The sequence below is a fragment of the Trichoderma reesei genome, assembly GCF_000167675.1.
Source record: "Trichoderma reesei QM6a unplaced genomic scaffold TRIREscaffold_8, whole genome shotgun sequence".
NCBI lineage: Eukaryota > Fungi > Ascomycota > Sordariomycetes > Hypocreales > Hypocreaceae > Trichoderma > Trichoderma reesei.
In genome coordinates this window covers 936,967-1,053,000 of record NW_006711155.1, presented here as the reverse complement: position 1 = coordinate 1,053,000, position 116,034 = coordinate 936,967, and the positions used below count along the sequence as shown (strand labels likewise).

Genomic DNA, 116,034 nt, shown 5'->3' with positions numbered 1-116,034 from the left:
TATTTATTAAAAAGTATAAGCTATAAAAGTCTTAATAATAAATCTATTTTATAAGACTAGTTTTATATTTCTTATAATATAAACTTTTTATATTATTAAATATTATAACTTAAACTTTATAACTATTATTAAAGACCTTTACTTAATTCTTTAAGCCTTATAGTTTTTTTATAATATTCTTATAATTAATAGCTAAAATTAGCTATTAATAATAAGTAAAGGTATTAATTTTATAAAGTAAGATTTTAAAACCTTTATATTTAATAAATATATAAAAGATTATATTTTAAAAAATAATTTAAAGGAATTTTATAAGTTTAGCTAATAGTATATAATTAATAATAAATTTAAATTTAGTTAAATAATAAGCTTTATAATAAAAGTCTTTAATTATTATTTTATTTACTTAAATTCTTAATTATTAATAAGCTTTTAAGACTTATTTCTTATTAATATAGCCTAGTCTTTTATATATAAAACTATATTTTATATTTATAATAAATAGTTTAATAAAAAGTATTATAAAATTATAATATTTACTAGTTAATAATATTATTATTTTTAAAACTATAATATTATACTTTTAATAAATTTTTATAATTATAATTACTTTATCTTTTTATTATATAAATAATCTTTTTATAAAGTTATATTAAATATCTTTTTATTTAAGAACTCTTAGGCTTATTATATTAATAGCACTTTAAGAAATATAAGTAATATTCTTAAATTTAATTATTTTATTATTTAGTAATAAAATAATAATAATACTTATTTTTTTAATTTTTAATATACTTTTATTAAATATAGCTATTATATTAGCTTTATTTAGTATTTAAATAAAAATAAACTACTTTAAGTTATTAAAATAGTATAAATTATAGCCTAAGTTAATAATAATATTATTTTAATTAATATTATATTTAGTTAAAGTAAAGTTATAATTTAAAATATTATTTTATATAATTTTAATAATATTATTTTTATTATTTTTAAAAAAATTAAGCTTAATAAGAATATTTAAGGTAATTATTATATTAATAAATAATTATCTTACTTTTATAATATTTAAGGTATTTTTAAATAGTTTTTTTTTTATTATAAACTTAAATTTATTTTTTTTATTATTATTTAATTTTTATTTTTATAAATAAAATTCTTAATATAAGTTTAAATAAGATTATAAATAATAATTCTTTAAGTAAAGTTTAAAATAAAGTCTTTAATAAGTATTAAGTATATAAGGCTTTTTATTTACTTAAATAATATAGCTATATTTTAGCTTTTTAGTTTTATTATTATTAAACTTACTTTATCTTTATTATTTATTATTATTATTATTTAATAAAAAAAAAGCAGGCTGCTTAAAAGTGCTAAATATTTTTTTAATCCTTACTTTTTTATTTACTTATAAGTAAAAGAATTTAATAAATTTATCTTTTTTAACTTCCTTACCTTAATAAAGATTTATAATTTAATACTTATACTAAGTTTTATTAATATATTTAAGGCTTATAAAAGCTATAATTATAAATTAAGCTTTTAGTATTTTAAAATATTAATATATAATATAAGTTTAAGCTTTTATTAATATATTAATATATACTTTTAAAAACCTAAATTAGCTATATTTTAAATAATTAAACTTTTAAATAATAATAAAAACTCCTTTTACTAAAGCTTTTAAAATAATAGTTTTTATTATATTAAAGAGTTTTTTTATTATTAAGTTATTATTATTAAAGCCCTTATAGTTAAGCTTTATATAAATCTTTATTAATAAGTTATTTAAAATAAATCTTATTATTAATATATTATTTTCTTTTTAAGTATTTTTTTTAGCTTAAGTAACTTTTTTAACTATAATATCTATCCCTTTAATAATACCTTAAAGGCTTATTAAGTATATATTAATTTTAAATATTTATTTTTAAGTATTTTAATTATTAAGGCCTTTTAATAATATTATTAAAAAAAAGAAGTTAGCTTATAAAGTCTTAAAAGTATTATTTTTTATAAATATTAGCTATATTATTTTAAGCTATATTATTTATAAGTTTAAGTTAAAATTATTATAATTAAAATCTTTATTTTTAATAATAAATTTAAGATTATCTTAATTTAAAAGGTTAAGTAATAATTATTTTATTAATATATAAGTAAAATAAAGTCTTTAAGCTTTTATAAATAAAAAAAAAAAAGTTAATTTTTTAAATTAAAAAAAAGGTAATTTATATTAAATTAAAGTATAACCTATATTAAGTTAAAGGTATAATAATAACTTTATTTATTACTAACTTAAAGGTTTAAATATAATTTTCTATAATTTTTAAAAGAGTATAAGGCTTATAACTTAATAAAGGTATAATAATAAGCTCTCTTTTTTTATAAAAGACTAGCTAAAAAGAAAGAGAAGGAAAATAAATAAATAGCTATAAACGCATTATAGGCCTAAGGCCTGTGGTGTTATAGGGTGGTCCTAAGTTATTAGGGTGGGGACCACCTAATATTAAACACCACCCGGCCAGGGACATACACAAAGAAAAAAGTCCCGCCTTATAGCAGCGCCCAGCGCGTGTTGCTGCCGGTACAAGCACTTCACATTGTTACGGTACATGGCCTTTTCCGAGTCAACCTTTCTCCCGGGACGGGCTGATACTAATGAATTTTCTGCCTGCCCCCCCCCCCCCCCGTTGAAGATTCCAAACGTTTGAATGCCTATTCCGTATTCCGCACGCGTGTAAGGCTCCGTATTCCTTTAGCTGTCGGGTCAGACTGCCGGCCCCCTTTAGCGGTAGCGTGTAAGCCATCGAGCATCTCGCAACTACATACTAGTACTACTACTACCTCCCATCCTCAACACACCATGTCCTCTCCATGCGCTCCCATAAAACGTAATAAACCGAAAAGCAATAGGTAATTCATGCTACGCACCGCATTAATTTACCGTTTCGCCACAGCAAGGGGTCAAAGAAACAAAGGAAGAAGAAACGTGGGAAAACGGGACACGGGAAGTACGTAAAATACACATGAAAGAAAAGAGCCCAACAAGGACACGCTCGTACTCATCCCATTGGACAAAACCGGTAGCTAAGCTGGAAAATTAAATGAAACCAGTTCATCTCAGTATAAAAGGTGTAAAAGCTGCTTTTGTCTCACCACACGCGGAAACAAAGCCGCGTAAAAAAAAAAATGAGCCCCTTCAAGGATGACGACGACGACGACGACGACTTGCCATCTTTTCCCAATACTTTCTTTGTTTCAACATCTCGCAATTTCGCCCCCAAGTCCCAGATGATGAGAAACGCATGATGTAGATACTAGGAAGCAGACGTATAAGCCCCCTAAGCGGTTACGCGTAAAGTTACGAAGACACAAAGAGAATCAGCCCAGCGAAACGCCTCACTTGCTCGATCAACACAAAAGATCGCATCTGCGCCCACGAACCAAGCCACACGACCTATATCAGATCAACGGGTACCCTAGCTTCAATACCTTGGTACAGCAGGAGCAGCAGGATTCCGTAGGCAGGTACCCGTCGTTATTACACGGTCAGCCATATCTTTCTTCCCTTTCCTCTGCATCTCGCATCCACCCCCTGTCGCCGCCCGAAGCCCCTGTTCGCCTGCCCTCCCTTGTACGACAGCCTCATTTTCCCCTTGCCCTTCCCTTACATTGTGTATAGCATCTGCATGGGTAGATTTGTATCCGTACCTTGGCGATGCTATCGTAAGCGGCTTCGTATAACACGGTCAACGCAAATGCAATCCACGTTTATGTAAACCATCACCGCCTCTCCAAATCCTTTACCGGTGTTAGGTATTACACCTTCGCTCGCTCGCTCTCGCTTCCTCCCACCGATGGATTTGCACCGATCTCTCTCCCAAGCTACGTGTTCCCAATTGCATGGTCCTGTGGGTAATAATCCACTCCCGCGAATCGACTTGTCCGATGCAGCCCAAGTCGCAATCTCCAGGCCGTGAGGGAGGGAGAGAGACACGGAGAGAGGCGGCAGGCAGTCGGACTAGGATTGCTGGCTGCGGGCCGGGGTCTTCTTGCGGGCATCGAGATCTGGTAACGAGAGCAGTCGTGCAAGGTATCGTGGGCTCTGCAGGCACAATTGGGTCGCAGTAGAAGTGCTCGTGACAACACAACACCGCTTCACAAATGGCTAATCTATGCCAGACCAAGTCTGCCTCTACATGATTTGCTCGACATCTATGAGACATAGATAGACCAACGGAGACACGTTGTTACATGCTCATTTGATTAGTCTAAATCAAGCTCTTCTACGTCTTCGTTAACTGTCTCAATTGCAATGTATTGGCTCCTTAGTAAATGAGTAGGTACGTACGTGGGACGAAACCCTTTGGCTACGCAAAGTCGTTGAAAGACTGTTTCCTCCTGCAAAGAGCCCGCCGCGTCAGGCAACATGCCCGCGAAATTTGAGTGAGATGTACATGAATATTACAGACAATTAACTGCCCGCCACAGATCGGCAAATCGTTTTCTCCTGCTTCCGGAAAACCAAACCCCTTTTTGTCCCTTCGATCAATTCTCGAGATGAAAGTGTAAGCCCGTCTCTCCTGGGTTGCTTTTGCGCAAACATGAAAAATTGCTTCTTTCCTAAACGCCAATGTCTCCTAGTTGCAAGAAACGATCCGTCCAGACAAACAGTCTGGGGTAGAAAATCATCGAATGAGGATAGTGAGAACAGAGCCATTGGCTCTTCAGCTCTTGCGAAGTGCCAACACTTCTCAAACCTAGCGCTGCTCTAAAGCCAGTAGTGGTAAAGCAGAAGCCATACAACGTCAAAGAGGCGGCTCACGCCTGACGGCGCTTCAAGAAAGCCATTTGTAAGGAGACCTGGTGCCCTATCCCGATCCCTTGACTTTGATGGCAGCCTTCTTCTTATCACCACCCTGAGCACTTGGCGGAGGGCTCTGCTGCGAAGAGCCAGTTGCATTGGCCTCGTCTTTGCTCGCCTTGCTCTTCTTGCTCTTCGACTGCACAGGTGTAGCAAAAGCGGCAGAAGGGGGGAGAGGAACAGGCGATTCCTTAGGTCGGGCAGTCAGTGGGATGCTAGGCAGCGGGACTGCAGTCTGTCGAGGTGCGGGCACAGGAGTCTCGGGCTTCGTCTTCTTGGTCGACTTCTTAGCAGTGCTAGGAGTGGCGGTTGCAGCCTTGGAGGGAGTAGCAACAGCTGTAGCTGACGATGAAAGGTTCGAAAAGGAATAGGCCGACGACGACGGGATAGTGGGCGGTGCGATGGGGGTCTGCTTCTTTGGCATGGGGGGAAGCTCTGCTCCGAGTTCGGGACTGCTAGCCCTGGCCGTCTTCTGCTTCTTGCTCTTGCCCTTTGCCGAAGAAATGTCTTCCTTGAGTTGCGCCTCCGCTGCCACAGCATCGTCTTCAGAGTTGGTGTGCTTTCTCTTGCCCTTGCGATCAGCCTTGGGGGTCTTCACATCCGCAGCTTTGGGCGTGGCAGCGACATCAGCATCCTTCTTCTTGTCTTTGCTCTCAGACAGTTTGGCATCATCCTTCTTGCTCTTCTTCTCCTTCTTGGCAGGCTTGGGGGTCGCTACTGCTGCAGGCGCCTCATCCATCTCAACATCTTCGTCTCCAGAAGCATCTGCTCCGATGTTGCCCATGGGAGTATTGACGCCGAACGGCTGGTATCTGGCCTTGAGGCCCTTTGGCTGCGGCCGAGCGGCCCGACGAGGCTCGGGGCCGGCAGTTGAAGCGGCTGCACCTCCGAGGTTGGCAATCCTCTTGATGTGCATTGTCTGAGCAACTTGCTGGCGTGCTAAGGGGAAGGATTAGTCTCGAGTTAACTCATTACAAAGACATCGGGATGTCTACTGACCAGGTTGGTAATTCGAATCGCTGCTGGAAGGAATCAAAATCTGAATCGAGCTTCTGGTCGAGATGGTGTCAAAGGAGACGCCATAGTCTTGGCCGTCATGCGAGAAGACGCGACTGCCGAGCTGCGAACGGTCCATGGGGATTTCGATGTTTTCGATGACAGAGACGGGGACGTTAGACGGCACTGTAAAGTACCAGAATTGCTTGCCCTGGAGGTTTGCCTCGTTGCAGATTCGCGCCACGTCCTGGCCGTTGGCTCCATCGTCTCCCTTGCGAAGCGTGAAGTCAGGGGCAATGAAGTTCGGGACTGCGACCTGGGTCTCCGTCTCACGATCTGAAAGTCCCATTGATTCGTCGGCTTGCGCATCGCTGTCTTCAGAGTCGGATGATGACTCTTCAGTGACCTCTTTGGCGGGTTGAGCCTTTGCGGACGTCACTTTGGCAGTCTGCGCCTTGGTAGCCTGGGCCTTGGTGGATTGAGCTTTAGTGGGTTGAGCCTTGGTAGGCTGAGGCTTTGCAGGCTCGTCCTCGTCCTCGCTGGACTCCTCGCTAGAGCTGCTCGAATCGGCAGCTGCGGCAGCTGCCTTGGCAGTGCCGTTTGTAGCGGCAGGTTTGGCAGGTGTGGCCGCCTGCTTCGCAGCTGGTTTGGGTTCTGCTTTGGGTTCTTCTTCTTCTTCGCCGTCAGACTCTTCGTCGCCGTCCTCGCTTTCGTCCTCGGAGCTACTGCTGGACGACTCCTCGCCAGCCGCAGCCTGAGGAGCTGCGACAGCTCCGTTGGCCTTTGCCTTGGGTTCATCCTGTTCCGACTCGGACTCGCTGGAGGAATCGCTCGACGTCTCGGAGGTGGACGACTCCTTCTTGGCGAGCTGCTCTTTCTTAGCGGCCGCACGCTTAGCAGAAGCGGTTCGCTCAATGTCGCTGTCGGCGATCTCGTCGACCTTGCCACGACGCTTGGGGCCGGTCGAAGGCGTTGCGCCGTTGGCACCGAGCTTCTTCAGGAGGTCGGCGCCAGTCTCGCCATCGCTGTCACTGTCGCTCTCGCTGCTGTCGCTGGACTCGTCGCTGTCGTTGTTGTTTCCGAAGACGGCGGCGTTGAGGGCGCCAGGCTCGTTCTTGACGGCCGCTGCGGCAGCCTTGGCGATGGGTCGGCGGTTGTACTGGGCGGAGCCGCTGAGGCCCTTCTTGGTGTCTTCGACGTGCTTGTTGAGCGAGTGCACCTTGTAAGGCTCCTTGGGCGCCATTGTGGAGGAGTGGCGAGGTGCAATGCGCCGGGGTTGGGGGGTTGGAGAAGAGGCGGGAGGTTGGAGAAGAGGATGATGATGATGATGCTCTCTGAACTTTTTTTTTCTGGGCGGAAAGTTGGAAATTTTGAGATGCTGATGCTGAGCCCCACCAAGAACGCGCCCGTAATGGGAAAAGCGCGCTTTGGCGGGACGTGTCTGGGCGCACCGCGGCTTATCGATTGGTATCGATAACGCTTTTTCAGAAGCTTGCGCCAAATGGCTGTGGCTGCGACTCATTGGCTTCATGCTGTGTGATTGTCTTTCTGCGATTTCGTCCCTGGTATCGTCAAATCTGTCATACCGGGGTTTCCCATCACTTGTTGTTTGTAAAGCGCCCCGACCCTGTCTATGAACGTCTCTCATTTGAGCTTCCAAGCTCGCCCATTGACAGTTGCTTTTTGCGTCTTTCCTCTCCGCAAATGACCTAGACATGTCTTCCAACAAACGCCGTAAACTCGACGCTCCAGCTGCTCCTGCATGTAAGCCATCCAAAACAGTCTCTCACCAAGCCCCTTGAGTCCTCTCAATGTGATCTAATGGCTTTGGACCAATCTGTAGCAGCAGTAAGCGCAATCAGTGCACTTGCAGCTCGCCGTCGTCTCGCTGCCAATACACCCGTCAGGGAGCCCAGCTCATCTCCCGAGCCTGAAGAGTCATCTTCAGCCAGAACAAACTCATTCAGTGTGCTACAAACCCTGAAGCGCCAAAATGAGCCTCCCAAGTCACCCAAGAAGAATGCATCAAGGGGCCCTCTCAGTCGCGGCGAATCGAGGGCGGCCTCACTAGGCAACAGGATGAGGTACGCCAACCATACCTCGGTATAAGCGGTCGTGGACTGACATGGGGGATTCCCGATACTAGCAGCGACCCTTCTACTCCAGATGCCGCATCTTCAGCTACTCGAGTGCAATACTCATCTTTCTTACTCAATAAAAACAACTGCCGTGTCACGACGAAGGGCACCGTTGCGCTGAAGCTCAGAGACAGCGAGGTATTACCACCATGCCCCCCTCTAAGCTTCGGTTTCGGATTGGCTAATTCAAAGCACTTAGCGATTCATTGTCATTGGAAGCTTTGGAATCAAAGTGTCAGCCGGAGAGGTGACCATCTTCGGGGCAACACTGAAGCCATCAGATGCGATACACTGGGTTCATGCCCCTCACTGCCATGCAATCCCCGTCATCAGAACCTCGGAAAAGGTCGCCCTAGAGCTTCACAGTGATTCGAATGCGGACGGCCTGCGGCGCTTGAGCCGTCTATCACCTCTGTTCAGAGGCATATGGGGCGAGTCCAAGGATGACTCTACAGAAGCAACCCTAGGAAAGGGCCGAACCTTCCAGATTGTATGTTCAGCAAGCTTGGCCTCCTTCGAGCAGCTTCGAGAAACTAACAATCTCCAGGTATGCAGCTCTGATGACGCCCCTAAGAAGTGCGTCATACAAGAGCTCTCATCTCCTCCAGCATGGAACAAGAAGTTGGCCGACCTCGTCACAGTAGCCAAGAATGGCCCGTTGACGACTCTTGTATGCGGCCCCAAGTCTGCCGGGAAATCGACCTTTTCCAAAATGTTGGCGAATCGTCTCTTGACGAGCGAAACAGCGGCGACGGCACGCGCGGGCACCCATGGCGTAGCAGTCCTCGACCTGGATCCGGGACAGCCAGAGTATGCACCTTGTGGGACGCTGTCCCTCGTCCACGTCACCCGGCCGAACCTAAGTGCTGCTTTTACCCACCCAAATCTCGACAATGATACCTACAAAGTCATCAGGTGTCACGCCCTGGCGTCTTTGACACCGGCTTCAGCCCCGGAACACTACTTGGAGTGCGTACTGGACCTTTTGGACTCCTATCGAAGACTGTTGCGCAATTGCCACCTTCTCATCAACACCCCTGGTTGGATCCTGGGTACTGGCCAGGACCTGCTTGTCGACATCATCTCCCGAGTCAACCCTCCAGAAGTAATCTACATGTCCGAAGACGGCCCTGCAGACGTAGTGGAGGTCTTGCGCGCTGCGACGAAGAGGAGCTTCACTACACTCCCCTCGCAGCCGTCAGAGTTCGCCTCCCGTACTGCGGCTCACTTGAGGGCCATGCAGGCCATGTCGTATTTCCATTTACAAAACGAGGGCAAGGCAAGCGGCGGAATGAGGTCAAGCTGGAACTCTTCGCCGCTGTCATCGATGCCTCCATTGCAGGTGCGGTATTCTGGCTCTGGTCAAGGAATTCAGGGCATCTTACCATACGACTACCAGACTCCACCAGAGCTACTTTCTCAGGCAGTCAATGGAATGATTCTCGCCGCGGTTGATGTCGAGGACTCCAAAGCATTTCGCAATCTTGCCAGCACTGCGGCATCACCGGACGAGAACGGAGCTTCCGCAGTAGAAGGCATGATCTCAAGGACAGCAGAGGGTCTGCCGTATATCCCCAACCCCAATGATATAGCCCTCGACCCACGCTTCTCTCGCACAATCGGCCTCGTGCTCATCCGAGGCATCGACACCGCCACTCAAACGCTCCAAGTCCTCACGCCCATCCCTCTACAAACGATAGAGCAGATCCGTTCGCAGGGACGGCAAATCGTGCTGGTTCATGGAAGATTCGACGCGCCAACCTGGGCTTACACGGAAGATCTATACCACCGCTCCCAACAGGGAGATGCTGGCGCGGAGAGGGCCCTGCAGATGGCGGGCGTGGACCCCAACGACGAGGAAGAAGAAGACGACGAAGACGAAGTCGTAGTCGCCAGCAACGAAGAAGAAGCGGCAGCGGAAACCGACGCTCCCCCACTGGATCCAAGTGCTGGCTCCTCCACGGCCCTCCCTTGGGTGGAAGTGCTACGCGGCAGTCAGAAGCGGCCAGTCGGATCACGCGTGTGGAGAGTGCGGAGAGACCTGGGCCGCAATGTCGGCGGCGACTGAGGAAAGGATCGTCTAGAGAGGAAATGATACCGCGGTTGCCGGAAGCAAACAATCGAATAGAACAAGAGCTAGGCTACGGAGACTGATTTTAGATGTCTTACAGTCCGTAGGCCGCCCGCAATGTAATAATTCTGTACATGCTGATACGATACTTTTGATGGACAATATATGAGCATTTGATTAGATGACCCATGGTGGCTCAAGCCACAAACCTGAAGCGAGGGACCATTGTCATAATCCGTGTTCTGTTGGGATATTTATCGCGTACCTGGCTATGGATTCCAGGAGGAACAGGGTCCCATTCAGACGGTAGCCACTTCTTGCATAAGTCGAGTTCTCGGGGCAAACGCATGCTGCCCCAAGACGGAGCTTGGGGTCGTACGAGAAATGGAGAGGAAATTGGCTTGTTCGACTCTGCACATACGGGTGCTCGTATGCAGCCCTGGACAAAGGAGGCAACAGGACATGTCACTGCGTGAATTTAGGAGCTGCAGAGGCACGAGATCTGCTGGTGCAATTCAGATTTCCTTCACCAATTCACCCCCCCGAGGACATCATGTCGAATTACCCAGTTGACAGCCAGAAATCTCTCGCCCTAGATTGTGATGATGAGGCGTCCAACTTTCGTTGACGATCGAGGCCAAGAACCAGTCCCACTCCCCGATACATGAAGGGCGCTCTCGAATTCCAAATCGAACAGCAAACAACGGCTTGCTAGACGCTGCGTTCAATTGCAAGGGTCTGTCTCTGCTGATTGGAGCACAGCAGATGTCTGCATCCGCTGTCAACCTAGTCTCCTTGTGTCCAGGCAGACACCTTGTGAACAGGTGTAACTCGAGAGGTGTCTTGCGGGAAACTGAGACAACTTATCAAGACGAAAACACGAGTGTAGCTGGGTACAGCTTTCTAGCATGCATCCCTTGGCAAAAAAAAAAAAACGCCCGGCGGTGAGAAGGGAAACAAATAAAAGACTTCCTGTACTCGTCTGATGCTGTACCGCCTTGTCGAAGTATTTGGCGATGACGTATCGCCAACTTCGATGGCTAGCTCCAGCTCCTTGACATATATGAGGACAATGACAAAGAACCGGAACGTCATCGCCGGCAATGTCGTGCTTGGACCAAATCCATCCGGAGAGATCAGATGAAGGATGAAAAGAAATTGAGGCGGATGCTGTTTGTGTGAGATTGGATGACGTGGGAGGGCAAAAGAGAACCTGTGAGACTGACAGGGGCTACCCTGTACCAACCTCGTTCCCGCCAGAAGGACCTTGAAGGGTTGAGGCTCGATCTGTCGCCGAGGCGAAAGCAGCCGACATCGACGTGCGGCTGAGGGCTTGCTCTGCTCAGAGCACCGTACGTCGCACCAATCTCTGCTGAATTCTTGCGTATCTTGGTACTCCAATGCGGGTGCTACAGTATGGTAACGGTCGGTGTGCAAAGTCAACTTACAAAGTTGTTACGCACTCGTAGGGTGCGTACATGGACGTTGTTCAGTGCGATAGTACTAAGGTAGGCACTCATCTCCGCAGCCTCGACCTCGATCGGACTTATCATGGTGGGTAACAGCTGGCGGCATCTCCCAGATCCCGAGTCGAGGCGGAGTGTCCCGAGATCTTTGTCTTATGGTTATCGAGCCCCAGCTCAAGTGCTGCTATACCTGTTTAGGTGCAGGTAAGTGATGCTTACTTCCTTCGTAGGTATTTGGAAGCAGGATCTTTGTATTTTACGTGTCTTTCCTTAGAAGGACACGGAAAAGGAATAGGGAATTTCATCTGAGACTCAATCATCAGGTTGAGGCGGGGAGCTGAGATGATCGTGCCCCGTATCGTATTCGGACAAACATTGCTGCTACTAAACTGCAGACAGGCATCTTCCGTCCCCGGGTCATTGATCCCTGTCTCACGGATCTGGCTCCAACCGGACTCTTGGATTCGCACACGCGAAGGACGGGAGACCAGCGCAATCAGCCGGGGGGAGGAGGGAGGCCCAAGCAGGGGAAAGCGACGGCCAGGGCCTCTCCCTTGTCGAACGCGGCAGACATGGACCGCAGCTGAGCAGCCGTCGCTCTCATCACATGTACATGCATGCATGTAATGAGCCGGGAACTGGCGTATTAGCTCCAACGGTCTTGCAGATCGGGCTGCCTCCGGTGACGCGCCAGCGATGCGCCTGAAAAGGGGGAAAGGCAGAGAGGTACGACAAACGACGGAGATCTAGGTATTGATGGAGGGGAGCGACGCATATGTGCAGTATCTACCGGCATCAAGCTCCTTTATGGAAGAGAGCTGCGTCTGGAAAATCCAGAATGGCGAAGCAGCTAGAGACTTCTGAGGCTTGCCGGCGGCATACTACCTAGGTACATAGTGGGCAGATTCCGATAATACTAGCAACAGACGGCTGAACAGCGCCGAGACATGGCTTGATGCAGGGGAGAGGAAACGGGAACCCGGTCAAGCTCATGACTACCTTAGATGATCTGGGTAGCTTTCTTCCTTGTTTCTCCCCTCCCCTATCCGCACACCCTTTGCTAGTATCTTGAAGTACATGTAGGCAGTCGTCCACGTCGGAGGCTTGAGCCCAGGCTGAGCTACATGTGCCTTATCTCATCAAGTTATAACGAAGCGGCTGCCGCCTCCATTGATCCAAGGGCACCTCTCGTGTCGGGGCAGCATTCAGCTCATCTCTGCCGGTCATTATTGCTTTGGCCCCCCTCATCCGCCTTCCATCGATTTGCCCTCTGTTCATTCTTACCTCGAAGCCTTCCAACAGCACAAACACATATATTCAGGCTTCAGGTTAGATTCTCCGCTAGCACGGTCCCCCCCATCTTTGGGGGCTTCAGCTCTAGCCCTTCGCCGCTGACACCATCCAGCTCCACCAAAAGCGCCGTTGGCCGGCCGTCAGGGAGCCGTTGGTTGTCCGTTTGGCCTCCGCCTCCGCCTTCCCGTCGCCTCGACAGCGACCGTAGCTCAGCGTCCCCCGCCTCGAACCAGCCTTTATCCTTCCCCTCTCGGCCTTCTCTCTATCTCGAAAATCTCTAAGGCAACATGACTACGGACGAGCTACCGGTAGAAGACACGGGCGGTCGGGCGCAAGGGGCCCCGATGACGCAGGCGAGGGCGATGGGGGTTCAAATGCACTCCTCTTGCTCCGAGTGTAGACGCCGGAAACAAAAGGTATGTCGATGATATATATCTTGACACTCTGCTAGGACTAATTTTGGCTCTCATGGCCCAAATCAACATGTCTCCTACACCATCGTGCTACTAGCCTTTGCTGTTCTAACTCACTCAATAGTGTAGCCGATATTGGCCGTGCCGGCACTGCGGCACTCGGCGTGTTGCCAACGAATGCACCTTTCAGTCCGTTCTCGAGGTAAAGGCTCCCGAGGAACGTCGGGCCCGGCTGGACAAGCTTGCGGCGGAGATGGAAGGGGCGAGCTTCTTCTCGCAAGCCTTGAATGAAGAGTTGGACGATGGCAGTCCTAGCACTGTTGACGATCTTGAGGCATTGGGGTACTCAAGTGCTCACGCTGTCTCGAGCTGTAGCCTTGAGCCAGAGGAACAGCAGGTATAATCCCATCATGGCAAATCGGGATCTGAGGGGGCTAGCACCTCTGCTAGATGGAGTCATGGCTTGGTATTAGGATTTCGGGCAGCCTTGTTTATTGTAGTCAAGAAGAATGTAAAATGTCACCGTCCAGACCATGCCTCGGTGGCTGCTCCTCGCTTCCAACTTCATCTTTCACAAAGGGGTCATCCTTCGCAGATGCACTTGTGGATAACTTGCCGTATGTACATAGGCTATAGCACCAGCATAGTCATACTTGGGAGCCTCTAAGGACTCCTACGAAGCCCGAAACTCCAGTGTCTGTGCTTGTAATGATATGCTATCCTCGAAACAATAACGCCTTGAACACCACGCTTCGTAAGTAAGGGATACAATCCCTTGCTTCTGGAAAAAAAGTAAACATGCTATCCTACCGAATCAAACAGCTTGAAAATGAAATGAATAGTCGGGAGCATCAGACTTGAGCAGCAACGTGCTGCCCTGTAACCCACTGAACCACTACACGCGCAGCCCGCGAGGCAGAATAGGAGCAACTATGGAAATCCAGAGCACGTCTGTCGATAGCTGCTCCTGACAGTATCAGGATAGCAGCACACGGCTGTGCCCGCAGCGACCAAGTTGAGGAAACGTTACTGGCTGCACCCGACCCTGTCAGGATAACCAGCATACGCAACTTGGTCCGCTGAGCTTGGGGTCTCGCCTGGTATATGTGTGAATCCGCCACCGGCCAGGACGGCTAGGTTGCGGAATCGCGCACGGCGACGACACTAAGAGGCGTTACTGGCTGCACCCGGCCCTGCCAGGATAACCAGCATACGCAGCGTCGCCCGCCATGCCGATACCTTGAAAGCGAGACCCTGGATCTTGTGTCAAAGTCCGTCGCTGGCTGCACCCGACCCTGTCAGGATAACCAGTACATGGACTCCATACACTTCCATTGCCTACCTACCTTACCGCAAGTCGAACGGCATAGGGTCCAGAGGTCGTAGAGCAGAACTTTGTCGTCCAAGAAACTCATTGACTATGTGAATAATGGCCGGTCTTTGCCTCTGGTCCTGCTAGAGGCGCTGCGGGATATCGTCTTGGCCATGGTACTGGTGGTGGCCTTGGTGGTAACTTTAGTAGTCTCGGTGGTAGTGCTGTCCTTCGTAGAGACTTTGGTAGAGGCCCTCCTGATGCCCCTGGTAGCTTTTGTTCTGCGGGAGTTGTTGACATCGATGCTGGCCGGTGCCTTCAGCCGCCGGCTGTTCTGGCTTGTTAAAGTTCGGTCCTGAGCAGGTTCCGGCGCTGAGTGCTTTGGCTCCTGCACGTCTGGCTTGCCACGCTGGTCGAGTTGGAGCAGCTGCGCGTCCTCACCTGAGAGCTGCCGCCGTCTTGCACGCGTGATGCGGAGAGGCGATGCTCTGGCCAGAGTGCGCCCAGAGCCGACGGTAGTGAAAGCATGTTGGGCACTCTGCTCAATGTTGGTCACCTCCACCGTGTTCCATCTCCTCCGCTTCGATCCCGGCACTTCATCGCCCAGCCGAGAGCCCTGTGATTCTTCGCCATTTGCTTGGGAACCCCTCTTTCTCTTTTGTGGCGGCTGTATCTTCCATTGTGCATCAAGTCTCCTCTTTTTGTCGCTTGGCTGTTTTGATATGCCGGTGGATGATGGCTCGTCTAGAGGTTCTTCACCGTCTCGCTTCCTCTTGTGGCCCGCTGTATCTGGGGATGTCGATAGCTGTGGGCGCTTGTCCGTCCTCTGTCTCTTAGTTGATGTTTCAACGGTGCCATCCTCAACTGGCAGGCTTGTTTGTTTCCGTTTCCGGGTCGGTTCAGGATTTGGTAATGACGAGATTCTTGAAGATTCCATCTCCTTTCCGCTTTGTGGTCTCTCATGGGGTTGCTCGATCGAGGGACGTATGGCCGAGCCATCTATTTCTAGCTGCTCAGCTGCCGGCTCTTCGCTATTCTCAATGCTTCTTTGAATATTGCTCGAGTGTCGTCTAGGGCCTTGAGGACTACCACTGAAGGATGACAGAGCCATATTATTGTTTCTGCTTCGACGCACATCGACATTCGCTGATGAATCATTCGGGAACTCCTTGTCGCGGGTTTCCCTACGCTGTCTTTCCCAAAACTCGGGGGGAATCTCGAACTTCTCATGCTCCTCGTGTACCATGGGCCTTCTCAGAAATTCCCAATCCACAATGTCCATGCCTCGTAAGACTTTTTCTTGGTTGCGCAAGGCTGTTTGGGCTCGGACATCATCATCATCATCAATATCGCTGCTTGGAGATAGTAGTCTTCCTCCCTTCACCTTGAAGTAGTCGTCAATCTTTTGAAGAAGCCAAATGTTATAATGACTCCTCCAGGCCAAATGATACTCCCTGTCAGTTTCGTGTGGGCGCCGAGGAGGCGGATCGCAAGGAACTCGTTCTTTCGGGACCATTTTCATGAGTGGCTCAAAGACTTCGAAATCATATGGCTCCCTACGCTCATATGGAGCAACGATCTCTGCTGCCGCTCGGACGCGCTCTGCTACCGTCCGAATGTCTTCCGCTGTCACTGTGGCCATTTGGTTGGCGGTTTATGCTGCTTTCACGCGTTGCGAAACTCATCACAGGCCCAAGATATGGAAAGTTGAATGAGCTACTCGTAAGGTACTAAGGTAATCACGAAGGATTGCGCTTATGTCACGTGGACTCGCATCACGTGAGACGCAGGCTACTCATGGCGATATATGGCCAAGGTTGAAATTCACGCCTTCAAAAGCAGTCAACAGCTGTATCAGCATCCTGGGCACGTCATTGTCTTAGGTGGTTGAATCAACCGTCGCAGAGGTCATCATGGCCTTGTCGTCTGCAGAAATGTCCCTGAGCTTTGCAACCTTGACGCCAGAGTCCAAAGTGGCTCAAACCCACTTGGCGTCGCTTGTGGCCAAGCACCGTTCAGACGCCGTCGGTTCACCAATGGACCTAGTCATTCCCACTAGACACTTGAGCAACGCATCCCCGTCAGACGCCCACGATATCGCTTCACGGTCGAGATATACAATCGTCTTTACATTCGGCCGAGAAGGCCATGGCCGTGATTCGGAGTGGGTTGTCGGGAAATTGGCTTCCAACAAGCATGAACAGTGCATCGACTTGCCAGTCTGTTCTCCGAGATCGCGCTGCTTCAAAGGGCGGGAGCTTTTCGATGTCTTTTTTCACCGCAAGTCTGGGGTCTTGATGATTCGCAATGCCAATGCCAACCACTCCTTATGGTATCTGAATGCCGACAATCAAGGCAATCACATCGAGTTGCAATATCATGAGGAGCATGTTCTTCATCTATCCACTAATCTGCTCCGCATTGGCTCGCTGCACTACGCATTGCAATATTCCATCGAGAGTGCAAGTGCATTCTTGGCCAGCCGCAAAGCATATATGCAGGTACAGCTTGGGAATTGGGATATTCCTCGCTGCTTTGCGATCCAACCACGGCTTGATCACATCCGTCTGAGGCATGTTATCCTACACAACGTCATTGCAAAGGGCAACACTTGCGTCGTCAGAGCCGGCGTGGACAGAAGGACCGGGAACCCTATCGCATGTAAGACCATGCAATGTTCGCAGGCCAATATCGAAGCTGTAGTCAACGAAATTAGCATTGCCTCAATCATTGCCGCTCACGCATCGAGTGGCCTTGTGCCTCTGCTTTCCAAGTCTTGTGGACATGGCTCTCCGCTGCCTTGTTCCCAAGCCGAGTATGAGGACATGCACCTGGTCATGCCCTACGCGCCTTTTACCTTTGATACCGCACCGTGGCAGGAGATCAGCGCATCTCTGAAGCTTGCGCTCTTTCGCCACACTCTCGAAGGACTCAAGAACCTTCATGCGGCGGGAATCATGCATAGAGATATCAACCCTAGCAATCTGCTTGTGTTCTCACTGCAGCCTGCCGCCGCCGCTATTGGCGACTTTGGCATGGCCAAGGTGGGCTCTCAGAGTGCTGAGAAATTTCTTGGGTCTCTCTCCTATCAGGCTCCTGAGGTTGCTACCCACGAGACCAACACAAATGCCATTGATATTTTCAGTCTGGCTTTATCTATCATGGCTACATTTGAGGGTTGCATGTGGTCTGGTCCACTCTCTGACCACGAAAACTACTCTGCTATGCTGGACCATCTCGCACGCCTGGAGACGCAAATGCCCGACGGCCTGGCAACAGTTCTTCGCGCCATGTTATCACCAGACTCTTCCCAACGGCCCAGTGCCGACGATGTTTTGACGGATGCAGTTTGGGAACAGATCGAAGAGCCGGGCTCTGTTCGTATTTCAAGTCTTCAAAGTAGCGAGGAAAGCTTCAGCATGCAGCGGCCGGACAACGACCTGCCTCTTCCTGGCTCGAATGTGGGAGACGGTCTTGATCGAAGCCTTCAGTCTCCAATCCCAGAGCTTTTGACCCGATCGTCAAGCCCCAGCAGCAACACTTCTAGCGCCGATGATTCGAACCAGCGGATGAAGCGCTCAGATGCGCCGCCGCCTTCATCCATTGGGAGCGACAACGCCAGTTCAACAGCTGAGACGCAGGGTCGGGACCATTCAAGGGAGCGGATGAGTCGTTCAGAGGCTCCATCCCCATCATCAGCTGCAAACGACGACAATTGAAGACAAGGGGTCTTTTGTGCTTGCTTGTGCATTGACTGTCGCATTGTTGAACAAAGGTCAGTCGCGAGGCACATGGACTTCACTCTCCTTTCAGCATGCGGTCCCTATGGTCAAGAGCCGGAATAGGTAGTTTTCAGCCGTCAGCCAGCGAGTACCGGCTATTGTATGTGTTCCCTCCCCTACCCTTCGTACAATCCTTCTTCCTTGTTTTTGTCGGAAGGCAAAGTCCGTTGCGGTCCTTCAGTTCACCTACGCTACGCCCGTGACTTGATGTGGCGCCCAAGGTTGGGCTTTAGATCAGGTGAAAACCCCAAAAGTATGTGATCCTCGCCATGTCTGTCAGATTTTGCGTCTCCCGTCGACTTGTAGAGCCGCATTGTTGCCACTAGGCATTTGACCAGCGTCACCCCCGTCAGATGCCATTGACTTCGCCCCACGCTTGAAAGTCATCTTGATCCGGGAGGAAGGGTCATGGCCGTGATTCAGCGTGGGCTGTTGAAAGATTACATTCCAGTAGGCAAATATTTGCGAGTGTTGAGGCTTAATGATCATCCACAGTGAGAGCAACTCCTCCCCAGAGTCTCCTTTCAGTACTTAAGGAACAATCTCACGCAGATGTCGTTTAAAAGAAAACTGCGGGCCATTGGGCTTTAGTAAGTACCTTAGCTAGACTCCTCTCCTTTTAGCTCCCTTTAAAGTGTCTAAGTTGGCATGGCGAACAGCTATCCGCGTCAACAAAGGGCTTTGTTTTAGTCAAGACTGCTTCATCAGTAGCTTTGAAAAACGCGCGAATAGAAGAGCATTGCAAGGAAACTTCTCCTAGTATTACATTCTTTACTTATACACATATTATCGCGATGGATCATCTAACACGGCGAGCCATGCCATGAGTTATAGTCAGAAATCCAAGACTGTAGCTCAAACTACAGCCAGACCTCACTTCTGGCTATGAAGCTTTGGCAGTACCTAGTCGAACTCTGCTATGATAATAATGGTCTTCTATAGAAAGAGAAATGACAACCCAGGCCTACCTCTAAGGTGTCGCTATTCTAGAACTGCAATCGCTAGTTGAGCACATAGGTAAGAATGCCTGTCAACACACCAACCACGCCTATGATAGCACCAAACACCCCTAGCCCAACATCTAAACTCTTCCACAGAATACCTGCCACGACTCCACAGATGATAGAAAAGGTCAGGGCTAGCAAGACAGTCGCTGAAAACATAACCTTGTCGAGCTCCAAGAGTATCAACAACACATCCCTGGGTTGGATGGTGCCAGGCGCCTCGACGATAGCTGCGAAGCGGCGGTACGAGGTAACGAAGTCGCACTCGGCCGGGAGCTCTCTGGGGTTATACAAAGCCCTTGTCAGAACGTGGCAGCGATGCTTGGCTCCAATGTCGACAGTACAAGGAAGGTCTTGAGAGATAGCTTCGATTGGTACCTAGGAACAACTCAGCCTTTCATCTTAATCTTGATAGATGAGTACAGCGGGCGGATCAAGTTTGGACGTCAACGTACTGGGTACATCGTTGCGTTGTAAACCACCGGCCTCAGAAATGGGACGATCTTCATGAACTTGCTCGTCCACCAGCCGCGAGAGGTCAGAAGAGTCTTTTTTAGTTTGTGCATGACATCAATCCCCTTGTCGGAGGATCGAAGTGGGATATGGTATAGACGATAGTCACCGTGGCTAAGCACGACCACACGGAAGTTGACCCATGTTGAATCAAGCTGAGACTCCAATTCAACGTCCCGCGATATAGACATGATACTGAAAATTCAACGCTGACTGATAAGATGTGGTTGCCTATGAATGACACCAAAGCATGAATGGAACGATGGCCTGAGTAGATGGTTGTGCCGTCTATTTAATTGCTCCATGTTTTTAGGAATCTGGAGACTCCTAAAAGGTGGTTGAGAAGCTTGAGAGGCTCAGCGGTGAGCGACACGTACTGATGTATGCGATTCCTGAAAATCTCAACGCGTCAGGAAACTTCAGTAGGAAACCGGCCGACCCGAAGTTGCATGTACTAGTCTGACAGCCGCAGATTTCCAAAGATCAATTTAGGAATGCATCCCCTGTTGGTACTGGCCCGACCAGTAGGTATATACTCGCCCACCATCATGCAGACGCACGTATAAATATGATCCGCCTGCCCACTCTGATTTCGGATGCTGGTTAACGATGGGCTTCGGATCAGATAGCAAGACAATATTATTTCATGCTCGATAATTATGTTTATTTTTTTTTCTCTTCCTGAAAGAGCTGGCACAACGCAGACCATTTGTTGCAAGAACGGTCGCCGCTCTCACTTGAGCTGCTGAACCACCCGCCCTTCCCCACAGCGAAAGTCTGGGGATATATGACAGTCATGAAGCCATCTTTCGAGCGTAACTATTCCATATGCCCTCCGTTCAAGTAAGCTTCCAACTCCTGCCCGTTTTCTACATTCGTACGAATATTTACAGTGTCAGTATGGTTGATACGAGCATTGAGCATTCGCCGGCGACATGCGCACCCAGCGTATCGTCAAATCGGACCACCTCTTCGTCCACCACTTATAAGCCATCTTCCTCAACTACCACAGCCAAACATGGCGGAACCATTCAATGCGCGCATTGCAATGCGAAGTTTCAACTCGGAAAAAACGGTCGTAGGGGCCAGACCAGCAATCTCCGAAAACACATCAAGATTCACCATCCCGAAACCATCCCAGGTTTCCAGCGAGTCATCTACCAATGCCGCCATGGCTGCGGCGCAAGAGATCCCAATAAGTCGAATATCAAGGCCCACGAGAGCAAACACTGCGCCAAGAGGAAAGGCAAGCAGCCGAGACGCCGTGGCAAGTGGAGGCAGACTATCACAGAGTCGTCTTGAAGTCTGGCGTCGATGTGACTCGATGGAGAAGGACTCAAACAGGCGACACGGTTCGGCTCATGGCTGATGACGATAAGTAGGTAGGATATGTCAATATATGGGCTTCGTCCTTGTCTGTTTGCATAGGTAGTTCGAGTAGTACCCACCTTAACTGTCTAGTAAGAAATGGTCAACTTAGGATGGTGATTTAATACTGGAGACGGGCAGATCTTTGATTTAGTGATGTTGCCGATGTTCCTGTATGTAGGTACGGCAATGGCATCTCGCCTAGCCTCCGCCTAGGCTTTATTACCCGTTAATATACTCAGATACTACATGTACTCGTAGGTGACGACATAATACTTATACATAAGCAAGCGGTCTGCAAATTAATAGGGACCGCAAAATGAATACGTGCGTACACTCGAAAAATAAGTGCAGCAGTATCGACAAACTGTGGAGCCTGAGTGTGTGTGTATGATATTCTTTTGTGTGTGAATTATTTTGGGTTTCCCGGTTATTTTGCAAGCCGCTTGATAGGTCAGCAGCTTCGCCTGACGGCGTGTTGGGATGGTCCAAGCTCAGAGATCCCTGATGCCTCCCCTGTAACTAGCTGTTTTAGGCAATCATGGGCGTGCTGAAATATTCCGTGCTGAGATTTTACGTCCGGGGACGCAAAATTTCAGCACTGGGTAATTCTCAGTACGCTAATCCAAAATGATGAGTGAATCAGGAGTTACCTATGGAGGCCTCCCCTATTTTGCCTGCGCAAATGATCTATAGTAACTGTGTGGACCACACTAAAGCCATTAGACTGCGATAGCGCCACACTAACTTGAGAGGTACATCTGCAAGTACTCAAGAGATAAGCGCTATAACTCAGTGCTATAGCTTCTGTAATTACTGTAATACAGCACTCTACAGCTGCTGCAATAACCACTAAAGCACCTATAGCTAGGCGGCCCTTTTACGCTTTACAGCTGCTGTAATAACTGCCTGCATACTACAGCTGCTGCAATAACCACCTAAGCACCTATAGCTAGGCGGCTCTTTTTTACTTTACAGCTGCTGCAATAACTGTCTGCGCCTTTATAGCACTTTACAGCATTTTACAGCTGCTGCATAATCTGTAAAGGTACATTAAAATTTCAGTAACTACTATGCAGCGCATGTATCCTTGATGCTAGCGTGGCGCTATCGCAACCTTAAATTTTTAGCGCGCTTATACAGTTACTATAGATCATTTGCACAGGCACAATAGGGGGGGCCACCTATGGAAAGATAACGCGTTACACACCTCTGTCGCCGCTACCTTAACCGCACCTCTGTCACCACCACGACAGGTGGGACAAGAAATAGATGAAAGCTCATAGAGTCGAAGGCTTGCAATGAGGAGTTTCCTTTGATATTTTTTTTAAATATTGAAAGGGGTTTTCCGGTAGTTATTCTTCATGATAATGACCCAAGGTAAACGCAGTACTCAGCGGGGTGTGTGACGCGTTCTTCTCCGACCGCATGTGAAGTAAGGTATATCAAGAATGCCGCTCTTCCTGTCACATACGACCAAAGGTAGTGGAAAATTTGGGATCTCGTCAAGCTCTTCTCTACAAGTGCATTGTCTTTCATTTCTAGCAGACCAAGAATCCATATCTGGAGTTATATGGTTCCCTTATTAGTGGTTAACCAACCCGCTCGCCCTCGTTGAAGTTTACCACCCACCATAGGCAGAGGATCCAGCTCTTTTCGTAACTTTTTCTCTTGGTTTGACAGGAACAATGCTATTTCACGGGGCCTATCCCTTTCGATTAGTAGTCAGTCAAAATTTATAAACAAGTGATATACGTAGTATTTCATCTGTATAGGTACGTGGACGGACGGTTCGGATATCGTTCGGGAACCACAAGGCAGCCAAGAGGCAACCGAGTGACACAGCCTGCGGCCATCTGTGTACTGCAACTTATCACTTCAAGTTTTGGCTCTCTATTTCATACCCAGTCAAGCGCCGTTGGAACAATTGCTTCAGAATTCGTTAGGCATGAGAGCAAGATGTTGGGCCTCAGTAAGGCAGAGCCACGCCAGATACAATATCTCTCTGGCGGCCAATCGCACATGTCCTTTTTTCAGGCTGTACCATACAATGATACATCATCACACGGCAAGTCGAATTTCATTTGTCACTGTGATGGAGCTGGCTTAGGCACTCGTCGGTGAGGCGTCGGCGAGGCTCTTAGGTTTCCGATGCATACCTAGGTTGGGCTGAAATTCTTCATACTTGATTCTGATACGGCCTCTTATTTATAACCTCTGTGTTCCTCTTCACTGGCATGTCAGTATCGTGCGAGATGTTCCATTTACTTTTTTAGAGCCTTGTACCAGAGTTCTCGTCAATCTTCGATATCAGACCTCTGTCTCTATTCTATTGTCACCAGATATCAATTATGGCCAGCCACCATGGGACCAGCGACTCGGACAATATCGATGTCTGCAAGCGCTGTCTAGGTATCAACTGGGAAGCGATAGCACGAGGCCAACCTCAAGAGTCGCCCATCATGGAATTGCCGGAAACACACGATGAATTATCCAATTCGAAATGCCGCATATGCCGAATCCTCGCAACAATCAAACCGAGTTCGCTCGATGGGACACCCTGCTCAGTTCAAACCTACTCTGCTAGGGCAATGTCATACTCCAGGAGTTCTGAGAGCTCCAACCTACGCGACAGCATCCTTCTGGGCGTAAATGCCCAAAGGGGAAGTCCTTTCGTCGGAATAACTTGTAACAGCCTTGAGTCTGACTTTGGAGTTAGACAAATACAGGCTAATGCAGTTGACTTTGACTTCTTGAAGGAATGCTGGCATTATTGTCAAAATTCCCACAGCTTTGTGTGTGCTACCACCACAGCCGACTTTCATCCTACAGAGAGACCAAACATAAGGGTCATCGATTGCAAGTCTCCAAGCTACGATGTCATCTCCGCTTCTGAGCAGACCCAGTATGCCGCCTTGTCATATGTATGGGGTGACCCAAACCCACCAAAATACCCTCGATTCACGCAAATAGTGAGAGATGCAATACAGGCTACTCTGGCAATGGGACTCGAGTATTTGTGGGTTGATCAATATGTATGTCTCTTCCATTCTTTCTCAGATTGTGATGTCGTTTTCCCATCGTACTAATGCGACCTCAGTGCATCAATCAGGACGATGAGTCGGACAAACGTGACCAGATTTCGAAGATGGATATCATATACTCCCATGCAGCCATCACGTTCATCAATGCGGCTAGCGAGCCCCAAAAACATGGGCTTCCTGGAATCAGCACCATCAGCCGAACCCAGCAGCTCCAGGAGACATTCAAGAACGTTGCCTTCATACAATGCTTCCCCGACATTTCGACCATGGTCAAAGCCTCGCCATGGTGTACCCGCGGCTGGACTTTCCAAGAGGGGTTTTTTGCACCTCGACGCGTTATCTTTACAGAGTATGGGACCTCGTATCTTTGCCATCGGATGCACTGCCTCGAGTGGAAGCGGCAACCGGTGGACGATATCACTGCAGAGTCATTGACCCCGCTTAAGGGTATCGTGCCAATGGCCGCGAGTATAAGTACGAAGACTTTACAGCTAGAACTCGACTGGAAATCGGCTGCAGATTGGATACCCGAGTACACTAAGCGAAGGTTCACGCATTCATCAGATGCCTTGAATGCCTGTCGGGGCATACTTAACTACTTCCGCGGTTCAGAAGACCCCGCATATTCCATTTGGGGAGTTCCCATACCATATGTTGCGTCGGATAGTTATGTATTCGAGCTGGCATGGCGACACGACTCCCCGGCAATAAGAAATGACGCCTTCCCCAGCTGGTCGTTCCTTGGTTGGCAAGGACCTGTTACCACGGGAACTATACGTGTGTTGCCCGAGACATTATATCTTGGGGACTACCAAGAACCGTTTTTGGAAGTCAAAGTTGTTGAACGTGAGTTGGGAGATCGAAGAATCTTGCAAGAAGAGAACGATTGCCGTCTACGATATCTGCACTTCAAGTCCAAAGTTATCTATTTGTCGTTGATACACAATGACTGGACAACTGAGCAGATGAACCATCGTACATCTGTCCGCTACCTTACATTAAAGGGTGTCAAGTCGGTTTCCCTGGATCTTATTCCTGCAGGCACACATGCATCATTGAGGCTCGCACCGAACCTCTATATGCTCACCTATGTCAATTACGACCGCAAGTCTCCCGGGCGCTTGGGAAACATTGGTATCAACCTGAGTCCCTACTCAACCGGCGCGGGCCCTTCTTGGGTCTTCTTCGGCATTCACCTTCTACTACTCGAAGATCACGGGGGGCTCTATGAGAGGGTTGGCGTGACAAAGTTCTCCCTGAGAAGCGATCCCAATACTCGAGTAGCCTTCACAAACGCTGCTGGTGAGCTTCTGGAGAAAGTGGATTTGACAACCATCGTGCCTCATTTCCTAACGGAGGCAGAAGAACGGACTGTTGTCATTAGTTAGGCGCATTTGGCTCTTGCTGGAAAGAAGTAGTTCCTATCATAAAAAAAAAATTGTGATCCCACATTCCATCTCATTTTCACACACATGCAGGCCAAGTTTCGCATCAGATCAAATGGCCAAGCGAACCCTCGAGTGCAGAATTGTGCACCTACACAAGGACCTACGAGCCTGGATACGGCAAGTATACACGCGAGAGTACGTGGGAGTGGAATCTCGCCCGTGCCCTCTTGATACTGGTTCATCAGTCAAAGCATACCGTAGTCTTCTAGACAGACCGCTTGGATCTAGTAAAATCGTCCTTGGAATTGACACACTCTGCTGGCTTTGTTATAATTCGGGCCAAGGGACATGCAGACACATACGACCATAGGTAGTGGAAAATTCGGGGTCTCGTCTGCTCCCCCAGAGACAAACCACTAACCGGCAGATTAGTAGTTGGGTGGGTGACCACCAGCGAACACCGGCTGTTGTATGTTTTTGCTTTTTAATCATTGCTCTTCTTTTGCTCTTCCTTTGCTTTTCCCTCCTATCAAATGCAGATGGCATCGCGACAAGATCACGCACCTCCAGGATGACAAGAACAAGCGTCTGTTGAGTTGCAGCATCACCATCACAGTTGACCATCTCCTGCCAATCGAGTGTTGGCGTGTTGCAATATTGTTAACACGCCGACACTTAAGGAGGAAAGGGTTCTGTGTGGACAATTACCGGCCAAGCCAGCATAAGTCGTCATGCTGTGCCAAGGTTCTTTGTCGTCTACCTTGAGCTTCCTGTCTCCTCGCTCAAGGCAACGTTTTTTTTTCCTCTCTCCAAATGATCATTCCTCAGGCCACGGGGTGTTTATGGTTTCAGCCAGTCACAATCTAATTAGAACTTTGCAATTGCGGCCACTGGCCCGGATCAATCTCATCAGTCTTTTTCCTGTTCTCTGTGAGAGTCATCAGTAGTATAGTACTGCCCATTCTTGGAAGAATTACCCTTTGGCGAGCCTAATATACCTCCCTGCCAAAGGCTTTCAAAACTTGCTGCTAATGATTGCAGAGGCAAGAGCGAGTTAAGCCAGGGGCAGCTGCTGAAAAGGTAGGTCGCCGGCTCTTGAGCCCCTCTATATCCGCCCCCTGAATCTGTACGATTAATCAGCAAATCAGCACATGGTATTCACCATACACAAACCGAACGCCGCCGAGAAACTCGCCATTCATGTGAAGGCAGCTCCACGTCCTTCTTGGTACGTACATTCCTAGATAGGGAGTCGTCGTTTGGCAAGACACATGATTGGGTCTCCCAACGCTTTCGCCGCCTGCTGATCCAAGCTGCAGACGTGAAGTCGAAATAAAGTTTGTGGGCACCTCCTCTAGCTCCCGCTTAGCTGCCCCTTTCTTGGGGTACCAATGGGGAAGACCCGTTCAAGATCGTCGAGCACCGCCTCATATTCCAGCACCCACGTGGCGTATGACGAATCCTTTATAATACGAAGTCTCCGGTACCTTATGAACGCACACTTGTGCAGCGACTATTGCCCCGGGTGAACACATGGGGCGGAAATGGTGCTTATGCCTTGGGCGGTGTGCTTCGCATCAGACGAACAATGGAGAAACCCCTTTCCTTGTATCGTCTGGATCCAGGGTTTTGCGCGGGGGCAAGCCATCGCCAAGCACATGTCTTGAGTCAAGGCCTTTGCAACGATCTTCTTCATGGAAGAGAGCGAAGAGGATGCTTCCGTGACAACCTTGTTGCAGCATCGCGTGCCAAAATCCCCGGTGCATTGACGCAGGAAGTCAGCATGAAGTCGTAGTACCACGCCCTTGGGTATCATCGATCTGGCCAAGACAAACAAGGGAGACCCATGGCTGAGCTGTTCGGCAGTTTACAACGGCTCCTGTTGCACTGCACAACATATCCCGACATAGTAGGTAACCCCACGTCGGGTGTCATCGTGTGCCGGACAATAGGTATTTATGCCCTAAGAGAATAACCGGGCTCAATGGAGTAGGTGTGTAAATCGCAATCAGTTGCGCTTATATAATGAAATCTTAAAGGGAGCTAATATGCAGTTAGTAAATATTAGACTGGATATAATCAGATAATAAAATTATGGAATACCCTACACTTGCTAGATAAAACAGGTGTATTTTAATTTGTAAGAAATAATAATATTATTTTTTTCTTATTAAGTATCGTAATATTTTTGCGCAACTAAGAAGATTATGGAAGAGTATAACACTCTATAATAGCAGCCCTGGAATTGAGTCGGAAGCAGTAGCAGCAGTAGCATTTGCATTTTGGGAAGACGGGAACAAGTCTCCCAATATATACTCATAGTATAGAGGAGCACCAGGTTTCTTCTTACTAATGCGTCATCCTATGGGATGAGGTAATATTGGCCAATCCGCGGCTAGTGAGTTACGGAGTATATAGTCCGTTGTGTTGTTGGGTCAACCCCAGTATGTTTTGTTCGATTTACTTGTCTCCTGCATGGCCTAGCGCTCCCCCCCCTTTATTCTTTCCAATGGGAGATGGTACATTTATGTGCTAGGATAATATGCGAAACCGGTGTGGAAACAAATAGTTCAGTTTTGTTCCGGCCTAGGCGGTGTGTACATGGTTTCCGGACAAGCAGGGGTGCGTCATTGGTCCGTCGGACAACCAGGAGTTTTAGACGCGATTTCCCTCTTCTCTCGTTCTCTGTTTGGATTTCACATGGTGATAACGAGTCGAGATACATAGTAGCAATTGTATGGGGATTGTGTCAGCTTGTCCGCAATCACGGCTACCGACTTAGATGCTGGTCCGGAAGAGAGTTTTGGTAGAGAAAGCCATGTGTTCCTAAGACAGAAAGCGAGAAATACCCTCAGAGGAGAGCCTCGTCATGGATGCTGCCTCTGCTTGCTTGTCGAAGGATGCGTTTCGTATTATGAGCTACCTATGCATGGATGCCCAAGCTTGCGTAAGCGTGTCTGATATGTCATTGGCTGACTCGACCATGTTTGTGGGAAATAACACAGGTAAACAACTGCCATGGTACGGGTTGCTGCCATCCATCTCTCGACAAAGGAGAGACTACAATGAGAACCTCCAGCCCTACCGTGCTACATGAAGAAAGGTAGCGACTACAGGGCAAGGCGGAAATGTATTAGTTGGTTATGGCGCGTAGAAGAAGCGGCAAGTACCTGAGTGGAAATATCAGGGTGATGATAATCCGGGGACGTCTGTACTAACTGGCATTCTACCTGATAACAAATTCCGGATCTCCATCTCTCTGTCAGTGTTAGAGGCAATAGTTTGCAACCCATCAAAATGAACGACAGCATTTCTTGCAAAACAGAAAAGACAAAGGACCCCCTCTAGTATATTTATCTGCACCACTTTGTGTGCTGTCTGTAACTGTGTTCCCAAATTTTCCCTTAGTTCTCAATACAAACAAAACAAAATGCAGCTCCATCTCATGTGGTCGACGACGATCGTGGTAGTTCTGATGGTGCATCGGATCAGTCGATGTGTCTAACGTGACCACGCTCAAGGTCAATCGTAGTCGCGCTCTCGCCAGCCCCGCCCTCCTCGTCGGTTTTCTTCGCAATGACATCGATAAGCTGCTTAAGGTTCCTGATTGCTCTTGGAGTCTGTCAGCAGATTCCTATGAGTTGACAAGACGACTGGGGAAATGCTTCCACACACAGGCAGACATGCGACGCAATGCGATACGCATACGTAATCACACGGTGAAGTTTGTCAACGCCATTGTCATCTCTCTCTCCTTTGTGTTGGTCAGGATAAAGAACCTGGGTGTCGTTCCGTGGGTCGACGGACTGGAATCGGTAGGGGTTGCTAGCCATTGTGTTGTTTGTAAGTCCGGTTGTGATAACGTTATGCTATGGTTTGATCTAATAGGCGACTGTGTATGGTTGCGAACCATTCTGCTGAAGATAAAGGTCAAGGAGGCGGGGGGAGCAGCCCTTTTATAACTTGAACTATGGGGAGACAGAATATACAGATCACTGCTTGCGTGTTGATGGCCTACCTTACGCTGCCGGTCGAGCCACGCCATACCCTTTCTCTGCAAGATGCAGCTTCGAGGAGCCAGTACACGTCCTCTGCTTGCCTCAACGCTCGCCCGTCGCGCCGCGATGTCCCCACAGTCGTGTGTCTCCGTCTCCTCGCTATCTGAACAGCACCGTAACTTTGCCCACTGCGCTGCCACGTATGTGCCTTCAACACGTTTATGGCAGTAGACTTGACGGCGGCGTTGATCAGGCGCCTTCCAGCGCCTGCCCGGGCCGAGCCACCTGCTCCCATGCTCAAGTTTCCTCAGCAGCCCACCGGGAGAGTCTTGGAAAACGGAGACAGAACTCAAAGGATGGGAGACAGTTGGCTAGTGTCAGACACCTACATGTGTGCAGCAGTACCGTACACCATTACATGAATGTGTTCACCGCACATCCATCGATGACATCCATTTGGAGCGGAAGTAAAGCTGCGTCATCAAGAACTCCGTAGGATGTTGTCCGCAGTTGCGCCTGGGTGCTTAAGAAGGACACCGCCCTCGCATTGCAACGCCATCATCATGTTTTCTCATGCAGCTTCGTCCCGTTTCCATCTGGTGCTTCTCCCGGACTGTCCAAGCGTCGCCGTCAACCATGACCAATCAAAGAGCCTTTTCAACTTGCAACTCAGGTCATGACCCTCCGGCACACACCTCCAGTCCACCGCCTTTTGCACAAGAGTGAGGAAACAATGCAGCTTTGGCATCGAAGTGCCGGGCCCCGCTCGAACGGCTCGTTGAAGTTGACATTTTGTTTACTTGGTTGGCTCGGGTGAGGAGGAGGGGGTTTGGATAGAGGAGGTGCCGGCTGTTCGCTGCGCCAGCCTGCTCGCGTGTCATTCATTCGATGTCTAGCTGCATGAACACGGCTTGTTCGCCTTGGTCAGTCTCCTATGGTTTTCTTTTTAATTGGTTCAAGGTGGGTTGCAAGCACCGACGAAGCTGACCTTTTTGAGATCCATGGCTTTGACATGGCCCAGTGTTGAGTGTGGCGGCACATGACCCAGAGCAAGAGCTCCGTCATGCCCGTCGAGAACTTTGAGAGCAGAGAGTTGCCATACTTGTCCTTTGTACAATATTGAGGGCTATTAAGGAGGAATGAATGGTCTTGCTCGCGCCTGGAACTGACCTCGGAGTAGGAATAATTGAGTCTAGGGGTAGTTCGTTTTGTGTAACCTAGTCAACTGGGATGGCTGAGAAAACGGCGATCGTCCCTGAGATATGATCTTATCCATTATCCTGGGAGGATTACTTACTCCTAGGCAATATCGCTGTTGCTCTGTGAAGCCATGTTGTAAAGTCTCATCCAGCGATATAGTAGCACATGTACTGACGGGGATCAGGTACATACGTGTACTATTATTCACTCCAGTCCAACCCCTGCTGTCACCGAAATCACAGTACATTCAATGTACATGACCGAAACTGAAAGAGGCCCCATTCACCTGTCGGTACCTTAGTTTGTTTACGTACCTTACCTTATATATTATGAGTAGGGGAGTGCAGGCTCCGTTGAAGCTGTTGGTAAGACGGCCAACCCCTGGCCGCCCATCCTAAATACTACCTAGATTAGATTATATTCCCGCAAATAGACTAATAACGATTCCGTTTTCATCTGCGCTTGCTCATAGTGCATCTTTCACGGGGCCTTTGGTATTTTTGGTGCGGCTCCGTGAAAAACGGTGGCGTCCCGGGGGTGAAATGGAGCCCCTGTCCTCCTACTCAGTCCGTCTTTCCACATCATATACGCCGTACAGCGCTTTATTATCTCATCCTCCTTCAATTTCAACTTCCGCGTTAGTTTTTTTGTTTTTCTTCTTATTTTCTCTCGGAGGGTTAGCAGCAGTTCCGGTAGTCAACCGAAGAGGGACGGGCCGGGATTAGTGCAAAAAGCTGGCGATGGCTTCAGACATGCTTATCAGGCACACACATATACAAGCGCAATTGGTGAGCAAAACAGGCATCACCCCTTTATTGAGTGACGTCTGCTTTTGGACCTTGAAGGCCGTAGAACTGCGCTTCGTTTCCAAATTCGGACATGCATGTAACCCTCCTTACCCCATGAGACCCATTTCGAGGCCAGCCAGAGTGTGCAAGTCTGCCTCGCGCCCATAGGACTGCCAGTCAGAGAACGAGTAACGTGTAGAGATAAACACGTAAAAGAAGCTCGTGACTTCGATCTGGTGCCGCTTCTCGATCGAGGGAGCTTCAAGTTTTTCTCCCCCCTTTATTACACTTTGCTCCAAGCTTGCTCTGCTCCCGTGAAAAACCGCGTGAGGCTGCCGTAGCCTGACACCTTGGGCAGTTCCGCTCGTGGGTCCATGACACCCTCACTATCTCAGCTCATTTCCAAGCCCCCTCCACCTTGGCTGTCATTCTCAGCCCGTCCTACAAGAAAGAAGAGGAAGAGAAGGAAAAAGGGGTGGGGCAGATTGCGCTCCCGCTACGAAAGGAATGAGTTCTTGTGAAGAAGCAGGTGGTTCATGTCCGAGGGCGTATACGTGACGTGCTCTCTCCGCGGGAGAAGCTCCCGGGACACCCCCCTCCCACATCCAGCATGACCTGGCCTGGCGTTTCCCAACATTGTGCCCCGTTTGGCTGCTCTCTTCCACCGCTCATCGGGTGTAGTAGCATCGTCTTGGTCGGTATAATGGCCCGCCCATCCGCCCTCAGGCATGGAGCAGACGGCACGGAATTCGTGTCAAGTTTGTTCCTACTATTCCAAGGGGCCATCTCGTGAGGGCTGCCAGGCCCATCCTCCCGACCCAACCTTTGCTCCACGCTTCCTGTCGAGACTAGTGCATCCGGGGGAGAAAAGAAGTTGAGGTGGCGTGTCGGCTGCTTGACGCGGACTAATACTCTGCGCGTCCTTTGCCCATCCTCACCTTTGAGTCCCTGATATCCCTGGTTTAGGTGGCGGCCACAGTCCATATCGACGCAGCCGCTCACAGACTAGAAACGCCGTGCTATGACTCGGTCCGGGTGTGCCAAGAGGCGTCTCATTACTCACTATACAGGTCCTTCTGTCATAGGACTTTGCTGCAGCAAGACATCCATATCGCTGTCCCCATGACGCGTCCGGCTGCAGCAAGGCGAGATTGCGCGCTCGTCAACGCAGGTTATGAGCAATCTCCAAGCTCTTGCTATAACACAAATTCCATCATCAATGTTATCACCAGTAGAAGTATTCCTGAACTGTCCTCACAGCCCTTCCTCTCACGAACCGAGTCCCCGGTAACCCTCAGTGGCATGGCCTCGACTATTGATTGTGCAACCACCACGAACTCGGCCATCCCCCCTGTGGTCACACGCCCCCCTTCATGGCGATGACCTCTTCATGCCTCACTAGTTTGCTGCCAAACTAGGTCTTCTCTCCACGTTGCTTTGATGGGAAGGGAGGGCAATTGCCGGGCTCCGGCACCAAAGAACAGGCTGCGGCCAGCCCAATCGACCCCGGTCTTTGTTTATGCCCTTGACCACTGGCGTACCGTTACATTACCTGTACGAAGAAGCCTAGTGGAAGGTCACTAATGCATCCGAAGCCCACAGTGGACGGGGGCAGCCTTATTCTCATCTCCCTCAGCTTTTGTTGAGGACGAGGGGGAGTTGGTCTCCAAGGCCACACAACTCTGCCGCACCTTTGTACTGTTTTACCTACAGATACTCTATCATGTTGTACAACACAGGTAGCTCTTCAACTGAAGGTGCCTGCAGGCACCTTGCGAGCCTTGGGTATACCTATGTACTTGTTGAGAGCGAATACTCTATTGAGGAACCACGATCCCCCCTGCCAAGGTAATCTATTTCTAGAACCAGTATACCAGCAGTAACCAGAATACGTATTGAATGGGGATAGATATATAAGAAATTTGTTCAGAGATTCAGCCGCCCATCCTTCCCTTTTTCTCCTCTACCCTTGTACCCTCCCATTTCGCCTCCGTGCCTGAAGTGGTTGCCAGCCGTGAGAGCATCTGGGCGAGGACAATTACTTGCAACACTGGACTGCCGTCGCAGTCATTCGTGATCCAAGTCCATAGGGTCATCTACGAACGTATCTATGCATCCCTCGCTCACGTCCGTTTGCTCGAGAGGCGTATTCCTGGAGTTTCTCAGCCGGACCATCTCAGTAGTGTATTGCAGCAACTGTAGCAAGCTTCCCAGCACCTGCTCGTCAGTATAAAGGCAAACAAAATAAAAAGAAGAGGAACGAGGAGGCGCCACGAACCGAGTGTCTCTCTCTGGACCAAGACTCTCTGGATTCACGCTGATCCTCCACAGCATGGCCATGATCCTGCGGTATCTCCTGTGATGAAGATTGTCGTTGGTCGGCATCTTTGAGGCGTTGGGTTGCTGAGATTTCAATTCTATTTAACTGCGCTTGAGATAGAGCTAAGGAAGCAAACGGCTTGTTGATTCGGACACTGGGCGTTGCTCGCTTTTATATACTCTGGATCTTATGCAGGCATACGTCAAGATGCAGGAGTCTTCTCTGTCTCTGCACACGAGGCACAAGGAAAGACTATATCTCCATGGTATCGTGCAGATGGTCGGATGGCCATCGGATGCGCTAAGAGTTGTCGAAGCCCAGCGGTAGCTGGAAGCAATAGCATGGGTGGTCTTCTGCCGCGATCACACGCGGAACCCAAGTTGAAGGGCACGCGGACCGTTGAACCCGAGAATCCCTACCTTGATAGCCCATGGCCCTGGGCTTTGACTCCCATGTTGCCGTCCACCGCACCGGGAACCGGTGGCGCCTCTTCCTGGTCACCATCCCCCTGCATGCCAGTTGAGCGGCTCAAAGCCCCGGATGCCACCGATGAAATATGGCACAATTTGTCCAGGTCATGTGAGTGTGCTAAATACAAACTCTGGCAAGGGAGTATCTATGTAATCATGTCATTCCCGGCTGCGGTCGCTGCAGAGAGGTGCATGTCCTGAAACCGGAGGTTGTGGAAAGAGGCATCAGATGCTACGTCGGCCAGAGCGACCTGACAATCATACAGAATTGAACGACAATTCGAGTTTAGACGATCCGTTTATATTTGGACAACTAGAGTTGCCGGGTGTCAAGTCGTAAGTCTCAAGGAAAAGCTGCGAGCCCCTGTGGTTTGTATTGCTGCCGGTGCAAGAGGTAGTCAATTCGTTAACTCAACCGCACACTCAGCGTGAGAAACTCCCCAGACAAGCCATCAAAGAATGAAGAAGTCTTGGGCCAAGTGAATGGATTGCCACAAGTCTACATAGAAAGGGACAGAAGCTAGAGCTGCAATTGTTGTCCATTGACACACGGCTCCCCTGAGCAGCCCCGCCCATATCCCGAACCGTGAAGAGTGGCCATCAATTGATATAAGACATTGGTAAGAACAGACAATTCCGGATAAAAGGTAAAAAGACAGAAGCAAAAAGAAAGAAAAAGAAAGAAGAAGCAAGGGGGAGGAAAGAGAAAACAAGAAAAAAGGAAAGAAAAAAAAAAGCGGGAGGCGGCAGATAGGCGGGGGAGGGGGAAGGCCGAAGAACAAGACAAGGGAGAAGAAGAAAAAAAGCAAAGAAAGCAAGATGACCAGAGAAAGAGGACACAGGACAAGGAAGCTGGAGCCATAAGTGGTACTAAAGGATTGTAAACAATAAAACTACCTGGCAGGGCAACCAAAATACCAAGAGGCCATTTCTGTTGCCTCGTCGTCTGCCTTGTCTGCCTCGCCGGGTCGCGTTGGTCGTGCGCGGCCAGGTGGGTGGCCCGCAAGGCAGAACACTGGAATTCGAGTGAATTGCGGCCTAAGTTGGAGTATTAACCATGAGGTAGAATTGGGTAACAGTCGATTCTGTAAAATGGCTGTCGCGTGCAATATCACTTCTTGCCTATTATTGCAAGAATAGGGGGATTCTGCCTAGGTTTGGGTAGCGATTCGCCATTCCTGTACGTGCATTCACAGTTGCCGTACACACGGCAATGACAACATAGTTGAGCATATAATATAAACTCTGGTTTGGATATCAGATACCTCAAGTACGATCGAGTCAAGCGCTTCTGCAACTAAACACTGGCTGTCGTCCTTCTTCGGATGGTCAAGCACAAGATCTCCTCGTATCGCAGCGACGGCGTTCGAGCAACTCAATAAACGCACAACACATACCTCAAGCTCCTCGCAGCCCTTCTCCCCTCTGAACAATCAGCAGCTCCCACGTACCGACAAGAAGTGGTCCGACTATCGGCCTCTACCATCCTCCTCCCCTGAAGACCGGCGGCAACTTGCCCCCCCCCCCCCCCCCCCCCCTGGAGTGGGAGCAGGCTGAAACTAAGCATACGACGCAAATCACTTGGCGGATTGATGGTATACAATCGTTGCCTACACAAATACCGCTAATGTCAAGCAAAAATGTCTAGTCAAGAGCAGACGCCTGTTCAAAACGTGCGCAACTCTGCTCCCACCCATCACACCATATCAGCATCTACACGCACACACGTCTTTTCTCCCAATCCATCTGCTTTCCACTGAACATTCTGCTACAGCTAGGGAAGAAGACAAAAAAAACCTTTGTACTCGAACATGGTATGTTACGGCTACACGCGCACTCCCCGAGCATACGTCGAGTCTCCGCAGAGCCGGAAAAAAAAAAAAAAAAAAAAAAAAAAAAGCACGTAAATTCGCGAATTAGTCTCCCTTGCACCGCGACCAGCGGCATCGCATGAAATTTCCCACCCTCAATCGACATTGACAGAAAATTCAATTTCGCTGAAGATTTGCGAGCTGTTTAAACTACAATATTGCCATCTTGAATCTTTCATCTGTTCTTGGTCTCATGTAATAATATCAACTCAAAACACACAAAGGCTCCTCCCCCGCCATATCTCCCCCGCCATATTCCCCCCTTTTTCAGTCTAGAAAAACTTGGACGTCAACCCCCCTACAATCATGTTCCGCTTCTGCCTCCCAATAAACTTATTCACATCGTCCGCCCACCCTGCCGACTGCTCCTGCAGCGTATCCATCGTATCCCCCATGAGGTTCAGCTTCTCCGTTCTCTCGTTCAGCTGCCGCGTCAGGTAATCGCCCCAGCCCTCCTGCGACGAAGACCCGCCGCCGGCGGCTGAAGTGTTGCTCGCGGCCCGCTGCTCCGCCGCCGCGGCCTCCATCATCCTCTTGCTGGGCGGCCTGTTGGGGCCTCCGACCAGGAGATCGAGGTCCAGCGGCGATACGTGCTGTGTTCCGCTAATCCACTGCAGGTTGGAGATGGTTGGGCGCGGGGGAATGTCAATCTTGGGGTTGATCAGACGATCCGGGGATTGCTGCAGCTCCTTGCCCGTGCCCCAGACATGCACGACTGCCATCTCCGCGGGTCCGGCCCAGGCAAAGATGTCGCCGGTTTGCGTCACAATGGTCGCCGTGCTGCGCGTGCGGTCCACCATCGGGAGCTTGGCACTGCCCAGATCTCGCATGCCCGGGATGCTATATGCCCGGGCGCTTCCATCTCGAAAGGCGGCAACAATGGCAAAGCCTTGGAGCTCAAGTTCGGCTACACATGCCGAGTCACACAGTACATCGTCAAACTCTTTGGAGGCGCCCTTTGAGTGGGCAGGCTTGAGTATCCTTATTTCCTTCTCGGTGACTGTGCCCCTAGTTAGTTAAATATTGGATGCGAACTGAGCAACGGGAATACTTGCCTGCAACAAGAGCGCCATGAACTTGACGCCCCTCTCGGAGCCCAGCCACAATTTGACCAGTGGCCAGCGCAGGCTTGCCAGTATCGGCCTGGATCGGGTTCAAAGACACGACCCTCCCATCGAATGCCACCATTCCCGCCACTTCAGCCGTGTACGACCCGCCTGCTCCGGGCAACAACTTCATGGTAATGACCTTGCCCAAGTTGGTCCCCACAAAGCAGCATATTGAAGAGTACTTATCGTCGTCTAGCGTCATGACGCCAAACTCCATCACCACGGGCCACTCTTTCAAGGGCGCTGAGCTGGATCTAGAGTGTCCCTTGAGGAACCCCTTTCGGTTCTCGGGCTTTGCGAAATCAGTCATGGGAGCTTGGAAGATGATCTTTGGACCACGGAGGTCGATTATCGTCAGGAAGCCGAGCTCTGAGCCAACCGCAACGAAGCCGACGTTGGAGACCCGCACGGCAGTGATGGGGCCCTGCATCATCTCATAGAGGACAAACGGCTGCAGCCCTTCCTTCAGGTTTGGCTCTGCCCTGGAGCTGATATCAGAGAGCCCCATGGGGTTTGGGTCCAGCTGTTTGGGCTGATTCTTGCCGTAAAATTGGTTCACACCCCAGCGGAATACCACGGCCTCCCCAGTCTTCGTCCCAGCGACAAACTCGCCCGTGGTCCCGGCCATGCTCATCGCCGTCACCTCTACATCGTCATAGCGATCCAGAGCCCGCGCCATGTCGACCTGCAGCTGGATCTCGTTCTCGATCTGGTCGGCGTGACCAGAATCCCAAAGCCTGATGATGCTGTCTGCATGCGCCGTCTGGATGATTGTGCGATCTTCAAATCTCTTTCTTGGCCTCACTCCAGCTGCTCCGCCCTTCAAGAGCGGTTCGCCTTGGTCTCTCTTCTCTACCATGGACAGCCACCTGGGCCGGTCGACGCTCGATACGTTGAATTTTGTGACAAAGGGGTGTACGAAAAAGGTTGATGGGTGGAGTTGGTTGGTAGGGCTGATTGGATATCCAGACGGAAAACTCAATGTGATCAGCTCTCCAGATGTTAATAGCACAAGCACGGCAATGGGGTCTTGTGCGCCACCAAAGTAAGGAGAATCCCTCGGAAACAGCAAGAAATCAACGGCCTGGGCTCCCGGCGGCAGATTCAGCGGAATGTGTCGTTTGCCGCGGAAGTGGTTCTCCAAGCCCTGCCAGGTAGATGTAGCATATATCGGTGTCATTCCCAGCTCGACGAACGTCAAGCTCTTCGGTGACGCATCGGGAGCCTGGCCGCCGGCAATCAACAGGCCCGTGTCGTCGCAGTTTTGCTTGCAGCACCACGCGATCTTGACGTATGGATCGGAGTATGCCGTGGTCGGTGCGCTGGGGGTCGCATGCTGGATGCCCATCTCGGTGAGAGTCCTCGCCATGATGACTTTTGCTTCTTTAGGGTCCCAGAAGACCAGGCTTCCGTCATCGTGGGCAGTAAGGACAAAGGTGCCAGACGGATGCCACAGGGCGTGCGTCAACCGAGGCCGCCGCACCGTGTCCATGCCAACGCTGTTTCCTCCCGGCGCGCCGACTGGAAGCACATATTCGAGGAACTGCTGCGGCTGGTTCTGCTTGAACGAGTAGATGACGGCACCGTGGCTGTACCCGATCAGGAGCTTGCCGGCATCTCGGGGATGCATCGACAGGGTGACCAAGGTAACAGTGTGCTGCACCGGATCCCTCGCCTTCCAGAAGTTGGGCAGCCGAAACGCCCGCGCGAGCATGTGGCGGTCGAGGTCGTAGGCCACAATGTCGCCGTTGTGCATGCCGATAAAGGCCCAGTCGAGCATGGGATCCGTCACCATGGCGCTGACGGGGCCGCCAATGACCTGCGCGGCCACGCGCTCGCCCGTGTCGAGGTCCCAGAGTCCCAGCTCATTGTTGCGGTCGAGGCTGACGAGGCGGTTGGCGCTGAACTGGACGCTCCTGAACGAGGTGCGGCGCGGCGGCTCAAACGTCTTCTCGACGCGCTGCTGGCCAAAGACGTAGATCTTGCCGGCGCCGAACTTGCTCTCGGCGGTTCCGATGGCGAGCAGCGACTGCACCGGATCGTAGGCAAAGCAGCTGTGCGTGTCGCGGCGGTTAGTAAGTCGATAATCCACCACAAAACTGTGACTGGCATTGTCCGCCAAACCGCCAAACCCGCGACATCGTCGTCGTCGCCCTTCGTCGGCTCTTCGCCCTCCTCCCGCGTTTGGCGGGGCGCAGTTGCGTCATAGCCCACATCTGGCCGACGCACTCAAAGAGAGAGCTCGCTCACCTTATCTGAGAGTTGAGGCCGTATCGCGCGTGGTCGTCCGGCGCAAACAGCTCCGGCCGGATGCTGCCCGACAGGTCGTTCTGGATGCCCGCCTGCTTGCTCCGCAGAAAGCTCGCCATGGTTGGATGTGGCTAAAGGGTGCAAGGGGAGCGGAGGGAGAGCAGAGCATAAGGGGTTCAGGTTGAAAGGTGCTTTTGGTTGACTGGAATTCTGCTTTAGGGGCCTCCAGCTGTTACTAGACGACAAGCTCAGCAACACGCGGGATCCATAGCGGGGTTCTTGGCAGCTCTTGAACTCCGAGGCGTACGAGTACATACTCGGACTGAATCACTGCTAATATTGTCGTGCCACATACACCCGACATGACATTTCTTGTCAGTTGAAGCTCTGCAATTCATGGCAACCTCTGGAGCTTACATCTAGTCAGCCGTCAACTCCAGCCACTTTCTCTTCTTCCTTAGTAACCTACTTGTGAAATTGCATCTCTTGAGCTTGACATCTCAGGTTGCTTCATCTCGCAGCAGCCACTTTCACTCATCCCTGCAACTCAGCTCGTTCCGACTCTGCAGCACGTTCATAGCATCACAACTAGGTACGCAGGCTTCAAAAGGTCAAAATCAATGCGTGTCGATTACCTAGGCTATCTGGGCTTTTTTATGGTAGCAAATATAACCTCCACCGCCATCTCCCGCCAATCCGGTCGCCCCTTTTGTTCATATTTCATGCTCGTTTCTTAGACGCCCCAAAGAAAAGCAAACTTGTTGTCTTCCCCCCATTACCACCAGCCGCTGCCAAATCCCCCGAAAACTCAATAAGTCCATGCTGTCAACCACCACTCCGCTCGCCATCGCAGCCGCCTAGATGTACCACATAGTGCCTCTGAAGAACTCCCTCTGTCTCATCTCTCCGTCAATGGGAGTGTTATTCTCCGGTTTGCCGCCAAGCTGAAGAAGAGACGGGGCATCGCTGCCCCGTTGCGGGACGCTCATCGACTCGCCCTTGGCAACCTTGTCACGGATCATCTCATGGCCCTTTGCACCGGCGCGAAATCCCTCGCTCGTCGCGATGTTCTCGTGTGCCCGGGCACGGCTGCCGGCGAGATGGGCGTAATAGACGGCCGGGTGAAGAGACACCGGCGTTGTCGATCGCGCGTATGAGTAGCACTGATGATAAATCATCTTTTGCAGCTCGTTGACGGGTATGTTCATCTCGTCAATGAGCACGTGGTAGTGAACTGGCCGGGCCGTGCCCTGGATCGCCACGTGCGAGTTGAGATAGAAGTCATACATGAATGGGTGAGTAACTTCCTTCTCCACCAAAGTTCCGGGCAAGGCGTTTCCGTTACGATCTCCCTTCTCAGGGAAGAAGCGGATGTGGTGACGCTTCGTCGCCACAATCACCGTAAACTTGGGCAGCTGTTGGCTGGGAGCCGCCTGCTTGAAGTAACCTTTTATCTCCTTGATCTCCTGCTCAATGACATGAGCAAACTGTCCCTCTGCGACTCCATCACGGAAGTAAATAACGTGCTTGGGGAACTGGCGGTCGTGCCCATTCATCCAAACCTTGCACAGATGGCCGAAAAGAGTGTGGACGTTGGCGTGGCTGAGCATTTCCACTCGGTAGCCATTCGTCTCAACCATGGCAGCGTACTTGGTCGCGTCTCGGTCCACCGACATCGTCATGGCAGCCACAGAGGGAGACGGGCCGCCGGGAGCCGCGTGGGAGATGTCAACGCCCACAATCATGGTAGGCCGGTCCTTGGGGAAGTAGGTCCCCTGCAACTTCCATGGAGGGTTTGTGCGAGATGTCGATCCACCAAGCTTGGCATTGACCTTCATGCACACGTTGGAGTGATATTGGCCGTTGTTGGACGCAACAGAGGCACCATTCACAACCTGGGTCAGGACGCCGAAGCGGCAATCAGCAGATTTCTTCAGCCGCTCGTAGTGAGGGCTGTTCTTGTGCTGGACAACGACAAAGATGAGCTGAGTGTATCCCTTCTCACGAGTAATCTGATTGTGCGCATGGGCGAGTGCTTGAGCAACATTGTTCTTGAGATTGCCCGGCACGTTGATCAACAGAGGGTCGCTCTTGCAAATGCCTCCATGTCCCATGAAGGTCGTCTTGAAAGTGCGCGCAAACTGCTGGAGTTGAGGGAACTGGACACAGTCGTCCATGACAATAAAGCCCCAGTTGGTCAGAGGCGCAACATTCGGCTTGAAGAATTTCTTGCCACGAAGGTCCCAGCGGCCAGAGTACTTGGGGTCTGCTGTACCCTGGGCAAAGTTCACAAGAGGGGCGTTCAAGACTCTGGCCTCGGTCTTTGCAAACTGGTGCTGCAAGTCCACTCCGTAAAACTTGAGATAGGGATCCTCCTGCAGGCGAAGATCTCCAATGTTTCTCATAATGTCACCTTTGCGAACATTGGGGCGAGTGACAGCAATCTTGATCATTGCTGCAGTCTGTTCAGGGTTCAGCTTGAAAGCATACCGCTGCATCGGCTCGACAAAGGCAAACTCCATCGGAATGTGTCCATTTTTTCCCGTCGCGATAAGGGGCAAGAAGGGGTACTTGAGCGTGGCCTTGTACTTCTCCCGGTAATAGTCGGCCACCGAGATCTCACGGCCATTGTAGTCAAACTTGACTGTCACGGCGTTGGCACCGCCCTGCGGTCCATACTTTTGGTCGAATGCGAAGTCCATCACTGTGTAGACCTTCTCGGCCAGCTTGGGGTCACGGTTCATGTGCCTGATGGTGAACTTGAGCTTGCGCATCTTGCGAAGCTGCTTGAAGGCATCCGAGGACTGCCATTCTCCCTTGGAATTTCGAACCGGATTGAAGATCTTGGTGGTGGCAACTTCCTCTCTTTGGTAGCGCTTATCAAGCGTCCGCAGAAAGCTCATCATGTACTGATCCATGGTCTGTCGACCCGTCCAAAAGCAAGTGTTGGTAACATCTGCGTTCAGAGCAAGACCGATGCCTCCCTTGGAAAGATTGTTAGACAGTCGAAGAGAAGCGTAAGTCCCCTTGTGAACGGTGATCACTCCATCTCGGAGGAGGGGGGTTCCGGCTTCGTTCTTCCTGTAGAAATTGCGTTTGATAGCCAGAAGATTCTCAGATGGCCATTGGCGGATGAGATGGTCCATGAAGTTGAGTGCTTCCTGAACGCTGTTGTTAAATTGCATCTTTCTCTCCAGATAGCCCCGGAGAGCGCTCATCTGGATCTCCGTGGTCTTGCGGAGCATGACATAGAACTTGTTTGAGCGCCCGGAGCGCCCAGGAGGCTTGCCGTCATCCAAGTCGACTGTGACTCGGATCTCGCCGCGTTCGACCAAGGAAGAGGACCACGCCAACCGAGATCCGTCCATAATCCACATCGGGTAGTTGTACGGGGCGAGGGCGGCCTTGAGGTTGGCATGGGCCCAAATCTTCTTCAGGACAGGGCCGCGTTTGTCAGGCTCAGGAGAGAGGACCACCTATCCAAGTGTCCGTTAGTGATGAGGCGTTCCGACTGAGGGGATCAAGAGGAACTCACGTCGTATTGGTAGATCTTTTTGCTGAAGTCAAATTTGGTCATTCGAAGTTGGTTGACTTCGATCATCTCAGGGCGGCCTTCAGTATTCAGGTTCTTGCCGCGAACAGCAAACACATCTTTCTGGTCTTCATTGTCGAGAAAGGCATCAGCGGGCAATTCCATACGAGTATTGCCTTTTCGGTCCTTGCTCTCGGGCTTCGCAGGATCGAATCCCATGCTGGGAGCCCAGCCAGGTCTCGGACCACCCGACTGTGAGCCCTGTGCTGGTGAGCCTTGTCTCTGAGGGCCTTGTGCTGGAGATGCACCACGGCTTCTTGCAGAACCTGCGACCGAGGGTCCACGAGATTGGTGAGGGCTGCCTTGTTTAGGCGTGCCATGCCCAGAGGCGGCAGGAGAGCGACCTCTCTCAGACATGTTGAGAACTGTGACGGAAGTTGAGTTAGTAAATGGAGTAGACAGAAATGGGTAAGAGCTATAGAGTGCCTCATAGAAGCGTCTCAAGTCCTGACCGACGCTGCCAACACAAGAGGCAAGGGTCGAGGATAGGGTACAACAGCATGAAAGAATCTGGCCAACCGACTTACTTCTGACGTTTGTCAAACTCGATATGTTTTCCGCAAAGGTGTGTTCTCGGGTGATGTCTGTTCCAGTGTCAGCAAAATTGTGTTTTATGGAGGAACAGAGTTGCGCGGTTGAGAGCAGAGAAGGAGAAAAGGTCTTGCAACATGGACGTACCCGACGAAGTCGAAGATCTTGACTAGACGTTGCTGGAGATGGCCGCGTGTAGATATAGACAGGGTAGCCGTAGCTGAATCTCGACTGTTAGGTAGTGTCTGCGAAATGAATCTGCATCGGGTCAGAACACTGCGTCAAGATGTGACGTGATAGAGGTAGAGGAGCTGAAAGAATGCACAAGAGCTAGGAAATGGAGATAACGATGCTATTGATGCTGTGCAGAGGTATATCGAGATGCTGAAGGGCTGCAAAGGAGTAGCGAGGAATGGAGGAGAGTGTAGAAATCAACAAAGGCCACTCACCGAAGTTGACGATCGAGAAAGCCTCGACAGGCTCGGCACGAGACAGTGCTCAAGGCCAGAGAAGATCGAAAAGGAAGCTCTCACAAACAGAGAGAGAAGAGGGCGTGTGGAGCAGGGATGCTGCGAGTGTGTGGAAGAAGAAAGAAAGAAAGAAGAGAGGAGGGAGAGGAGGAGGAGAAGCCCTTAAATAGACGCTGACGGCCTCAGGCAGCTGGCAGAGGAGGATAGAGCCGTGATTCACAACACGTGAGCAACAGCTGCCTTGATAGTGCAGCTGTTGGGCAGCTGATGCATCACGGTGAAGAGCAGCAGGGCGGGAGGTGTCTGCCAGTGTGTGCAGCAGCTGGCGGAAAGAAGCATCTGCGAGCTGCGGAGGACTGTAGTGAAGCGAGCAGACGCCGCCATGCAGCTCGGCGGGCTCTTGACCTGTGGTTGCGTGGAGGGCAAGTTGCACAATTTGGGTAGTCGTATGAGGAAGAAGAAGAATAAGGTAGTAACGAGATCGTATCTAGTACGGAGTTCTGTATTGATGCGTGTATGGTGTCATTGTTTTCTGCCACGACACCGCCCTTTTGGTGCAGATGACGGCGGTTGGGCGCATGTGGAGGCTTTGCTATGGCTGCAAGGCGGCTTCGTGCTGCTGCTCAAGGAGAATCTGCTTGTTGGGGCAAAGGCTTGATCTCAAACTGTTGGGAGTGTTGATCCGTTGGAGGAGAGAGGAAGGAGCAAGCGATGCTGTAAGTAGGTAGGGACTAATGAGATCAAGAGCTACCTGCGTGGGAATCTAGCCTCTGCCTACCTAGGAACCTCCTTAACAAGAGTATGTGAGAGAGCCAGGCTAAGACAAGATGGCAATATCTCTGAGGAAACAAGCCTTGACTACCTAGGTAGCATTTCCCAGCCCGCTTTGAGCCAACATGCTTTAGGTACGCCAGGCAATCATCGACACAGAGCTGTGATACCACGTTGATACCACGTTGATCTCTGAGCTCAAACAACCACGAGTCGATGTGAATGCACCTGGATTACCGTCTCAGCAGATGCAATGACAGCCGTGACGACGTGCCATGATCCGTGTTCCAGAGCTTGGTATCCACGACTGTGATTCGGCACCCCGTTCTTGTGAGCGAGGCTGTTTGGACAAATGCAGCTCGGTCGAATCAGCCGTCACTGATCAGTCGAGTTTCTACGGTAGTGCCTTTGCTTGCTTGCGCCTAAGAATGCCCTTTTCTCAGGGCCTGGCATTCGCGTACAGGAAAAGAGACGCCGGTTTGCAGCTTCCCGTAGCTCCAGCTTTGCAACGTACATCACCAGTAAGCATTAGAATGCCCATGTCCCATGACACTTTGATTGGCATCTGCTTCTGCAAGACGGGTCACGCATGTTTGTTGCTGTGGCACAAATGATATTCATACTAGGTGTATCCTACCGTCAGCTGGCCTGGCTTACCGACAACCCACCGACTTGCAATTCCATGAGAAGATGCAAACAGATGTTTGCCCGTGATATCTAGTGTAAATAGGCAAACCTGTCCAACGTTCCTATTTCCTACCAAACGCCCTGGGAATGCATCAAGAAGAGCAAGTATTCATCGTCCTCTACTATCCATCAAGTTAAACCTTCCAACGCTCTCTTCCCTTTCACCACCCACTCCAGGGGTGGTTGTCCAACTTGCAAAAGATGGCAACGCCATCCGCTGTACAGCTTTCACACCGTTCACCTACTGAAAGCGATATCCTCCATACTGACCAGGCGCCGGCGCGTTGTATCCTCCCGTCGGCGCTGGCGGCCATTGACTCGGAGCCGCATTCGCATCAGTCCCCCCGTATGGGGCCGTGGGAAACGCACTTCCAGCTTCTGTTCGAAGAGGCGATTGTCTATAGACGTTAGAAGCAGGGGCGATTCGTCCATATGGACTGATTGGCCGGGAAAAGTCCCCCGAAGCTTGTCGACCATGGACGGGGGCGGTAAACCGATATTGCCCTCCGGTCTGTGCTTTCCAGGTAGCGTAATCGGGAAGTGGCGTGTCCCGGAGGAGTGAGACCATGGCAGCTGCGTTCAGTCGCTGCGAGTCATATGTGTGGGCGGGAGGCAAGATGCCCAGGAGGAACGTAATGTCCCGATGGAGGGCTGATGATTGATTGCGGCGCTGCTGGTCAAGTCGTCGGCCAGCTGCCCCCTTGAGAGGAGAGGCGCCTCTAGCGAGCCTCTTTGGGGGGTTGAGCTCCTCGTCATCTGGGCCAAGGGGCCGTTTCGGAGACGCAGTGGCTCTGACGTACTGTGGTCGGGGGCTCTGCTCTCTCTGTGGGGGGAAGCTGTTGCGGGATGATGCAGGCTGTTCAATGAGGGGGGCAGCAAGCTTGGGTCGCATTTGGGCAGCTTTCGAAATGATCACGGGGGCGGCAATCGGATCGAATTTGTCAGACGAGTAGCGAGCCGCAAAGTTCTTGAGCTTCGGGTCTTCAGGGAACAGCTCTGCCATCCTCGCCTCGAGTTTGTGGATCTGGGATAGTTCGCCGTATTGGGACTCGTACTTGTGGAAGTACGCGTATAGAGGTTTGGCTTTGTGAAGTGTCTCTGGATTGGCGATAAGGCGGTTAACACAAGTCTCGAAAACCACCCGAGCATCTGGATAGCCGTCTGTTAGTGACTGTGTTCTGTCCGAAGCTTATAGTGAAGGAGGAGAGAAAGGAAACTCACTCGTTGTATCGTCCTTGGAATGCAAAAACTTCAGATACTCGACGATAAAGCCTTCGTCATTGGGAAACAGGCGGGCTCCACGCTCAAAAATCTTGGCACCGACTGGGTCCTTGTACACAACAGACTCCAGTAAGGCAACGGCAACATACACGTCGCTGGTGAGGCGTCCCTTTTGCCGAGCATCGGTGAAGACTTTGCGCAGTCCACCATCTGTCTGGTTGCCTTTTCCCTGGATACGACGGATCGCCCTGGCCATGGCAATCCACACGTACGAAATTGTGCGAGAAAGGATGTTGGTCTCGGCAGCGTAGCCCTTTTGAATAGCAGCAATACGTTCCTCGACAGAAGTCTTCTTCGAAGCTCCATCTTCGTAGTCGTCGTCGTAGTTTTGCTCGATGGACTGCTGCAGGGGAGCCTCCTGTGCCGCCGCCTGCTTTAGAGTGGATATCTCCAGCTTCTCCCGCTCCTTCGCCTTGTCTCCCAGTGCATACAGCCTGTTCAAAACATCGTCGAAAGGTTTCCTCACGGCCTTGGCGTATTCAGCCTTGTCTCCCTCCCTGAGCGGCGAAGTGGCTTCGATGTGGTCTGCGTGCTTCAAAGCAAGCAGGACGCTCTCTGGGTTGGCGGCGATTCCTTGAATTAGGAACTCGACGCCCATCTCCTTGTCGACCTCGGCAATGTCGCTTTGAAGGCACCATTCGGCTGCATCAACCCATAGTTCTGGCCAGAAGCGCAGGGCCATGAGGGCCTGCTTGTAGCAGTACAGGACCCGCTGTGCGAATACTTTTGGCTCGTCCGCCTTGAGCACCAGCGGATCTTCCTTCTCCCACTCGATCCATTTCTTCCACAGGGCCACCTGGTGCCGAAACTCCTGGTCGCCTTCGAATCCTGGAGCCGGCGGCAGCCGGGGAAGATTCGTGCGCTTCAAGTCTCGGGTAATGTTATCCAAGGCGATGTTACCGCTCTTGGCAGACATGTATCCAGGAGATCGCTCCTGGATAAATTTGCGTCCCTACTGGCAAGATCAGCACTAGAACAGTTTGACGAGAGAGAGAAGAAAGAAGCCGGAGACGCACCGTCACCTTGTTGAGCCCCATCTCAAATTGGTCGTACTCCTTCCACAGATTGTTCACTGTGGACATGGGAACGGTTATCGCGCGGTGGTAGGCTTTGCGCAGCTGGTCCATCTTTTGCTGGTCTTGCCAACCGGTGCCCCCAATCTGGCCAGGGCCGCTCTTGATGAACTGGATGTAGTCCTGCCAGATGTTGCCCGAGTCCCGATCCACGCCAATGTTATCAATCACGAACTCGTATGATTGCGTGATGGTCCTCCTGGCTTGGCCGGTAGGATCGTTGTTGAGATCGTTCCGTCGGCGGATGTAGTTGAGGTAGACAGTCCACAGTTTGACGTTGGGGACCGACATCAAGCATCGCCCAAAGAGCTGTTCAGCATCGACGAAATTGTCCATGCCGAGTTCCATTTCGATCCATTCGACCCACACGTCAGCCTGTTCATCGTCAGTCTCGCACAACAGGACTCAAGCAGCTCGACGGAAGCAACATTCAACTTACCGATTGGGGAAAGACCTCCAGGAACCGGTTGTAAACCTTGCGAAGGTCGTCCAGCCTGCTGTTGCGCTTATGGTCGGCAATGAGATTGAGCCACGCATCCATGTCCCCTCGAGGATCCTCCTTAATGCGAGCCTCGAGCAACGTTACCGGATTCAGGCTAGCCACTGGTGTTGCAGTCACATTGGAAGGGACATTGGTGGGAACAGGAGGGACTGAGGCACTTGAGGCCTTGGCCTCGGTGGGCTGACCGGCTTGGCTCTGCGATGCCGAGGGCTCGCGCTGGCCAGGGCCTGCTGCATTGCCTCCTTCGTCGTCGTCTTCGTCTTCGTCGTCGGAGGCTTCCACTAAGAAGCCGCCCGACATTTTTGGCTTGGATGATGCAGGACGTTGCGAAGGGACAGCGGGGGCGGCTTTTTCAGGGACTGGAGGGTCTGGGACAACTGATTCATCGGGGACATATTCGGGATCATAATCCCCTCCATCCTCGGTTCCATTATCCGCTGATTCACCTGACACATGGGAGTCTTGAGCAAAGTTATCAACTTGTTCGTCGCTATGCTGAGTATGATCGCCTTCCGCGGCCGCAAATCCTTCATTGCCCCACGAAGTTTCTTCAGAAGCCATCTTGAGAGGCTTTCTGTATGTTCAACTTGGAACACCACAGTGGCGCCTGTGGAGGTCTATTGGGCGGCAGGTCCGGTTCGGACGATGGAGGTGCGTCAATGGCTGACACAAAGGGTAGGACAAACTCGATGGGCTCTTGCTCGGCAGAGAAGCCAAAGCGCCGCGGTGGTCTCGGATCGATCGACTGTGAGGAGAATGCTAACCTCGAGTTAGAATTGAATCAAGTTGCTGTACATCGTGGTCATTCAGAAACTCTTACCAAGTCACGCAATGCCAATCCAATCCACGATCCAGCGATGGATGCAGAACCGAATCGCCGACCGGTAAATCGCGTCGCCGTTGTTCAGCGTCGAGGTCGAGGTCGAGATCGAGATCGGAGCCACAGCGCCTTGCCCAGAATGACGGCAAAGGGATGTTGGTGCGAAAGGAGAAAGAGAGCCTCCGTCCAGCTGCAGCAGAGCAGAACAGTGATGCCTGTGTCGAGATTCGGAAGCGCCGACCAAAGAGCGTGTCTGGGCGAGATGATGCGATGACGAGGTCAGAGGTCAGAGTTTGGAGCTCAGAAAAATAGAGTCGCCCAAAGCTCCCGATTGGGGAAAGGCTGCACGTTGGCCAGGCTGGAGTTTGAGAGCCGGTACCAGCACGAGGTGGCTTGGGGTGCCTCGAGGTTCAGAGACTTTCGGCTACTTGATGCGCCGACATGTTTGACTGTTTGGCTGTTGGCTAGCGGCTTACTTATCCATTACAGCCCAGGGCGATTGGCCTCAGCTCCAGCGCTCCCATTGTCCTCCGCACAAGGCTACCAAGTACCGCAGCCGTACCTCTACCTGCCCGCGCATCAGCACCACCCAGACGCCAATTGGTAGCGGATTTTCTCCCCCAGCCCAGCGACTGCCACTGAAATCACAGGCGCCACACACCCTGGAGACCACTTAACGCGCAGCGCTACGGTCGCGTCGCCAGCCGCCACCACGTTGTTTCAACCTCGACTTTCGTGCAGCCTCTCTGTGCTCTCGACTTTTGTTTTTTTTTTCCCTACGCTTCCCCTTCTTCCCTCCCTCAAAGAGCAGCCGCGTCGTGTCTCTCTTCTCTGCACAACAGCCAGCGAGTTGCCAGTTCCCTTTGCATCTGCATTTGCACCGCGCCTTCGATCTCTCGCAGCTGAAGAAAATCGTACAAGCCGCTACCGAGCGTGTTTGTTTGCCCCTCCAAACGGTTTTTGCTATAAGTAGCCTCGATACCGCCTCGACGATTGGGTCTTCTCGCGCAATCTTCTCTACGCGGCGTGTTTGCAGGGGACTGTTCCTCGCAAGCATATTCGTACGACTCGATCCATCTTCTTCCGTCGTCCTTCGTAAACACTATTCACCATGTCTGTCGTGTCACTTCTTGGGGTCAAGGTGGTCAACAACCCCGCCAAGTTCACCGACAAGTACGAGTTCGAGATTACATTCGAGTGCCTCGAGCCACTCGAGAAGGGTGAGTTGCCTCAGTCGAAGCCTGCGGACGTGTTTAGATGCGGTAGCCTGACTGACAACGCCTAGATCTCGAATGGAAGCTGACCTATGTCGGATCTGCTACCTCGTAAGTCGGCCGATCTCGTTGGGCACCATGCCGTTTTCCCATCGCTAACCCACCGCAGGGACCAGTACGACCAAGAACTGGACTCCCTTCTCGTCGGCCCCATCCCCGTGGGAGTCAACAAGTTCCTCTTCGAAGCTGAGGCCCCCAACACTGCTCGCATCCCCGACGCCGACATTCTGGGCGTCACCGTCGTGCTCCTTACGTGCGCCTACGACGGACGCGAGTTTGTGCGAGTTGGATACTACGTCAACAATGAGTACGATTCTGAGGAGCTCAATGCTGAGCCCCCCACGAAGCCGATCATTGAGCGGGTGAGACGCAACGTCCTCGCTGAGAAGCCCCGTGTGACCCGCTTCGCCATCAAATGGTGAGTATTGAGCATTTGCTGTCCCCGTCATCATGCCTCCGACAACAATATCTAATCTTGCAACCAATCCAGGGACTCCGAGGCCTCTGCACCCCCCGAGTTTCCCCCTGAGCAGCCCGAGGCCGACCTGGTTGCGGACGAGGAAGAATACGGCGCCGACGAGGCCGATGAGGAGGCTGCCGAAGAAGCAGCGGCCGCCAAGGAGAAGGGTGAGGACTCGGAAATGGCTGGCGTCGAGAGCGAGCACCAGAACGGACACGATCACGAGGAAGAGGAGATGTCCGAGGACGGCAGCGTCGACATCGAAGGCGAGAGTGAGGACGAGCTGGAGGAGGAAGAAGAGGGTGAGGGCGAGGCGGAGGGCGATGACGATGCTATGGAGGTCGACGATGCCGACAAGCACGCTGCTCACCAGCCTGTGACGGTCATGTCTTGATCGATGCCAAGTCTCAACCTGAGTCAGGTCAGGGTTCTGCCCCCCTTCATCTTTGGTGCGCTGGCACTGAGCATTCGCCTCCTGTGCAGCAGGATTTAGACGGGCGATGGTATAACGAAGACACGATTGGATGGCACCGGTTTCGGCGGAAGGGGCGGACTGGCGGACTGGAGGCTATTGGCGGCTCGGTGTAATTGGTGATATCTTACCCTTGTATGGCAGGAAAAATACTAGTATATGACGGACACGATGATGCCCGCTGCGGTGTTAATGGATAATGAATTTGACTAACGAGCACTATGCGCGGGAATATGTCGAGCGCGCTATTGCAAGGCAGCAGCCGGGTCTGCCCAAGTTGTCCATCCCCGACTCCTAGCACTTCACGAAGCACTGCCTCGGCACAATCCCACGAGCTGAGATCCAGGATGGGCTGATGTGCGTCATTCGCAGCGGAGGCGGAGCTTCTCTTTGGACTCCGCACAATGGGGGAAAGATGCGATCGCGAGATGCGTCACATCCCACGACCAACACGTGAGCTGAGGCAGTACGAGTAGAGGTAGGATCCCTGAAATCCACCAACCTCGAAAACGCTCGGTGACTCGCAACCTCTTCGCTGGCATCCGCGGCTCCGGCCGCCTCCAGCCGCACCAACCCACCACCCAGCACAGCTCAGCCTCGTTTTCTCTCCTCGCCTCATTATCAACCCCAGAACAAACCACGACAAACGAGTCTTGACCACACCAAGACACCGAGCTAACGCACGCCAACACCCTCACTCCTCCCCCTTTTCCCCCTTTCGCATGGGGGAGGTTATGACGGGACAACCGGGGGATGACAGAGCGAAAGGGTTTGCCTTGGGTCAAGCGAAAGAAGAAGAAAGAGAGAGAGAGAGAGAGAGAGACAACACCGTCGGCCCTGTTCCCCGAGGCTTGGCCAGGTGCTCGTGCTTTGAACCGGACAGGCAGACAGACAGGAACAGCGAGCTGCACGTGGTGCGGCGTTTTTTGTCGACGCCCATCAGATATCATATCGCTCATCTGTTCGGATGCAACCTCTACGGCGTCAGAGAGCAGCAGGGGCTCTGTTTAGACCATGGGCGGGTTCGTGCTGTCCAACTGCATGGCTTTCGAGGCTCTGAGATGCGTCATCTAGGCAACCGAACTTGGTGATGCCAAGATGCGCAGATCGGAGTGCCTCAGATTAGTACTGCATCTCTGTGTGTATGTGTTGGAAGTATATGTACCCCCTCAGACGACACCCTGTTGTAAGATACCATGCGGTAGAGATTATCTACCTTATTGATCGTCTTGTCATGTTGTAGAAAGTCTTGGTCGTTGGCATCTGCTTAGGGGGTAGCTCTAATACTGCAACTACCTACATCTCTCGTCGTCTCCCCCGAAATCGCAGCACCATGGCCGTGCAACCACGCACCAACACCAGCCTCGAGGAGCTGGCTAGGTCCGTCGAGCACCACCACGAGCAATACCTGCGCAGCCTCCACGGCTTCCACGACGTCCTCAACCGCTACAGACGAGAGCGGGAGACCAGCGACGGCGGCCGCACCACCGTCCAGGGCCTCGCAACGCCTCCCCTGCGCGCCTTCACCTTTGCCAGCGATGCCAACAGCATCCTCCAGGTGCTGCCTCGTTTCCGCCGCGACACGCCGGACACGCACGACCGCCCGTCATGCTATCCATCCCCCAAGTTCCTCCCCCTGACGCCAAATCTCCAGGGCAGCGATGCCGTCCCGGATGACGAGATCCCCTTCATCCCTCTCCTGGAGCAGTCCCCCTCCGTCCACGGCGGCGACTCGCGCCATCTACGCTCCGACACGGCAACCGCTGCTACCATCGCCGTCTCAGCCGCACAGTCACATGTCCACCAGGCAATCACCCCAATGAGCTTCTCGGACGACATGCTCTTCCGCCACCTGCGCGACTCGGAGTTCTGCCCCGAGTTCTCGAGCCTGCTTGTCGACGAGGACGAGCAGCCGCTGCCGCCGTGGGAAATTGATTCGGCGCAGGCGTTTCGCGAGGCCGCTGCTGCTGAGTGGGAGCGCTTTGGGAACTCGACGTTTGAGGTGTATGAGGTTGGCGAGGATGGGAGGGCGGCCAAGCTGAATGCGAATGCCCGTGTAGAAGTCGACGGGCAATGCTTTGTGAAGTACGGGGTGGAGGAGTTGGTAGAGCCCCCTGATGGCATCGTTGAGGCTCCGACGGTGTGGGAGACCATCAGGCATGTCAACACCAGCGGCAAAGCCGTCGGCCGTATCACGTATGCTTCGCCCCTCGTCCCCTGTGTGCTACGTGTCCCTGTTCCCTACACTTGATCCATATGCTCATGGAAGCCAAATCTCACTCTGTCCACTATCTAGCATCGTCCAAGAGCCGACACCTCTCATGCTGGCCGCCCTCCACCTCACCATGTCGCCTCACTTCGACATGACAGAGCTCCTCCACCACCTCCTCTCCGACACGCCCAACCGCGGCCGCACCCACGCCTTCATGCACCGCGCCTACGAGCGAACCCCTTCATCCCAGGCCTACCCGTCCTCCCCTACGATGCCCTCCCACGGCGTCGCGCCGCCCGTGTCCTTCGCCCACCTCCGCCAACGATCCTTCTTCTTCGTCTTTAAATACTACACCCTCCTCGGCCCGGGGCTCGACCCGGCCCCCTGGCAGCTGTACGAGAAGCGCCCGACGGACAAGCGCCTCGACGACCACATCGACATCGCCGAGTGCGGCTCCGTCCTGGCCCTCTCGCTCGGCGGCGAGCCCACCAAGACGCTCAAGATGCGGCCGCGGAGGGAGCGCGCCAAGGAAGGCTTCTTGTTCGACACGTTTGCGCCCTGGCAGTTGCTCAGCATCCAGAGCTTCCCCGACGATGAGCACACGGTCAGGGGCGACGACTTTCAGCTCAAGAGCTTCTGCAGCGGGCCGTATGCGTTTCTGGAGCTGCTCATTGCAGAGTATCGTGATGCCGGGAAGAGGAATCAGGTTCTGCATGAGCGAATCACCAAGCTCATCACGCCTCCTGTTCGTAATTCCTTTCCTCCTCCCCTTTTCTTACTATCTTTGCCTCCCCGTCATTCTCATCAGATCCAACTCCAACAACTAACCCCTCTGGCAGACGGAATTCATGTTCGACCACCACCTCCGCGACAAGCTCCTCTTCGAAGACAAGCACTTCACCTACATCCGCCGCTACTTCTGGGCCTACAACACCCTCGCCGTCATCAACACGGGCATCAAGGCCATGGTCGCCGCCTACGTCGACACCTTTACCGACGACGTCTGGGCCGGCGCGCACCCCCTCCTCTGGCCTTTCCCTTCCTCTTCGCAGCAGTCTGCCGAGGCAACAGCAGCGGCGGCGGCAGCGGCCGACTACGCCGCCAGGATGGCCGTCCTGCGCAGGGAGCTCGACAAGGTCGTCAGCGATCTGGGCGAGGTGCTCAAGCGCAACGAGCGCACGCGCAAGGAGATTGAGAACCTGCGCGACCAGCTCTTCAGCGGGAGCTCCATCAAGGAGAGCAGGAGGGCCATCGATCAGGGGGACAATATCCGCATCTTGACCATGATTAGCATGCTGTTCCTGCCCCTGACGTTTGTAACCGTGAGTCAACAGACATCCCAATAAAAGCAAAAAAAAAAAAAAAAAAAAAACACCGGATGGCAATTGACAGAACGAGACTTGGACGAAACTAACATGGTGAAACAAACCACACAGTCCGTCTTCGGCATCACGGAATTCACAATCCCCGTCACGGACTGGCGCTTCCCGCTCACCATGGTCCTCGTCTGCGTCCCCTTCATGATCCTCCTCTACCTCATCCAGACCCGGCCCTTCATCCAAACCATCCAGGCCCTCCACCGCGCCGCGAACTCCCTGGCCCTTCTCCCGGCCAAGCTCCTCCGCCTCCTCCTCCTTCGATGCCGTGAGCCTGATCCCTCCTCTTCCTCCTCCTCCGCGCAGGACAGCCGCTCCGGTTCCGCTTCTTTGTCGCCAAAGGGCCGCAAGAGGAGGCTCAGGCTGAGGCGACATGGCGGGAGCGCTGCTGCCGGAGGAGGGGGTTCCAGTGGTGGTGGTTCGTCGTGGAGGCGGCCTTGGGGCTGGCTGAGGAAGAGGAGGGCTGGTGGGGAGGAGAATGACTTGGGGAGAGTGTAGTAAAGGTCGAATCGTTTCATTAAATTGCCTTGTTATGTTTGACCTTCTTTTTTTTTTTAACGCATCAGGTACTCGCTTACTAGAATGGTATTGACTACAGGACAGGACTCCCCAGCACCAGAAACGAAGAGCTACACGGATTTCTGTCATACATCTTGACAAGCCTGCCTACATAGCATCGGGACGAACGTCACTTACACAGCGCCTGTCAAACAACATCAGGTACCTTACGAATTCAGAGACAGACAAAGCCTGGATGCATAGAAATGCCTCTTACAGCACACCATTTCATTCTCATAGCGATACTAAGAAATACCAACACATATCATACAGGAGTAACCAAGGCTTGAGACAATGAAAGTATTGCATTACCAACGTAGTCATTATCAGCGACCGCCAGAAAGATGAAAGCAAAACATAAAACAGGAAGACTGCAAAAACGGGAACATGGTGAAAGCCACGAACAATTCATTCGCATAAAGAGATTCTTCCTCCCCAAATCAAGAACCAGCTCGTTTGGGGGACAATAACATGATAACGGCGTCTCTCCTTCCCATCATTACCAAGGTATATAAAAAAGATGAAAAGAAAAGAAAAAAAAAGCAAGCATCGTTACAGGCCGTCCACCCGCTTGAAGAGTGAAACCGTGGCGAATATTTGAGTCAAGAAAACGCAAAAGAGAAAAAAAGAAAGAAAAACGAAACAAAACTGGGAGCGTACACACAAAGAGGCCGCAGCGACTAGTTAGCGACGCCTTTCAACAAGGGAAATAAAGCTTCCATAATGCTCCAAAACGCCCTCCTTTTCCCCCTCCCATCCCCTTTTCGCATAGAGTCGTGGCTTTGCTGAACAAGGTATGCGCTCAATAAGGCGGCAAAACAGATGGCGGCTGTGACATGGTCAAACGGAATGTTGCTTTACCACCCCTTCTTTCGAGCAAATCTCTTGTTGAGCAAGGCAAGGACCTTGGGAACATTGAATTGAACGTATTCCAGGTCCAGTTCGTCCTGGTTGTCCTTTTGCATTTCAAGCAGGTCGTCAAGCTTGAGGTCGAGTTCCAGCAAACCACGGTTTCGACCTTTGCATATTGTTAGCGCGTGATCAATAGACAATGGGATGACAAGCAAAAACAGGAGACGGAATGGAAACTCACCCTTGTAATGCAGGGAAATGACAAAAGTGCCCGGCAAGGGACTGGTAAAATTGAAGTAGATGTTGGCCCGTCTGTTATCCGGGACATTGCTCTTCTGTATTACGCCCTCCTTCTCCAGCTGCTGGTGCGTAAACTTGTAGGGCCCGAGAACCTGCTGCTTCTGCTGCTTCCGCTTGGTGCCTTCGCTTTGTGATCGCACATTGTGGAGGTAGCTCTTGTAGGTGTCGAGCTGGCCGACCAGATACGCGTTGTGGTCCCGAATGGTCTTGAAGACTTCTTCGAGCTTCTCCGTCTCGGCAATGACGCCATCCTTCAACGAGCCCAGATGCTGCAGCTCTTGCTCGACTTCGTCTCTCAGCAGATCGAACTGGTCGGCTTTGTCGATCACGCCGAGCTCCTGCAACTGAGACAAGAGCTCCATGGCCCGAATTCCCTTGCGCACCATGACGGCGTCGTTGCGGCTCGTGGCGGCCGCGTCCGCGACGCGCTCAAGCCGCAGGGGTCGCTTCGAGACGGCACTGTTCTGAGGAATGGTTCGCATGATCTGCACAAAGATGGACTTGGCTTCCATAAAGAACACTTCCTCCTGTGTAATATCCAGTGCCGCGGTCAAGTCGTCAATCGCAGTCTCCCATCTGCTAAACAAGGGAAGGTTGATGACTCGGTTCTCTTTGCGAGGCACCTGGGGAGGGGCCGCCGCCAGCTCGGACACAATGATGGACAAGTGCGAAGTCTCATCTTTACACAGCTCGTTGCGATGCTTCTCGATCAGTGCGTGCATAGCGTAGATTTCGTTGAGCGTAATCTCGAGCTCCAGGTCCTTCTTCGACAGCGCAACGTAGTTGTCCATTTCCAGGCTCTCGTAAAAATCGCCAACCTCGCACAGATCGAGCATGAACTTGTTGATCCGGTCTTTGTTCTGTTGAATAAAAGGCTGAAGCTTGGCCATGTAGGGCTCCTTGGAATATGAAGGCTTGTTTGCCAAGTTCTGCAGCATCTTGGCGATCAGGGTGAGGGTTCTGCGAGGTCGCTCGGCGGGCGTTCCGTCGATGAGCATGTACGACTTGGGCGTCACAATGGCCGGGTTGATGAAGCGCAGGAAGAAGAATCCACCAATCAAGGTGCAGATGATCTGGTCGTTCGCATCGGGATACTTGCGCTTGGTCAAGCTCCTGATCTGCTTGCAAATCCAGCGAATACCGTAGGGAGCCTCCTCCAGGCCGTCGATGATGGTGGACAAGAATCCATTGGCAATTTCGATAAGCATCGTCAGTCGCGGCTCGATGATGGCTTGGACCTGAGGGTTTTCGGCTGCTTGCTCGGCAGTGATGCCCTTTGGCAGGTTCGGCGGCAGCGTGCCGGTGTCTTCTTCAATCTGCTCCACCATGCGCTCATACACCTTAAGGGGGTTGATCTCGAGGTCCAGGTCTTGCAGTTCGATCAAGCTGTTGATTCTGTCGGCCAGGGCAATCTTCAGGAAGCTTTGGCCGGGACCTCTTCGGGTGTAGGTCGTCATCATGCGAGAAACGGGCGTATTGGCTCGGAGCAGCGAGGAATAGTCGGGTGTGTTGTCGAATTGATAGGTGAGAACGGACTAAAGGAGACAAAAGGGGGGCGCTGTTAGCCGGAGGGAGACGAGAATTTGCATCAGGCTTCTTGACTGCAACGTACCTGGAACATGGTGAGAAGCAAGTGCTCTTCTCGGCTTTCGTACTGGTTTCCGTAGATTGTGAACATGACTGTCTGCAGAAGTGAGTCGATTTCCGACATGGAAACCAGCCGACACAGGTGGGCAATGTGCCTGGGTTCAGATTGTAAAAGGAACAAGAGGTTTCCGTATTTCTGGGTCTTGTCGTCGTTGGGGAAGAAGCCCTGCTCCATTTCGGAGTCATCGAGGTGGCTGGCTACTTCATTTTGCTGCGAGGGCGTTAGCACGGCGTCCATCGGATCGCACAGCATCACACCGCGTTTTTTCTTCCCTACGTACCTCTTCCAGAGCCATGCGGTTCTGGATCAGCAGCGCAATCCGTGAATCAAGATAGCGAACGTCCTTTTCGAGAACAAAGTTCTTCTTGGACTGTGAGGAGATTTTGGATTTGAGATCTCGCAGGGCTTTCTGGGCTGTAGGTTGGGCAAGTCAGTCGTTGTGCGCTCCAAGGGGCTGAAAGGACGCCAGCCGGGTTTGCTGCATCATGTACCTTTAGCGAGGTCGTCTTCAATTTGCATCTCTCCCTCGTTTGCTGACATGGACATGTACAGCGCGGACATGGAGTACCGCTTCGACTGGCGCGCAGAGCGCGAGCCATCGTAGGTCGACATGGTGTTTTGTCGCGAGAGTTGTTGAAAGGAAGAGGTTGACGCTGTGGAGGCTCTCGAGGGGGTATGGAGCATGACAGGCATTATGGGGATTTGGCGCTGTGCGACAGGAGGGAGGGTCGGGCCTTGTCGCCCCAGAACCTCGGATTTCGTCGACAACGAAAGAGAGGAATAGGCGGAGTTAAGCGACAATGCTCATCACCTAGCGCAATAATGTGCAATCGAAAGTCGTCCCAGATGGTTGAACCTCTGTTTCGTATAGTTTGCGTCGTCGGCGCGGATCGAAAGGCGAGAGAAGGAGGATGCTGGTCAGAAAAGGAAGAAGGAAAAAAAAGACAGTGTCGCCAAACAGAGACAAGAAAGATGAGAGAGGCGAGAGAGGTAAACAAAGGTGCAGTCGCCAGAGGCAGGCTTGTGGTACAATTTGCGTCGGCTTCGGGAGAGCTTCTTAAGCGATTTGGCGATGGTGTAACGGTTCGATCGAGGTTATCCCGTGCAGGTCGGCGAAGGGCCAGGGCAGCGGGAGCGCAGACGGTGATTGATGCCAGAAACCGCTCCCAGCCAAGCAGCGCCGAGACTTCTGTGCCTGTCAAGCGCAATCAGGTGAAGAAACAAAGACAAGAGAATCTGCCTGTGCTTGCATCCAAGGGCCGCAGTAAACGGCAGCAACACACGCGTCGAACACCACCAACGGGGCGAGAGAAAGGGAGAGTGAGAGGGAAAATGCGTCTGGGATGAAAAGGCTGTCGCGCCGGTGACAAGAAGCTGGTGGTGAGAAGGCGAAGAGCGTCAAGTCAGGGCAGCGTCGCTAGCCGAGCGACGGACACACAGCCAAATTTCGGTTCGACAGGCGGACAGACGGCGGACGCGGGAGAGGGAAGGCTGGACAAAGTCGTCGAGGCCCGAATAGTGTCGAGCGCTGGGCCAATGCGAGCGGGCCAGAGAGAGTCGAGATGCGTTGAGTTGCGGCAGAGACACGAGGCACGGCAGCGACAGAGTTTGTGGCTGCGACGGCTGGCGATGGTTTGGAGTCGGATCGAGTTCCAGGTTGAGGACAAGGACATGCAACAGCAGGAATAAAACTGGAGCAGCGCGCCTTGTTTGGGGGAGGTTTGAGAGGGGAAGCAGCGCCGGTTCCAGGGGTTGCAGATTGCAGACACTCACAGGAAGAGGTACCTACTACGGTACTGTAGGAGCCTGTGCCTGGTACTGCTGAGGTACCTTGGATTTTGGAGAGAGAAAAACCCATCACAGGAACTGGCTGGGACAATCTACATGGCACTACCTTAGGTACCTAGACACACACACACGGCCGGTCCGAACAGGCTAGACTGGGAAGCGATGTGCAAAGCGCGACCAGACCAGAGAGGCAGAGCAGACGATAAAATGAGCCAGCACGAACGTCGATGCGACCTAGACTACCTGGTAATACTCGTACAGCAAAATACTAACAGTACTTGCAGCGCCACCCACGTTGCGCGGTGGGCTCAGGTACCTGGCCGCACTGGTAGCGCAGCCGCATCCGGACAGGCGCCAGACTGCCGTACGACGGCCCTGCAGTGGTCTGGGGTAGCGCTGCCAGGCCCTTGTTCAGGGACAGGCCGGAGTACCCGCCCGTCTATCGGAAAAGGCTGCGCACTTGTCAGGGCGGCGGCCAGGGGTATTCAATGGCGCGTGCAGCCAGTGGGAGCGCGAGTGGGAGCAGTGAGTGTGAGTGTGCGAGCGTGTGCCCACCATCGCTAGCGGACAATGATGCGCAACATGGCCAAGTCCCTGTACATCGACAGTACCTCCTTGCACCGGCAGGTACGAGTAAGGTACCTTTTCTTGCGAGCAACTTGAACCTGTGTCCGGTTACATTTACAAGCTACTACTTCTTCCAGCCTTCTTCATGTTCTCTCTGCCTCTTCCTGCTTCCAACATTTGGTCTCGTCACATTGCATGCAGCCATCTCCGACGTCTGCCGCATGCACGCCCTAGGTGCTCATCACAGCGCAGCACTCGACGGGCATTGGGCAACCGCGCCGTTGAAGAAGCCAAGGCATGCATTGTGCCGCAGCGAATGATGTGACTTTGCGGTGCCATCAATTTCACCTCGCGAGAGAGGAGGGTGTACGAGAGGTACGTAGGTAGGTACAAGTACGTACATGCAAGGACAGACGACGGTACCTCCGAGCCGGTGCTTTGCAGGTACCACTATCAACTTGACCTCACGTTGCTAGGTATTCTCGGTGGGTATTGGCAAGTCAGTCACCTCCAGGCTGTTTTTCCATCACAGTCTTACTGTAATACAGGTATGTATGACTCTCCATCTCGCTGGCTCGCTCTCTTCCTGACTCTGCATCCTCCTCCTCTTTGTCCTGCTCGTCTCGAACCCCTCGTCATCCCGTCCCAGACACGAGAAAGATAGTTCCGCATAGCCCCTGCCTCCAACAGGCCGCTAGCCCCCAGCAAAAGGGCACATCATTTTGATTGCAAGCACCACGAGTAAGGTGCTGATCCAAGGTGCAATCCAGAGGGGCGGCGGGGTAACGCTGCGTGTAGCGCCGAGCCACCAACCGGTACCTGCGACTACTAACTCGCGGCGCAGGACAAGAGATCCCTGACTACCTACAGGTACGTAGGTGCTTTTTTTTTTTTTTTTTTTTTTTTTTTTCTTTTGCTTCATGTTGCGCTTTCAGCTTTCGCAGCACTGTGCCCGCTCTCAAGCTGGCAGTATTGAGTCACCTACGAGTACGCAGTTGAGTGCGTCTCGTTGCCTGACTTACAGACAATCAGGCAATCAGCACATGCTGTGTGCCGGCATTGTGAGCGATGATACCCTCAAGGTCTTGGCAACTCTGGCCACCGGATAAAGGCTTCGACCAACCTCATGCAACCAGAGGTGCCATGCGAGCATGGCCCCCATGATATCGCCAGGTGCCAGTAGGTACTTGTATACATGCTCGCATGTGCAAAGTACGGCAGCAATAAGCGAGCAAGCAGCAAGCAAACGAGGCTCGGCTCCTCGATCGTCGGGGATCGAGAAGTAAAAAGCCTGGCACAGTGCTTCTCATTGCCCTCGCAGGCAACTTGCTGGGTCTTGAATCCTCTCTTTGCTCGCATCACAACGCCAATGCCCAGCTTGAAACCGTCGATGCCGCGTCTCGAAACCTAGGTACGTAACCTCCTCAGTACCTATATCCATTTACTACAACGGAGGGGACTCTTGCGCCGAACACGGCTCGAGAACACTTGGAGTGACGTTGGTCCCCCGTTGCGCATTGTGGTGTCTGTATGTATGTGCAGACGCTTGTGCTGGGTATCGCCACCGATGACACCAGAGGTGGCGGGTGAACTTGTATCTCTACCTCTATTGCTTGGTGCAGGCAAACGACACCTGGCTTGTCTTGGTGAGAGGTTCAGGATCCGGCCTGTACAAGTACCTCGTACTCCGTCGCAAGTATGTACCTTACTACTCCGTAACACAATGCCCTCAGAAGTGTATCAGCATATCAACACCCACCGACGGCGCTGAAACGCACCATTTCCTGCCTGTCACTCGTCTGGAGTCGCATGGGTGAGGCGCCAGGGGCAGGTGGAGCGTTGCGGGACCCGATGATTTTGCCTATCTGCTGCGAACGGCGCGCTGTGTGGAGGTCCATCAATAGTAATAAGTGCTAATACTAGCAGGAGACGGCACAAACGACACAGATGCTGCATCGACACGGCGCTGCCCCTCTCCGCCGAGACTCAACGTCGCGCGCTGGGGGATCACCGTACAGAGTTGCTGAGTACGGCTCTGGATGCGAAACTCTGAGGGCCCCCCCCTTGCGAGTTGATCAGTACCCTTGAAGAGTTGTATGGGCTCAACTTCAAGGTAGGCACTGTGAAATGCTGCATACATGTACATACACACCTACCTTACGTTGTGCGCCTAGCAGATTTGGGTATACAGAGCCGTCCTGGAAATGATGAGCGCCAGCCCGGCCAGCGATAACTCGTGGCCTCAGCCCTCCCTGCCTGTCTGTCCGCGCAGAAAAACAAAAGAGCCCACTCGAAAGCTGCCCGCTCTCGTCGAGGGGTCCCATGACCGTCGGCGGGCTGCGCTGGTTGAACGGCCAAAGGTGAGATGAAATTGATGCTAGTAGCCAGAATGCTGCGCAGCTAAGGCCAGATGCGGAATAGGGCCAGGAACGGGATACGGAGTCGTCAGGGTCGATATAATCCCCGAGAGAGAGAGGCAAGGGAGCCCGTCGTGACACGGGGCCGTGCGATACATACTACAGGTAGTAGCAGCATAAACCCTGGCCCAATACAAGACCCTCCTCTCCTGGGTATACAAAAACACTGCCAAAGCCCGCTTCTTTTGTATGCTGATGCGCGGTGATTAAGCAGCTGCTCCGTAAGAGAAAATCGTGCCCAGCAGGACCACCCACACGTTTTACACATCTGCAGCTGTGAACCCCCACGCCTCTCTAATAAAATCCCCCCCCAGACCCAACAACAACAACAGCATGCATGGGGTGGTTTTGCTGCTCAGACCATCTTCAACAACACCAACGCCAAACAGCAAGACAACCTCAATGCGACGTTTCTACACAGCACATGCGCCCGTACAACCGCAATCACGTTGGATGCATCTCATGCGCGCTGCCTGCCTGGCTGCTGGGTGATTGATGCGGCCCTTCTCCTTGCAGTCCTTCAATCTCGCCGTGTTCCCAGACCGGCAGGAAGCCACCCCCCCCCCTTCCCGACAAGCCCATCATTGAAGCACGTCCCTCCGCCTCGCCCGTGCTCTCCCCCCCTGTGATCTGCTGGCTGCCGAGTGAGGATTTCTGCTCTCTGCCGGGCTGCTACGTCAGAGAGAGAGACTCCTATTTGCCGACGAGTTTCTCGTATCGCCACCCAGCTGAAGGGAATTTGTCTGGAGTGAGAGAGAGTCTGGGGATGTGGAACTCTATCGCGTATGTGTATGTGAGTGAATCTGTTCTCACATCCGATGTAGCATCCTTGAGTTTCTTGTTAGATGCTGCCAGCTCTGAAAGATCATGACACATACGAAGCATATTCGTAGTCCATGACCAACGGCCGCATCATAATGCCAGGGATGGAGTATCACTTCGTAGCACATACGAAAAGTAGGTAGGTACCTACGAGGATGCACAATTAGACTTTCTGTGAGCTCGTATCACAGGTGTAATCACATATTGCTTGCTAGGCGAAACGTCGAGGAAACTGAACTATGCGCCAACTCTCTTGCCGATATCACTAATGACAGAAATCTCGTTGTAAATCGCGATGAGAACAGAGTGATGAAGCATTGACGCTGTGAAGTCTGTGAGCGTGGACCCAGCTCTGTGGAAGCTTTGTCGGGCTGAGCAGGACGAACCTGTAAGGCTCGTGGGTTAGCCCATGGATACCTTGATTCAGGTACCTGAGGTATAGTAGGTAGAATCAGATGCGCTGAGATGAACAATGGCTTCACGGCCGAAGCACCATTCTACCCTAGATGTCAATTAGGTACTTTGTGAAGAATAAACAATAGGAACGGCCACCTGATAATCTCATCATGCACCTACTCTATTTCAATTACAGACAGGAGCCTCTTCATCTCAAATAATACTAGGTATTATAGGGTGGCTCCGTGAACCGTCTGTAGTGTAAACGCAGTAATATATCGTGCTTCTTGCTCAAGCTGGGCGGGGGGCTGGTTGGCGTTGGCTAAGCCGCGGGGCACGGCTGACTGTACCGCTAAACTCAATGACGCCACCCCAACAACGCTCAAGCTCTCGCTCTAATCTGTACCTACCTTACCTTACCTTACCTTACTTTACCTTACCCTAACCAAGCTGTAAGCTTCGTCGTGGCTTCTGGAACCGCACCTTCGCCGCCATCATCTCTCATCTCCCCTTTGCTCCGTCTGACATCTGATACTCATCACACACCCGCCAAAGCTTAAACCTCAGCAGCAATGGCCTTCCGTCTGCCTCTCCGTCGCCTTGCCCTGGCCCGCCCCGCCACCGTTGCGCGTGGCTTCCACTCGACGCCCCGCGTCCTGGTCAAGGTCGGCGACGAGGTCCCGAGCCTGGAGCTGTTCGAGAAGTCGGCCGCCACAAAGGTCAACCTGGCCGACGAGTTCAAGAAGGGCGACGGATACATTGTCGGCGTCCCTGCAGCCTTCTCCGGTACCTGCTCGGCTACGCACATCCCCTCGTACATCAACCACCCCAACATCAAGACGGCTGGCCAGGTCTTTGTCGTTTCTGTCAACGACCCCTTTGTGTAAGTGGCCGGGCACCTTTGGATAAAAAGAAGAAGAAGGAGGAGGAGGAGACACTGATCCGTGTGAATGACATTACAGCATGAAGGCTTGGGCAGACTAGCTGGATCCCGTCGAACAGTCAGGAGTGAGTCCATTCGCCACTGCACACACCACAGCCAAATCATCATCGTGCTGACCATTGACAAGATTCGCTTCGTTGCCGACCCCACTGCTGAGTTCACCAAGGCTCTGGACGTGGGATTTGACGAAGCTGCTGCTCTCTTTGGAGGCACCCGAAGCAAGCGCTATGCTCTCAAGATCAAGGATGGCAAGGTCGCTGCCGCCTTTGTTGAGCCGGACAACACGGGCACTGCCGGTGAGTTTTCTCCTCATTTTCTCCTCTCATCTACTCCTCGAGCCTCCCATTTTGGCATCTGAACGAGATTTCTGACTCGGCTTGCTCTAGTCTCAATGGCCGACAAGGTCCTCAGCTAAGGGGAAGGACCAGAGGGCGAGATGAGGCCAGGTAGCTTACTTGCAAAAGCACGGGGCAATACCTGGGTCATAGCGTGTTCATGAGACGGTGCTTTTTATTCCATTCATGAACACACGTCAGTATGTACCTACCTACTAGTAGGCCACGACGAATTTACGCTGTGCATCGATGACCAAGCTATTGAACCTCAATTCACGAGATGCTGCCTGGGCTCATGGAGCCTGCCTTTTTCATGGATCTTCCCCACCTCATGTGCATCGGTTTATCGTCGCCGTATTTTGACTACCTACAACCAGGCGTGATGATGTAGACATGAAATGAAATAGGTTAAGAAGAATCTATTGATCTCAACAGAAAGTAAACATCATCTTTTCGTAAGGTAGTGTCGAGTTTGTTGTAAGAAAACCACACCTGAGGTGAAATACCTTAGGAATGTGGTAGTCGCTCTGATGCTAGGCCTATCGGTCTAGCCACTCCTCTTTCGTACAAGCCTCCTACGTACTAGGACGTCGATTAGACATCGTCATCGTCACTGTTGTCATAGATATCCATGTGCAAAGCTTCTGGGCAGGAAGAGGCACAACACCCGCAACCAGCCAACCTGCTCGCTTCCAGGGATGTAGATGTACTCTTCTTCGCCTCCAGGCATCAATAATCAAGCCATTGTCTGCAAGCTGTTGGCCACCTGACAATGACCCGCTGCCTGGCCAGCTGCCTGCCTGAGTCAGCATTGCCGAGGAAACACCGGCGCCTTATCTGCGGTTCACGCCTCAGCCTGCCCAACTCGACTTTCTTCACATTGTCCCGTTGTACTGTCATGGCCTGAAGCACTTGACCAAGGACTGTCTGCATCTGCCCTGAAGCCTCTCTTCTCTCATTCACCGTCCTAGTTGTACAATATTTTCCTTGCCCGCCTAAAGCCCAGCACGCCTTGTACCAGCAACAACCTGCTGCACTCCCCTTCCCGCCCTATCGTGTCCCTGTGCCTTAGACGACGGAAGCATCGTCATCGTCGAGGCCCCTCTTGCAGCGTGCCGCCATCGCCGTCTCCTGTGCAGCCTCCGCGTCCTCGACCGGCAGGCCTCCTGCTTCTCCCGGCAACCCACCGTCACGATTCCTCCCATAACCAGAAAGCGAAAGGCTGCCGAGGCGACGATCTCATCTAACAACACCGAGAACCCTCCCCCAAAGAGGATCGTCGCCTCAGCTGGTGTCCCTGCCGCACCTCCAACGCCCGTCACCTTCAGAGAAATGGACTCCGAGGAAGAGTACATGTCTCCCATGTCTAGTGGGGACGAGATCATGCCTGATGACAGCGGAGATGAAGTCTCTGGCGCTGAAGGTGGGTCTCTTCTGCCGTCCCTTGATCGGGCCCTTCGGGCACCTGCTTGTCAGCCTTACTAATCCATGCTTTTGGTGTTGTAGATTTTGACGAGGATGACTTCGACGAGCCCGATCCCGATTTCGGCCTCTCGGCGAAAGACATGGATAAGAAGAAGGTCGCCGCCCACACGGTATCCTTCAAAGTCTACGAGCCCTCCGACATCCGGCGCCAGCAGGAGGAAATGATGAGTGACGTGAACATGATCCTTGACATGAGCAAGGAAGATGCCGCCATATTGTTGCGTCACTTCCGATGGAACAAGGAGCGGTTGTTGGAAGACTACATGGACCACCCGGAGAAGGTGCTCGAAGCCGCCGGGCTGAGCAGCAACTCTGCCTCGCAGCCAAAGTTACAGGCAGTCCCCGGGTTTGTCTGCGACATCTGCTGCGAGGATGAGGAGGGCCTCCAAACCTTTGCCATGAAGTGCGGCCACCGCTACTGCGTCGACTGCTACCGACACTACCTCACACAGAAGATCCAGGACGAAGGGGAGTCTGCTAGAATCCAGTGCCCTTCCGATGGATGTGGTCGGATTCTGGATGCACGATCCCTGGACTTGCTCGTTACGCCCGAGCTGACTGATCGTTACCACGAACTGCTCAACCGCACGTACGTGGAGGACAAGGACACCTTCAAGTGGTGCCCAGCTCCGGACTGTCCCAACGCCATTGAATGCGGCGTCAAGAAGAAGGACTTGGATAGGATCGTCCCCACCGTCGAGTGCCTCTGTGGCTACAGGTTCTGCTTTGGGTGCCCGAATCCCGACCATCAACCAGCGCCCTGCGATTTGGTGAAGCGATGGCTTAAGAAGTGTGCCGACGACTCAGAGACGGCCAACTGGATCTCGGCTCATACAAAGGAGTGCCCCAAGTGCAGCTCGACGATCGAGAAGAACGGTGGATGCAACCACATGACGTGCCGCAAGTGCAAGTATGAGTTCTGTTGGATGTGCATGGGCCTCTGGTCCGAGCACGGCACGAGCTGGTACAACTGCAACCGGTACGAGGAGAAGAGCGGAGCCGAAGCCAGAGATGCGCAAACCAAGTCTCGCACGTCTCTGGAGCGCTACTTGCATTACTACAACCGATATGCGAACCATGAGCAGTCCGCGAAGCTCGACAAGGACATTGCACAGAAGACGGAGAAGAAGATGGTGCAGCTTCAGACCACGTCAGGCATGTCTTGGATCGAAGTGCAGTATCTTAACTCGGCCTCTCAGGCGCTCCAGACCTGCCGGCAGACTCTCAAGTGGACCTACGCTTTCGCCTTCTACCTGGCCAAGAACAACCTGACGTCGATTTTCGAGGACAACCAGAAAGATCTGGAGATGGCCGTCGAGAATCTGTCTGAGATGTTCGAAAAGCCCATTCAGGAGCTGGCCGACCCCAAGCTCAAGGTTGATATCATGGATAAGACGTCTTATTGTAACAAAAGACGCGTCATCTTGCTCGAGGACACTGCCGAGAATCTTGCAAAGGGTAAGACAGCAACTCGCCCCTTTTTAGTTTACGATTTTCCACTGACCAAAACCTATAGGCAAATGGACGTTTAACGCTGACCTTATGAGCGGATCAACTGTGTTGCTCAACAAACGTTGAGAGCAACGCGACGGTCCTGGCTGATGGGACCCGCCAACATGTGGTTGGCGATAGGCGTTGGTACATGCTGTCGTCGTGTCCATATCTTGGAGCGGCACTTCCCCTGCGCTTCTTTCTCACAGCCTATAAGAGGTGGGCGAGATGAGACGACTCCGCGAGCCGATTCTTGCCACCCCGTTCAGTTTTTGCCTACGACTTGATGCCTTGTGGCCACCGGCCAGGGACAAGTACTCACTTGCGCATGATGCATACCCATGCGCATCATAGGGTGACAACTTCATACAGCGAGCTGGGTCTCTTTCACATCCATCAGCGACGAAGTGCGCCACTCAAAGGGCGACTGCATTTCAAGCGACAACAATGTTCGCTCTTTCTCTCTCTCTCGAGTATAGACTTGGTTGTGTTTTGCATTTCTTTTTAACGATATTCGACGACTTGACCACGGCGTTTGCGGCAACGGATACGGTATATGAGGACGGACGGGTTCCGCGGTTTCACTTGGCTCTTGATGCCTGTTTTCCTTCCCACTTGTCATTCTTTTCTTCTTTGCCCCCCTCCACCCCTCTCTCTTAGGGGCATGCGCCTCTATTCTCTGTCTCCAAGTCATGTATGCAGTATATACGGGACTGTTTTCATCCAGCGTCATGGTTGCAGCATGCACTCTTCAAAAGACGAGGAATCTTCCGCATGGACGCAGCACCGTGGACCCGTGGGAAGCGGGACAATGGATCATTGAAGAAACAGAATTCTACAGCACTCTCCCCCTCTCGCTCTTGATTTTTTTCTGTTTTGCCTTTTATATTGCTATCTCGAGGCTGTTAGCGTAAAGAGCATGTATACATACTATACCAAGTCAATAGCGCAAAAGACCAACATATCAGCTTCATATATACCTTACATATATCCACGATGACTTTTTGATCGGTAAAGATAAGTGCAATGTACTACTAAATCGGACAATGAAAGCTCTTACATGGAGTTCAGAGATGTATCCATGATATCTACTGAAAACTGCCTATCCATGCCTTTTGCCACTATTCTCCCACTCTGCTATTCATTTCCAGTTCCCACCGTCACCATCCCATGACCCTGGTCTTTAAACAGGAAAATACGACACTTTTTCATACTTCGTAACGAAACCGCAAAAGGGGGAGATCTCTGTCAAGTTGGGCCCAAGAGCCAATACCCAGCCCGGACGACGCAGAGAAATTTAAACAAACCAAATCGCCAGACCCGACTCACAAGTTCCACACACATCATGAAGAAAAAAAAAGAGGAGGCATGGTCCCAAACGCCGAAAGATCCGACAGAAACAAGGTAATGAGTCCTGAAGCAAACGCCTGCCCGTGGTGACATCATTAACACATTAAGGTTTAACGGCAACAGCAGCTTCCAATGCGTTTGATGAGTTTGTAGAGAGGTCGGCAAAGAGGACGGTAGGTAGTTGGGAGAGGGTAAACAGAAAGGAAAAGCCGCTGGCATGTGAAGACAAGGCAGTGTCTCTTAAGAATAGGCGAAACGTGCAAGGTTGAGCTTCTTGGCAGGCAGCTGGATCTCGTCGGCGTCGTCTTCCTCCTCTTCCCCGTCGCTATCGGGTATGATTTGGTCTTCGCTTCCGCATGGATTATCAAGGGCCTCCATTTCGTTCAAGTCGACCTTGGGAGGATGGACATGCGTAGCGTCAACCGAATCCTTGACGCCATGTTTCTCAATTGTAGTCTTCCGCGGCGCGCTCCCTGTTGGGGTCGTTGGGCCCTTCAAAGCCCACGCTCTCATCCGCTGTAGGGGCGTCTGTCTCGTTCGGGCTGTCGACGGCGCGGTGGATGCTGTTGACTTTGCACTGAACACTGACGAAGGTTGCGACACACTTGATGCTGGAGTATCTGAAGAGGTAGAGGAATAGGCAAAGCGTGTAAGACTGGATCGGGGAGGAGTGCAGGTGGCTTGAGGTGTCGCGGGTGGCAGCTCTGGGGGAGGCACAGAAGCATCAGCCGGAGATTCGGGAATGACGTCGAGGGTTTCCTGCTGGCTGGCGTCTGGAGTAGTGACTTCTGTTTCTTGGCTCGTGTTTGAGGGTTGGGTCGTATCCTGTTGACTACGCTCCAGCTGGCTGGTGTCCGTCCGAGTAGAATCTTGTTGACTGTTATTGCCTTCAGGCTGGCAAGGAGGAAGCTCCTTTTTATTGTCCGAGAATATCGACACACCTTTCTTGAAAGGTGGTCCAGACGCCCAGCCTTCAATGTCAGGCAAGTTCTTGAGTGCTTCATCCAGAGAGTCATCCGACAATAACAGATACGCATCGCTCTTTGCCTTTCGTGGGCTCCTCCTGGCCGCTTTCTTGGCGGGAAAGAAGCGACTCTTCTTGGGCGAACCCTCTGTGTCAGCATCAAGCGAGTCGTCGCACAGGCGGGCCTTCTTTGGCGGCCTGGTCGAGGTCTCTGCCTGGGGTGCGTGATTGTTTGAAACACTTGCCAACAGGTTCGTGATTGGCTCAGTTCGTCGTCGATACAAACGAGGTTCGGTTCGTGGGACAGCCTGTGACAGCGAAGGGGAATCTGCGCCATCGTTTACCGGCTGTCCCGACTGTTGCGATCCCGGTATATATGGCCTCGGCAGTGGAAACACTCGTGGAACGGCACCCCCTGCGGTGATTTGCGCAACTCGCTGAGGGTCAACAGAGAAGCAGTTGGCGTCCATCTCACCCATGGGTATCCGGTAATGGCCCTTGAAATATGAGCTGATGGGCTTGGATTCCGGTCGAGTAGGAGCATCGGTGGCTGCAGCACTTTGAGAATGCCTCCGCTTCGAAGGCGAGATCGGCATAACGATTGGAAGCTTCGTGATGGGGTTGACATCGCCGCTTGCGATTTTGCGAGCCATCTCCGGCTCGACATAGGCCCCGATGAAGGGCATTTCGTCAGCCGTGCGCGTCCCGTCTAACTCCGTGAGATGTACCAGCTCCTTCTTGGTAGGGCAGTATACCCACTGGTGCAGAAAGGTGAGTTCCGCCTGGTAGAACAGGGTCAGGTAGTTCTCTGATATCCGCTTGCCGTCTAACTGTAGGAGGCGGACAATGCGCTCGGGAGACTTGGTCTTTCGAATCATTCGGTATGCTGTTTTGAGCCCTACCCCTGGGAGGCCATGGAGATAGTCGCAGCCGCTCATGATTGCCATTCGCCGGAACTCGGTATCGCTCCAGCCAGTCAAGGAAATCTCACGACAGGCACAGAAGTCTCGTCGGTTGATCTCAATGCAGTTTCCATACTGGTCCAGCTTGGTTAGTAGTCGCTTTGCACCAAAGACCAACAGATCCGAATCGTCAGAGATGATTCCACTGACGAAGCCGTGACGCTCCAGATAGACAAGCTGGGCATCTGCCTCATAGGGGGCCACGACGTAGGGGATATCCATCTTCTTCAGCTGCTGAATCAGGGCGGACGCCATCTCGGGGGTGATGTCGATGCATTTTTGAAACTCCTGCGCTGCCTGGGAGGGCTTTCCGGCTTTCAGGTACTCATTGGCGAGCTTGAGCTTCTCCTCGCGCTTCTTGGCACGGGATTCTTCTGTAGCGGCCTTGCTGGGGAGGAAATCGCCGTCAAATACCATGTAGGGCGTGACGCCAAAGTGCTTCAGCATCTTGACTCGGTGCAAAACCCCATTGATGTACCTATGAGAATACTGTCAGTGAACCGCACATAATCACCCACAGTGTCCTGCACTTACTTTTTGGTAGGCTTGCCTTGGCCCAGCTCGACGGCACAGGAATAGGCAGCGCGGTGCAGCCAACCGTAGCCGTCGACGGCCAGAGTCTCGCCATTGTACTTTTTCAGCTCCGTTGGCCTCTGGATGGACTTGAGTATCGGTAAAAGTCCTGCTCGCAGGGTCAGCACGACAGCCCACTGATATCAACAGTCATAACCACGGGCCATCTGCTGCCGAATGATGCGTCTGTCCATACCTGCTACACCCATTTTGAGCGCCCACCCTTAAGATCCCACCGGGTCCAAAGATGCAGTGAGCAAGTCTCCAATAGCTTCTGCCACAAAGGGCCCCAATCAACGATCAATTGCCCCCGGTCGCTTCACAATCCAGCAGCAAAGACGCCCATAGAGCGAATCCCGAGCCCCGTGACGCGGCGGCTGCTGCTGCTGTGCACGATGCTCCAACAGAACGCCAGGCACGTCGAAGGGAGGCAATGATACGGCTGTAGGAAGACGGGCCACGCGTCGTCGAGGCGGTCCGGGCAGACTGAGGAGCGGCTGAGGAGGCACGTCTGTTGGTGTAGCAGCTGAGGCGGGTTGAGGAGAAGGAGGTTCACGCCTGTGCAGGTTCAAGCTGCATCTCGGCTAGCGGGCTTATGGCTCTGTAGCTGCTGAGACAAGACGCGCCGGGGGTGGTTCAATGGGCCTGGAGCGCGTGTCGTAGCGCTGTTGGCGTGGGTTCAAATGCCTGAAGCCGGCAAGATTGGCCTGGCAACCAGTCTGTTTACTTGTGGAATGTACTTGCTGCATCTGCCGCGCAGAGCCGTGATCATACGAAAGAGGGAATTCGGCATACTTCTTGACAGATTTATTGCATCGCCCTTTTTGACTGGGCAATTGGGCCGACCTTGTAATAATTTTTCGAAAAGCAAGGCATTATTGTCCATTTCAAAGGTACAAACGATCCATAGGTGATATTCTAGATCGTGGGGCGGGAGCCAAGCGATGGAGACTTGGACAAAGTACGGGTGATCTTGTCTTAGATGGGCTGCCTATTGTGCCGCCAATATCGAGAAGACATCAAGTAACTATGAATCACGAACTACTGGGTAGAGTAGAGGCATTGAATATTTTTGCCTTTGACACACAATTGTTGAACTTCCAGCGAAGAGAATCCATAACATGCCGTCTTACAAGCAGCAAGTGGCATTTGATGTCGCCAGCAGTCAGAGCTTTATCCGAGCTATAGCCGTCACGGCTCTTGACCTCAGCCCTTGCCTAATCGAGGACTACACCCCTGCTCACCTCAATGAAAAAACCTTGACTTTGGTCGTCTCTCACCAGCAAGACAACCAAGAAAACCTGCGATTGAGCAGCGATACGACAGCCAGCCATCAGATCATTGCGAAGAGAAGAGAGACTATCACCGAAAATGCCCAGCACACTTCACAAGACACGCAAGCAAATCTCCAAGAAGCGCAATGGAGAGGTCAACGCACTACATGAAAAGTCCAGAGACTCCCTGAGATTGCACAAGGCTGGTGTAAGAGACCAAAGACTGGAGAAACTTGCGGCGGCAAGGAACAAGAGGGAACAGCCAATCGGTATGAAACTCGGGAATGAGATGATCATGTTGCTTGGCCATATCTGACCTGTTGCGTGTAGTGGAGCGAGTCACATTTTTCCAGCAGAAAGTCAGGGAGAAGGGCTCAGAACCGCTTGAAGTGTCCGCCATCCAGGCGCTTATTCACACGTGAGTCTTGGCTCGCTTCGGATTTGAATGATTCTTTGAGCTGCTGCTGACTCTAAGAACAGCTACGTCCACCAGTACGATGAGGAGTATGATGCTGTGAAGAAGACTCGCCGGGCTGGACGGCCCGCCAGCACCAAGGAAGATCTCTTGAAGATCAAGATTACCGCGCTCGAGAAAGAGTACCAGGCGGGATTCTGTGAGTCTTTTCTTGACATGCTTCTCACCTTGGGATGTCATCCAACTAACCATTACATAGTGATCCCCGACATCACATCAGCCGAAAGCGTCAAGTCCCTGGACGCCTGGGAGGGCTCCTGGGCCTACCTTAGCAGTCTCCCCTGGATCAAGGTCACGGCTGCAGGCAACGTCCGTAAAGCTGAACTGCCTTCAAAAGCTATAGTTTGAGAGACTCTCTGCTCTCTCAAGCTACTCACTCGACACTGTTAACGGTGCACTTGCACATCTTCCCTCTATGCCTCCTCCCAGTGCGGGCCAGCGACCAGCAAAGGAGGAGGTTGTAGCAAGACACGGGGTCTCTACATTGTGGCAGGAAAACCATACGTGGAAGTCACCCTTTGAAAGAGGTATCCCGGGAGCTAGGCTCCCATCGCCACCACAAACGGCTTGCCACAACGAACTCATTCGGGCGACGACTATCACTTAGTTCTTGGTGGGACAAGAAACTACAAATGCGCTATGCAGGCAGCACTACTTTGGAGTTCAGGATCCATTACGACAATCAATGAGCTGTGCCTATCAATGATGCAGGGCTGGGCGGCACTGCAGGCATTAGAATAGCTGTGCCGCCTGTTTCTACCCCTCGCTCATATGAATTGCCATTGAGGCGGAGTTTGGTGCAAAGCTGGTACATAGGACATTAAAGAGCGAAATCATAGAGATCTTCAGGTCAATTCATTTGAATTAGTGTTCTGGCCATATCACATGTTAAAGAGATCCCAGCGAACCGCAAAATCTCGCCTCACTGCTTCGTATCCAAGATGCCCAAGATGCTTGAAGTTCGGTATCTCGTAAAGTTAAAGTGCTTGCATTCCAGTACGTCAGTCACGTGGGGCAGCAGGCGTAAAGCTGGTGGGTAGAGCTCCATCAATGGACCCCCAGCTTGGAAAAAAATCGAATGAAAAAAAAGCAGAGTGGCGCTACCTCCAAGCTACTACTACGACTACATCACTCCCTCTCACCAAAACCATCTTCCAACATCCAATTCCTTACTCCTCCTTCTCTCTTGTGTTACTTTCCCACCAAGCAGAAGAACCAGCAGCAGCAGCAGCGACATCAATTCACAATGTTCTCCGTCAGAGCCCTCACCCGCGCCGCCCCGCGGACCATCAGCCGTGCCGCCGGCGCTTCCCTGCGCTCCTCCGCCATCGCCCGCCCCGGCCTCGCCAGAACCCCCGCCGTCAAGGCCCTGCTGCCGACCCGGGCCGCCGCCGCCTTCTCCACGACCGTCCGCCGGAGCAAGGAGGAGGATGTCGAGGTCGACGAGGCCCTCTCCGCCAAGCTGGAGAGCGAGATCCAGATCGAGGAGGACATCAAGGCCAACGAGCAGCAGCCCGCCAGCATCAAGGACTTTCTCGACAACAGCCCGTTTGAGCTCGTCGACACTCCCGGCCAGGAGGTTGTCAAGCTGATTCGCAACTACGGCGATGAGAAGTGAGTCCTTTTTCTTTGTCTTTGCCTCCCCCCCTTCCCCTTTTCTGAAGTCAAATATGAGCAATTCCAATCCACGAGCAAAACTTTTACTGACTTACCCTTTTCTTTCTTTCTTTCTCCTGCCAGAATCACCATCAGCTTCTCCATCGCCGACATCACCAACTTCGACCCCTACGCCGACGAGAACCTCTTCGACGAGGACGACCTCCCCGAAGAGTCCTCCGACAAGCAGTCCCAGCAGCAGCAGCAGAACCAGGACGACGGCCTCGAGGGCGACGAGGAGGGCCTCGACGAGGACGCCGGCGCCCCCATCAACCTCTCCATCCTCATCGAGAAGCCCGGCAAGACGGCCGGCGCCCTCAACATCGACGCCACCGCCCGCGACGGCGACATCGTCGTCGACAACATGTTCTTCTACGAGGACGCCACCGTCGCCCGCATCGACAACCCCGAGGCCGCCCAGAAGCGCGCCGACGTCTACCCCGGCCCGCCCTTTGGCAGCCTCGACGAGGACCTCCAGGTCCTCATGGAGCGCTTCCTCGAGGAGCGCGGCATCAACGAGACCCTCGCCGCCTTTGTGCCCGACTATGTTGATGTCAAGGAGCAGCAGGAGTACCTCCGATGGCTCAAGAACGTCCGGACCTTTGTTGACGCGTAAGGCCTGATTGGACCAAAGAAAAAAAATTAGGCAATTGGGAGAGAGAAAATGTATGATTTTTAACGTTCGACCATTTGGGTTACGGTCTGTGTGAGGGAACGAATGTAACGATAGAAAAGCTTTCATAAGGGAAATGTCCTCACTCATGTATCATATAACGGGTCAATGTTGCCCGACCAGGTACCATAATTGATATCACAGGAAAATAACAAACGCGCAAATCAGATGCTATGGAGTTGAATATTTTGTGATGCTCTGCCTACCTCTGGTTCTTGGTTGACGACATTGCCCCTATATTAACCGCAAGATCGGCCAAAGGCCAAGCACGTTTGGGGGAAAGAAAGCGCGATTGAATGAAGGAAAAGCATAACCTGGCCCCAAACTCATCTAGAAAGAAAAAGGAATATATCTGTAGTGTGTTGCAAACACAATCTATGCGTATAGGCCAAATTCAACCCGCGTGGTATATGTATATATGATGATCATCCCATATTTCCTTGTTCCGTCCAACATTTGCAAAAGCCTTTCCAAAGTCTTGCCTTCTCTTGCCTTGTCCCTCTTCTCATTGTGTCTTTCACAGATTCTATAGGATGCCTTCGAGGTTCCAGTCGCCCTTCTGGGCCCGCTCGAGAACTTGCTTACCCTTTTCAGTGAGGTCGGGCTTGCCGCCGTTGCCGACGCTGTGCTCAAAGAATACGGGCTTCCACGTCTCGTTATTCTGCTCTCGCTTCCGAGCCTTTTCGCGCTGAGCCTCCTCCAAGGCTACCTTGAGCTCGGTTGCCTTGGAGAACTGCTTGGAAAGGATGGCATCGGTGACGCCACCCCACAGGCGAAGTGACTCGTGGGGAAGCATACTCTCCTTCGGGGGCAGAACCTTGGGAGCAACGTTCAATGGGAGAATATCAATGATGACATGCTGTTCTTCAGGAGGTACGGATTTCTGATGGCACACAGAGTTAGCCGCGTTCGTAGACTCCGGCAGGGGTTCAAGGGGAAGAAGACATACCATGGGTCTAGGGCCAAGCGAAAAGACAACCCTCTCCTTCCAGGGTCCACTCAGCCTAGCCAGGACATCCTCGTCCGGAACGTCCTGAACACGGGTCTTGTTGTCATTCTCTGGGTCGTACTTGAAGATGACACCGTCAATCTTGTTGGTTGTGCGGCCCAACCAGCCTTCTTCGACGTAGTGGAGGATGGCTTTGATCTTGGTATCAGGGCATGTGATGTAGGCCATCTCGCTCACCGATACGCTCAGGGTTCCGCGGAAGAGGCCGCCAAGATGGGCAGCGGGATGCGTCAGCTGGTAGGTCTCATTGTTCCTCTTTTCAAGGGTGATGAAGATGCCCATGTTGTGCTCGCCGGGGAGAACCTTGACAGATGTGCCAGTAAATTTGGCAGTGATCTGGTCGAAACCTCTGGCGGTGATGCCCTTTTCGGGACAGGTGACATAGAAGGCGCTGACCGGGGGGTGGTGTGATGTCTGCTCAGTAAGGTATGAGATTCGGAGGGGCTTGCCCGCCTCGTTTGAAGGCGTGCCATGTTGGGGAACGGTCAAAGACACCGAGGAGGAGCTGTTCTCGCTCTTGGCGGCCGCCTTCAAGTTGGCAGCCGCTCCCTTGATTGAGCTCGCGCTCGAGCCGGGGGTCTGAAGGTCGGTTGTATTTATTCGGGGAGCATTATCTTCTGTCTCCCAGTTGCACTGCAGAAAGCACAAGCGTTAGCGATATGGACACCCCTCACAGAACCGATCCCAGATCCGACACAGTGTCTGGCATGGGATAGTGGAACTATGCTCACTCTAAAGAATTCGCCGAGACACGAGTTATACGGCTTGCAGGGCTTTCCCTTTGCATATTTGAGATCTTTTGTGAGCCAGAAGCGAATCACTTCCAGCATTCGATCGAGAGGCTCATCAGAGGTGCCGATGGCGACAAAAGCGTTGGGTGCGTCGAGGTAGGTCCAGTACTCGAGATTCGGCGTCGGCTCGAGGAGCTGGGAAGGGAGGGAGAATCGAACAGAGGCGAGGTCGGTGACTCCGATGAACCTGGAAAGGTGCTCATTAGCATGCTGTCGCTCCCGAGTTTACTGTATGCATCCAGCACGATTCAATTTGCACGGCTCGTCGCGGAATTCCGTCTGAAAGCAATGCCTCTCTGTCGAGGCTCTATTGCCCCACCAGGCCTTTACCGCCGATTTCGCCTCTGGCATCGCGAGGCAACGAAGCAGCCATCGAGCGTGCAGATTGCATCAACAGGAATGTGCCTAAAGAGTCTCACATACTTCCTCAGGATGCCCAAGAAGGTGCGCAGCTTTGATCCCTCGTTGTGGCCCTCCTCGGGCGTCGCAACGGCTGGCGGTGATGGCGGTGATGACGACATGGTAGGTAGTAAGACAGCCAAGGCGAGGGCTTCTGGAAGAATCGCTGCAGAAAAGGACGGGCTTGGGCTAATCGATATGCGCCGCCTCTGCCTGGTGAGCGGGAGAAGGCAGAAGTTGCAAGCAGTGAAGAGGGAAACGGTTGAACCTGGAGAGGCACGATGCAGAAATGTTGACTGATGCCTCTTGCCGGCCTGAGGCAAAGCAGGTGAGAAGAGAGTGGAAATCGCCTTTGCAAGCCACGCAGGCCCCGGCCAGCATAAGGAAAAAGTCTGGAGCCGTCCGTGGTTTGGCGTCTCAGAGGGGCGCAAGAGGGGACAGGGGGGCGGCTTGGAGGGGACGCGGAGGGACCACAGGGGGCTGCTTCGCTGGTTCAGCGCCAGGGACAGGGATCCTCCAGGGCAGCGGCAACCACTAAACAGCCCGCAACCGCTTGAGCGCCAAGCCGCGATGCGCTCCAGTGCCGGATAGAATCTCGCGATTGGATGCGGTGCAAGTCGAGGCGATAACGATAAGCACGATGCTGACGATAACAAGAGGTTGAGAGGTGGACGCCTCACAGCCAGTGAGTGTCTCCTGCATAAGATACTTGGTACTGTAAAGGCTCTGAAGCTGCCGGAGACGATATGTCAGCGGATCTCAACCCCCTCCGCCCTCCCCCATACTACCATTGTTTCTCTTTTTTCTTCTGTTTTACCCTCATGCCAGCGATTTCCCGGCACCTGGCTCGGAACCAAAGACGACCGGGCTAAGGTCGCAGCACTTCGTAGGCCCTCCATGCATCGGAACATGGCGACGGACCAATCATCAGCCCACATGGCCAACCCTCTGGCTGGCGATGGCACTGCAGACACGCCGCATGGCGAGGTCAAGCCGCAAGGCCGGACCTCGTGGCCCGAGTTGGCCACATGCATGCCACTGCTCGCTTCTGCAAATGATCAAAGACATGTCCCCCCTTCGGACTGATAAGCGTGCATGAGGCGCGCACTGGAGGTGCGGAGTATAAGTTCGAACGATATTTTGGCTCACTCGTAAGGGAGGCATCATCTTGGCCTCTCTTTGCGCATGCTTTTCAATTGAAACGTCGGGGTGCTGCGACTTCGTGGGTGTACCATGCAGGACGCCGAACCCATGTTTGAGTGAAATGTGCTTGTATGAGTTGCTGTGATGCGGTGCGGTGCGATCCTTACAATTGTCTTATATGAGGATGTCGTGGCACTCGTCGCACCCCGGGACAGTAGCTACCCGGCAGTCTTTGGTGTAAATGGGACATCAGACGCATCTCTGTGCTCTGTTCCTCGAAACAAAGGGCTGCTGATCATCCGAAGCTGTGATACCACTTCATCTGATCAGCTAAAAAGAAGTGGAGAGCCCGCCCGGTTCGGCCCAGCCTTGGCGCGTGAGGTCATAATCACCAGCCAGACGATGAGCCCAAGCACCCTCATTACCCTGAGCTTCCTATTACATACTGTCAGGGCCCTAAAATGGACAAGCGGCGATGGGGGGGAAAGGTGTCGTCGTTGGTCGATCAGCTGTCCAGGCACATCTGAATCTCAGATGAAATCTTCGTGCCCCAGTAGGTCGTCGAAAGAGTACCTACGGAAATAAGGCAGTCAAGTCGGCCGCTCTCTGACAAGAATGCTCGGAATGCTTCGCGATGTCCCGCCAGCCAATTGCCCGAAGAAGGGCGGATCCCTCTAGTATATCTTGCAGAGTGGGACATTTTCACAACCAACTACGGCCATGCATCGAAGGACTATTGTGTTTCGGTATGCCGTTCTCCGATGCTTCACCTTGGCCCCGATGCCCTCTGCGATGCGCGGAGGTTACGGAAGAGCTCAACCTCGATTGCGACAAAATGGGTCTCCTATACGGCCCGTGTACGCTGTTGGTGGCTTCAGCTGAAGAGAACGCACCCCAACGTCATTCATGCGAGGCGCCACCAGATTGAGGGAACATGCACAGAAACATCGAAGAAACATCGAGAACACAAAACAGGCGAAGCCACCACGTGTCGTGAACGCTGGCCGTTTCATTCATCCTCGCCATGCCACTCGACCGGTTGAGACGGTTGTGTTGAAGGGGAGGAAAGTCTCGATAGCGACAAGGAGTAGAAACGCCTGATAATACCGTGAATCTGATAATCAGGATATGTTGTCGGAAATAGGCCAAGTTCGAGTCAGAGTGGAAAGACTTCGTACTGTACATCCCGAACGGGGAGGAGAGGGAAAAGCGTTGCCTTGTTTAGACGGATCAGACAGCTCCTCCGGTGAGCGTCGTGATTGTCCTTGCACCTGAGGTATGAATGAGCTCACAAAATACTGCCAAGGTTGATCTGCCGTAAAGCTGGCTTCTGCAGGGCAATGGGCCGTGTGAGCACCACGTGCATGTGTCGAAGGAGATTGACGAAAATTATGTCATATCTACGGAGTGTGGGGTCCCGAAATACTGGAGTTCAAGCTGGGTAAGAAGGTGAGCTAGAGATTCATGCTGGAGAGGATCGATGGGGATTGTGTCATAGCTACCGAGTATGGGGTATAGGGGTATAGGTAGCCAGCCAATGTTGGCCAAGAGGCGTGCTCCCATCGGTATGCGTCTAAGTATGTATGTATGCTGGCATTGCGTGCATCGAGAAGCAAGGCACCGCTCGCGACTAAGAACAGCCGCACGCAAGGGCCACCGCGGCCAGGTAAGGTATGTATGTATGGACTGTCCCGCGAACAAATGCTTGGTAGTTAGTCGTCGATCCCTAGGCTCAGGCCGCAAGAATGGCTTAAGCCCTCCCATCTGGTAGCGTCGATGGCCGAACAAAGACTGCTGAAGCGCGCATCTTCGGGAGGTTGGATCCCCGGTCGAGGGTCGTCTATTGACCCGGGCCAATCACAGGCGGCTCGCCACGTCTTCCGAAAGGGACAGGCCAAAAGCCTCCTTGACCGAGCGCTGCTGCGTGACATAACCGACGACCCAGTTCCTCGGGAGGTGGCTTCTGGAAAGGAGAGCTTCCGTCGAGGCTGTTGCCCAGAGGGCTGCATCCAGCCGGTACAGGCTCAGGCTCAGGCTCAGGCTCAGGCTGTGGCCGTGGGTTCTGACGCAAGTGGACAGTCATGCGGAGCGCTCCCATTGGGTCTAGCGCGCGGATGGCTGGCAGGGGAAGCTTTCCCAAATCCTGCCATTCTCGGAGCGCAGATCCCTGCGCCAGCTGTTAAGCCACGCTTGTACTGCCAAGTACCGCCGCTGTGTGGCCCAGCTGCGACGGGGGCGGAGCAGAAGCTCCGTTGTGCCTTTTATCCTGCCCTGCACGCAGTGGCTGGAGTGTTATCTCTTTGCTTGGTCATCGGTTGATAGGTGCGATATCACGATCTGAAGGCATCCGAGGGCTGAAAAAAACAAGAGATGCTGCTGCGGTGGGCACTCGCAAGGGGGAGGAAGCGCGCAGAAGCAGGGAGAAGCAGCACCTCCAAGCCCGAGGTTGGCCAGTCTGGGTCTCTGTCTCAGACGAAAATCAATCCAAGGCAGAGACGGCCGAGAACGAACAGCAGCATCACCGTTGACGGGGGGAGGGGCCGGCTACACAAGGCACAGAGCGACGGGCGGCAGGTTAGTACCTAGATACCTGCAAGGACATTTTGGAATCAGATATATCTTTCAGCCGACATCTCGACGAGCACAAACAGGAAATGGTCAAGCCACTGCTTTCGTGCGTCCGTGAAGACATCTCAGCATCGGCCACGGCTCGATTCACGGCCTGCGCCACGGCGAGCTACTACTAGTACCTGGGCGGTACTTGGCCGCGCTCCCTAGCACTAGCAGGCTGGCTGTCTCTCCGCATCGAGATCGCGATCTCCCGTTCAGAATCCGATGGATTCAAAAGTTACAGATCGAGGTGGAAGCACTAGCCCGGCCATGCGTTTTTTCGCTTCAGGATGGGCCTGGGAACCTTCTAGCCCCGAGAGGCAGAATAAATATAAGCGCAGAGCTATGTCTCGTCCACTTCAGCGCATCTGCTTCATCTTCCTCTGCTGGACGAATTCCTGCCTGCATACGTCACTTTGTTGATACCGGGCTCGAGCTTCTTCATACCTTACCCGAAATACCTACTTAGTACTCTAATCTACTTCCCGTTTGAGGAATAACGACAGCGGCTGTTTGGCATTGCTTTCCGGTTTCGTCTGTTTGCGGCAGTCCTCCCTGGCCGCATCACGCAGGAGCCCACCAGCCATCTTTCGCTCGTACCACCAACAGCTCATATTTCCATCTCTGACGCAGAGCTTGTTCTACTACCTACCTACTCATCTACCTTACACATACTCTCTACTCTATTAGTTGTTTAATTCATTAATCGTTGCCGCCTCTTTGCAGTCTCTGAGCTGCATACCTTATCACCTGGTCGAACAACCTCGACGACAGTGCCTTCATATACAACCTATCATTGGACGAAAATGACTAAGAAGACAGAGGTCGGCATCAAGCAGGAGCGGCCGCAGAAGGACAATCGCCAGGTACATCCTCATTCTGCTGCCCGTCAGAGAGCCTTTATCGGCGTGCTAACTCTTCCAAGTCGGGGCGATCGCATGACGAGAACAGAGAGCGAGCATTCATAGCAGCCTCGCGACGGAGAGATCGAGATCTGGATGCGCGACTCAAATCTGCCCTGGATGCCAGTGAGATACACAAGAAGCGGACGGGGAAAGCCCTCCGGATCACCCGCGAGATTGTCGAAAACGAGGAGATGTACGAAGAGGAGGAGCCCGAGCTGCACCGCCGCAAGGTCTTGGGTGTCCCTTCTTCGGCGGGCGGTCCGCAGCCCGACCCGGGCAAGCGGGTGTGCGAGCTGATAGCGTCGTCCGACCAGGAGTGGCGGCAGAGTGCCATCAACATGCTGTTTGCACGCTCCTTTCCCAAGTACGAGCAGCAGGCCCAGACTATGAATACACAGACCATCAGCAACCAGTGGTACCAGCCACAGCCCACGATACAGCATTCGCCGGCGCAGACTTCGGAGATGGTCTCCTCTCCTGATGTGCAAAGACACTTTTCTTTGCCCATGATCTCTACATCCCACATGGTTGAACGGACCCCTAGCCTACCGGTGCAGTCTCCCTGGATGGATCGAGCTTCTCACATTGTACCGACTTCACCACCGCTGGCACCCCCTGCTCTGGCGATGGGACATACTCCTGAGGGAAGTCCCGAAGGGCGGACCCCTGAGACGACGCAGATGGCCGGGATGATGCACGCCTCTCCACCATCGCAGTACATGGACTTGTATTCTCAGTCCGTGGATTCAGGATTCAATACCCCGTCAGCCGAAATTTTGGGCGACTTTGATTTCTCACCAACCACTGAGACGGACAAGTACTCGTCCGAGTCACCTATTACTCCGGACGACCTTATTTACCTCAACCCGGCACAGTTGCATACCTTGTCCCAGGTGCACACAACATGTGCTTGTGATCCAGCTTGGAATCAGACCTGCAAGGCCTGCAAGGGTGATTGGGATCCTCTGCCGTGGGACTAAAGAGCTATACAACGGCGCACCAAAAATCTCTCCTTGTGTCAATTGCATAGCAACTTGTACGACAAGTAATCTATTATCGAGTTTCCGCAACCACACTGGATTCGGCTTCATTTGGTTTCGGATAAATATTACATATTATCGGCACCTAGGGAAACGAAGAGTAGCTATATAAGGCATTTGCATCTCAACAGCAGTTCTCTATCTCTACATTCGATGGCCCTGCTTTCTCTGTTTTCCCGTTCACCTACTTCTTTTCTGTCTTTGAATTGCCTTTACTCTCATTTCCCTTCCTAGAGAGTTTCTATTGTGGCTCTGTCAGGTGTGTTCTGATTTTGGCGGTCTTTTTGTTGGGCGTTTGGGGTTTGGATGGGTTGGATGGGTTGGATGGGTTGGCATTACGACGAAAAAGGGAAACTAGAAGAGGGCGTCAAGTTGTTTCGTTGCTTCGGTAGTATTATAGGTCTCGGTTCTTCCTTCGGATACCCGGTGCAAGTCGAATAAACTGCACGCACCTCGCAAGCACTGCAACGTCTCTCATGTGCATCCTCGTGATTGACAATAGCATCAAAATTTACCATGCATGATCATTTGCCTTAGTTACCTAATTTAGTGAAACATGCTGTCACACAGTGACACTTGCCACGCACATCCCACCAGCACGTCAAACAGACCTTTCCCACACGAGGCCCGAGATTGTCGCATCCAGTCTGCAGCCTCAGCCGCAAATGACGTCTGTTCTGCCATGCGTCGTACTGTACATAGCTTCCCACTAATAGCCGGCATCAGAGAGGCCCCTGACCGCAGAGCTCTCGATTGGCCCCTCACAAGCTTCTTCCAGCCGTACGAATAGGTAAGCAAGCGTTGAACCCCTCATGATCCCTGCGTTGCAATCGATCTTTCCAGTCCCTTCGCATGACGCTCATCCTGCTGCAGCAGCGGCACGTCAAGCTATCGATTCCATCTATTTTACAGGGTCCTCCTAATAATAAATCTCCGCGGCAGCAGCTCCCCTCAGCTTTCTTGCCACTTCTAACTTGGTTCCTTCTTCCACTTCACCTTCCCCAAACTCAATTTCAATCGCAGCTTCATATCGCGTCATTGGCAAAAAAAGGACAAAAAGTGTCATCTGATTCGAATTGTCCGGACTTTTGCACTTCTTTCCCCCCAATTGCCATACCATCGAGAAAACCCCCCCCTTTCCCTTGCAAGCTCCGTGTAATTGAGCACCGACCGGCCGGAGCTCTCCGTCTTCGATCGCGTGTTTGCGTTGCAGAGAGGAAAGACCACCTGACCTGGCCTACGACACTCTTCCTCTTTCTCACTTTTGACGATTCTGCGCCTCGGTGTGAGGAGACACAAGCGATCCAGAATTCGCAGCTGCCTTGAGAAGCTTGTTCAGGCAGCACCAGCCAAAATCACTCTGGACGAGGAAAACATAAATACTACCTATCTACCTTACTTCTTCTCATTCAATTCTCCACTTTCATCGTCTCCTCTTTGCTACCAGACAACCTCTCGTTTCTTCTTCTCCTTGTCTCCTGACGGCGGCCAATTGCATGCTAACTAGGGAAACGACGAATCGACGCGACGATTGCTTCAGTCATGGATCCAAAGGAAAAGTTCTATCGTCACTTTCGTGACAGCGTCGACGGTAGGCTGCTCTTGCTTCTGCTCCTACTTCACGCTCACACAATGCGCGTTCGTCACATATCGCACAGTTGCTAACGGGTCTTCCATTTTGCTTTCGCAGCTCTCCAGGATCAGATTGATCAATTAACTCAGCTATCCTCCATCGGTGGCGAGCGTCAAGATGCCACGGACAACATCCTCGCGGGCATCAGCAAGCTCCAGAATGAAGTCGCCGATGCCGCCGAGTTCACGCCCGCATACGACCGACGTCAGTATTCAGATGTCTGTCCTCCATGAGACCTCCTGTTGTGTGAGAGAGGCTAGACTGAGCTGACCGCCATTCGTGCTACAGGCAATCAAAGGCCTACAGGATAAGCTTAACGAGACTCTTGCCAAGTTTGCACCCAAGACGAGATTCCAGTTTAGGCGCACTGGAACAGACCACATCGACATGGGCGCACCGGAGAATGATCCGCGCTTGAACCCGGGCAGTCTGTCTCGACGACCGCGTAGTCCAACGACTGCTCCGGGTGCAGCGAGGAGCATGGCAGAGGAGAACCGGGATATCGTGGGCGATCTGCCGTCCACGGGGAAGAATTACAACGAGGAGCTAGCCAAGCCAGACCTCGCATCTATCCGAAAGCCCAGCTTCTCTGCCGCGCAGAGCATCGACATCTCTGACCATGACGGCCTCCACATCATTCTTCCGTCCTCGGCGTCGCGGGCCACAGCAGCGGGCTGTTTGCGAAACCTCAAAAATTGTGTCATTGACCTTTCGATACCCACAGCCCAGGGCGCACCATTCCCGGGTCTTATATTGAAGGATATCGACAGGTGTCTTATTGTGGCAGGCAGAGTGAACGGGCCTATCCATATCAACGACGTGACCAACAGCATTCTCGTCGTTGTAGCGCGACAGGTTCGGATCCATAACTGCAAGAACGTCGATATCTACTTGCACTGCGCCAGCCACCCAATCATCGAAGATTGCTCGGGCATGCGCTTTGCTCCTTTGCCGGAGTATTATGTACGTGATGACGATCCGTCGACTTCCTTGTTCGTAGAGCGATTGCATCGTGCTGACATTCTCGATTTAGCTGACGGAGGCCGACAAATCGATCGAGAATCAGTGGGATCAAGTCGATGATTTTAAGTGGCTGAAGACTAGCCAGAGTCCGAATTGGACGACCCTCTCCGAGGCCCAGCGGCTTTCCGACGAAGTGTGGACGAAGATTGTGCCGGGCCAGCCGGGCATTGGTGTCGAGAAAGTACTGGCCAAGGTTGGAATCCCGCCAAAGTAAAGCTGTTGTAAAAAGCGGAAGCGGGCTATTGTATCGTCGAGCCCTGCGTAAGTTAGGTATTGCGAATAGCTAGCAGCTCGAATGAAGAATATATCGCGCTATGATTCAAGAAGCTCGATCCAAGCGAGACGCTTCACAGCTCCATTTTGTCACCACCAGCGTAGGCATCCTTGCTGAATTGTACACCGTTCTCGCGAAGCTTCTCGAGCAAGGCCCGCTGCAAGCCGATGCGTGTTTCGAGTTCCTTGATCTCGGCCATTTGCTCTTCGATGGAGCGATCCATGTCTGGCAATGCGCGCACCTGGGCTCTGGCGTGCTGCAGCTTGTGCTTGAGCTTGTCGGTAGCACCGGGGACGTCCTTGAAGGAGAGCTGCTGGCCGCTGCTGCTTGGCCCACCGGGCGTAGCTCCTGTGGTGATGCCAGACGAGGACTGGAGTCCGGCGCGGACCTTTGCGAGGACGATGGACAGCTCGGACAGGGCGTCGAGGTCGTCTGGAGACAAAGTGGGAGGGAGGGCGAGCGCCGGCAGTTCTGAAGCCATGCTGGTGGTGGTGATAGTCGAAGAGATTGAACGAACGGCCGATGGTTGTGCTGCCAAGATCGGAGGTTTGCGAGGAGATGTTACCAATGCGGCAGGGAGAGTGACGGAGAGGTACCAAGTTGAACGGACGAGTTAAGAATGGTGATTGATAATAATGGCTGGCAAGGCTGGGAACGGCGTGCCCCGGCTGATTGATTGGCTCTGGACGAGTTTTACTCTAATGCTCCGAAAGCGGGTTGACGAAGGAGAGTCGATGGAAAGCAAAGCAAAACAAAGCAAAGCAACGGCACAGGACAAGCAATTGGCCTGCCTAAGAGAAAAGCGGCCAAAGGAGCAAAACGGGCCGATGCACGGGAGGGCCTTGTCTTAGCGTAACCGTGCTGTAGTAATAGGTACTACTACAGTAGATAGGAGCTGTTGCTTCCTGTTATCGCTGCAGAAGTTGGGTGGTGATTTGAGTGAGTGAGCAATGACATCGATAGCGGCTCGCAGCCTATCAACCATCAACCCCACCATCCGAAGACTCTTAGTCCAGGTGGGATGTTTTCCAGGTTTCTGCCGCGTCAAAAAGATTGACCTCGTCTCTCCCCTCAAATCACGCACCTAAACAGCCTCCTCTTCTCTACGACTCGCTTCTCATCCTACCGATTCAGACAATTGATTGAGATTAAATCCTAGTTGATCTTGCCCTGACCATGTCGAAGACAGAGCAAAAGGCCTGCCTCAGTACGTCTCCTCCTCCATCTCCTCCATCTCTGCCCTCTTCTCCATCTCGACGACCCCAGCCTCAGCACAAGCCATTGCCCAGCCATGCCCTTGGCTTCCATCAGCCAGTTGTGCGCCCCAGCCTGCGGCGTGTCAACTCGGCGCCTGCAGCACTCCGCAGTGGCTCGTCGCCCGGTCGCCCAGATTACATCCTCACCTGCTGCTTCGTCCTGATCTATCTCGAGCTTGGGTGGCTAACTCTTGCGCTGTTGCGCTCCCATAGTCGTCATTGATGGCTGGGGCATCCCGTCCGACGAGAGCCCCAAGGATGGCGACGCCATTGCGGCCGCCGAGACCCCCGTCATGGACGAGCTCTCCAAGAGCGAGACGGGCTTCACCGAGCTCGAGGCCTCGTCGCTGGCGGTGGGACTGCCCGAGGGCCTGATGGGCAACTCCGAGGTCGGCCACCTGAACATTGGCGCCGGCCGCGTCGTCTGGCAGGACGTCGTCCGCATCGACCAGTCAATCAAGAAGGGCGAGTTCGACTCCAACGAGACGATCAAGAAGACCTTTGAGGGCGCGGCTAGCGGCAACGGACGCCTGCACCTCTGCGGCCTGGTTTCCCACGGCGGTGTTGTAAGTTGGCTCTACAACTCGAACAACTCGTGACGGACAGCCTCGGAACATACTAACACGCTGCACAGCACTCGAAGCAGGAGCACCTGTACGCCCTCCTCAAGGCCGCCAAGAAGTACAATGTCCCCAAGGTCTTCATCCACTTCTTCGGCGACGGCCGTGATACCGACCCCAAGTCCGGTGCCGGTTACATGCAGGAGCTGGTCGACTTCATCAAGGAGCTTGGCCTTGGCCAGATTGCCACCGTTGTTGGCCGATACTACGCCATGGACCGCGATAAGCGATGGGAGCGCGTCGAGGTCGCTCTCAAGGGCCTCGTTCTGGGCGAGGGCGAGGCCAGCGAAGACCCCGTCGCTACTGTCAAGGCACGATACGAGACGGACGGCAACAACAACAGGGATGAGTTCCTCACTCCCATCATCGTCGGTGGTGACGAGAGCCGCATCAAGGGTAAGTCTGCCACTGTTATAAATACTTGTCTTTCCGGAGAGAAGGGCTGACACTTGAGGAACAGACGACGACACCGTCTTCTTCTTCAACTACCGATCCGATCGCGCACGTCAAATCACCCAGCTGCTCGGTGATGTCGATCGATCTGTCCTGCCCGACTTCCCCTACCCCAAGATCAAGAAGCTCGTGACCATGACCCGCTACAAGACGGACTACCCCTTCGACGTCGCCTTTGAGCCCCAGAAGATGGACAATGTCCTGGCCGAGTGGCTCGGAAAGCAGGGCGTGGAGCAGGTGCACATCGCCGAGACGGAGAAGTACGCCCACGTCACCTTCTTCTTCAACGGCGGTGTCGAGAAGGTCTTCCCCCTCGAGACCCGCGACCAGGACCAGGACCTTGTGCCTTCCAACAAGTCGGTTGCGACCTACGACCAGGCTCCCGAGATGTCTGCGGACGGGGTTGCCGACCAGGTTGTCAAGCGCCTTGGGGAGCAGAGGTTCCCCTTTGTCATGAACAACTTTGCTCCCCCGGACATGGTGGGCCACACCGGTGTCTACGAGGCCGCCATCGTCGGCTGTGCCGCCACCGACAAGGCTATCGGAAAGATTCTCGAAGCCTGCAAGAAGGAGGGCTACATCCTCTTCATCACTGCCGACCACGGCAACGCGGAGGAGATGAAGTTCCCTGACGGAAAGCCCAAGACCAGCCACACCACCAACAAGGTGCCCTTCATCATGGCCAATGCCCCCGAGGGCTGGAGCCTCAAGAAGCAGGGCGGTGTCCTGGGCGACGTCGCCCCTACCATTCTGGCCGCCATGGGGCTGCCCCAGCCTGAGGACATGACGGGCGAGTCGCTCCTTGAGAAGAACCTCAAGAGGAGCGCTGAGGAGTAAGCATGTTATGAGCTTACCTACTTTTATGACGATGACACGAGGCGGATGAAGCAAAGGAAGAGACGACTACAGCAAGAAGACTTGACAGATACAGAGACTACGCGGGCATGATTGAAAAGAGGATACGAATAGAATAAGATGGGCAGGCTGCATATATTAGGATAGAAACAGAAGCATCAAATCAGAGAATATCACTATCAAGTTTCATGTGTGGCGGTGCTGTACTGTGTTGTACTGACATGGGCCCCGGGGTTTCTGCTGCGGGTGATTGTCGTAAGATGACAAGGTATAGTAAGGCAGCGACAGCTGGGCATACACACACAAGTACATACCTAGCCGTGTCTGTTCCTGGTGCCATGCATCTCAGCCCTATCATATGCTGAGCATGTGACTTACCTTGTCCATGTGGCATCTCGGATTGGACCCTTGGACCCTTGGGAAGAGAAGCTTTGCTGCATGCACCAGCTTGTCGTGATTGCCTCCAGGAGCATTTCCTCCGGCGATCCCCAAGGGAGTGTGGAAAAGCACCTCTGGGCGTCGAGGAACAAGATGGGAATAGCCTCCCTCTTGTGGAGACGGAAGCTGCCCAGGAAGATCATGCCTGAGGCTGGATAGACTGCCCGTCCTGCAGCTACTGTATGTACCAACAAAGGGTGGGCGGACAGTACATATTCGTACAGTAGCGTGGGGGTGAAGCGAGGGAGAGAGATGACCAACTCTTCTGGCGATGGGAACAAAGCTTTGTAAAGTGGTCCAGCTAAGCTTTTCTTCTTGAGATTGCCGCCATCGTCCCAGATCTGTCTTCTTCCCAATGATCCGGGTGACGGGTGGCGGCGTGTCGACGATCGTCTGGTGCAAGGTCAATCAGGGTCCTGCCATGTCAAAAGAGGTGGCAAACAAGGGCCCGGTGGCGAGCAAACAGGCAGCGGGAACAGAAATGCCAGAATGCGAAATCACGAAGTTTGTCCGCGTGGAGTTTGCGATATTCCAGAATAGTAATCGTATTGCAATAGCGCCGCTCCATCCCATGGCGAAGCTTTTCCCCTGTTCTGAGGAGGACCGCTGGACGCAAACCTCTTGACGAATCGGGGCGGTTCCTGGGGGCCCTGACCGACGCGTGAGGATGCGACTATTGTGTGTCTCGACTAATTTCGCCAGCCGCGACATGTCTTAGATCTGGACGGCCGCCCTTCGATCTTGACGAACTGCACCGCTAGCTCAGATCGAAGGGCGGTCCTGTCCTAAGGCGTGGCCTCTAGAGAAGCACTGCCTGTGCGACAGAGACACGATACCGCGACTGTGGCACCGCGTGTATTCCATGTGTGAGAGCTGTTGAGATGGGGAGAGGGAGGCCTTTGCGGAGAACCTGCTGCTGCCCTTGGACCCTGGGCGCAGGGGGGGCCCGCTTGTCTGTTTCGAGAAGAAGGAGGACGCAAGTTGAGCAGATGGAGAGGATGGAGATGCGATAGTGGATGGCAACAGGATTCACAGGGGCTTCGCCTCATTCGACCATTATCCTGCCATCTTGCCAACTTTCCGTCGTCTGAGGGCATTCCGGGCTGCCAAAGCGGAGCCCATTCTCGGCGCCGGCGCGTCTGACTGCGAGTTGGTCAGCGGGGCCGTATGTCGGCGATGCCGCCACGTGATCCGCCGCCTCTGGCTCCAGCAAGTGGAAGCGCTTCGACGGATGGCGAGGCGACGGTCCCGCGTCATTGTGGCCTAAACGCGGCAGCAAACTTGCTGTGGACAGGGGAAGCGGTGGAGTTTTGGCAGCCCGTGAGGTGCGCTTCCTCCAGGGACGAGGCCGATCCATGCCGCTGCGGGCGCGCTCATCATGCATGCGTGCGCTCAAGGGTGAGAACCACCGATAAGGGTCTCCGTGCGAAGAGCGTCTCTCTCATTACCGTCGTTGAGGATGCGGATGAGCACTGGACGAGCATTGCTCCCTTGGCGAGTATTTGTGCGAAGCCAAGGCTGGAAGTGGCCAGAGGGGAATTGAGGATGTTGAGCACGACTCGTCGCTTGAAGCTGGTGAGCCCCATGCCCTGCCGTGCCATGCCGCGCAGCAGTCCCTACCTTACTCGTTTGTACTCTGCCGTCAACAGCTGGGTCGGAGGCAGCGCCCGTGAGGACCACGATGGAGAGGCATGGAACCGCACTGCCTTAGCACAAGATTGGCACCGGGCGCCGTCGACGGAGCGCCAGGACCACCCACACCACCATCACCTTGCGTTGCGAGACAGGCCCGTCCAGACCCATGGACAACCCTTGCAGCGCAGCAACCATAGGTTCTAGACAAGAGACTTTGTCTGGCGGGAGACGTCATAGTGGCGCCACAAATGTAGCCCGTTGGCGAGACTGGCTTCCTGGCTGAGGTGCTGGTGGATGGACCAGTCAAGGGTTCCGACCGCGGGAGAGCGATGCATCTCGATGAGCGCTTGGCTCGCTAGCGACTGGAGGGCTCTGGACCGCATGGCTGGAACAAGTACCTGTAATACGAGTAGTATTCTGCATGAGCAGCCATGTTTGCTAGCCCATGCGGCCGTGCTCGATATATTACATATTGCGAGGAGGCTGGCGGTGACTCTGGCGGCGATGGCTGCATGAGCATAGAGAAGAGCGGAGGAGCTGGCTGGCAGCGAGAAGAAGAGTTCAGCCTGTACGGAGGACTTGTTGCAGCAATAACGGGAAGCTCAGGTACTCGTAATGGCTGTTCGGTGCAGTACCGCGTCTCGGAACAAGTTAGCTCCGAGGGCTGACCCCAGGAAACGGTCTGTTCGATGCCAGCCAAAAACCAAGATCTACACCCTCCAAGCCTTGCGACCTGCGTCCCCGCAAGCCGGCGGTTGGCCATGGATGGGCGTCCCACCAGTGGAGGAGCGGCAGGCCAAGGAACTCGCGAATTTGACACGCTGCCGGAAAAGGCACAGGGATTATTATTAGGCGGGCACGAGGAGAGAGACAAGAGAGAGAGAGAGAGGCTGGAAGCGAAGAGAGGACGTCGGAACCCACCGTCCAGCACCTGTTCTCTACTGTGACTGGCGTGACTACCTAGGCACCTTACCTACTACTAGGTAGTAGTAGGCAATACAGACAGACGACAGTACCGCTGCTGATTGAGAGCATCAGACTATGACTGCAGTTGACTCGTTCTTGAGGTGCTGTGGATGGCGGATGGGCTGCTACAGGAATCACCCAGACGGAATCACCAGACATCTTCCGGTTGATCTTCTTCGGTTTACCTGCTTTCCAGTGGTAGTACCTAGCAGGCAGGGCCGCTACGAGTACAGCTCCAGCTACAAATACAAAAGGTACGGGCTAAGTTTATAGCACTACACGGTACCTACCTTAACCTACTACTGTAGGTACCTAGCCCAGTGGTTCAATCGTCCAGGGTTCAAGCTCCGACGCGGCTTCCATCACCAGCGCGAGGCTGCAGAAGCGACAGAAAAAGGGCCTGTGGACAAGGAACGAAACCACACCATACTGCGTACATATGCCGTTTCCCAGCTCTGCACCGTGCACCGGGACGCAATGCAAGCTTCTCGCTAGTGACACGCCCCTCTGGGAGTGACGGAGCAGATGCTGTAGTGAGCAAGACCCTGATTTGCGTGGTGTGCCTTGATGCTGCTGCTATTGCACCGATCCCAACGCTCTGCGTCCCGGCGAGCGAATCGAAGCCTCGCCGCGCCATCAGCCCGCACCGACGGCGGCTCGCCACCCAACACGTCGTTACAATTTTCTTTTTCTTCCATCCTCGCCGTTGACAGCGGACAGAACCAGCAAAGTCTCCTCCACCCCAACTTTACCCCCTCTGGTAACTCGCACCTCGCATTTGCCTCCCGTCGACCCTGCGAGCGCCACTGCAGTAGGGCTGGCCTGGGGAGTTGATAGCATATGTATGTACATCGTCGAGCCCTCAAAATTTTTCCTTGCAGTTCCTTTTTGGCCTGCTACCCCCCTCGCCTAGGTACTAGGTTCTAGGCACAGTACTCGTACTGCACCGGCTGCCACGCACACGCACACGCCCCTCCCCTTTCCTCCCTCTTCCTCATCCACAGCCTCACCACGGCGATCAAACCTCAAATCATATCTGTACAGTGCATACATCGCCTGGCCCCGTCGATACCCTACGGGGCCGTTTTCGAACCACTTCTTCCCTCAACCATACCTCGAACCACTTACTGCTGCTACCTTGCTTTCATCATCCCTCTTCCCTTCGCTTCTACGCTCCTCCTCGCTGAATATCTATCCGGCGACAACATCATCATCGCCCCGACCGAGCTCAGCAGACGTGAGCCCAACGCACAGGCCTTTCTGGCAGTCGCATTTCCACGGATTTCAACAGAGAGAGGCTGCCCGACTGGCGGAGCCGGTTCCGAACCCGCACTCTCGCCTGTCAACCCAGTTGTACCACGGATTGGCGACGCAAATAGCTGCAAAGAGCTGGATTGAGCCGGTTCATCAATCACGCAAACTTGACTTTATCATCCAATCCGCTGGTGTACACGATCTCCGGCCACCGACAGGATCCAAGGCGACAGCAATCGGCGGCTTGGTTCTGATTCAACCAGAGTTTTGTCACGCATTCGTATCTTGCCACATACTCAAGCCTCGAAGCTTCGCCTTTTTCGCTGGATTTCCATCCGTACACGAATTTTGGATAGAGCCGACATTTTCTTCTCCTCATCTTTCTGCTTCAAGCCCCTTTACTCATTTTCATCTCTTGGCGCAATAAGCGACTCTTCCTCCTCATTGCGCATCCCTGGGTTTTCTACCAAAGCTCATTTTGTTTCTGAGGTCAGTTGCCCGAAGTTGTTGCGACCCTCTCTTGCTTATGCCGTTCGATCGATCTCGATCGCCTACGGTGCCCCGGCAATAACACGCCACTTCTTGTTGCCCGACACAACTGGCCTTGACACAAGGTCCCAGTAATAGCCAAATCTGCTGTCATAGGCACTCGGCCTGCACGAGTATTAACCTATTGACAGTGCCTTTACAGTACACGATAAGGCGACTGACGGAGTGCTGCTGCGTGGCTACGTCACAAGCTCCGTTGCTTCACCTACTTGGGACCCTTGAAGAAATAAACGCCCTAACCGCCTACTTTGAGCCAAGAGTCTCTTGCTCGGCAACCGGAGAATGGTTCTTTGACTAGACTGATCACAACAGTCGCCAGATCCTGTGTGTGCTCTCCAACTTGACAACAATGCAGCCGAAAAAGGGCAAATCTCAAGAACCACTCCTATCGTCGACCGGCCACCCTCTTCCCCGACGAACATCGCCGGAAAACTCAATTACGTTACGACACCATCAGCTCGCTCGCGATGCTTCCCTAAGGGCGAGTCGTGGCTCGGCTCCGCCGAAACAGACCAAGCAGGACACCTCGTCACCCCGTCGAGCCTCATCGGGGGAGAGCCACGAGACCGGCCAGAGCGACGCCAACAATTGGTTCGACCAGTCCAACCAAAACCCAACAGCTACCTTTGACAACAACACCATGGATGGTAAGTGTGTGTTTGTGGGATGACACGCTGATAGAGTAGTTACTCATGTTTCTCGACACAGTGGAGCCGCCCTTTTTCCAGAAGGAATCCGATTCTTCGAATGAAGAAAAGCCAGGCCAATCCCCACCACCCGTGCCCCGAAACCTGTCCAATGCCCGCAGCAGCAGCGCCGATGACTACCGAAGCGTCATTGACGATCTCACTGTTGAGATTCAGAAGCTCAAGGAAGAACTGAAGCGCTACAAGCAGCGTGGCCCGGATATGCTTCGTAAAGACAAGCTCTTTGAAATCAAGATGCATGGCTTGCCGAAGAGGAAGAAACGCGAATTGGAGGCTACGCTTCGGGATTTCGCAGCGGGTCTATCGGGAGATTCTCCGGAGACCACCTCGTCCCAGCGCAACAAGTCGTCTTCCAGGCATGCCACGCGCGAGCGCATGTACTCGGGCTCGAACTCCCTGTCGCAGTCTAAGCATGCCTCGTCATCGTCCGGGTCCAATACGCGACCCGTCGATTCAGCCTATGCCTCCATGTCCACCGGGGCGGGCTCCTCCGGGACCTCGCTGAACAGGCCACAAGGGGGCTCGCGGTTTAGGACGAACGACCAGAAAGTCGAGAACTACTTGCGCGAGATTCCCGAGGGACTGTATCCCCGGCTTGTTCCCATGACGGAGAAGGAAAAGAAGAAGCTCGTGGTCCGACGCCTTGAGCAGATATTTACGGGTAAGATTTCCGGCAAGCATTCGAGAAAGAATCAAACTGGCGAACCACCTCCCGGATCCGCCCCGCCCCCAGCTCAGGCAACTCCGGGCCATGCTTCTCCCCGGCGCTCATCTCTGGTGCAAATACCGACGCCCAAGCTTAGCACTCATGGTAGCTCTAACATGAAGCCTCCCCTGGAACCTGTGCGCGAAGCTCGATTCTCTGCCGCGGAACAACACTCCGGTCAAGGGGAAAAGAAGAGCAGATCGCAGGACATGGGCTCGGCATCCAACTCGAATGAAGATCAAACCGAACCTGGGGGGACCGGTAGCGGCAGCGGTACCGCCCACGGCAACGGTAACAGCGGTTCAGGCACAAACCCTTCCCCCCCAATGCCACCGCCTCCCGAGCAGCGGCCCACGAGGCCTAGGGACCTTGATCCCGATCGCGTCCAGATTCCTTCCGAAAACATGGAGTACATTCGACACTTGGGTCTTGTCCCTCCGGAGCTGCTACCCAATCCGCCAGAACGGACCTATGACGACGTTCACATTGACGAAGATGGGTGGGTGTATCTAAATCTCCTCTGCAACATGGCGCAACTACACATCATGAATGTCACCCCGGACTTTGTGCGCAAAGCCGTCGCCGACCTGAGTGCCAAATTTCAGCTTTCGCCAGACGGTCGAAAAATTCGATGGCGTGGTGGTACAGACGGCACCAAGTTCAGCAGCGACAGCTCGGGCGACCACTCGCAACGGAGCCCGGAGACGGACGAAACGGAAATCACAAAGAAGGAGCGTCGCAAGAGACAGAAGACGGGTCGCTCAACGGGTGACTCCTGGAGCCCGACAAACCACCTGTCCAACTATGGGCCACAAGTTTCAGCATCAACCGAGAGCTTTCACTACAAGCCCATGTTCCTCCATCAGCAGTCGCCCAACGAGCAATCCTCCATGGAGGATGGCACTCTGTCGTCCTTTGGCCCTATCGAGGAGAGCAATGCTGCAGATTCGCGATGGGGCCAGAGCGGCTCGGGTACGTCCGTCCGCCGCAAACGCCGTCGCGATGGCGCCATCATCTACTACAGCGGCGCTCCGTTTTGCACCGACCTATCGGGTGACCCGGGGGATATATCGCCCACGACGTACATGCTCTCGAGCAGCAGAGACAAGGTCGAATCCCCGCCGCATTTTGACCGCCCGATTCCATTCAGATCCGGATCCGGTTCTTCTATCGCCAGGCTGCCATTGAGTGACGCTGACCTTGATCTTCGCTCCATGTCCGAAATGGAGGTCGATGATGGGAAAGGCGGCGTGCCTGATCTCATGACGGACTCTGGTGATGATTCGAGTGAATTCAACATGGATCTTTGCTGGAGCGATGCGCCCCAGATACTCGAAGTGCGTCCCCTCGAGCCCTGTGGCCTGGGTGGCGTGCTGCCTGAGGATCACTTCATGGTGGTGGTCACGACTAGGCGGTCAAAGCTCGACGCATACGAGAGCCAGCGGAAGAAGCTGTCCGAAGAGGCCACAGAAAACATCATAGGCCGGTTGGCCACAATGTCCACATCGTCACCGCGTCCTTTCGTCCGCCGACTACGGATGCAGGATGAACCACCGAAGCTCCAGATCGAGTACCTGTCGGGTCGTATCAGGCGCCTGGAACCCGTACCGCTCCCTCCGCCTGCCATTTTCTTTCCGCCTTTCAGTTCGGATTCATGGTCCGAGGACGAATCTGGATCGGACGGAGACGATGAGCTTAACTCTTCGGAAGAGTTTATGAGCCGACGAGCAAACCCGCATCTATCGGACGGCTATCCCGACGGCGTCCTCACGAGCGCCGATGAGGATGGAGAAGAACCCGAAGATGATGTTGCTATGCCGAACGACGAGGCAGACAGCAGTGGGCTAGACGACCTTCCACCGCGGAACCTTGGCCGAATTCTGCACTCTCGGGGCAGCACCGAGGCTGTGCCAGGGACTATTGGTGGAAGGAGCACCAGCCCTCATGTGGACGGTATGCTCCCTGCCGGAGGGAGTTCCGCGGCCACTGCAGGAGGAGGCTTTGAGAGCGATTACCACAGCGGCCTCGACCAGAGCAGTTGAAGAAAAGCAGATGCACGTTTGTTGCGTGGTGGAAGTGGATATGAAGAGAGCTACGAAAGCACCAGCAAGCATCTTGTGGGCGGCAGATCTGTCAATGGAGGTTGTGGAGTGCTGACCATTGCCCAAAGATGTTTCATGTCGAAACGATTTCCCTTGACGTTCTTTTCTTGAATACCCCAGTATGTGTCAGGAGGGCATAGTTGACGACTTATTTTTCAAAACGAAAAGGGGAAACAGTACGATTCCCTCGATGCGCGCGATTGTACCACAGCCTTGTTTTAGTATTTACTACCTACCCAGTGTATATCCAGTACAGAGAGGTTGTACTGATGAGTGTTGCATTAATTCCCCCTGCTGCTTGGGTCAAGGGAGTATATAGATGCTAGATATCCTGTATGTTTACGTTTGAAAATCCAATGGAGACATTTGAGTACTAGCACTTGCGCGAGTGGCAGCACTTTCTGGCTATCATTGAATTCAACTACGAGAATTGCGCATTCGGGAGCTGTTGCAGCGATGAAGCTTCATGTTGTGAGACTGGTACGGAACCAGTCTGCGGCCCGTGTGTTCTGCAATCCTTCGGACTGTACGTCATCCATCAACGCCATCAATCCAGTCAAGCGGAGAGCAACAAACAGCAACAGTGGATTAACTGGGGTGACTTGTACGGCAGCTGCTCCAATTGAACATGTTGCAGAAGCAAAACAATTGCAAAGCTGCACGTCTGCATCGTGATGGAGGTACCTATTGTCCAAGAGGTCGGGGAAACACGTGATATGCCGCGTCTCACTGCTTAAGGTAGGTAGGTACTTCTGAGGAGTTGCGCAATCAGACCACTGCAAGCTGCAAGCTGCACGGAGCACCGCCGCCTCTGCTTTCATCATCCGGAAGCTGAGGTTATAAATTAGTGAGCCGAGGGGCTGCGTTCTGCTTTGAATCCTGTCCAACTCTTTACTTTTCCCCTCTTTGAAGGCTCTGAGGGGGATATTGAAGTTAGCAATTTCATTAATCGTCATCGCTCGCTTTCTGAACTGCTGCTCTTGAGCCTTTGGTGTGTTGCTTGTGTAGTAGGGTGCCCAAGGTAGCGATGCGGCTGCAATTGGGCTCGACGTTGGTGGCGTGGTTGGCGCTTGGTGGGGAGGTGGTGGTGGCAGAGGCAGAGGTGAAGACGGAGACCAAGGGAGTCAAGAATGTTGCGATTATCGGTGAGCTGGGACTTGGTTCTGGACTTGATGATGCTCGCTTCAAGCTCCCAGAGAGCATCATGGATGACACACACCTTTGACTGACGCGATAATCACAGGTGCTGGAGCTGCCGGTTCCTCGGCCGCCTACTACCTGCGCCAGTACGCAGACGAGGCCGACGTCAAGGTCAACATTACAATCTTTGAAAAGACGGACCGCATCGGCGGCCGTACGCTGACGGTCAACGCCTACGACGACGCGCGGCACCCCATCGAGCTGGGGGCGTCCATCTTCGTGGCCATCAACCACATCCTGTACAACGGCACGCGCAACTTCAACCTGTCGACGGCGGCCAACTACCGCGAGGCCGGCAGCCCGGATGACGTGACGGCCATCTGGGACGGCAGCGACGGCAGCTTCGTCTACGAGACGACGGACGGCACGGCCTGGTGGTGGGACGCGGGCAAGCTGTGGTGGCGATACGGGATGAGTCCCTATCGCGCGGTGAACCTGGTCAAGGAGGTGGTGGGCAAGTTTCTGAAGCTGTACGAGGGGCCGTATTTTCCGTTTCGGTCGTTGACGGCGAGGGCGTATGAGTTGGAGCTTTTGGGGGTGACGGCCTTGACGGGGGAGCAGTTCCTCAAGCTGCACAAGGTGAGCGAGGATCGTAGCGGAGACGATTTGTGGGAGGGAGGGAGGAAAGCTGACGAGGTGCTCGTGTTTAGATTGATGAAGCCTTTTCGAGGCACATCATCCAGGCTGCTACGAGAGTGAATTACGCTTCGAACCTGGCGTATATTCATGGACTGGAGACCATGGTAAGCCCCCAGATCCTCAGGATCAACTTCATGTGAATAATTCCAGTGTACTAAGATGATAAAATCACTAGGTCTCCTTTGCCACGGACGGCGCCATGTCTGTGGCTGGCGGCAACTGGCAGATATTTGATGAAATGGTCAAAACCAGCGGTGCTGCCATCCTACGCAACGCCACCGTATCCTCCATCCGCTTCGCCAAAGGCAAGGCGTCGTCGTCTTCCGCCCCCAAGTATGAGATTTCTACAAGCTCAGCCTCTGCTGAGCCGGAGCTTGTTGACACCACATTCGACGATGTCATCATCGCCTCTCCCTGGCAATTTAGCAACATTGAAGCCGGCGAGGGCGTCATCAAGCACAACATTGAGGAGATTCCCTACACCAAGCTCCACGTCACGCTCTTTGCCTCCCCCTTCAAGCTACACCCCGGCTTCTTCAAGCTTCCCCCGGGAAGCAAAGCGCCCAGCAACGTCTACACAACGCTCGCCAAGGATGAGGAGCCAAAGGTTGGGGCCGACGGCGTCGGCAAGACAGGCTTCTACTCCATCAGCACGCTCAGGACGGCAGTCAACCCCAAGACCGACAAGGCGGAGTTTGTGTACAAGATCTTCTCGCCCAAGCCCGTGACTCCAGAGTTCCTGTCGGACCTCCTCGGCGTCCAGGTGCCCGATACTTTTACGGGTCCGGCTCCCGAGACGGAAGGGAGCAGGAGCGAGAGCGGAGACGGCAAGACGAGCGACGTTGTGGAACCCATCTCGTGGTACTACCCGCACTGGTTCTACTCGTATCCGGTTGAGCTCCCGCGGGTGACGTTTCAGGATCCCATCCTGGGGCGCGGGCTGTACTACACGTCGGGCATTGAGAGCTTCATCTCGACGATGGAGACGAGCGCCCTGATGGGCATGAACGTGGCGAGGCTCATTGTGGACGATGCGGCGGGCATTTCTCGCGAGACTGTTCCTGGCGCTGTGAGTGAGGAGGACTTGCTGCTGGGTAGGGTCAAGTTGGACATTGTTGTTGAGGAGGCGGGAGAGCTGTGATTGACTTGGATGGCGCCATGATGTTGGAAATTTGGACGATTTACAGGGACTTGGATATGGGAGGGATATTTATTGAGCGAGCGACACTTTCTTTGATATGACTTGATATTCACTGGGCGAAACCATCGCTGTCTACATTTGCGGGCGATCATGTTATGGAAGAGATTGAGGGAGACGTTAGGCTCCCATGCCGCCCAAGCTAAAGCCGTCGAATCCCGGCCTCAACCTCGTCGAATCGACCCCTCGTCTCCCCCTTTCACCACTGCGCACTGAAGTGTTGGGGAAACAGCGGCGTGCGGCGGTTTCGATATCGGAGGTTGACTTTGCATATCGCGAGATCCCATGATCAGCAGGGGACAACGACGAAGTGGAAAGGGCTAAAAGGCGGAGGTCTTGCGTCTCTTTCACTTTCGGTCTAGACGGAGGAGAAGGCAATTCCTTACGGCATGCCAAGTGCTTGTGATGCTACCTTACATACATGTGTGTCTGTGTGTATGTGCATGTCATTGATATATTCCCCGTTGTCTGTGTCATATGGTTGCAATACAGTGATCCTCTATGGGCAGGTAGATATGTATGAAGCATCACTATACTGTACGGCAATTGAAATTCTAGGCCCCCTTCCCCCCTTGCAGGCTTAGACTTTTGACTAAAACTCATGGCTCGAATGCCGTTGTTGGGCTTTTGTCATGGTGGTGTCGGGCGGACGTCTTATTGGTGATGTCCCCTTGTTCAGGGCATATCGTAACCTATGTTGCTCTACTACCTTACTGGGAAAACCTGTAAGGGCACTAGACTTGCAAGACCACGGCTAGGCTTGCAGAATAGCTGCTAGGATTGCGGGAGCCTCTAGACTTATAGAGGTCGCTAAGGTTGCAAGGCAAATGTAGCTTCCTATAGGTTGTGATTTAACTCGCCTACTTCTCTATCTATTGCCTAGCCTGACTGCATAAAAAGGTATACCTTACTTAAATTAGTAAGGATTTACAGTATAATTGCAGTAGAAAATACCTTATTAAGGAGAACCCCTATATATACCCTAGCAGTAATATATTATACTAGTAAGGGCTATATAAACTTTTATAAAAGGTATAGTTACTAAAAGATTAAATATAATTTTACTAAATTAGCTTAATAAACTATATAAAAAAAAACTATTTATATAGCTAGTTAAATAAGGTATAATTTATTTATTTACTTTATTAAAAATTAGCTAAAGCTTTATAATATTATAAATTTAATTACTAATAATATATTAAGTATTAGTTAATTAGTATTAAATATAGTTATTAACTATTAAAAGGCTAAGAATAACTTTAATATAGCTATTTTTTTATTAATATATATTACTTTAATAATTAAAGTTATTAACTTACTTAGTAACTTACTATTTAATAAAGCAGGGTTAATATTAACTATTAATAAAAATAATATTAATATATACTAATATAGTATATTTATAGCCTTAAAGAAATACTATATATAGCTTATAAGCTTATTAAATTTATAATTCCTTATACTTTTTTATATAAAAAAGGCTATATTTCTTAACCTTTACTAATAGCTTAATACTAATATTAATACTTATAAAAACTAGTAATAATTATTAAAGTAAAAAGTAATAGTATTTCTTTAAATTTATATATATAGTAAGCTATAAAAAAATATAATATTAAGATTTTAAATAAGTTAAGCTATTATATTATAAGTTTTTTATAAATTAAAGGATTTTATATAGTAGTTATATATAAATTTTATTTAATAGCTAAAAGTAATATATTTATTACTAGCTATTAAGCTTAATATTAAATTCCTAATATTTAATAATATAGTTAAGGCTATTAATAAAACCTTAATTTTAGTATATATTTTTATTAAAAAGTAATAAAAATTCTAATTAAGAAAAAATAATATTATATAAAATATATTTATTATTATTACTTTTAATAGCCTATTTAATTATATTTTTACTAGTATTAAAGGATTTATTAATAACTTAACTTTTTTATATTATATAATAACTAAATTATTTTTAATATTAAAAGGAAAATACTAGCTTAATAATACTAGCTTTAAGCTATAAAAAAGTATTATTACTTTTTATAACTATAATATATATTATTATTTATAAAACTAAAAAATAATATTTTAATAACTTTAAAATTAATAAAAGCTATTTAACTTATAATATACTTAAAAGAGGATTATTATTAAGTATATTTTTAAAAAATATAAGTAAAAGTAAAAAATTATTTATTATAATATAGCTAAATATAAATTCCTTAATTAGATTTATATTATATATATAATAATAGGTTTATTTAATTTTATTAAGCTTAAGAGAAGGATTTTAAAGCAGTACTATAAGGAAAAGTAACTTACTTTAATAAAATTTAAATAAAATATTATAAATTCTACCTTAAAATATACTAATAAAGTTATTCTACTATTAAATAAAGTAGCTTTAAAAAAGCATATTACTTTATAAGCTTAAAAATATTATTAATAGTATTTAAAAAAGTATAATAAAGATATTAACCTTAGTAATAATAATAATAATAATAAGAAGGAAGATAATAAAATTAATAATAATAATAATAATAATAATAATATAAAAAAAAAAAAAAAAAATATAAAAAAAAAGCTTAAGGCAGGCATTTAATATTAAAGCTAGTTAAATTTAGTATTATAATATAAATATAAGGCTATAGTAAATATAATATAAGAAAATTAATAACTTATTAGCTAAATAGTATATTTTAAAGCTATTTATAATTAAATATAAAAATATTAAGAATTTAATAAAAAATATATTTTTAACTATATATCCTTAGCTTTTTAAAATAATATTAAATTTTATATTAATAAATTTAGCAGATTTTTTTAAATTTAATAAACTAATTAAGTAATTAATAATATCCTTTATTTTTTTATAAAAAAAAAAGTAATTTTTAATTACCTTTTTAAAGTCTTTTACTTTAATAGCTTATTAATTATAAGTAATATAATACTTTATTTATTATAAAGATAAGTTATATATTATTATTATAATAGCTAGCTAATAAAAGCTATTAGCTATTTTAATTAACCTCTCTGCCTTTTTTTTTTCTTAGCTATAATACTATTTACTTAAAAAGCTACTAATAGTATTAATAAGACTTATAATAATTTAGTAAATATTACTTATAGTATTAAAAGCAGTAGTATTAATAGCTTTAGTTATAATAGCCTTAGCTATAATAATTTAATAAAGGCTGCTTATAGTATTAAAAGTAATAGTAATAATAGCCTTAGCTATAATAATAGTAGTATTAATAGCAGTAGTATTAATAATATTAATAATAAAATTAGCTAGCTAGTATTATTATTATTACTGCTTTTTAATAATACTTTAAAATTATTAGCTTTTTTATTATTAATAATAAGCTAAGTTAAATCCTTTACTTTTTTATTAAAATATTTATAAATAATAATACCTTTTAAACTTATATTTAGGCTATTTATAATAAAGGCAGCTTTATTATTTACTTTTATAATATTATTATTAATAGGCAAGTTATTTAAAAATACCTTCTACTAGTTATTTAATAATATCTTACTACTAATTAAAAGGCTATTTATAATAATTTAATACCTTAATAAGCTATACTATTATATAATTATATTTTTATTTTACTTACTTATTAAAAGCTTTTTAATTTTAAAATTATATATAATATTAAAGATCTTTTTAATAGCTATAAATACCCTTTAGTATTTTTTTAAATATTAATACTTATTTTTTATACTTTTATACTTTTAAATATGCTTTAAAAAGCGCTAAATTAAATATAAAAGGAGACTTTAAAGCCCTTTTTATAAGTATACTTTTTTTATTAAATTTATAAGGCTAGCCTAGTAAGCCTTAAAAAGTAAGGAGAGAAAGTAAAAGGTATATTTATTTAACTATTTAACTAGGCTAAATAATAAGCTAATTTATAATAATAAAATAGTTAATATTTAGCTTATAGTAATAAAAAATATAGTAATATTACTTTATAATTTAAGGTATTTATAAATTAAAATATAAAAAACCTATTAATTAAAGTTAAATTTAGTTTAAAAGCAGTAAGATAATAAGATTTAATTATAGTTTAGCCTCTGTTACTAGGATTAATAGGGTATAAGATATAGTAACCTGTAAATTTTACTAGTTTAATATATTAAAAGTAGGCGACTGACTAGAAAAGTAGGCGAGTTAAATTATAACTATAGTAAGACCTATAGTAAGATACATACCCTTTACTAAGCTTATATCGCTCTTGCCCTCTCTCTTACTTTCTGCTTATATCTTTTTAGAGCCTTAGGCACTAGTAGGCCTTATCTTTATATTTTTTTTCCTAATCTCTCTCTTCCTCTTCCTCTTCTTTATTATCTTTATTATTATTATTATCATCTTGCATATAGCATAAGGTCAGTCAATGCCTTATATCCAGCCACTCTGTAATACTAGGTACTAACATTCGCGCCGCTTTACAGGCCCTACTACATACATATATACACACACACACACACACACACACACACACACACACACACACACACACACCTGCTATTAGCGCCGCTGCCATTGGTCAGATTGGCTGCTGGATTAGCTGCTGGATTAGCTGCTGGAGGCGTGGCGTTAGGTAGAATAGATATAAGTAATGTAACAGCTTTTCACTAGTATTTTTAGGTACCTCTTCTCTTTATAAACCAGCCAATCAGAAAGCTGCATTATCTTCTGCAAGCCTAGGCCACTCTGCAAGCCTAGTACAGGCTGCAACCTTTGCACGAGGTTCAAGGCATAGCTTTTTTTGCAAGCCTAGTGTTAGTTAAGTAAGCCTGCTAGGCTTGCAGAGCCCCTACAATTCCCAGTAAGGTAGTGTGCTTTTGTGCATGAGGGGAAACCATCAACACACCGAACTACTATGCCGAGATAATGATGGAATGCCGTGTTATCACCCTCTTGATACAATGGAACTTTCTGCTCTTGATGAAAAGAGACACACAGGATAGAATACTAGAGCTTCTTCCTTTGAGCCTTTGCGGCTCAATGCGGAAAACGGGGCCGAGAAGCGTCCCTCGCTGGCGGCGGCTTCTCCTCCTCCTCCTTGGCTCCCCAAGCTCCTCCTCCTCCTCTTCTTCTTCTTCTTCGATGGGCTCCTTTGATATCCATGGATGGATACTAGTAGTAGTACTACTATGGGACTGATTAGCTGTCAACGTGGGGCCGTGGAAGCGGCGATACTGGGCCGCTAATGGGAGAGTGGTGCCCTTCCTCTGCTGCTGCTTCATCTTCCTTTTGCTTCTGCTGCTCGTCTTATCTCTCTGCTTGGTCCTTGCGTCCCTGGCGGTGCTGAGATGAGGGGTGATAAGTGTGATTACTCCAGCTTCCTCGTCCACGCCTTCGTCCGATGCTTCGATTGGGCCAACTTTAACTGATCTGAAGCCTCTTGTCAGCCCGTATCCCGTGTCCTGTGGCACTGTATTGTAAGCTATCATTGTCCGAACCTCCGTCCGCATCACCAGCATCACTGCAATGCAGATGCAGTCCCCATCACAGTAGTAGCACGCAACAGCCCTAAACAATCCCGCTATCACTAGGTATCACAATAGTACTATCTCCTCTTCTCCTCTTCCTCCTCTATTTTGTGACAGCATCCCGGGATCCCGCTTCCGATGGTCGGGAAGCCTCAATCTGACGGCCGGCCTGCGTCGGCAAACGCCACAGGCGAGCAAACTAAGGTAGTTATGCCGGCGCCGGCGGAGCAGTTGCAGAAAAAAAAAAGGAACCTTGAACCCAGTTGAACTTTTTTTTTTTTCGGGGCTCGACCTTTCGGGGTTTCGTAATGGAATTCGACCTTTTGAGTATGAATTGACTTTGGGGCCATATTTATTTTCTGTTTTTGTGATCATCTGCCTCTTTGTCAGGATAGAATTGCTCTGTTCTTATTAGATAATCTAGAAGGTAGTTGCCCCAGTTTGGTGAAGAAGAGAGGGTACGGAAAGAGTTTCCGTGCTCTCGTCCGTTGTTCCTTCTTGTTCTTCCTCCTTGTAAGACAAAACGGAAGCAGCTCTCCATCTCGCGTTGCTTCTTTCCTCCATTCTCCATTCTCCTCCTTCTGATCTACTACTGTTGCTCCTCAATTGCGGTTTTCTTCTCTTCTAACATCACCGTCGACGATAATTCCAATCCTCACTCGAATTCGCTCCAGCGAGACTCGCCGCCAGATCCTGCCTTCAGCGAAAGCTGCTCCCATCACCTTCCCAACGACATCTCCAGCAATCACTCACTCACACAATGCCTGCCACCGGCGCCGCAACGACGAAGCCAAAGTACAGCTTCACCGACGACTACAGCGAGGGCGCCCACCCCGACGTGCTCAATGCCCTGCTGCTGAGCAACAACACCCAGGAGGTGGGCTACGGCCGCGACACTTACAGCGAGGCGGCCCGCGAGCTGATCCGCCGCCATCTCGGCCGCGACGACGTCGGCGTCTTCTTCGTGCCCAGCGGCACCTCGGCCAATGCAATCTCCATCGCCGCCTGTCTTCGCCCCCATGAGGCCGTCATTGCCTGCAGCTCCGGCCACATCGTCACGCGCGAGACGGGCGCCGTCGAGGCCAGCGGCCACAAGATCATCAACGTCGCCCCCAAGGACGGCAAGATGACGCCGGAAACCCTCACCAAGGCCCTCGACGACAACTGGCATTTCCCTCACATGGCAAAGCCCCGTCTCGTCTACATCTCCAACGCCACCGAGGTCGGCACCATTTACACAAAGGCCGAGCTGACTGCCCTGAAGCGCATCTGCGAAGCCAACGGCCTTTTGCTGTTTGCCGACGGCGCTCGCATCGGCACTGCGCTCACGGCCAGCATCAATGACATGACCCTGCGCGATATGCTTGAGCTTACCGACATCTTCTGGATCGGCGGCACCAAGAACGGCGCTCTCCTGGGCGAGGCCGTAGTGGTCAAGGACACCAAGCTGGCCGAGGACTTTGAGTTCTTCGTCAAGCAGCGTGGCTCCCTCTTGGCCAAGGGCCGCATCATGGGCGTGCAGTTTGCAGAGCTGTTCCGAGAGGAGGACTGCTTGTACTTTAAGCTTGCCCGGCAGGCCAACTTGGCGGCCGAGAAACTCTCCCGGTCCATCACCGGAGCCGGGTACCAGCTCAGCGCCAAGACGGAGACGAACCAGGTCTTTGCCATTCTTCCTCTGGCCCTCGTCCAGGCTCTCCAGCAGGAGTTCTCATTCTATGTATGGGAAAAGTACGGCGAGTTTGCCGTGGTCAGACTGCTGACCACTTGGGCCACGGATCCGGCCCAGCTGGAGAGGTTCAACAAGATCATCTTTAGCTGGCAGCCAGACGTGGAGTAGAGGACGGTTTGCTTGAAGAACGCTTTCATCCGGCGCTTTTTTTTTTTCTTCGATTTGACATTGACGTTTAGTGCTTGGGCTATGATTTGAGCGAGTATGTCGGCGTTGAGGACTGGTTTGCATTCACAATAGAAGACTTGGTTAACAATGCGGTACCTAATAAGACATGGCGTTGCTTTCTTTGATGACTTATCTTTCTTTGCTGGGATGAATGAATGGTCTCAATGCGTGCTTGCTAAGTGAAGTCGGTTTTACCTCAGAATCCTTGTGCATCACATGCCAATGTCTCTTCCAACTGCCTCTTCAAGACTTGAACGGTCCCGACGACCTGGTTCAATCGTCTTCACCGTGCGCGCAGCCGACCCGCTCCACCCCTGGTCTTGATTGCCAAGTCTGAGAGAAGAATGCCATTCGGCAAAGTCGACATTTGGCATGTGAAGATGTACTCTGAGACGAATACTACTACTAGTACATCCAGTTCACTTCACAAGCAAACATTTCCATCAAGAAAAAAAAAAAATTACAACTTCAACGAGTCGCCGATAATTGGATAACGGGGCATGATTGAGCCAGCTTTTTCTTATAAGTTTTTTCTTAGAATGTATTTCCGTTCAGACCATTTCTTTTGCTTGCGCAACTGTTGCCTTGCGCACCTTGTGCTCGGAGTTATTAACGTCAAACAGCGCCACGCCAAGCTGTCACTCTAAAAATCTCAGAAACTCCTGCTGGCGATGCTTCCACGTAACCCATCTCGATACTCATGGTAGCGGTAATAAAAAAAAACAATAGGGCAGAGCCGGCAGTAGACGGGCCTACAGATACGACACATGAATGATCAATTATCCTCCTGTGTGGAGTCAGTTCTCATTGCAGAGAAGCAGCAGCGAGTCGGATGGATAGCAGCCCGGCGGCTACCTTTGGCGACGACAAGAGCGGAGCGGTCTATAATGATCTGCAGGTCTGGACCTCGTGGATTGTCTGGGCTTTTGCTCAATCTTTGTTCTGAAGCGTGGATAAGACTGACTGGGAGTGTCCCGCGACAATGCGTTCTCATCAAGCTTGGCAGCCCCAATCCAACAGGATGAGCTTGATGGCCAATGCGCCTGGCATGATAGGGCTGGCAGGCGTTTGCAGTTGTTCAATCCGAGAAGCACGCCGCCATAATCCTGAACATTTGGTACCAAGCCCACGTCGGTAGGGTCCGTTTTCAAATGCAGGGGAATGCCGTGCTTGGCCCTGGCGGCCTTGGCCGTGTAGAATCGTCTCCAGGGATCCTAGCCCCAGAGTTTTCTCTAATCCTGAGGAGCAAGCATGACGACATATTCCCGTGTGCTGTGCCCAAACTTGATGATGTCCTTGTCTCTAAGCTCGAGATACCTGCTGTCGGGCACCTTTTCATCGTTGAGCATGGTGCCGTTGGCGCTCTCCAGGTCGATGAGGTACGGCTTCACCCTGCCAATCTTGTCGCCAAACTCGTTCCTCTTCTCGGTGTAGCGGAACTGGATGACGGCGTGCTGCTTGCTGATGCTCGGGTGCTCCGCGGCGAGGTCGACAACGGCCAGTTCCCTCCCCACCAGCCAGCAGCTCCGCGCGCTCAGTTCGACCGTGTCGACAATGTCCTTGCCCTTGAACACAAAGAGCTTCCATTGGTCACGGGGCGGTGGTTTCCGCGCCTCGGCCGGCTCGTGGTATTTGAGCACAATGGTCGAGCCGTCCGCCTGGGCGACCGAGTTGGACAGGGCAGCCAACCGGCCTGTGGTTCCGATGTTGGGCTTCTCCTTTGGCTTTTCGGGGTCTTCACCGCCGCCGCCGCCGCCGCCGCCTTGAGTGGTGGTGACCGCAAAGGACTCTTGCTGGGACGGTAGCGGCCCGGACCTCTTCAAGGGGGGGCTATTGCGATGCCGAGCCAGCGCGCGGCTGCCACGCTTCGGATCTTCATCGTCGGACGGGTCTCGGCGTCGGCGGCGCCGGCTATCTGGTTCTTCGGGCGAGCGTCTGTGTCTGCGGTCGCGGTCGCGGTCGCGGTCACGGTCACGGTCACGGTCACGGTCACGATCACGACTTCGGTCACGGTATCGTCTCGCTTCTCGGTCTCTCTCACGGCTGCGAGGTCTTCTGGAGGAATGATCGGGGCTCCGCGAGCGCCGGTCGCGGCGTCTTGTCCGTTCTCGGCTCTCGTCCTGGTCGCGTCGGGAAGCTGAATTGCCGACTGTTAAGACTTGCTATCCTTGCGGGCCCGGCTGGGGGGGATTCCTACCGTCGCCATTGCGGTCTCGATGTTTATGAGAGGCGCCGTGGTCTTCTCTTGACGCCATGGCTGCGAGCGCGAGCGCGGGCGTAATTATGTGAAGTCGCAAAATAACAGAAACTGAAAGGATACCTGCCGAAAGAACTTGGCGAATCTACGTGGAAGGCTGTTGATGTGTCGATGAAAGAGCTGGAAAAGTATGGCAGAGCTATGATGGAGACGGCTGTTGAAAGAGCATGGATTATTACGTCGCGTTTCGATTAAAGCAAGTGCAAGCCAGTGGGGTTTCGAGTTCACACGGTATGGAACTCCCATCGAAGAAGTCAAATCAAAGACAGACATCTTTATTGACAGACTCGTGAACTCGGGCTCAATGGAGGAAATACAGAAAAATCATGTCCGTCCAGCTCAAGAGTCACTTGTTTGCTGCGATTGTATGACCTTGAATGCGGGACAAGTTGCGTAGGTGCTTCAGTTGCGGAGGCATCATCACTTTCGAGGACTGTCCTCCCCTCGGCGCGATCTGAGCCCTATTATTCGCCTTGAACATCAGTCTTGATAATCTCTTCGACTGCCTCGTCCACTCCCTTCACAATCTTCGTCGGCTGCAGCCCAACAGCACCGCTCAAGCCATCGACCCAGCCCACGCTGGCATTCCGGTTCACCCAAACGCTCCTCCACCCCGCCGCTCTCGCACCGACAGCATCAAAAGGGTTCGAAGACACAAGCCATATCTTGTCCGGCCGAGACTCCAAATTCACCACCTTGGCAAAGTGCTCATACGTCCGCCGGTCTGGCTTAAACACCCTCAAGGGATCAACGCTGACGATGCGCGACGCCGGGAAGATGGATCCAGAAGACCTGGCCAGCGACGGCGAGGTCTTCAGCGACGAAGTAATCATGGGCTCGGTGCCGTTGGAAAACACGTAGGCTTCGATTGCTGGCGTCTTTGCGACGAGGCTGAGCGCTGCTTCGACCTCTGGAAACGCGTCTAGGCCGTCGTAGGCACTCATGACGGAATCCTCTTGCTCCGGTGACAGCTTCTCGCCAATCTCTGCGGCAGCATGCCGGAATGACCACCGGGTCAACTCGTTGAACGGCTGATACATGCCTTTTTTTTGTTTGACATCAGATGGTAAGTAAGTATCACTTCAATATTGGAGATGGCGCTGCCAGGTCATGCATGTCTCGGACAAAGACTCACCCATGCTGTTTATGCGCCATGAGTACTCCAGCTGGTACCGCCGTGCTTGCGTCGCAATTGTCTTGGCTTTTTCATCTCCGAATATGCCGGCCAGGGTTTTGACGATGGAGTCGGTGGATAGAATCGTTCCGTAGAGATCGAATGCAATGACGGTGGGAGCCATGGCCTCAGCTGTTCAGGCGGCCAGGATGTTGATGCGCACTAGATGAACGCCGGTGAGTCAGGCGGCAGCAGGATCATATACAGGATGCAAACTGAGCTCCAGCTTGTGGTTTTCGGCTGGTGAGCGCAACAACAGCACGCAGAATGCGAATAGTGACGGGAATTTCTGTAGGTAGGGAGAGATGGCTTCAGGTCTTCCTCATCCGATAATTCACGCTCATGTTATATAATCCCCAGTCTCTCTCTACCCCACGATTACACATGAAGTCATCCATCCAGTCTCATCTGTAGAACAATTACCCGCCTCCCCCCCCCTCAGACCAGCATTTCCTTAATCCGGCAGCCAGCGACCGAGCACCCAATCACGTCAGTATCCTGTCAATCATCCCAGCATCAGCTGCATAATTGAACGGCTCCCGAGTAGATTGATCACGGAGGAAAAACACATCCCAGCAAAGAATCCACAAAACCCCAAAAAAATGTCAGACGAGGCAAAACAAACCGAAAGCCTCAACTACCCGCTCTTCCGCGACTGTCTCTCCGCAACGATCCTCCAGCCGCCGCCCGCCGCGGAGCCGAAGCGCCGGCGACGAGCCAAGGCGGGGCGGGTACCGTCACCATCATCATCACCATCATCATCCTCTCCCGTCCCGGCCTCGGCCTCGGCCCCGGATCCGGATCCGCACCAGGACGCCGAGGAGCTCGCCGACTTCATCGACTACCTCGCCGACGGCATCTTCCAAAACCTCCCCAACGAGCTGCAGGAGCTAGACTACCGCTCGTGGAGGGACTCGGAGGCGCTGCAGGCGCAGTATTCTCTGCCCCTGACCCATGACAGCCTGTCCCAGCTCGATCTGCCACCTTCCATCTGCGAGACGCTCGTCACGTATAACCTCATCGCCGCGGACCCAACTGCGTCTTCTCATCTGCCCAGTACGCCAGCAGCTTTCCTTGTCCCCATTCTCACAGGCTATCTCACTACCCTCATCGAGCCGCCGCCAGCCACGGCGTCCACTCGCACAGACGCCTGCGAGCTCTGTGACCGGTCCTGGATCCCCTTGTCCTATCATCACCTCATTCCGCGGTTTGTGCATGACAAGGCTGTGAAGCGCGGGTGGCACCGCAAGGAGGATCTGCAAAACGTGGCGTGGCTTTGCGGTGCGTGTCACAGATTTGTGCACCGCTTTAGAAATCATGAGGATCTGGCAAGATATTACTACACGGTCGAGCTGTTACTGGAGGAGGAGGAGGTTCGAAAATTCGCCGAGTGGGTTGGTAAGCTGCGCTGGAAAGGCGGCAATACGAGGAGTAGAAAACATTGAGGCAGGCTTGGGGGAGGGTATGATACGGTAGAGGCTAAGAGTCTGTATCTGTTGAACTCTTTCGTGAAGACATTCTTGTCTGTGCACAAAATACCATTCAGCAGTCTTATTTATCGTTTGCGGGGAGCTTATACGTGATTTCATGTCATTCAGCCGTTAAATCCAGCCCTATAGTACTTAGAGACGCGCAAATATGAAGTGAAAATACAGCCCAGAAATACATCCTCCCAAAACCCTCCTTCTATCCGCCAGAGTTTTGCGACGTATGATCTCTCTCATCAGCCAATTTGATATACTCACCGCTATGCCTGTATTCAGACACAATGACCTCCTTCGTCTGCAATATCCCTCCACTTGGCTTCCGCTTCCCACCCCCGGTACCAGAAAAGGTACTGCCGCCTATCGTCTCCAGAACAATGCCATCTTTTGCCTTGTCTGAAGCGCCCTGCTCCTGCTCTCGGGGCGTTGACTTGTTCCGCCGGCTCGTATTCCAAAAGGAGTAGAGAGTCGGCGCGTTGACGACGATGGCGGCCGTCAGGAGCTCGGTGCTTGCCCAGGTGGTGCGGTTCACCTGGCTGTATGGGTGCGAGGAGTTGATCGGTAGGCGGATGATGGTGATGATGATGATAAAGATACCAAGTGTGAAGAGCGCTACCAGCTGGGCTTTACGTCCCGTGGGTGCTTTGAGCTTGAAGATGACGGGGAGTGGCATGATGAGCAGCATGAAGTCGGTTATGATGTTGAGGACGCCGAGTACAATGAGCTGCATCTGAGCTTGTGCGCATGGGCCTTGACGAAAGTCAGATCACATGTTACTAAATACTGAGAGCAGAAATTGACATACCAGGGTCAGGGAGAACCTGCCAGTAGAGATGAAAAGGCTTGCACTCGCTAAATGTAAAGACCTGGACAATCGTGTACGTGGCGAAGAAGACGAGGAGATAGGTTCGGATCAGCCACTTTTCATAGGGCATGTCTCGAATAAGGCGTCGATAGAGATCCAGTAGCACGAGCTTCTGCAACCAAAGGCTGTTTGTGTACAGACAGCTGTTAGCTAGGCACTCTGCTCCCTCGCTTAAGGTAGGCCGCGGGTCGGATGTATGTATGTATACTGACTAGGAATTGTAGAAGACCCGGTTGGCGATGGATAGCTTGCTGCCGATCTCCCGCTGATAGATCTCGTTGGGGGTAAAGTGATGATCCTGGCGCTGCGCGGCCGTCATATTGCTCGTGCCCCAGGTCAGGACGACATGAATCATGCCGAGGCGAATAAGGGCGCAGGCGCAGGCCGCCATAGTGAGGTAGTCGCCTGTGTTGAAGGTCTGGCGGACGTATTTCCTCCCCCAAAGCCTCACGCCCATGATGAGGAGGGCCAGCCAGCTGAAGAGCCAATGGATGATGAGTGTGGAATCCATGGCTACGTGGGTGAAGTTGCGAAAAGCATCCTACTTCGTCGACCAGCGATCAAGGGCGGTGATGCGATGGAATGAAAAGGAAATACAAACACCCAAAAGAACACGAGAAAGGACGTAGATCTGAATGGTATAAGAGAATAAAGCCCATCGACTCGATCAACAACTGGCAGCGGGCTCGGAGGGTTAAGAGAGTGGAGTGGTTGGTGATCAGCAAGGCTCTGCGCA

At 51.8% G+C, this 116,034-nt stretch overlaps 32 protein-coding genes across 32 annotated transcripts; 17 read left to right on the top strand and 15 right to left on the bottom strand.

Moving 5' to 3' along the window:
- Nucleotides 1-4,874: 4,874 nt before the first annotated feature.
- On the bottom strand, nt 4,875-7,106 carry TRIREDRAFT_107078 (uncharacterized protein; the record flags this gene model as incomplete). Its single annotated transcript, XM_006964950.1, has 2 exons — nt 4,875-5,806; nt 5,867-7,106. The coding sequence occupies 2 exons, from the start codon at nt 7,104-7,106 to the stop codon at nt 4,875-4,877; spliced, it is 2,172 nt and encodes a 723-aa protein (XP_006965012.1).
- Nucleotides 7,107-7,684: 578 nt separating this feature from the next.
- Nucleotides 7,685-10,069, top strand: TRIREDRAFT_61183 (uncharacterized protein; the record flags this gene model as incomplete). Its single annotated transcript, XM_006965112.1, has 4 exons — nt 7,685-7,947; nt 7,974-8,139; nt 8,201-8,491; nt 8,549-10,069. The coding sequence occupies 4 exons, from the start codon at nt 7,685-7,687 to the stop codon at nt 10,067-10,069; spliced, it is 2,241 nt and encodes a 746-aa protein (XP_006965174.1).
- A 1,139-nt stretch (nt 10,070-11,208) lies between these two features.
- Nucleotides 11,209-11,625, bottom strand: TRIREDRAFT_107076 (uncharacterized protein; the record flags this gene model as incomplete). Its single annotated transcript, XM_006964949.1, has 2 exons — nt 11,209-11,481; nt 11,521-11,625. The coding sequence occupies 2 exons, from the start codon at nt 11,623-11,625 to the stop codon at nt 11,209-11,211; spliced, it is 378 nt and encodes a 125-aa protein (XP_006965011.1).
- A 1,003-nt stretch (nt 11,626-12,628) lies between these two features.
- On the top strand, nt 12,629-14,071 carry TRIREDRAFT_121682 (uncharacterized protein; the record flags this gene model as incomplete). The annotated part of the gene is made up of 5 exons (XM_006965111.1): nt 12,629-12,866; nt 12,944-13,247; nt 13,369-13,641; nt 13,881-13,998; nt 14,067-14,071. Exons 2-5 carry the CDS (start codon nt 13,119-13,121, stop codon nt 14,069-14,071), a joined length of 525 nt encoding a protein of 174 aa, XP_006965173.1. The 5' UTR covers nt 12,629-12,866; nt 12,944-13,118.
- A 591-nt stretch (nt 14,072-14,662) lies between these two features.
- On the bottom strand, nt 14,663-16,208 carry TRIREDRAFT_121681 (uncharacterized protein; the record flags this gene model as incomplete). Its single annotated transcript, XM_006964948.1, has 1 exon — nt 14,663-16,208. Exon 1 carries the CDS (start codon nt 16,196-16,198, stop codon nt 14,663-14,665), a length of 1,536 nt encoding a protein of 511 aa, XP_006965010.1. The 5' UTR covers nt 16,199-16,208.
- A 261-nt stretch (nt 16,209-16,469) lies between these two features.
- Nucleotides 16,470-18,275, top strand: TRIREDRAFT_107073 (uncharacterized protein; the record flags this gene model as incomplete). The annotated part of the gene is made up of 1 exon (XM_006965110.1): nt 16,470-18,275. The coding sequence occupies one exon, from the start codon at nt 16,470-16,472 to the stop codon at nt 18,273-18,275; it is 1,806 nt and encodes a 601-aa protein (XP_006965172.1).
- A 923-nt stretch (nt 18,276-19,198) lies between these two features.
- Nucleotides 19,199-20,046, bottom strand: TRIREDRAFT_107072 (uncharacterized protein; the record flags this gene model as incomplete). Its single annotated transcript, XM_006964947.1, has 3 exons — nt 19,199-19,221; nt 19,378-19,720; nt 19,798-20,046. 3 exons carry the CDS (start codon nt 20,044-20,046, stop codon nt 19,199-19,201), a joined length of 615 nt encoding a protein of 204 aa, XP_006965009.1.
- Nucleotides 20,047-23,574: 3,528 nt separating this feature from the next.
- TRIREDRAFT_107071 (uncharacterized protein) lies at nt 23,575-25,655 on the top strand (the record flags this gene model as incomplete). Its single annotated transcript, XM_006965109.1, has 2 exons — nt 23,575-24,258; nt 24,324-25,655. The coding sequence occupies 2 exons, from the start codon at nt 23,575-23,577 to the stop codon at nt 25,653-25,655; spliced, it is 2,016 nt and encodes a 671-aa protein (XP_006965171.1).
- Nucleotides 25,656-29,143: 3,488 nt separating this feature from the next.
- On the bottom strand, nt 29,144-29,488 carry TRIREDRAFT_107070 (uncharacterized protein; the record flags this gene model as incomplete). The annotated part of the gene is made up of 2 exons (XM_006964946.1): nt 29,144-29,267; nt 29,331-29,488. The coding sequence occupies 2 exons, from the start codon at nt 29,486-29,488 to the stop codon at nt 29,144-29,146; spliced, it is 282 nt and encodes a 93-aa protein (XP_006965008.1).
- A 7,056-nt stretch (nt 29,489-36,544) lies between these two features.
- On the bottom strand, nt 36,545-39,780 carry TRIREDRAFT_77672 (uncharacterized protein; the record flags this gene model as incomplete). The annotated part of the gene is made up of 3 exons (XM_006964945.1): nt 36,545-37,310; nt 37,354-39,465; nt 39,662-39,780. The coding sequence occupies 3 exons, from the start codon at nt 39,778-39,780 to the stop codon at nt 36,575-36,577; spliced, it is 2,967 nt and encodes a 988-aa protein (XP_006965007.1). The 3' UTR covers nt 36,545-36,574.
- Nucleotides 39,781-40,518: 738 nt separating this feature from the next.
- TRIREDRAFT_107068 (uncharacterized protein) lies at nt 40,519-43,610 on the bottom strand (the record flags this gene model as incomplete). Its single annotated transcript, XM_006964944.1, has 3 exons — nt 40,519-43,137; nt 43,197-43,483; nt 43,538-43,610. 3 exons carry the CDS (start codon nt 43,608-43,610, stop codon nt 40,519-40,521), a joined length of 2,979 nt encoding a protein of 992 aa, XP_006965006.1.
- Nucleotides 43,611-45,953: 2,343 nt separating this feature from the next.
- On the bottom strand, nt 45,954-49,129 carry TRIREDRAFT_3803 (uncharacterized protein; the record flags this gene model as incomplete). The annotated part of the gene is made up of 4 exons (XM_006964760.1): nt 45,954-46,861; nt 46,934-47,945; nt 48,010-48,441; nt 48,506-49,129. 4 exons carry the CDS (start codon nt 49,127-49,129, stop codon nt 45,954-45,956), a joined length of 2,976 nt encoding a protein of 991 aa, XP_006964822.1.
- A 1,082-nt stretch (nt 49,130-50,211) lies between these two features.
- TRIREDRAFT_47838 (anti-silencing-like protein) lies at nt 50,212-51,435 on the top strand (the record flags this gene model as incomplete). The annotated part of the gene is made up of 4 exons (XM_006964823.1): nt 50,212-50,608; nt 50,674-50,713; nt 50,772-51,080; nt 51,153-51,435. Coding segments are annotated over exons 1-4 (741 nt in total), but the record flags the coding sequence as incomplete, so codon positions are not given.
- A 1,918-nt stretch (nt 51,436-53,353) lies between these two features.
- Nucleotides 53,354-55,362, top strand: TRIREDRAFT_36267 (uncharacterized protein; the record flags this gene model as incomplete). The annotated part of the gene is made up of 4 exons (XM_006964800.1): nt 53,354-53,790; nt 53,891-54,551; nt 54,646-55,128; nt 55,243-55,362. Coding segments are annotated over 4 exons (1,701 nt in total), but the record flags the coding sequence as incomplete, so codon positions are not given.
- Nucleotides 55,363-56,597: 1,235 nt separating this feature from the next.
- Nucleotides 56,598-59,152, bottom strand: TRIREDRAFT_61408 (RAS-GTPase activating protein; the record flags this gene model as incomplete). Its single annotated transcript, XM_006964943.1, has 5 exons — nt 56,598-56,758; nt 56,834-58,427; nt 58,505-58,750; nt 58,821-58,954; nt 59,032-59,152. The coding sequence occupies 5 exons, from the start codon at nt 59,150-59,152 to the stop codon at nt 56,598-56,600; spliced, it is 2,256 nt and encodes a 751-aa protein (XP_006965005.1).
- Nucleotides 59,153-65,102: 5,950 nt separating this feature from the next.
- Nucleotides 65,103-65,831, top strand: TRIREDRAFT_60608 (uncharacterized protein; the record flags this gene model as incomplete). Its single annotated transcript, XM_006965108.1, has 2 exons — nt 65,103-65,413; nt 65,570-65,831. The coding sequence occupies 2 exons, from the start codon at nt 65,103-65,105 to the stop codon at nt 65,829-65,831; spliced, it is 573 nt and encodes a 190-aa protein (XP_006965170.1).
- Nucleotides 65,832-67,140: 1,309 nt separating this feature from the next.
- TRIREDRAFT_77667 (uncharacterized protein) lies at nt 67,141-68,825 on the top strand (the record flags this gene model as incomplete). The annotated part of the gene is made up of 2 exons (XM_006965107.1): nt 67,141-67,231; nt 67,315-68,825. The coding sequence occupies 2 exons, from the start codon at nt 67,141-67,143 to the stop codon at nt 68,823-68,825; spliced, it is 1,602 nt and encodes a 533-aa protein (XP_006965169.1).
- A 1,549-nt stretch (nt 68,826-70,374) lies between these two features.
- On the bottom strand, nt 70,375-72,746 carry TRIREDRAFT_60769 (nuclease-like protein; the record flags this gene model as incomplete). Its single annotated transcript, XM_006964942.1, has 3 exons — nt 70,375-70,959; nt 71,074-72,538; nt 72,595-72,746. Coding segments are annotated over 3 exons (2,202 nt in total), but the record flags the coding sequence as incomplete, so codon positions are not given.
- Nucleotides 72,747-74,004: 1,258 nt separating this feature from the next.
- Nucleotides 74,005-74,730, top strand: TRIREDRAFT_107058 (uncharacterized protein; the record flags this gene model as incomplete). The annotated part of the gene is made up of 4 exons (XM_006965106.1): nt 74,005-74,176; nt 74,238-74,325; nt 74,388-74,521; nt 74,582-74,730. The coding sequence occupies 4 exons, from the start codon at nt 74,005-74,007 to the stop codon at nt 74,728-74,730; spliced, it is 543 nt and encodes a 180-aa protein (XP_006965168.1).
- An 866-nt stretch (nt 74,731-75,596) lies between these two features.
- Nucleotides 75,597-76,877, top strand: TRIREDRAFT_47829 (uncharacterized protein). The gene is made up of 2 exons (XM_006964822.1): nt 75,597-75,996; nt 76,123-76,877. The coding sequence occupies exons 1-2, from the start codon at nt 75,629-75,631 to the stop codon at nt 76,652-76,654; spliced, it is 900 nt and encodes a 299-aa protein (XP_006964884.1). The 5' UTR covers nt 75,597-75,628; the 3' UTR covers nt 76,655-76,877.
- A 211-nt stretch (nt 76,878-77,088) lies between these two features.
- Nucleotides 77,089-79,032, bottom strand: TRIREDRAFT_77661 (uncharacterized protein; the record flags this gene model as incomplete). Its single annotated transcript, XM_006964941.1, has 4 exons — nt 77,089-77,594; nt 77,661-78,353; nt 78,452-78,698; nt 78,935-79,032. 4 exons carry the CDS (start codon nt 79,030-79,032, stop codon nt 77,238-77,240), a joined length of 1,395 nt encoding a protein of 464 aa, XP_006965003.1. The 3' UTR covers nt 77,089-77,237.
- A 4,437-nt stretch (nt 79,033-83,469) lies between these two features.
- TRIREDRAFT_107055 (uncharacterized protein) lies at nt 83,470-84,548 on the top strand (the record flags this gene model as incomplete). Its single annotated transcript, XM_006965105.1, has 2 exons — nt 83,470-83,529; nt 83,589-84,548. 2 exons carry the CDS (start codon nt 83,470-83,472, stop codon nt 84,546-84,548), a joined length of 1,020 nt encoding a protein of 339 aa, XP_006965167.1.
- Nucleotides 84,549-86,150: 1,602 nt separating this feature from the next.
- TRIREDRAFT_61189 (uncharacterized protein) lies at nt 86,151-87,478 on the top strand (the record flags this gene model as incomplete). Its single annotated transcript, XM_006965104.1, has 4 exons — nt 86,151-86,199; nt 86,299-86,459; nt 86,530-87,237; nt 87,308-87,478. The coding sequence occupies 4 exons, from the start codon at nt 86,151-86,153 to the stop codon at nt 87,476-87,478; spliced, it is 1,089 nt and encodes a 362-aa protein (XP_006965166.1).
- Nucleotides 87,479-87,611: 133 nt separating this feature from the next.
- On the bottom strand, nt 87,612-87,998 carry TRIREDRAFT_42953 (uncharacterized protein; the record flags this gene model as incomplete). Its single annotated transcript, XM_006964807.2, has 1 exon — nt 87,612-87,998. A coding segment is annotated over one exon (387 nt), but the record flags the coding sequence as incomplete, so codon positions are not given.
- Nucleotides 87,999-88,714: 716 nt separating this feature from the next.
- Nucleotides 88,715-90,901, top strand: TRIREDRAFT_77656 (phosphoglycerate mutase; the record flags this gene model as incomplete). The annotated part of the gene is made up of 4 exons (XM_006965103.1): nt 88,715-88,745; nt 89,008-89,360; nt 89,429-89,810; nt 89,869-90,901. 4 exons carry the CDS (start codon nt 88,715-88,717, stop codon nt 90,702-90,704), a joined length of 1,602 nt encoding a protein of 533 aa, XP_006965165.1. The 3' UTR covers nt 90,705-90,901.
- A 5,012-nt stretch (nt 90,902-95,913) lies between these two features.
- TRIREDRAFT_121670 (frequency clock protein) lies at nt 95,914-99,417 on the top strand (the record flags this gene model as incomplete). The annotated part of the gene is made up of 2 exons (XM_006965102.1): nt 95,914-96,211; nt 96,273-99,417. The coding sequence occupies 2 exons, from the start codon at nt 95,914-95,916 to the stop codon at nt 99,017-99,019; spliced, it is 3,045 nt and encodes a 1,014-aa protein (XP_006965164.1). The 3' UTR covers nt 99,020-99,417.
- Nucleotides 99,418-99,943: 526 nt separating this feature from the next.
- Nucleotides 99,944-102,110, top strand: TRIREDRAFT_47814 (uncharacterized protein). The gene is made up of 5 exons (XM_006964821.1): nt 99,944-100,224; nt 100,323-100,858; nt 100,930-101,022; nt 101,094-101,700; nt 101,743-102,110. Exons 1-5 carry the CDS (start codon nt 100,107-100,109, stop codon nt 102,057-102,059), a joined length of 1,671 nt encoding a protein of 556 aa, XP_006964883.1. The 5' UTR covers nt 99,944-100,106; the 3' UTR covers nt 102,060-102,110.
- Nucleotides 102,111-108,381: 6,271 nt separating this feature from the next.
- TRIREDRAFT_77647 (uncharacterized protein) lies at nt 108,382-109,614 on the top strand (the record flags this gene model as incomplete). Its single annotated transcript, XM_006965101.1, has 1 exon — nt 108,382-109,614. The coding sequence occupies one exon, from the start codon at nt 108,382-108,384 to the stop codon at nt 109,456-109,458; it is 1,077 nt and encodes a 358-aa protein (XP_006965163.1). The 3' UTR covers nt 109,459-109,614.
- A 1,136-nt stretch (nt 109,615-110,750) lies between these two features.
- Nucleotides 110,751-111,773, bottom strand: TRIREDRAFT_107045 (uncharacterized protein; the record flags this gene model as incomplete). Its single annotated transcript, XM_006964940.1, has 2 exons — nt 110,751-111,655; nt 111,716-111,773. The coding sequence occupies 2 exons, from the start codon at nt 111,771-111,773 to the stop codon at nt 110,751-110,753; spliced, it is 963 nt and encodes a 320-aa protein (XP_006965002.1).
- Nucleotides 111,774-112,239: 466 nt separating this feature from the next.
- On the bottom strand, nt 112,240-113,073 carry TRIREDRAFT_61383 (uncharacterized protein; the record flags this gene model as incomplete). The annotated part of the gene is made up of 2 exons (XM_006964939.1): nt 112,240-112,817; nt 112,911-113,073. 2 exons carry the CDS (start codon nt 113,071-113,073, stop codon nt 112,240-112,242), a joined length of 741 nt encoding a protein of 246 aa, XP_006965001.1.
- A 478-nt stretch (nt 113,074-113,551) lies between these two features.
- On the top strand, nt 113,552-114,394 carry TRIREDRAFT_61164 (uncharacterized protein; the record flags this gene model as incomplete). The annotated part of the gene is made up of 1 exon (XM_006965100.1): nt 113,552-114,394. The coding sequence occupies one exon, from the start codon at nt 113,552-113,554 to the stop codon at nt 114,392-114,394; it is 843 nt and encodes a 280-aa protein (XP_006965162.1).
- Nucleotides 114,395-114,635: 241 nt separating this feature from the next.
- On the bottom strand, nt 114,636-115,809 carry TRIREDRAFT_107042 (PTH11-type GPCR protein; the record flags this gene model as incomplete). The annotated part of the gene is made up of 3 exons (XM_006964938.1): nt 114,636-115,183; nt 115,239-115,423; nt 115,511-115,809. The coding sequence occupies 3 exons, from the start codon at nt 115,807-115,809 to the stop codon at nt 114,636-114,638; spliced, it is 1,032 nt and encodes a 343-aa protein (XP_006965000.1).
- Between the last annotated feature and the right edge of the window lie 225 nt (nt 115,810-116,034).

What these genes read in the sequence shown, in the direction of transcription:
- TRIREDRAFT_47829 (XM_006964822.1), top strand. Translation starts at nt 75,629, where the DNA reads ATGTTCTCCGTCAGAGCCCTCACCCGCGCCGCCCCGCGGACCATCAGC. An exon ending in CGCAACTACGGCGATGAGAA is followed by an intron (nt 75,997 to 76,122) that starts GTGAGTCCTTTT and finishes TTCTCCTGCCAG; the next exon opens with AATCACCATCAGCTTCTCCA.
- TRIREDRAFT_47814 (XM_006964821.1), top strand. Translation starts at nt 100,107, where the DNA reads ATGCGGCTGCAATTGGGCTCGACGTTGGTGGCGTGGTTGGCGCTTGGT. An exon ending in CAAGAATGTTGCGATTATCG is followed by an intron (nt 100,225 to 100,322) that starts GTGAGCTGGGAC and finishes CGATAATCACAG; the next exon opens with GTGCTGGAGCTGCCGGTTCC. An exon ending in TTCATGGACTGGAGACCATG is followed by an intron (nt 101,023 to 101,093) that starts GTAAGCCCCCAG and finishes TAAAATCACTAG; the next exon opens with GTCTCCTTTGCCACGGACGG.